Genomic DNA, 144,179 nt, shown 5'->3' with positions numbered 1-144,179 from the left:
GGCCCCCTGAGAAAATCTACTAATGCAAAGAACCCTGCTTAAAGGGTGGTAAAGAAATTCACAGAGGAGATGATTCTGCAAGAATAACAAGGTTACTAAAGAAGACATAGCTGAAAGCCATCACATTAGTGGCAGAATCTGTATGCACCCTGACCATCCAGAGAAGGATGAAAGGATACTGGATTACATGCATGTTATACCCCATGTTATACTCCTTAATTACTCCCAAGTTATCCCTCTTTTCTCACTTCTTTCCCCTTTATCTGCTTTCTCTACTTCTCCCCAAGTCTCCCATGTCCCCATTCATTATGCCGAGTAACAGCTACAAAGAATGCAGCAATTCTCTAACTGAAGAGAAGCCCCTAATAATTCAAGGAGATCTTCTTAGGGGTAGTTGGGCAAGGAGAATTACAACAGAATCCATTTCCACACACTTATTCTATACGAATGGTTTTCTAAGTTAGATCTGTCCACCAGTGAACATTGAGTACCAGAATTTTCTCCCTCCTCAGAATCAACTTGTCCCACCTTGACCTACAGGATCTCATCCATATTTTCCCGATACAACACTGTGACATTATCATGCTCCCAGGAAAGGGAGTCAAAAATTTCAAAAAGTTAAATGTCAAAAGCATCTGGGGTCCTAATCACTTAGTCCACATGAGAGCTCAGGTTAAAATCAACATGGAGACAAGAGGCCGTTGAAGGTACTGGCATGCAGTGGTTCAGCCACTGTGGAAACACATTATGACCGGTCATCAGTCAAACATACAGTTGCCATGTATAACCAGCAAATCTAGTATAGGTACATATCCAAGAGAATTGAAAACAGATGTTCACACAAAAATTTATCCTCAAATGTTCCAAGTAGCATTATTCATAATAGCCAAAAAGTGGAAATATCCCTAATATGCATCAACTGATAAATAGATAAACAAAACACAGCATATATTTGCAATGAAATATTATTCACCCATAAAAAAGGGTGAAGGAAGAACACGGAGAATTTTTAGAGTAGTAAAAATACTCTGAATGGTATCTTAACAATGAATATATGTCATTATACATGTCTCAAAAGCCATAGAATGTATGACACCAAGAGTGAACCCTAAGATAAATTATGGACCTTGAGAGACTATGATGTGTCAATGTAGGTTCATCTTTGGTTAAAAAAAAAATGTTTTTAAGTACCACTCTGGTGAGTGATGTTGATAATATGGACACGGGGGAAAGGGAGTATATGGGAAATCTCTGTACTTTACTCCCAATTTTTTTGTAAACCTAAATGCTCTAAAGGAATAAATAACTAACCTGTGCTCCAATATAGATAAACCTTGAAGACATTATGATACATGAAAGAAGTCATTCACAAAAGACCAAATATCATATGATTCCTTTTATAGCGAATGTCCACAACAAGCAAATCCTTAGAGTCAAACAGTAGATTAGTGGTTGTCAGGTGATGGGGAGTAGGGGGAACAAAGAGTGACTGCCAAGAGGTGTGGGGTATCATTTGGAGGTCATGGAAATATTCTGGAATGAGAGAGTGGCAATGGTTGTGTAACAATAAATGTACTAAAAACCACTGAACAGTATACTTTAAAATGCTGATGCTTACGTATGTGAAATTTATTTCCAACAAAATCTGCAAAAATAATGATAAAGAAAATTTATCAGACTCACTGTTTGTGTGGGTCATGAATCCAGGAACTGCTAAGCTAGGTTCTTCTAGCCCAGGACATCCCATGAGGCTGAAGCTGAGATGCCACCAGAGCAGCAGTCATCAGAAGTGACTGGAGCTGGAAGATTTGCTTCCAAGCTGGTGCTGTCACAGGCTGGCAAGGTGGTGCTGGGAGGTCCTGGGAGGCCTCAGTTTCTTCCCACATGAGCCTCTTCAGAGGTCACTGGAATGTCCTCATGACTGTTAATTACTTTCCTAGAATGCGAGAGGGACAATGTTGCTACCTCAGGCAAATGACAAAGAGTTGCAGAAAAGTTGTGTCTCCTATAGGCTGAGGATCACAGGAACTAGCGTCTGCCTCACACAAGTAAATTCTAGAGGCTGGGACTAAACTGTCCCTGGCAGGAGGAACAATAAAATGGCAACCTGAGATGAAACTATACTGCCCACAAATGCAGAGAAATTTGTGTTTCCAGGGAACATACGTGGATCGCACAAACGACAGTGGCCTAAAACTATCATAAAAGGAAAAGCAGTGGGGGAGGGGGCACCCAGGGGAAAAGAAGGATCCCAACACAGGGGCGGGTCACAAAAGCCAAGGACTGACTGAGAGTCTAAGTGGCTATTCAAAGGGAAAACACTGGATGTGGCAGAGACTGCACTCTGAGGTCCCTTAAGGAACTTGCCAATGTCCCTGGGACAGTCACACAGGGATTTCCTCCATATCACAGAGCCCCAGGTCAGGCTGCAAATTTGTCAACCATGAGAGGCTCCACCCTTCCCCCAAAATCCTCACACTAAGCCCCATTATAGATCCAAAACAGTGTGTGGTCAAATTTACATGTAGACACTTATGTTACCAAGGACTAGTATCTGAGTGCCCTTGGAATTTCAGCTTGATAATAGCAGGACTTTATTTTCTTGGACTCCAAAATCACTGGAGATGGTGACTGCAGCCATGAAATTAAAAGACGCTTGCTTCTTGGAAGAAAAGTTATGACCAACCTAGACAGCATTTTATAAAGCAGAGACATTACTTTGCCAACAAAGGTCCATCTAGTCAAAGCTGTGGTTTTTCCAGTAGTCATGTATGGATGTGAGAGTTGGACTATAAAGAAAGCTGAGTGCCAAAGAATTGATGCTTTTTTTTTTTTTTTTTTTAATTTTGTGGAAAAAATTTTTTTTTTCCAGTGGGTTTTGTCATACATTGATATGAATCAGCCATGGATTTACATGTATTCCCAATCCCGATCCCCCCCTCCCACCTCCCTCTCCACCCGATTCCTCTGGGTCTTCCCAGTGGAATTGATGCTTTTGAAATGTGGTGTTGGAGAAGATTCTTGATCTCCCCAGCAAGGAGATCAAACCAGTCCATCCTAAAGGAAATCAGTCCTGAATATTCATTGGAAGGACTGATGCGGAAACTGAAACTTCAATACTTCGGCCACCTGATGCAAAGAACTGACTCATTTGAAAAGACCCTGATGATGGGAAAGACTGAAGGCGGGAGGAGAAGGGGACAACAGAGGATGAGATGGTTGGGAGCATCACCAATTCAATGGACGTGAATTTGAACAAGCTCTGGGAGTTGGTGATGGACAGAGAAGCCTGGCATGCTGCAGTCCATGAGGTCGCAAAGAGTCAGACACGACTGAGCAACTGAACTGAACTGAATAGCAGGACATGTCTCCTTTGTTACTGCTTTCTCCTAACGACAGTGTCTGGCACAAAGTGGGTGCTCAAAAAGAATTCCTGATCCCTACTTCATACCATATACAAAAATTAACTCAAAGAGGATCAAATACATAAATGTAAAAGCTGTAACTATAATAAAACAGGAAAAAAACATGGGTTTATATCTTTATGACCTTAAATTAGGCAACAGCTTATTAAATATGATGCCAAAACAAAAGCAAGGAAAAAATATAAAGTAGATTTCATCAAAATTAAAAGCTTTTGCATCAAAAGACACTATAAAGTAAGTGAGAAGAAAATCCAGAGAATGGGAGAAAACATTTGTAAATCATACATCTGATAAGGGTTCAGTATCCAGGCTATATAAAGAATCGTTACAACTCAACAATAGAAAGAAAATACAACCTAATTATAAAATGAACAAGAGATTTAAATAGACATTTCTCCAAAGGTGATAAACATGAAAAGATGTTCAACATCATTAATCAAAACCATGGTACAATACCACTTCACATTGACTAAGATGACTATGACCAAAAAAAGAACCAGAGTGTTGAAGAAGATGTGGGGAAACTGGACCCCTCATACACTGCTGGCGTAAATGTAAAATAGGATGGTTGCTGTGGAAAACACTTTGGCAGGTCCTCAAAATGTTAAACATAAAGTTATATAGCCCAGCAACTCCAGTCTTAGATAGATACCCAAGAGAACTGAAAACATAAGTTCACATAAAAACTTGTACATGAATGTTCATAGCATCATTATTCATTTTAGTCTAAAAGTATCAACAATCTGAATATCAATTTGTGAGTGGGCAAACAAAATAGGTATAACCATACAATGTAATATTATTCAGCCATAAAAAGGAACAGAGTATAATACATGTTAAAACACAGATGAACCTTGAAACTATTAAGCTGAAGTGAAAGAAGCCAGATACAAAAGGACAAATATTGTATCATTCTACTTATATGAGGTATCCAGAGTAGTCCCATTCAGAGACAGAAAAGAGAATAGTGGTTTTCAGGAGCTGAGGGGAGGGTAGAATGAGGAGTTACTGCTTAATGGGTACAGTTTCACTGCAAGAAGATGAAAAATCCTGGAGAAGATGGTGGTGATGAGTACACAACAATGTAAATGTACTTAATGTCACTGTGAAGGAGGAAACAGAACAGGCTCTGTCTTGAAAGCAGGACTCCATCTTGGGCCAGACTGTGGACTTTGAGCTATGTGCCCAGTATCTATGGAAACGACATACCAACTGGAAAACTAGGCCCCCAGAAGGAAGAGGCCCAGGACTAGCATCTAGACTCTCTGCAGCCTAAAAGAATATCCTAACTATCTGTGTAACTGAATAGAATCATACATTCTATTATGCTTATTAGGGTATGACCACAGGCCTATTGATAATTGTCTACTGTTAACTACCTAGGTTTAAGGCATATGAATTACAGGTTAACTTTGATTGTATCCTTCTTTTTCCTTTGTTCAGACTAGTTTCAGGGAACCTTATACACTTAGGGTATATAAGGTTTTCACAAAAACTGGTCGGGGTCCTTAGCTAAGAGGAGACTCTGCCTTGGACCCGCAGGTATAATAATAAACTGCACTCCACTACCTGCATTGTCCTTCTGAGTGGGTTTGTTTCCTGGAACGCGTGGCTACAACAACTGAACTACATATACACTTAAAAAGGTTAAAAAAGTATTATGCTATGTATATTTCATCACAAGAAAAAAGGAATGAAGTACCAATACATGCTACAACAGAGATGAACCCTCATACTTAAATGAAAGAAGCCAGACACAAAAGGACACATGCAAGATTCCATTTATATGAAATGTCCAGAATAGGCAAACCTATACAGAGAGAAAATAGATTAGCCAGGACCTAGGGGGAAGTGAGAAATTAACCACTAACAGGAATAAGGTTTCTTTTTAAGGGTGATGGAAATGTTTTCAAATTAGATAGTAGTGAGCACAAAGTACAACACTGTGACAATACTAACAACCACTGAATTTATTATGCATTTTTAAAGGATAAATTATATATTTAGTGAATTTTATCTCAAAAAAATTTTTGGACAGTAAGTTTTCCCCCAGACTGAGGAATGTAAATCCAAGACAGAAACTATCCTTTTTTTTTTTTTCCAGAAAAGAGTCCTGTTTATTTCATTTCTGAAAGCTGCAGGCCTTGACTTCCTTGGGGCTCCAGCCTCACGGGCTGGTGCTAACTGGCACAGCTACTGGTGACTGGCTGTGAACCCCCAAATCTGGTGGTGCCCCAGAGGGAGAGGGGAGGTCCCCAAGACACGGGCAGAAACTAACCTTTTTATGACCTTGACTCAGAAGTCATAAAGCATTCCTCCTGTTGTATGTATTAGAAGTCCTTCCCTAAAAAAAAAAGCGAGTCACTAAACAAATATCATATAGTAATGCATATATATGGAATCTAGAAAAATGGTATTGATGAATCTATCTGAACCTATCTGCAGTGCAGGAATAGACACAGAGAAAACGAACTTGTGGACATAGATGGGGGCCGGGGAGGAGAGGGTGGGATGAATTGAGAGTGTAACACTGACATATATACACTACCATGTGTAAAACAGATAGCTAGATAGCAGGAAGCTGCTGTGTGACATGGGGAGCTCAGCTCAGTGTTCTGTGATGACCTAGAAGGGTGGGATGAGGGGATGGGGTGGGACGCTCAAGAGGGAGGGGACATAGGTATACTCATGGCTGATTCACACTGTTGTACAGCAGAAACCAACACAACATTGTAAAGCAATTATCCTCCAATTAAAAATAAATAAATGTTTCTGAGACAAAAAAAAAAAAAAGAAAGAAATGAGCCCCTAAGTCTGACTGATGTTCCAAGTCAGGTTTTACACTTATATCATGAAACTCCTATCATTTCAGTTTCACAACATTGGGAAGGTAATAACAACTCCCATCTACAGATGAAACTCAGGCTCCCCAAGGTTAAGTTCACTTCCCCAGGCCACAAGGCCAATAGGTGGCAAAGTTCAGATTGGAACCTAAACACAGCTAAGTCCACAACGTGTGCTCTTAACTGCCATCCGTGGTAGTTCTTAACCAGACACATCATTTGTGAAACCATACACAGTTCAGAACCAGCCCCCTCAACATCACTTAAAGCAGCAGTCCCCAACCTTTTTGGAACCAGGGGCCAGTTTTGTGGAAGATAATTTTTCCATAGACCAGGTGTTGGCAGATGGTTTCAAAATGATTCAAGCACATTACATTTATTGTTCACTTTATTTCTATTACTATTACATCAGCTCCACCTCAGATTATCAGGCATTAGATTCCCAAGGTTGGGGACCCCTGATTTAAATCATCATTTCTGGGGCTTGGTCCATACACTCAAATGTCTTTAAGCTCCCCATGTGTTTCTCTATACACAGAACCACCTCACTGTCTTACAGTTTTGTATTGTTAACATGGGAAGCTGATGCCAGCTGGATGGTGAGTGCCATGGGGCAGGGCCCCACCCCAAGCCTCCCTGTGACTGCCACTGTGACAGCACAATGTCTACCCGCAGGTGGCAGGTCATCATTGGACAGAAGGATTCAGAGCAACCGCCACCCAGAATGTCAGCTACCAGGGGGTTCCGGTGAGGGGAGCACAGTTTGTGGCTGGGAGCTGGCCTACCTGGCCACTCTCGCCAGTGGGCAGGAGGTTCACTGGGGCCCCCTTTGGTGGGCAGCCCTTGTTGCCAACTTGGGCACCTCGGCTCAGGCCATAACAGAGGTGTCAGGAAATAACACTATCCCCAGGCTTTCTCTCCCAGTTTCTAATTTAAGAGAGCCAGCTCAAGGCCTAGAATTCACTAAGGCTTTGTGGCTGTTTGTCCAACGGTCAGCATGGAACACCGAAGCCGACCTCGGGGCATTGGTCTGAGCCGAGTCCCTGGAACTCAGCCCCGAACTCCCCGGGCCCCAATCCCCTTCCATGTGGAACAGGAGGCCAGAGGAGAAGATGAATTGGAGGTTCGAGAGCTACCTCGTCCGAGAACACCTACTCCTGTCTACAGACCACCTCAAAGTGAAGAAATGACAGACAACGTTATTATGGGTAAGGAGATGCTCCCCACTAACCCCCTCTACCACCCTCAGCAAAAGAGAGGTGACTTCCTCCTTTGCCCACAGGAAACAGGTCAGGAAACAAAAAGCAGAGCATATAATGGGTGGGACTGGGGAGAGGGATGAGTTTGTTTCCTATTTGCATCAAAAGGTTGTCTGGAGGGGTACAATATGTGAAAGCAACCTTAAACTATGGCAGGCTATCGGGAACAATAGAAGCTATTTACAAAATCAAGTGTATACAATAGCAAATGCTTAGCTGCACCAGGCGCCTTGGGAATCCACGTAGATTTTGACCCCAGGGAGCTGACAGTCTGAGGAAATAGAAACTGCTGGATGGCTTCTGTGGGATTCAGAAAGATGACAAGAGCTCACAGGAAAATAGAAGGGAGACATAAAAGTTACCGGTGGCTTACCTCTTTCTGGTGTGCACATTGTGGGTCTCCCCTCAGTTCTCATCTGCCATCTTAGCTAATAGGTGAGTGATGGGGTTACTTGTCAGATGGAACAATACCATGCCTGGGAGAAAGGGTTTTGTGGGAATGTAGCAAGTCTTGGTTTTAAAAGAGTAATACACACCTTGAGACAGTCTCAAATCACCAAACTGTGACTTTTCTGCTTGAGATTCTTTCCCACTGAAAGACAATAATTGACCTCAAGATACTGCTTTTCAGGTTAGACCTTTCTTATCCAAATTCTCCCAGGACTTAAGAGGGCTTACAACTGGAGTCATGGTGCCAATTCACCCAGCTCACTGCAGGAAAAGGAGAATAAGTATCTTTTGTGAAGTGAAAGTTGCTCAGTAGTGTCCAACTCTTTGTGACCCCATGGACTATACAGTCCATGGAATTCTCCAGGTCAGAATACTGGAGTGGGTAACCTGTCCCTTCTCCAGGGGATCTTCCCAACCCAGGGATCGAACTCAGGTCTGCCACATTGCAGGCGGATTCTATACCAGCTGAGCCACCAGGGAAGCCCTAAGTATCTGTTAGAGGTATAAAATCAGCTTCCCAGTTGGCTCAGTGATAAAGAATCCACCTGCCAATGCAGGAGACGTGGGTCCTATCCCTAGATCGGGAATAGTCCCTAGAGGAGGAAATGGCAGCCCATTCCAATATTCTTGCCTGGGACAAGAATTCTGTCCATGGACAGAGGAGCCTAGCAGGCGACAGTCCACAGAGTCACAAAGAGTCTGACAGGACCGTGCAACTGAGTGCATCGCGCCCGCGCGCACACACAGGCACACACACACACACACACACACACACACACACAAAGGCATAAAATTTCAGAGGCATAAAGGTTACTTTGGGGAGGGGGTGACGGATGGTAGTGAGGCTCCCGTAGGAGAGATGGGCGCGGAAGAATAAGAGGGTCTAAGACAGTGCTGATCAGTCACCTGCAATGGCGGGAGCGCAGTCTCCCTCAAAGCTTTGTGGAAGAGATGGGCCTGGAAAGATGAGGAGCACCTAAAACACTGCTGAGGGCGAACAGGGATGGCTGGGAGAGGGGAGGGTGGTCTAGGAGGGCAGGAAACCCGCCGCGGCCGTCACAAAATCACAAACTAAGTTGGGCTTCGCGGTGCGGCTTCGCTGAGCACACTAGGCTTGCCCGCAGGGCGCAGGCGCAAATGCCTCCAGGTGAGGGTGGAGAGTCGCGACGAGGGGCTGACAGACTGTAGGGGCCAAGGGCCTTCAGCACCTAGCCCATTGCTCTTTCTGGACAGAACTAGTTTGGAAAGGGTTGTCACAGGGAGTAAGGATATAACATGTGAAAGCAACTTAAAACTGGCAGTTGGAAACATTAGGTGTTATTCGCAAAATCAAAAGCTTACAGTGGCAAATGCTCACCTTGTGCCAGGTGCCTTGGGAAACAAAGCTGAATTCCACATCGATTTTGACCCCCAGGGAGCTGACAGTCTAACAGAGGAAAGAGAAACTGTCGGATGGCTTCTGTGGGATTCAGAAAGAAGACAAGAGCTCGCAGGAGGCTAGAAGGGACCCCGGGGGGCGGGGGGGGGGGGGGCATGAAGAGTGCGGAAGACTCCTGTAAAATGATGGGGTAATTGTCAGACGATGGAACTATACTGCGCTGGAAAAAAGTCTGGTTTTCCGGGAACTTTTCAAGTTAAAAAATAAGACACCTTTGAGGCAGGCTTAAGTCACCAAACTGCCTGTTTGCCTTGCCTGCTGGAGAAGAGTAAATGGTTAGGCCTTTCTTCTCCAAGTTTTCCCAGGATTTACAAACTTACAAGGGCTTCAACTAGGGGCGGGGGTGGGGGGAGTCGTGGCGTTGTTGGCAGATCACTTCAAGGAAAAAAACAGTACCTGTTAGAAATATAAAGTGCAACCCATTCAGAGATAAGTTAATTTCACTTTTTGAGGGGCGGGGGGGAATGGTGTGCAGTGGTGAGGCTTTGTGGAAGAGACAAGCGTAAAAGGATGTCTGAAGACGTGTGAGGGCGGGAGCGCGTGAGACCAGTCACGGCAGCTGTCGCTTCTCAGAGTTAGGCAAAGCGCCCTGCCTGGGCCTGCCCCAGGGCGCATGCGCAAACCCACGCAGGGGGATGAGTGGGCGGGGCTAGCGACCACGTGGCTGGGCCGGCTCCTGGAGAGCCCGGGAAGCGGGCGACTGGGGGAGCGGAGGGGCGGGGGGGTGAGGGGGCGGGGCTGGTCTCGCGAGGCCGCGCTTGGGCTCGAACGGGCGTTGAGCGCGCGGTTGTAGCTGCCTGGCGGCGGGAGAAGTAGCGTTCGAGCCAAGGGACGTGCGACTACACTCGCGTGGTCATGGAGGCGCCGCCCCCGCCGCTACCCGCGATGACTCTGGCCCCTGGCCGGAGCCGAAAGCTGCTGCTGCTGCCTCTGCTGCTGTTCTTGCTGCGGGCCGAAGCTGTGCGGGGCTTGGAGGCTGAGGAGAGGCCCCGAACCCGCGAAGAGGAGTGCCACTTCTATGCGGGTGGCCAAGTGTACCCGGGAGAGGTGTCCCGGGTTTCGGTCGCCGACCACTCCCTGCACCTCAGCAAAGCCAAAAGTAGGTGGTGCCCCACCACGGCGGGATGACCGGTGGCACCCGGAGGTGGGGAGGGCCAGGGGACACATGTACCCTGGTTACGGTGGCTACCCGGGGGCCTGGCTTGGGCGGCACCTCCTGGGCTACCTCCGGTCCCGAAGGGGGAGCTTGGTTTTCCTGAGGGGGTGGAGGGATGGAGGGGGTTCCAGAGGTGTGAAGAAAGGGGTGGGTTCCACTGATCAGATTTTGGAGGAATTAGTGGTTACCCCAAAAGCCGCAGATGAGGGAGAGGGTGGCCCTGGTCCTGGGCTTGCAGGCGAAGAGGATGTTGTGTAAACTAGAACACTTCCTCAAACATCGCGAAGTGCCTGCAGCGCATCGCGTCTGTTTTCAAGTACGATTTCGGAGAATAATGCGCTGAAAAGTTGAATAACGATTCACAGAAAGTTTGGATAAACAGAAAAGTGGCTAAACAACGTTTGGCTCAGGAGAGGAAACGTTTCATTTTGTTGTTGCATCTTACAAAGAAAACTGTTAAAAGCCACCTTCCCAGAGACCTATAGAGTTAATGGGCATCCTTTGTGTTTCTCAGAAATGAAGAGCTTGTTACAGGGTGTATCTTGGAGGCTCTTTGTAGGGAAATGCGGAAAAGGAGGTTAGAAGTAATGCATTTGGGTTGATGATAAACCTCGTGGCAAATTTGTGTCCTGCCAGTTTGGCTTTTGATTATTTGCATTTCTGTCCAGTGTACACAACTAATGGCCACTTTCAGAAAAGACACGTCAGACTAAGTGGATACTGAGAAAATTGTGGCCTGCTGCATCTGGATGTTAAGATCAGCCAAAAAGAAGTGGGTAGGGACTAAAGGATAAAGAGCGTCCCTTGCTTGCTTTTAAATAACCTGCTTTTCCTACTGACCATCTGGCATTCTGAAGATGTGTATTTGGCTTTTGTGGTCCAGTTACAGCATGTTCCTTGGCCATGTTCAGTGAAAAAAAGCAATGCTTCGCAGTTATGCATCCCCAGTGTTAAATGGAATGTTGATATGCCTTAGGATGGAGTGGGAGTGATAAATGAGAAAAACTGTTGCCTCCTTAAACATCTGCAGTTCTTTCCTACTGCAAGTTATCTTTAGGTTTTTGTTTTTTAAAAAGCTAGTGTTACACATTCTTTTTTGTGTGTATGTGTTACACTTTCAAAATCATATTTCCAAGTCTCATTGCTTTTACTTGCCTCGGAAGATATTTTGAAATATGGCAGCCAGTTAAAGTGGCATTTACTGGCATTACATATATTTCCCACAACATGCCATCCAAGTCTGCTCATGGAACCTAATGGTAGTAATAAGATTTCCCTCTACCAGCAGACCTTTTCAAATTTTAGGTATTTGCTACATTTCTCTAATGTGTAGGCTCATCTAGAATTACAGGTACAAGGACCTTCACTCAAAACAGAATATTATGGAGCTATTAAGTTCATACTTTCAGATATTTTTAGTAACATGAATAATTATTCATGATCTAATGCTTACTTTTTTCACAAGTGGGATGCAACAAGATCCAAATTTGTGTTTAAAAAGACTAGGAGGAAGGACATCAAAATGTTAACAGTAGTTAAACAGATGGGTTATGGGGAAAGGGAATTTAAATATACTTTATACTGCTTTCCTTTTGCTTTGTTAATTATATGATTTGTATTTGGGACAATTTTGGGGTTTTGTTTGTAAGAACATTATTTTTTATTTTTATTTTTATTGGAGGCTAATTACAATATTGTGGTGGTTTTGCCATACATTCACATGAATCAGCCATGGGTTTACATGTGTTCCCCATCCTGACATGCGAATGGTTCCTTTGGGAATTCCATTTATAGATCTTAGCAAACTGAATTCTCTTTGCTCTATAAACTGATGACAGTTTTTTTTAACTAACACTGCAGTTCGTAAATCAAGAACCCAAAATTTCCCTCCCAAAAAAGAAAAAGAAAAGCCATATCTAGGTACAGTCAAGGATATGAAGGCATGCCTTTCTACCACCTCGCCAACACTGTTACCATTTAACAAACCTTTACCAATTTGTTAAGATAATAAAGCATTCCATCAGTGTCTGTAAAAAAGAAAGATCCCAAAAATCAAAATTTTCAGAGCAAAATTTTTCTGTTTTATTGGTTTTCCCAATATGCTAAAATCACTATGGACTATCATTGTAACACATTATTACAACTATAACCTCACACTTGAGTAATATTTTTAAGTAATATATATAAAGCATATATAGTTCCATATCCTTCTGCTATCTAATTCTCCCTCCTGGCCTTTACCTAATCAGATCAGGATGCTTTTGTGAGATAGGCTGCTGGCTCAAGATAAGTAATCACCTGTTATACATTAACTCCACAGAGAAATTAATCTTAAGTGTTTCTCTGTTTTCAGAGTTATCAAAAATGCTGGCTAGTATACAAAATATAATAAATTCTATTATAACCCTTACTTCCTAGGAACCTTAGTCAAACTTGGAAGCAAGTATTGACATTAATGTATGTAATGGTTCTGAAATTTTAAGTGCTATCTAAATGTGTTAACAGAATATCAAGGTACATTATTATCAGAGCATGTTGGCTAGACTTCCAAGCATACACTGACAAGAGAGCAGCATGAACTATTCAGTTTCCATTAGGTCACTTGTTCAAGAGGGTCTCCTCTTTCAAAGCCTGGAAAATAATCCTATGGTCTAGGATTTTACACTTCTGTCCTGACATATTTGCAGATTTCCTATTCCTTAAATGTAGCAGCAGGTCCTCTGTGTATATTCAAGAAACTGGACAAACACTTAAATTAATACATCTGGAAGACTGCCATTAGAGAACGGAAAATCTAACTGTTTGAAATGTGGGAAGCTGATTAACTTGGAGGAACTATAGCGAAGTATCCTGTAGGGTTTAGTGCAGGGATAGAATGTAGGGGGTCTGTGAGCATGAATAGGAAAAAGAATCTTTATTTTCACTGATCTCCAGCTGAAATATAGCAGTTCTTTCCATTATGAACATCAGCAGCAAACCACCTTAGCCTCAGTAGTACTCATTGTCGCCAAGTAGAATCACATATATTTCATACCATTATTATGGATGCTGCAGGTATCCTGAAACATCATTTACACTCATTACAATCTTGAATAGTTACTAGATCACTGCCAAGTCTCAGAGCTTTAACGTGTTAAGAAAAAGGACACAAATATTAATATATCACCAGTTTTTTTATAGTTTTGATGATTGCACTTCAATGTAATATATTTCCTTTGAAATTCTAAATATTCTAAATATTTTACGCATTCAATAAAACTGCAGAAGTCCATCTGCATCACCAGACTGCTAACAGAGGTCCAAAGATTCCCTCCGAAGCCTTGGTTTTTAGTGATGTCCTAAAGATGTCCTTCTGTCATCCCACCAACCTTCTCATCGTTTAAGAACATCATATATTTTTCTTTTTTAGTTTCCAAGCCAGCACCTTATTGGGAAGGAACAGCTGTGATAAATGGAGAATTTAAGGAGCTCAAGTTAACTGATTATCGTGGGAAGTACCTGGTTTTTTTCTTCTACCCACTTGATTTGTAAGTAATCCATATCATAGCAGCTAGTAATACCTCAGTCATTATTCATCTTTGCTCAGGAGCATCATATAGTTAGAAATTTCTTAGCACTTGTTCATAAAGGGCAACCTGAGATGAGTTTTTTTCAAGAAAGTAACATCTTGAATATATTTCAGAATCATAACCCATTGACCCCAATGTTGTATACTTATATATATATATGATTGTGTTAACGTAATCATTAGACAAAAACCACAGTTATATTCATTAAACTCTACTTACTAAGGCAAGGAAATGGACTGAGAATATTTTAGAAAGCATTTAAATAGCAAGACTTAGACCACAAATCTGTTTCTCTGTTAACGTGAATATTTATAAGGCTTTTTCTCTGGTGATAGCACTTAACTTTGGTTTTATTATTTTTGTTCTTTGCTGCATGTTACTTTCCTGTGATTTGAACATTTTCCTGAAAATATTGGATATGTTTAAGGAATAACACCTATTAACATAAAGTATGATTATGGAGGGGGTTCTCTTTAATTCTGACAGCACTTTTATAGGTAGAAAGTTGACTCAAAGTAAAGATTCTTGGAGTTTTAGTCACACTGAGGATTTAATTTTGAATTTTTCAAATTCCATGAAAATGAAAAGATACCAAAGAAAGTTATCCCAACTTTGATCTTTTCTGTTTGAATATGTTTTTTGGTTATAAAAAGTAAATAGATTATTCTGTCTGTGCCACTGTATACTAAGTTCCTTTCTCCATTAGGAGTAATCTAGAACTATGTAAATATATTTTAAATTTGTAGGGAGGATATACTTAAGCTCATATCTTTATGTCTATAGACTGGGGGCAGCAAACTTCTTCTGTACAGGGCCAGATAGTAAAAATTTTAGTCTTGAAGTGATCTTCATTGCAACTACTCAACTTTGCCATTATAGCATAAAATAGCCACAGACAATAATAAAGGGGTCTTGTACGCCATTGAAAGTTTATTTTAAAAAAACAAGATACACTAGATTTTGGCCTGTGGGCTGACGTTTGCTGACTCCTACTCTAATCCAAATAGAATTCTCATAAAAATGTGTACATTGAGACTGAAACAAACCATGAATCTGCATAATATGTAATCTTTTAAATTAGTAAGAACTTCCTTCTTTCTAATCAATTTGTACTATGGCTTGACTAACTAAAATGTGTACTATAACTTAACTTCTAATAGAAACCTGAAGTAGACATTTTAATATATATAAAATGATAGGCCTTCTAAATTCATGTTGCTGTAAAACCAAAAGGCAGCACACATATTAAATATATATGATGCTAAACCTGAATTTTGAAATTAGCCTAACATAGCACACAAATAAGCTATTTCTCCAGTATTGTTTAAAACTCCCCAATGAATAAGACCTATCTTATTAAAGCATGATGTTAGCAATGGTCTTCTGGAGCAAGGAGCTAAGAGAGTTTCTGCTGTTTGCATGTAAAGCCAGCCAAACTGGACCTGGTTAGAGAAAGAAGAATCCTGGGACATTTGCCACAGTCTAGAAGGAAGAAAATCAGAATTGTAACCCTTCAGGTTTCTGCCAAAACTTTTATGTTGGGCCAGTAAGAGAAGGAAGTGGCAACCCACTCCAGTATTCTTGCCTAGAGAATCCCACGCACAGAAGAGCCTGATGGGCTACAATCCATGGGGTCACAAAGAGTCGGACATGACTGAGCAACTAACACACAGTATATCTCTAGGTAACATTTCTTGGGATAACAGAAAGGAGGACAAGGGCCAATCATTCTTACCTTTTGGAAAATATTAAAAGTTCATTTTATAGGCCAGATTTCCAAGGACATAATCTGGATTAGAACTGTCTTCTTGCATGTGGCAGTCCTCCACTCGAACAACTGAAACATTTGAAAAGCCTATATTGGACTGTGGTAGGAACCTGTCCCCCTAAGTCTATGTTTTTCAAACCTTCTTGACCATGACACACAGCAGGAAGTCCATTTTTCATTGCTGCCCTGTATACTTACACATACATACAAGGTAACATTCAGTTTGTATGCACCAATATAAAGTTTATCAAGACATAATTGAGGACTCTATATTTTTAAATTAAATGATATTTGATCCAGTGACCATTTTTTAGACTCCTCCATCTTGAGAAGGTTCATATATAAAATTGTTCTTAATGTACATTTTTATATACTAAAGTGTTTATAAAAACAAAATCATTTGAAACTAAGGATGTGTGTTTTTTGAGAATAATGACTTTTTTTTTCCAGCACTTTTGTGTGTCCAACTGAAATCATCGCCTTTGGTGATAGAATTGACGAATTCAGATCAATCAACACTGAAGTGGTAGCCTGCTCTGTTGATTCACAGTTCACCCATTTGGCCTGGTCAGTATCTTAAACTTAACATTTATAGGGAACGAATAGACATACTCTTAAATTATGGGCAGACAACTCTTAACATGACAGGAATATAATTATTTATCAGACAGTTCAGGAATAAATTTATCTGAGAGCTGCTAGTTCAATGAAAGTAAAGTAAAAATGTTTAAAGATTTTATAGAACATTTCAAATTTTGGGAAAAGTTAAATTCAAAAGATACAGGGACTTCCCTGGCAGTCCAGTGGTGAAGAATTCACCTTCCAGTGCAGCAGGTACCAGTTCATTCGCTGATCAGGGAGCTAAGACTCCACATGCCTCACAGCCAAAAACCCAAAACATAAACAACAGAAACAATATTGTAACAAATTCAATAAAGATTTAAAAAATTGTCTGTACCAAATAATTATTTGTTTAAAAGATGTAATATCCACAGCAAAAACCACTGAATTCTATGATTATTATGATAAAGTGGATAACCTTAATCTGGAGAAATAAAATTTTTTTATATTTATTTTCTTAGCAATGATTAAATAATTTTTAGTTCATTAATCATGAAAAGATGTTCCACCTAATTGCACAAAATTTAAAATGACAAGAGATGCCATGCACATGTTTGTGTGCATATGCAAGGAGTGTGGACTATTTTAATATATGCTGTTTACTTAACCCTGAAAGGTACATTTTCTGTTAACAGGATTAATACTCCTCGAAGACAAGGAGGACTTGGGTCAATAAGGATTCCACTTCTTGCAGATTTGAACCATCAGATCTCAAAGGACTATGGCGTATATCTGGAAGACTCAGGCCACACTCTTAGGTACCTTTCAGTAGTTGTACATGATGACAAATACAAATATATTTGTAATCCTACTTGAAATGGAATTAGAAGATACAAGGTTTGATCAAGAAATATTTGTTCTACTTGCAAAAATGTTGTAGATACCATTAAAAATAATTGGTGAGTCCTGACTGAAACTATGTGAGTGTCAAAGACTGTTAGAACTGGAAAATTCTAGAGGCCTTCAACCCTGTCATTTTACATAAAAACGGATTCAGCATTCCAAGAACTTAGCCAAAGTGACTATAGTTAATTGCAGAACCCAGACATGAACCCAGGTCCCCAAACTTTCTGTCCATTTCTTTCTCTTTTCCAAACTGACTCGAGTAATAGTTTTTCTAAATACAAGTATCATAGTATTTAGCAAACCTGTGCCTCTGGAGTAGGAAAAATTAAGGATATATTTTATTAACAGCTCTCATTGAGTTACTTGAGCTAATAACTGCTGATAGAATTCTTAGAAACAAGGGCAGCTTCAGCTTGAAATACTTGTAATTTTCTTATAATCATATTGATTTGCTTTGTAGTGCTAATAGTTCTTTTAATGTTTTATGTAAAGGTGTCAGTATTTTATAATCTTGTGGTTTTTTAGAACAGCTTTATTGAGATAAAATTCACATACGATACAACTCACCCATTTAAAGCATACAATTTAGTAATTTTTAGTATTTCACAGTTGTACAACCATCACCACAGTCCATGTTAGAACATTTTCATTGCTCCAAAAAGAAATCCCATACCCATTAGCAGTTACTCCCCATTTCACCCAGTCCCCCTCCCCTAGCCCTACACAACCACTAATCTACTTTATGTCTTAATAGTGGCCTATTCTGGACATTTCATATAGATGGAATCCTACAGTATCTGCTCTTTTATTACTAGCCTCTTTTCACTTACTGTAATATTTTCAAGGTTCATCCATATTGAATCAATGTATCCCTGCCAATTTTCTTTTTGTTTTGTACTTGTCAAGTCCATAATGGTTTCTGCCTAGCGATTATTATTAACTCCCAAAGAATAAATATGCCACTAAAGACTGAGGCACTTTTCAAATTGAGAATTATTTGAACATTAACCAAGTAAATTATCTAATATTAGCAAGCACAGCAAATGTCTTAGTCTCATAGTCTACCAAAGAAGCAGTTCACAAAATCAAAAGAGAAAACAAAAGCTACAGTTTGCTACCAAAAAACAGGCAGCTTTTGTTTTTATGTGGAGTATATGGCTATGATGAGTGTTACAGAGGCAAGGTCAAAATTTCCAGTCAAGCTCGCTTACTTCAAAACAGACTTGATCACCTTTTATGAGGATTTTCAATTGTGAAAGTAGTATGTGAAAGAACACAAATATGAATAGTAATTAACAATTTTACCTAAGTTTGACCAAGTTGATCTGGTCTAAGGAGACTGAGCCCTAGTAGGTTCAGAGGTTGAGTTACTCATTCAAAAAAAAATTTTAAGTATTGTAGAATAAGGCTTTGCTATGCAGTTTCATCATTTATAGTACAGTCCCAAATCTAGTACACATGAAGATTCAACTGATAATACTACAGTACATTTCAAAGACAAAAACAAAATTTTAATGCTACTATTTAACAGTGATAATCCCAAAATACACAGTAGATGGGTGTGGGTATAGGGGTGTGTGCATGCACATACCAGTCAAGTAGGTAGGTAGTTATGTTTTTGGTTCTGCATAACATCTTTCTGTTTGAGCGGTACAGGGATTCAAAGTAACTAATATTTGTCTTAACTGAGAACAAATGTCCTCATCTTTCCCATTCTTCTGTTTTACAGAGGTCTCTTCATTATTGATGACAAGGGAATCCTAAGACAGATTACTCTGAATGACCTTCCCGTGGGTAGATCCGTGGATGAGACACTACGTTTGGTTCAGGCATTCCAGTACACTGACAGACATGGAGAAGGTGCCCTTTCCTTCTGTTATAGCCTTTGGATTTTTTAGTTTGAGAGATAGTAGCATAATATGGTTTCTTACCTTAAAAGTAATTTTCATGGTTCCAGAGTCTTCCAATTATTTTCAAATTATTAGATCTTTTAAGCAAATCAAATTTTAATTATTAATATGAAAGTGCTTTTAACAAAATGTCACTAATATATTCTACCTACTGAATAGGATAGAAAAAATATTATTTTCGTAGCCCTTTTGGATATCTCAGAGAAAAGTTTCTGCTACTGTAATTTTTCCCATTATGTTTCTATTAACTTAAAATGTGCCAACCAATCTGGCCATATCTAGTAATGTAGGTTTTATTTGCATGTTTTACATTATTTAATTTAGCTTTTTTCTTCAAGGTAATTCAGAAATCTTTGAGGTTATTCAGTAACACACTAGTAATCTATTAGTTCACCCTTTCACTCCAAGTTTTTGCAGTAGCCAAATGGTAAACATCAGATTCTTCTTAAAATAGAACATAAGTTATATATTCCTTTCAAAAGTATAACTTAGTGCCTGGGTCAGGGTGCTAAAACAAACAGTGAACCATGGCATCAGGACCAAATACTGCAGGGCACAGAAGATAAGCTTAAGGGAATGTACATTTGAGGAATTTTGCTGTACCCAGATCTTTCAATTCACCAGATTCCCAAACTTTCCAACTTTACTAAAGGAACACTCAATTTGATTTCTTCTGTTATAAATGTAACTAAACATGACTGAGAAAACTGAAAAACAGCTATCTGCTGATAAGCTCCAGGACTAAAATTTCTTGTTGCAAGCCAGTAAGCTAACAGAAGTCAAGTGTTAGGTGGCCTAGAAATGTTCTCATTAATATAGGTTCTATTTTCAGTATCATTTGGAAAAAGAAAAGCTGAGAGTTGCTAGAGAGAATTGAACAGTTTCTAAATTGTCTTTTGCCAATTTTTGTTCCTTTCAGTCTGCCCTGCTGGTTGGAAACCTGGTAGTGAAACAGTAAGTCAAGTTCATTTTTCTGTTAAGGGGATGGCTGGGGCCAAAAAGCAGCAGCCAACCCTAGGATAAGCTCTGTTTGTAACAGACCTGCCTTGATTTTGTAAATGAAGTAAACATTGCTAGGCAGAACTCCTAAAAGAAGTACAGGCATTCTTTGGACTGTAGGGAGAGTAGCTGAAACTGGGAAAGTAGAATATGGGACTTGATGCTCTGGATTTTAAAGCCAAGTATTCAGAGAATTATATCATTTAAAAAGCAGGAGGAGGGAAGCGGTGGAGACTTGTTCAAATAAATTCAGGACAAAGAGAACGGTCACAAGAAAAATTTTTCAGTGTATATATTAAAAGCTTTAGAGAAAATCTGGCTTAACTGACAATGAAGCTAATGATTCTCTCCTTGTCATATGAAGGAAAATGAGACTGAAACACATTCTTTCATCTAGGGAGGCTATATAGGGTGTTTCTTTTACTTTGCAGTTTGAGATGAAAAGGTTATACCCTAGACTGCCAAAAAATCCATTTGAGCTCTCTGCCCCCTTTTCAGGTTGTAGCATACCATCACTTCATTAGCAGATTATTTTACAAATGCATTAACATCTGTAGCCATGCTCCCTTAATGTGTTTGATTTAATTAGATCAAACCCGAAGATGCCATGCAAGCCTGGTGGCCAAGAGAAGAGTTATAAGTAAGTTTGGGAGTGTTTAAGTACAGATGTTAATTCACTAGCAGATCACCTGCCTTCTAAAATAGCTGAGATTAAAATTAGCAGGTAGGACAAATCCAGTTTTCCCTAAATATATATAATTTGGTACAGGAAAATAATCTTGACCCAAGAGATGGGCAACTATTATCAGACTACTGATGATGTACATTGTCTTCTTTTCTTCAACAGATAATCCCAGATCCAGCCGGAAAACTGAAGTATTTCGATAAAATGAACTGAAAATACTTCCTCAGGTCACAGTGCTTGAAACTTCTCAATAAAACTCACTGTGTATTACCACACTGTGTTACAGTAGTAGTTTCTCAAATAATACAAAAATCCATGTCAGGAGCCAGATACTTAGTGTCATTAGACACTGATGCCAAAAGATAGGCAATTATTCTCTATCTTTCCAAAACAGGAAATGTCAGATTGACTCAAACTAGTAACAAGAGTACTAACTGACATTTATGGAGTACATGCCATGTGCCAGGCATTGTTAGGAGTTTAGGTGCATTTTTTTTTTTCACTTAACTCTCACAGTAACTCTTTTTTGAGTTTTTTATTTCATAGATGAGGAAACAGCTTGCAAAGGTAGAATCAGTCCTTGAACCCAGACAGGCTACTTCTAGTTTCTGGGCTCTTTACATTCCTCTGTGGCTCACCTCTGAGGGCAGCAGGAAAGAACAGGTTGTGAGCACAGTCAGCTTCCACTGCGTCTGGTAGAGACAGTGAACCCCAGACTCTGCTCTGTACCCAGCATAAAGCCCTTTGGTTCTCTCTTTTATCTAAATTTACATTTTCAGCTTGTACCAAAATTATAAGTAAGAAATATTTGTATTTAGTTTACCATGAGAGTTCCCTGGTGGTTAGAATTCCAGCCTTTCCCTGCAATGGCCCAAGTTCTATCCCTGGTTGGGAAACTGACATCCTGCAAGCTGCACAGCATGGCCAAAAACAAAAAAAGACATATAGTTTAACAAAAGTTGAATCTCTAAATATAATGTAACCAGCTATTCACAAATGACCACATATAAAGCTGAACTCCAGTGCTACTTCATCACCTGAATATGGCAATGGCTTTTTTTTTTTTAGCTTTTTTTTGGGTTCCTCCAACCTCTCAAGCAAGGGGCAGAGTTTAAAATTATATTTCTTCACTTGTTTACTTTTTTATAGTAAGTTTTAGGGGCCATTGTTATTTAAAGAATATTGTATCTGGGTCTTCAAATTAAAATTATACATGAATGAAGCTGTTTCTATACCTAAAGGATATATGTGTACACTGACTCTCTGCTTGTATTTGTTTTTTTTTAATAGAAAGTGGAAATTTCTGTAATAGAAACTGGAAATTATTTTCTATATTTAGCCTATCATAAGGAGTTGATCTATATGTTAAGTATGTGATTTGAACTATGGTTGATTTACAAGTGTCACAACTTTTTAGAAAACATAACCCCTAATACATGTTAAACACCGTTCACAAAGCCCAGATGTGTCAGTGGGCCTGCAGTTTGTGTAGAGATGGAAAAGGCAGGGCAATCCATCATTTCTCTTGGGTGGACAATTTACTATTATAATAAGGGAAGCACAGGAGACCTATTCCCAAACATGCAACTTCACAGTCTACAGCTAGTGGTTCTCAACTGGGCACAGTCTCCCAGAGCAGACTGACGTCTGGGGATGTATTTGGTTGTCAACTGTCAGAGTGCTACTGGCATCTAGTGGGTAGACTCAAGGATGCTGCTACGCATCCTACAGCGCACAGGACACTATCTGGTCCAAGGTGTCAATAGTAGCAAGGCTGAGAAACCATTCTCTAGGGACAGTTGCCAACAGATTAAGGAAAGGAGACCAGTAATAGTTTAGCTACCTATGCGGCAGGAGGATAGACCATGCCACGACAGTAGAAGATTATCCAAAATAATAGGTCAAGAGGTAGCCCAAAGTTTCTATGAAACACTAGGCAAAGTCTTTTCTGTGTATGTATGTGTATACACACATATACACACACATACATACGTACACCATGTAGGCTTCCCAGATTGCACTAGTGGTAAAGAACCCACCAGCCAATGCAGGAGATGCAGGTTCAATCCCTGAGTCAGAAAGATCCCCTGGAAAAGGGCATGGCAACCCACTCCAGCATTCTTGCCTGTAGGATCCCACAGACCGAGGAACCTGGTGGGCCCCAGTCCATGGAGTCACAAAGAGACACGACTGAAGTAACTTAGCACACAGGCAGGCACAGACGTCACATAGGGCTTCCCAGGCGGCGCGGTGGTCAAGAATCCACCTGCAGCGCGGGAGACCCAGGTTTGATCCCTGGCTTGGGAAGATGCCCTGAAGAAGGGAATGGCTACCCACTCCAGTCTTCTTGCCTGGAGGATTCCATGGACCGAGGAACCTGGCAGGCTACAGTCCGTGGAGGTCTCAAAAGAGTCAGACACGACTGAGCAATTAACACTTGCACTGTTTTCATATACCACATATATGAACAACATATATATATATGTATATATATATTTATGAATAACAACTGTAATTCCCTGCTTCTCCCTCAAATCTCTGATCTTCTGTTGGCTATTCCCCAGTTGAGCCTAGCCAGTGTTCTGACCTCTGAAGTGCTCATGGTGGCCTGCCCTTTCAGGAATTTCTTAGTCCCCAGAAGCTCATGCAAGGAATCATTCCTCATTCCCATCATTTCTTCCATATCCAAGGATACATCTAATCCAACATAGTAAAACTTTGCATCTGTCAGGAGACTTCCAGTTTCTATATTTTGTTCTTAAATATATTAACCACTATTTTATTAATGATATTTTTGTACCTTACCCTCCCCATGTGATGTTATGGAATACATTCTTGTATTTTGTTACCTATGAATTATGTCACTAAAATATATCTGAATAGAGGTATTAACATGAATGTGAAGAAACATATACTGCAGGCAAATAGCTCCATAAAGGTCTCGTCTCCATGCCAGTGGTGGTGGGGGTGTATAAATATGTTTGTGTGTATACATACATATACATACACATGTGCATATATATACATACACACTTCTATAAAATCATTAAATTTTTTACTTAGCCTTTAAAAGGAAATAAAATATTTATCATAGCAGTATAGTATACTACTGTGTATTTAGTCCAAGATAGCAAAGCAACCTTTTTTTTTTTTTTACATATCTCTGGAAAATTTAATTTGGACCATATTTTCTTTTGCTGAAAACATCAAATATTTCCATACATTTTAGGTTCCACAACTTACAAATGGGCAGTGGGTTTACTGCAGTTACATACTGTACCCAACTTTCTATAGAAAGATCAGACATTTTCTAACCTTGCTTTTGAATATTGTCTTTAAAATACTGCAAAGCAACTTTTAAGAGTTCCACTGTTAACATAATCTGTGCATAATATTGTACACTTAGGTAAATTCCTTAAAAAACTTTTTTTAAAGATTCACCATAATTTAAGCTTATAATTTTTTAATTTAATTATAAATTTTAATTATAAATTAGGCTTAAGCTTATACTTTTTTAAATTAACAAATTAAAAAGCCAAGTCAAATATCCAAATTCACCGAAATCATGCATATTCATTCACATGGAAATTATGACCTGCATACGTGCAAGGTACTTTGCTAGGTAATACGAATAAAAAGATACGGCACAATCCCTTCCATCAAGAAGCCCAGTTTCCCAAATAAGCATGTAAAAAATCAATCGGTGAATAAATCAGTGAATCAGTGAAAAAGCAGAATAAATACTAAAAATGCTGACACTTGTGTTGGCTCCAAGGCCGGCATGAACAACAACAGGGAAGATAGGGATGAGAGAAGGCATCACAGAGGAGGGGAAGTGTAAGCCCATTTCCTCTTCCTCCACTGAAAGCAGAATCCACTGCCAGTATACTGTCCTTATTTAAAAAGGCAGTACATGTGACCCAACCTCGAGAGACTAAGCGCTGACTGGTCTCATGATCATCCTCTCTCATGACTGGCTAGAGTTACGGGTCGAGTGTGAGGCCAAGGATAAACGAAGGTAAGAACTGAATCTTCAGACGGGTTTAACTTCAAGCGCTGGCAATTTGTACAGCTCAGCCAGGACATCAGGAAAACGATTCGCAAGTTCTCTATCAAAGGGAGTTACGTTGCACTGTAACCTAAAGGCCACGAGATGGCGCCCAGCACACCAAAAGCCCCCTGTCCTGAGGTTTCCGCCCGTGACCCCCACCCCACCCCCTTTCAGGATAAACTATTCAGAGCAACAACTAACCCAAACGATTTTTGGAACGCTTTTCTTGTACTTGGCCAGGCAGCACAGCATGTGGGATCTCCATTTCCTAACAGGGATCAAAGCACCCCCTGCACTGGAAGTGTGAAGTCTGAACCACTGGACCACCAGGGAAGTCCTCGATTTTTGTTTTTTGTTTTTTAACCAATCTAAGAAAAAAAGAGTATCCCTGTGGCTCAGATGGTAAAGAATCTGCCTCCAATGCAGGAGACCGAGGTTTGATCCCTGGGTCAGGAAGATCCCCTGGAAAAACGGAATGGCAAACCACTCCAGTATTCTTGCCTGGAGAATTCTATGGACAGAGGAGCCTGGCGGGCTACAGTCCATGGAGTCGCAAACGGTCTGACATGACTAAGTGACTAGCACACACAAGAAAAAAGATGGGGGGGGGGGAAACCTTAAAATTCAGACCAATTCAAAACTGAGTACAACTCAAGGAAGCATCTTAATCCGTACTGAGTACCCCTCCCATCAATGACCACGACCCAGGTAGAAGTACATTTTATACTGTGATCTAGCACAACCATGTGTGTGTGTGCACTATGCACATATATAGCAAGTTTCACATGAACTATGTGTGACGCATTATTTTTGTAATGTTGGCTACAACCCACTAAATTACATGACCTATTAATGGGTCACTTTTTTTTAACAAATGCATATATATACAATATAGATCAAACCAGTCCATCCTAAAGGAAATCAGTCCTGAATATTCATTGGATGGACTGATGCTTAAGCTGAAACACCAATACTTTGACCACCTGATGTGAAGAACTGACTCATTGGAAAAGACCCTGATGTTGGGAAAGACTGAAGGCAGGAGGAGAAGGGGACGACAGAGGATAAGATGGTTGGATGGCATCATCAACTCAATGGACATGAGTTTGAGCAAGTTCCAGGAGTTGGTGATGGACAGGGAAGCCTGGTGTGCTGCAGTCCATGGGGTCGCAAAGAGTTGGACACAACTGAGTGACTGAACTGAACTGAAATGTGTGTATATATACAAATAAAATCAGGATACAATAAAGCCTGGCATATCAATACTGTGTCATATGTGATTTTCCTTCCATTATGGTTTTGTTCATTTGTTTTAGTCATACTATTCCCTCTATCAAAGGTACATAATTTCCGTGACACAGAAATAAAAATATCCTACCCTTTCTTTCATTCACTATAATCCTTTCTCTGAGGTATTACTTTATCAGTGCCTCTGGCTTACTGAATGGTTTTGAGAAGGTCTTGGTTTATTCTGAAGCTCCATGTTTTTTAGCTTACACATCTTAAATGGAACCTGATTTTTTACATTATGTGCAGTACAGGCATTCAAATTTTTCACTAACCCAACAGCCAAATCAAGTGGAGGAAAATAGGCCTAAATCAGGAAACTGTGGATGAGAAAACTGCCTCTCCTTTTATGAAGAAGGAAACAGAACCCAGAAAGATGAATCCCCCCACCCACCCACCCTATCCTCTGAACAGGCTGGTTGCAGACACAGGCAAGAATGCATAGGTATGGACATTTGGGCCAGCACCCCTCCTCCCACATCACACTGCCTGCCTGAAACCCCCACTGGACCAAAGGACGCCAAATCCACCTCAGATTGATCCCCTTAGACCAAAACAATCCCATGACACAACAGTTTTATCTAGAAGCAGTGACTCTTCAAGGGTCCTTAAATCTGTTTTTGAACTTGCCAAATCCCTATTTTTAATCTCTCTACTATTACCTATTTTAAAATAGTTCATTATTTGTTGCCAAGGGAGGGAGAGAAAACATTCACAAGTCACTTTAGAGAGTCAATCACAACTGTACCAAAAGTTTGTCTCTAAGAGCAAGTTAAATGCCCAGGGGCTCAGTTATAAAGAATCCACCTGCCAAGGCAGAAGACATGGGTCCGATCACTGATCCGGGAAGATCTCACATGCCACAAAGCAACTAAGCCCGTGTACCACAGCTACTCAGCCTATACTCTAGAGTATCAGGAACCACCAGTACTGAAGCCCACACACCCTAGAGCCCATTCTCAGCAAGAGAAGTTACCGCAATGAGAAGCCCATGCTCTCCAACTAGAGAGTAGCCTCGGCTCGCTGCAACTAGAGAAAAGCCTGCTCAGCAATGAAGACCCAGCACAGCCAAAAATACATACTTCTTTTAAATGTCCCAGATAAGTCAACCATCCTCATCTCTTATGGTTGAGGCCCAATTATATTCCAATGCATATTTACATATATATAAATCACAAGTTAACTCTTATCACACTAGCTAAGAAAATGTTATGTGGTAAAGCTTCTAGACATAGTGTGGGTCTACAGCACCTACTCCTACCTCTATATAGTTACAAGATATGCTGTGGCAAGTTACTTTCCTCTCTATGTCTCGCTTTCCTCATCTGAAAAAGTGGGTAATAATGGTGTTGACCTCAAAAGCTGATTGTAAGGATTAAGTGAGAAAATACATTTTGATGTCATTAGCACAGTGCTAAGAATCCAGTATGTATTAGCCGTATATAAAAATTTTATTTTATGATGATTACATCTTGTGACTGGTATTTTGCCACAATGCACATTAGTATTAATATGTTAATACAAGTTGCCATGGGGTTCTGTATAACCAAATAAAGAATCCGTGCATGCATGCTCAGTCGTGTCCGACTCTTTGTGACCCCATGGACTGTAGCCCACCAGGCTCCTCTGTCCATGGGATTTCCCAGGCAAGAATACTGGAGTGGGTTGTTAGTTCCTCCTCCAGGGGATGTTCCTGACCCAGGGATCAAACCCATGTCTCCAGTTTAGCAGGCAGCTTCTTCACCACTCAGCCACTGGGGAGGCCCCTAAAGAATTGGTAATTATTTCCAAATGTTTTCACATTAAAGCATACATCATTGAACCTGAGGCTCTTGTACAGAAACTGAAAAACACAAACTTGTATTCTCTGTATCAGAATGGATGCAAATACCTTATAAACTAACCTTTACCAGCTTCCTAATGTATTTCCTTCTGCCTTCCTCTTCACATCAGTAAATGGGGCATAATGCTAGAAGATTGTGTGTATGCATGCTTAGTCACTCAGTTGTGTCTGACTCTTTGCAACCCCATGGACAGCAGCCCACCAGGCTCCTCTGTCCATGGGGATTCTTCAGGCAAGAATACTGGAGTGGGTGGTCATGCCCTCCTCCACGGGATCTTCCCAACCCAGGGATCAAACCCATGTTTCCCACATTGCAGATGGATTCTTTACTGTCTGAGCCACCTGGGAAGTCCAAGAATACTGGAGCGGGTAGCCTATCCCTTCTTCAGAAGATCTTGCCAACCCAGGAATCAAACCAGGGTTCTTTACCAGCTGAGCTACTCAGAATTTTTTAAGTTAAATGCACTGTTACGTGTTAATGTTTTATGAAATATCAGCAGTGACAGCAAGAAATTACACTCCTGCTCAGCTGGTAAAGAATCCACCTGCAATGAGGGAGACCTGGGTTCAACCCCTGGGTTGGGAAGATCCCCTGGTAAAGGGAAAGGCTACCCACTCCAGTATTCTGGCCCAGAGAATTCCATGGACTGTATAGTCCACGGGGTCACAAAGCGTCAAACATGACTGAGTGACTTTCACTTTCAAGATAAAAAACTTATAACCAAGACTGGGGATTCCCTGGGGGTCCAGTCATTAGGACTCCCCATTTTCATTGCTGAGGGCATGGATTCGACCCCTGGTTAGAGAACTAAGATCCTGCTAGTCATGTGGCGAGGCCAAAGATCAAAATAACTAAATAAGTAAACATAAAAAAAAAAAAGCAAGACTGCCAACACTGGAAAGTGATAGTCAGATCTAAAATGCTGCTCTAAATTTGTTTTTAAGATACATGTACATGTATGGCTAAGTCCCTTTGCTGTTCACCCAAAAGTACCAAAACACCGTTAATTGGCTAAATCCCAATACAAAATGAGGGAGACCAGGGTTTGATCCCTGAGTCGGGAAGATACCCTGGAGAAGGAAATGGCAACCCACTCCAGTACTATTGCCTGGAAAATCCCATGGACGGAGGAGCCTGATAGACTACAGTCCATGGGGTCGCAAAGAGTCGGACACAACTGAGCAACTTCACTGTCACTTTCTTTCAATACAAAATGTTTCTGGTGTTAAAAAAAAAACAAAAATTATAAAAATAAATTTGTTAAGAAACATAATACTAATACTTGATTCTCCATAGCAGAAAAGGGCATAATATTTTCCCCCTTGGACAATATACATACACCTTTTCAGGTTAAAAAATAGAGAGTATAATCACAGCTTTGTAAAAGCTGTTAAAACACCTAATATGTTCCATTTATTCATAGGTATTAACAACGACAACAAAGTCCTTAATCAAATAAGCTTCACAAAAGCTGATTTAAAAAGTTAAAAGAGTCGTTCTAATGGCCCTACTTTTCAAAGCCTTTTGTAAGTTAATATGTATTATAAACTACCACAGAAGGGGTATCTGATGCTGTGCCTCCCGATGTTTCTTGTAAATAAAATATTAATAGGAAATTTTATAAAATCTCATAAATTGTACTGTTTATAATATAAACATATAAAATGTTTATCAAAGAGCATCTCACCAGAGTTCAAGGACTTCACCCAGGAAAGAGAGCTGGATGCTTGGAATTACTCAGCCTCATTCCACCCAACCCCAGACACCATTGCTTTTTGAAACCATTTTTTTTCTTACCAGTGACCTCTCAATCATTTAACTGGTAGCTTCTTTCCAGTGCTCACCTTTGGGAACTTCCATGACACCATGATCACTCTTCACAGAAATGACTTTGAGAGGCAGGATGATGACACAGTTAGGATCTAGGAATCTGGTTGGTTGCTCATGGAGCCCATAAGACACCATATAAGAAATTCAACTAGCCTGCTCAGAGAGGCCTGGCTAGCCCCCACCCATTCCAGCAGCCCCAGCTGATGGGCCAGCTGTTCTAGCCCCAGATGAGCTCCTGATTGAACACAGCTGCATGAGTGATGCCAGCCAACACCGCAAAGAGCAGAAGAAACTCCCAGATGAGCCCAGCCACACCACAGAATCAAATGTGTCTACTGAAAGATGACAAGTCTTTTACTCTGCCCAAACTCATAGAAATGAAAAATAAAATGGTGAATTTCCTGGGGTGGGGGTGGAGGGCAACCTTCAGTTCTTCAGGAATCAAGTTACTGACTATTAACAGAGAGGAGAAAGAGCAGAAGATACAGAGGTATCTTTGCTACCTTGCAAAGGGAACACATAGCCACGTAGAACACTCTGGTTACCACGACAAATGGAGCCACAGCTTCATGTGGACACACACAACACAGTGCAGAGCACACTAATGTGAAGTGAACTCTTTCAAGAAAACTAACAATAAAGACATCATCCTTGAAGACTTCCCAGTGAAGAACTACCTGAGCAAAAAGTAAGAACACGGTAATAAATGTCTGATGTAAAATGGGGATATTTCCACATGGACTAGTCAATATAAAACTATGTCCCACCCATTTTAGGAAGTTCTGCACTAGACCAGCAGCAGGGCTGGTACTGGCTGAAAGTCCGCTATTCCTTACAGAAGAGGGACAAAACACTGAACACCGAGAACGTACTATGCATCCTTCAGAGTTTGCTTCATCTCATCTTCTTAAAGTCCTGTATTAAAAATAAAAATCTCTAGCTCTTATAATATTAAAACTGTTATTGGTAGACAACATAATTTGACTTAAAATCTGATATCCAAAGTTACTCAAGTTATTTAACTGAAAAAAAAAGCGATACTTAAAAGTTCAATCTCAGTAAAATTCAAATAAAGCAATTAACAAATGTCATTTTTCACCTATTGAAATGGCAAAGATGTCTTTAAAACTAAAGGATAGGGACTTCCCTGGTGGCCTAGTGGTTGAAACTTCACCTTCCAAAGCAGGGGTGCAGGTCTGATCCCTAGTTGGGGAGCAAAGATTCCCACATGCCAAGTGGCCAAAAAAATAAAACATAAAAAACAACAGAAGCAATATTGTAACAAATTGAATAAAGACTTTAAAAATGGTCCCTATCCAAAAAAAAAACTTTAAGAAAAATAAAAGTAAAGGTTAAAATTCAGCCAAATCCAGGAAAATTGCTAATAAGTTAAATGAATGTATACAACTGCTCGAGAGTTACTTGAAATACATATTCAAAGTCTTGTGCATACTATTTTGACATACAGATCACTTATCAACAGTTTTCCAAAGAAAACAACTTAAGAATTAAATGTTTTAGCTTTAGGATATTAACTGCAACATTTCTCACAACAGGAAGAAAACTTCTCGCAAAAGCTTCAGCAATAAGAGCTTAAGTGCATAATGTACAATCTATATATCAGCATGCAGTGGGTCTCTCAACTGAACTCTGCTTATTAACACATTCAGACAACTCTGCAGGGCTGTCCCTTCTTCCCGCCAGGCAGCTCAGGGACCCCACCAGGTTATAGGCAGACCTGCAAAATGCAGAACTGAAGGGCCAGGTGAAACTCAGAATGGTAGTACAGATAATACAGCTCAGGGGGCCATGGGCAGGGGAAGGAAGATAGATGCAAGCAAGCTTACAATGGGCACACACTGGGGGCCATGAGTCCAACTGCCCACCTCCAGAGCAGCTGTTTGTTCCCATGACTATTTATGCCAGAAGTACTCATTCTTGTAACTGTAGTTTCAATAAACATTACATTAATAGAATTTTTTTTTTAAGTACTACAGCCGATTCAGAAGCAGATAGCCAAGTTTGCGACAGCCATTCTAGAACCCACACTGTTTCTTTTGTGGGAACATCTTTTCAGAAGTGACTTTTTACCCCTCTGTGCAGCCTGGTTTTCTCTCTTCTGTACTTGATCAACTTCACATCAAAGAAGAAACTGGATCTTGGCCACATACTCATGGGAATACGTCCCTTTGGGTTCCCAGGTGGCTCTGTGATACTGGGCATAGCGTCCCTTGCTACAATACCAGAAAGCAGTACCAAGCCCCACACTCCCTGGTTATGAATCCCAGCAGCACCATCGACCAGCTGAAGGAGCCTGATCAGGTTATGAACCTCTCTGGGCTTCAGATTCCTAAGTGCCTGAACCCAGTAAGTGAGTTACACAGCCTACCTCATAGTGTCGGTGATCTAGCACAGGGCAAGTGCTCCATAAGCATAAGCAGCTGTTATTAGCATTACTGTTCATATTTTTTCATCAGATATAAGATTCCCAGCCCCTAGCAAAGTGTACTGAAGAGCTGTCAGGTGAGTGGAAGAAGGAACATTTGGTCCTGCATCTCCTGACCTAGACCATCTGTGAACTCCTCCTCTTGGTATGGTTTCCGATCTAAAGTGTCCCACAGGTTCTTACAAATGCTGTGTCTTTTGTTGAATCCCTTCACTTCAACTTTTCATCTGTCCTCTGCTAACAACAAAAGCTGGGAACTAGAAAGAGGTAAAATTACAAAGGAATCACATAGGGTAGACAGGATTTAAACAACAAAGGGGAACTGCAGTACAGGTCAGGTTTAACAAATGCCCTCCAAATGCCTGGGCAGGAAACCATGTAGATTGACAGTTGCAATATGTGTAAAAAAAGAATGTGTCCAGCCACATAAAAAGGCATTCTGCCCTCATTTCCTAAGCAGACAGGAGGCAACATGGTAGCTTCACAATTTAAATTCTTAAAAGTATTTATTATTCAATAATTCTTTCTCCCTCTGCCCCACCCAGCCATTTCTCGTTCCTCTTTTCTGACCATCGTAAAAGCCGAATACATCCTTCATCTCCATGGAAGATGAGAATAAACACTAAAACCGATACACTCGCTCAGGCCTTCATCCGGCACTGTGTCACTGCGGGGTGCTGGCCTTCAACAAGCGCAGTCTTCCTAGGGCTCGACCACGTAGTCCCTTTTCAAGGTCACTGGTGCACTCATAGATTTGAAATGCCGTTGCCCATCTAAATACAACATGGACTCTGGAACACAAGAGAGTGAGAGAGCCCTGGAGAAACCTAAGAAAATTATTGTACAAACACAAGACCACCTGGGAACCCTGGGACAGCAATGGGAATGCAAACTTGACATGAGGCATGCAATGCTGGGCCAGAGAACGGGCCACATACCCCAGGGAGTGGGCCTCAACTCCAGCCCTTTGGCAGGACCAGTCCTAACCACCAGCAGCTGCTTGCACTGGCACCAGCCCTTCAGACCATGGCCAGGCAGGCAGAACAGCAACGACCACCTAAGGGCCATGAGGCACCCTGACTTTCAGGGCTGCAGAATCTCAAAAGCACAATCCCTTAAAGACATGCACTCGGGCGGATGGGCATCAGAGTACTTCTTAAAACAATCTAAAAGGAGAAAAATATCTTTGAAAGTTCCCCTTGTTAGGGACAAGCAGTCATTGTCACTTACCTCCATATGTTCTAGGGAAAACCAAGGGCACTTCCTTTTCCGACATGAACGTGAAATGAAAGACATTGGTGGTCATGTGCTCTTTATCCTGAAGAGAGGCCACCTCACTGTGAACTCTGACTTGAATGTAATTCCCCTGAGTAAAGCAGACCTAAGTGATTAGGGACATGATAGTTAGTCAGTTGCATCAGAAAGAGGGAAGAAAGCAGTCATAAGACAAATGGTGGCTTTAGAATATAAAAGCCTCTCTTTTAGGCCCAAATAATAAAAGATTATATTTCCCTGTCTCATCACACACCTACCTGCGCGGAAAGAAACAGCAACGATCCCACCTCAACAGGTTTCTGAAACATGATATCATCCACGGCAACTATAAACGGTCGGGAACCACTATCAGGGAAAGATAATACTTGGGGTCAACTGCAAAATTCAGATGATCTCTAGTTTTTCCCTAATAATCCTCCAAAGCAAACTTTAAAAGATCAAAGAATAAACCTAGAGGAGGAGGAAATAATCACACCAGTAAGGAATGGTAAGAGATGACACTATGACCAGATCAGTGCCAAAATCATCTTTTCCCTGCTTCATGTCATCACCCCTTTTTCTCAGCAGGTCTTTAATGTACTAACTGACAGCATCAGAGCAAGAGCCTTCTAAAATGAAGATCAGGGGGAAGGAGAGGGTGGGACGAATTGGAAGAGTAGCACTGACATATATACACTACCACATGTAAAATAACAGCTAGTAAGAAACTGCTTATGACACAAGGATCTCAGCTAGGTGCTCTGCGATGACCTAGAGGGGGAGTAGGGGAGTGGAGTGGGAGGCTTAAGAGGGAGGGGATATATGTATACTTATAGCTAATTCATGTCACTGTACAGCAGAAACCAATGCAATATTGTAAAGCAATTACATTCCAATAAAAAAATTTAAATAAAAAACAAACCCATCTGGAACCAGTGTAGCATTTATTTAAAAACACCATATATTACCAAACACATTCAGACTGGTCCAAAACGTTTCCCTGAGTGTGGTAGTATAAACGACTTCTCAGGAGTTAAAGTGAAAGTGAATGTGAAGTCGCTTAGTCGTGTCCAACTCTTTGCGACCCTGTGGACTGTAGCCCACCAGGCTCCTCCATCCATGGGATTCTCCAGGCAAGAATACTGGAGTGGGTTGCCATTTCCTTCTCCAGGGGATCTTCCCAACCCAGGGATCAAACCCAGGTCTCCCTCATTGCAGGCAGACGCTTTAACCTGTGAGCCACCAGAGAAGCCCAAGACTACCTTAAATCTAACTCACCCAAAGTTACAAGCAGTAGCCCATCCAAGTTCATATGCTTTCCTCATAAGGAAACCACCAAAGATTCGATTGAAAATGTTCCGCTCCTATAGGACATAAGATAAATATTAATAAATACAGGCTTGTGACTATACAAATCTACAGAATAAGGAATTAACAATGCCATAGAACAGAGGACAGTTAAAAAGCGGGTCAAATCTTAGATTAGTGTCATGAGTCCTAGTTATCCTGTTTAGAAGATTCTTCACCAAGTTCCAATACCTGAGGGTGGCAAATATCCAAGCTCTTGAGTTTTGAATTCTCCATCCACACTGCATTAGGAGGCAAAACTCGACTTCGAAAACTTATAGTCCTGTACAAATGGAGATTGAGGAAACCCTGTCAATGCCATGGCTCTGCTGCAGAAAAGTAAAATATTTACAAACACCACCCAATATGTTCGAGCAAGTGTGGCTCTGGAGAAGGCCTACTTTCCCAACCCAGAATCTCACCATCCTAACTTACTTTGGATCCAGCGTGCTAAGAAACATCTCATGTATGGTTGTCCTCTCCTCGGCAGTGGGGGCCATTTTCAGTAATGACGTGGAGCTGAAGGCGACCCTTCTCCCCTTGTTCACTGCAACAGGGGAGCTATGATCAGAAGGGCCACATTACAGCACAAGCTTCCTGTCCAGGGCTGCCTAGAACCCTATAAACACAGGATTTCCAGATGTGGAAAAGCCGACTGGAAATTATACATTTATCCCAGAGAAGGCTGCTGAGGCTACATAAAACTTCCAGTGATTTCTTGCTTTCAGATGGAAATCATATCAACTCAGTGTGAGATCACTTATAATCACCTTGACCTACAGCCCCAACCAGCAGTTATTTCATTAAGAGACAACTCGCATTTCATCAAAGGTGAGAAAACAAATTACTTAATATTGTATGATCAATAAAATTGTCCCAAGAATGGACTCTTTGGACACTTGACTGGTATGAGGAGTTCATACATACTCTTAAATAATTTCCTCTGCAACAGAGTTAATATGTTTTTAAAATTATATCTTATTATGAACAAATTAATATACATTCTCCCTGTTGAAAGAGCTCTTCTTCCTCTGGGCTTTCAACAGTGAGTGGATTTACAAAGGCTGGCCTAAAGAGAAAAAAGAAAAAAATTTTAAGACATGTCATTACCAAAAAAAAAAAAAACTGAAGATTTTCATTTTACATAATGCTACTAACAGTTTCACATAAGAGCTCTGGAACAGTTAGGGGAGCCTTCTGGACAGACTTATCTGCACAGTAGACAGTTCACATTGTAAAAAAGGATATGGCCACTTGTCAAAATGTTTCACCTGACTCTAATTATGAGGAAATAGCCAAAAACAGGTTGCAAAAATTCTGTAAGACAACTGGCCTGGACTCTTCAAAGCTTCTCTTTACCATCAGTGGTTTTTTGTTTTTGTATTTGGGGTTTTGTTTTGCTTCCTTGTTTGTTTTTCCTTGAAGCTTTGAAGGGAATTAATCTTGGAAGAGAAGCAGAAATTTTGTTTTGGTTTAAAAAAATCAGAACTGCTATAATGCTTTTTGCAGTAGTTTATTTCCTTGACTATTTGAAACTATTAGGAAGAATAGCTAGGTCCTAACCCTGGGTCGGGAAGATCCCCTGGAGAAGAAAATGGCAACCCACTCCAGTATTCTTGCCTCAAAAATGTTAACGTTTTTTTCAAGGCAATCAACATATTCAATTCAATCCCTATCAAATCACCATGACATTTTTCACAGAATCAGAGCAAAAATATTTTAAACTTGTATGCAAACACAAAAACTCTGACTAATTATACCAATTCTGAGAAAGAAAAACAGAGCTGGAGGAATCAGGCTCCTCAACTTCAGACCATACTACAAAGCTGCAGTAATCAAAACCATATGGTACAGGCATAAAAACAGACATATAGATCAATGGATCAGTATACAAAGCCCAGAAATAAACCCACACACTTATGGTTAATTAATCTACCACAAAGGAGGCAAGAATATATCATTTATGGAGAAAAGACAGTCTCTTCAATAAGTAGTACTGGAAAAACTGGACAGCTACATGTTAAAAAATGAAATTAGAACATTCTCTAATATCGTACATAAAAATAAACTCAAAATGGATTAAAGACCTAAATGTAAGGCAAAGTACTAAAGAATTCCTAGAGGAAAATATAGGCAAGATATTCTTTGACATAAATAGCAGCAATATCTTTTTGGATCTGTCTCCTAGAGTAGTGGAAATAAAAACAAACAAAAAAGAAACAAATGGGACCTAACCACCCTTATGGCAGAAAGTGAAGAAGAACTAAAGAGCCTCTTGATGAAAGTGAAGGAGGAGAGTGAAAAAGTTGGCTTAAAGCTCAACATTCAGAAAACTAAGATCATGGCATCTGGTCCCATCACTTCATGGCAAATAGATGGGAAAACAGTGGAAACAGTGGCTGACTTTATTTTTGGGGGCTCCAAAATCACTGCAGATGGTGATTGCAGCCATGAAATTAAAAGATGCTTACTCCTTGGGAAGTTAAGACCAACCTAGACAGCATATTAAAAAGCAGAGACATTACTTTGTCAACAAAGGTCCATCTAGTCAAGGCTATGGTTTTTCCAGTAGCCATGTACAGATGTGAGAGTTGGACTATAAAGAAAGCTGAGCGCTGAAGAATTGATGCTTTTGAACGGTGGTGTTAGAGAAGACTCTTGAGAGTCCCTTGGACTGCAAGGAGATCCAACCAGCCCATCTTAAAGGAAATCAGTCCTGGGTGTTCATTTGGAAGGACTGATGTTGAAGCTGAAACTACAATACTTTGGCCAGCTGATGCGAAAAGCTGACTCATTTGAAAAGACCCTGATGTTGGGAAAGATTGAAGGCAGGAGGAGAAGGGGACGACAGAGGATGACACGGTTAGATGGCATCACCGACTCAATGGACATGAGTCTGGGTAAACTCCGGGAGTTGGTGATGGACAGGGAGGTCTGGCATGCTGCGGTTCATGGGGTCACAAAGAGTCGGACACGACTGAGTGACTGAACTGAACTGAATGGAATCAAATTTAAAAGCTTTCACACAGCAAAGGAAACCATAAACAAAATGAAAAGACAACCTACATACTGGGAGAAAATATTTGCAAATGATACAACTGACAAAGGATTAATCTCCAAAATATACAAACAGCTCATACAGCTCAATATCAAAACAAACAATCCAACAAAACAAGGGCAGAAGATGTAAATAAACATTTCTCCAAAGAAGACACACAGATGGCCAAAAGGCACAAGAAAAGATGCTCAACACTGCTAATTATTAAAGAAATGCAAATCAAAACTACAATGAGGTCATCACCTCACCCGGGTCAGAATGGGCATCGTCAAAAAGTATACAAATAGTAAATGCTGGAAAGGGTGTGGAGAAAAGGGAACCCTCCTACACTGTTGGCAGGAATGTAAATTGGTGCAACCACTATGGAAAACAGTATGGAGGTTCCTTAAAAAACTAAAAACAGAGCTACCATATGATCCAATGATCCCACTCCTGGGCATATACCTAAAGAAAACCATAATTCAAAAAGATACATTCACCCCAATGTTCACTGCAGCACTATTTACAATAACCAAGACATGGAAGCAACCTAAGTATCCATCAACAGAGGAATGGACAAAGACAATGTGCAAAGAAATAGAGGAAAACAACAGGATGAAATATTATTTAGCCATAAAAAAGAATGAAATAATGCCATCTGAAGCAACATGGAGAGACCTAGAGATTATCATACTAAGTGAAATAAGCCAAAGACAAGTATATGATATCCCTTGTATGTGGAATCTAAGAAAATGATACAAATAAACTCATTTACAAAACAGAAATAGACTCACAAACAGAACATAAACTTATGGTTACCAAAGGGGAAAGGGGGGAGATAAATTAGGAGTTTTGGATTTACATACACACGTCACTATATGTAAAATAGATAAACAGCAAGGACTTAGTATACAATTCAAGGAATTATAGTCAATATTTTATAATAATTATATGGGAAAAGAATCTGGAAAAGTGTATCTATAGAGAGAGATACATAACTGAATCACTTTGCTGTATACCTGAAACTAACACAGTATTGTACATCAACTATACTTCAGTAAAAAATTTTAAAAAGTCCATGTCTTAAAAGACAGAAAGTGCCAGGGGGATTGTTTTAAGGGGAATTACTTAAAGAAACATGATAATAACATATAATGTGTGCTTAGTCGCTCAGTTGTGTCTGACTCTTTGTGACCCCATGGACTGTAGCCCACCAGGTCCCTCTGTCCATGGGGATTCTCCAGGCATGAATACCAGCTTGGGTTGCCATACCCTACTCCAGGGGCTCTTCCCAACCCAGGGATCAAACCCAGGTCTCCCACATTGCAGATAGATTCTTTACCATCTGAACCATCGGGGAAGCCCCAACAGCATATAATACATGGCCCTTAATCAGACCCTGACTCAAGAGAAACGGTTATAAAGAATATTTTAGGGACAACTGGCATGGTTTGAATATGGATCAAATATTAGAAACAATAATTGTATAACTGTTAAATTTCCTGGATATAATAAAGTTGCTGATGTTATAAAGGAGAATCGCCTTATTCTTAGGAGATACATGTTGAATTATTTATGGGTAAAGTAGTCTCAACTTTACTCTGAAACAATTACATGAGGAAAAGTGTGTATATTTGTATTTACTGAGAAAAGGCAAGAGTAAGGTAAAAGTGGTAAAATGTTAATTTGAGAATTTAGGTGAAGGGTATATGGGTGCTCATTACATTATTCTTTCTACATTCCTGTAGGTGTCAAATTTTTCAAATTAAAACACGGAGAAAAAGGATAACCCTTCACTATGGTAGAATCCAAAAGTTGGACGAAACAAAAATGGAAACAAAAGTACTGAGATAGCAGCTTGGAAAATTAGAATGCATCAGCTGGGTGAGAAACTTTAAGTAATGCCTTCAGTGCTGGAAAAGAAGCCCCAGGTCAGCCACTAGGAGCAGCATGTCAGCTGGAAGTGGCTAGAGGAGACAGAGAAGACAGGTGGATACTTCACTCAGGTAAGAGTCACCAAGGGATTTTTTGCTCTTAACTTGGGTCTCCAAGTCAGTTTTCCAGGCAGCAAAAGAGATTTCTCACTGAAGACTCCTAACTCAAATTTCTGAAACAAATCAGACTTCTCATAGGCCTCCAGACTCCATCCTGTACAATAGCAATCCTATAACATTCCCTCCTACCCCACTCCCACACACGTAATAGTTTTTCCCAGTTTGAATGCCTTGGGTGTAACTGGCATTAGGAACCAAGAATTCAATGTAAGAAAGAAAAGATAAGGCATAAAGTTTTAAAGTATGTATAGCTAAACTTGACTTGGAAATGACAGTGTAAATTTATGAGGTTTTTTTGTTTTCTTTTTAACATACATTCAAGCTCTGTCCACTGAAAAAGCCAAGAAACAATGACAAACTAATAAAAACATATAGTTCTAGTGCCCAGATTTTGGTGTCTAACTACCAGCTTCCCATTAAAAGGAACCTGAGGACTCCTTGGAGAAATAGCTGATACCAGGCCTGGGGCAGGAAATGTATAGGATAAGTTCAAGGTATCTCATTGTATCAGAGAGCAGAAAGTTATTAAAGACTGCTGCTGCTGCTGCTAAGTCACTTCAGTCGTTTCCGACTCTGTGCGACCCCATCCCTGGGATTCTCCAGGCAAGAACACTGGAGTGGGTTGCCATTTCCTTCTCCAATGCATAAAAGTGAAAAGTGAAAGAGAAGTCACTCAGTCGTGTCCGACTCTTCATGGCCCCATGGACTGCAGCCTACCAGGCTCCTCCATCCATGGGATTTTCCAGGAAAGAGTACTGGAGTGGGGTGCCAATGCCTTCTCTGTATCAAAGACTAGGAAATGTAAAAATAGCTCATCACAGGAGGCAGCTTAAAGGAGTTCCCACTGACCAAAGATGTTCATTCCACGGAACAGGAAGAACAATGGCTGCAATTTACTGAAACATATTTACTATATTAAAATCCATGAACTCACAGTGATACTTTCTTAAAAAGCAAAAAAAGCAGAAAAACTGTCATCATTAGCTAGTAAATGTGTAAATAAAGGAAAGAATGAAACATTGATCCTGACTTTCCTTGACAAACCAAACTGCCCTAGCTGGTAAAGGAAGTCTTCTTTACAGATCTCTGGCTAACAAATACAGAAACAATGTCAGAATTTGAGAATCATTTTATATCCTCTAATGAAAATGATTAAACTCCAAAGGAGATTAAAAGCACTGAAGGAAGACTGATGGGAAACTAGCTATTTGTAAGATGTACATGGGAGACACCTTGTACTGTACTACACCTGCAGATCATTATTGATCATAAGAGGATAACCTGAAGTGCATAATGGAAAGATCAGTCTGTTGCTACTTGAACCCACACACTAATCTTACCTTTACAATGAGTGGGAAAATCTGACATGATACAGTACAGAGACAGCATCAACTAGGAAGTGCTCTCACCAAATACACTGAATTCAAATCTAACTAAGCTTTTAGATCTAACTCTTCAATTTACAGAAAATACAAGGAACAGTGAAACAAGTTAAAAAAAATACCATGAAGAAGCAATGAGACAAATCCAGAAAGTGAGACACTGTATAGAACAATGAATCTGGGCTTTCGCCCACTTCATGAGAAGGGGTAAAGGACAGGTGGGTGCACACAACCATTCCAGATTAACACAGGCTGAAGAGATTCCACAATTTTATGAATATACTAAAAGTCATTAAACTGTACACTTTTAATCAGTGAATTGTATGATATGTGAATTATATCTCAATAAAGCTGCGAACAAAAGAAGCAGACTTAAGAGACATAAATATCAAATGCAGTAAGTGGACCTTGTTTGGATCCTGATTTATATAAATCATTAAAAAGGTAATTGGGGAAAAGTGAATATGAACTATTAGAATACATTAAGTACTTACTATTATTTGTTAGGTGTGTTAGTGGTAATGTAGTTATTTAAGAAAATATCCTCATTTTTAAAGCAATGCCTACACTAAGGTATTCAGAGGTGAAATGTCATTATATCTGGAATTGCTTTAAAATATGATAAAGAAAATAATATACCTTAAAAAAGAAGCAAATATGGCAAAATGTCAAAACTCTTAAGTCTAGATGATGGTATCCAGAAATTTATTAAAGTCTTCTCTCCAGTTTTCACATATCTCCAGATATTTGAAAAATATATTTAAAGACTTCCCTGTAGCTCAGACGGTAAAGACACTTCCTGCAATGCAGGGGCCCCATGTTCAATCCCTGGGTCCAGAAGATCCTCTGGAGAAGGGAATGGCAATCCACTCCAGTATTTTTGCCTGGAGAATCACATGGACAGAGTAGCCTAGCAGGCTATAGACCATGGGGTTGCAAAGAGTCGGACAAAACTGAGTGGAATTTACTAGATCTAGAATAAATCTAGAAATTTTATTAATTAAATATAATAATTCTGGAAATTTATTAGTTTTCTCTCCAGTTTTCAGATATCTCCAGATATTTGAAAAAATATATATTTTATATTTTTCAAAGGACAGGAAAAAAGAAGAAAGAAATAGGAAAAAAAACAGCAATTACCCTTTATTTTCAGAATCACGAGCCACCATTACAAATGTCGCATCCAAAACAGGAGAAAATTCATTGTCATGTAACTAGAGAATAAAGAAAAGAAAATGCAGATGTAAGAAATGCATTTAGTGGGAAGACCTAGTACAATCCTACCAGATACCGGAGGCTCCAAGAAAGGCTGAAAGAGCCTTAGCGAAAGAGGACGAATGCTTTCATTAGTCGCCATCTGCTGAGATGCCAGAAACATGACTAGGCTCTGGCAGGTGGCAGGGAGTGGCAGCAAGATCACAAAATCTGTGGTCTAGCAGAGAATGGAGACACCTCCAAAACCCAGACAGTGCAGAGAGTGAGAAGGGCTGGGATGGGCACGAACTATGTGGGCCTTGGAGCTGCATGACCGGGACCCAGGGCAAGGGTCGCAGAGGGACCTTATCCATCACCATCACTTAGGTGTAACCATCTTGCAGAAGACTGGCTTTCTTCAGGCCTACCTGTCCTCCCAAAGGCACACACAGCCAGGCAGACCTCCCATCACTCACCCAGACATTTAAATTTTCTGGAAACTTGAGTGTGCCAACTACTAGGACATGCCTATTTCCTTAGCCCAGCACAGGGGCTTCCAAGAAGGGATAAGATGAGTGACAATTCTGTGGATTAAGTTAAATATGTACAATGCAGAGTCCATCGAGATTTTAAGGTATTTTTTTACCCCCTAGGAGTCTGTACTTCCAGGAAAGTTATATCCTCAAGTCCTATCGTAACCTTGGGTACAGTTGGTTCCATCCTCAACAAACCTCATCACTAGTCCTCATGACCAATATCCATTCAACCCCTTATGGGCCCTCCCCTGCAATTTTGGGAAGAGTCTCCCCCATCTCACTAAGTCCCTGTCCTGTTCAAACCAAAGGGTTCCTCCTTTCTCCCAGCATCTGTGCTAAGCCTGCTGGAAAGCCTCTGCCACAGAGCCCAGATTTCTCTCCAGTTGTTCATCAAACGTTCCCCTCGTGCCTGCACCTTTTTCTCTAGCCACAGCTAACAACTTGGAGGTCCTGGAATGTCCCATTTTGTCACCTGAGCACCTCCCCTCCACATCTTTGCCTGATGCCTTCTTCAGGGCGGCATTCCTCAAGATACTCCTCCCCATCCCCAGTTCCAGCCCTACTCCCCAGTCAGAGTTGATCATTCCCTCCCTTTTTTTGCCACCTAAGTAGAAACAAAGGCCTCTTCTGACAGTGGCTCTCAACATAAGCTAGGAAGATATCACCCCTTAGGGGCATCTGGAAATGTGCAGGGCTGGTGATGGTTGCCATATGAGCTGAGGGACATTACCAGGGCAGAGCAGGTAACACTTCACAACGCAGGGGAAGGTCCTGCAGAACAAAGAATTCTCCCACGTACAATGCTAATAGTGTCCCTGTTGAGAAATAGTGCACAGTACTTAATTTGTGCTTAGTCGCTCAGTCGTGTCCAATCTTTGTGACCCTTTGAACTATACCTCACCAGGCTCCTCTATCTGTGGGATTTCTCAGGCAAGAACACTGGAATGGATTTGCCGTTTCCTCCTCCAGGGGATCTTCCTGACCCAGGGATCGAACCCACGTCTCCTATGTCTCCTGCATTGCAGGTGGATTCTTTACCACTGAGCTATCAGGGAAGCCCATTTAATTGAATATACCATAAAGATTTACTTATGTGTCTGTCTTCCTACTGCACCGAAAGCTCCTTGAGGACAAAGACCATTTTTATTCACATTTGTATCCCAGCAACTGGCACAAAGACTGGCAGACAGCAGATACCCGATCAATGATTGTCAATGAATGAACTGAGGCAGCTAACTGTTGAGCACTACTAGTGTGAACGCCAAAAGACTGGAACTTTCTGTTTTGCTCACTGCTGTATACCGAGCACAGATGGCACACCCCATAAATCACTGCAAAGTCAATGTTAAATGTTGGCCATCAGGAAGTGGGCTAGATGACTCACTCCCAGATCTCCTTGGGGATGCGCACAGTCAAAAGAAAAAACATGTGCATACAGAGCTCTGTAGAGCAGATAGCAGGAGCCAGAAGAGAGGGACGTGGGGAAGGAACAGGTACTATGAGCTGAAAGGATCAGGGACAGATTGGAGCATGAAGTGACCTGGAAGCACAGGTAGAATGGGGATATGGGGAGCCACTGCCCAAGAAATTCCAGCAAAAGGAAAACGTACACCAGGATACTCATCCACTCACCTACTATGTAATGTTCCAGTTTATTATAATTAATGTGCACTAGTGCTAAGCATCGTGGATGCAAAACAAACAACTCTACTCTTAGGATGCTCAAGGTCTCCAGTGGTGTGCTCTAAGAAGGCGTGTGAACCAGCCACCAGGTAGGTTGGTGCTATTTATGGAGCATCTTACATCCTAACTGGTGTCTCAGATGGTAAAGAATCAGCCTGCAGGAGACCCACCAGGTTTGATCCCTGGGTCAGGAAGATCCCCTGGAGAAGGAAATGGCAGCCCACTCCAGTATTCTTGCCTGGAGAATCCCATGGACAGAGGAGCCTGGTGGGCTGCAGTCTGCGAGGGTCACAAAGAGTTGGACACAACTGAGCGACTAACACTTTAGATCCTAACTAGTCAAAGGAATTTAGACTTTGAACTACAGATAATGGCCATTGAAGGGTTCTGAGAAGGGAAGTGATATGACTGAAGATCAGCTGTGGAAGATCTATCTGGTAGATATGTGTAAAATTAAGACAGAAGAGACTAAAGGCAGGCAGAATAATTAAAAGACAGCTAAGATGCTCACACAAGAGGCAGTGAGGGCTTGAATGAAACTCAGAGGTCAGGGGGAAGGGGAAGCGAGGACTCTGGTGAGAAACAGTGGGTGATGAATCTGCAAGACTTGGCAAAAGGCTGCATGGGACAGGAAAAAATTAAAGCTTTCATAAAGGTTTGGAGCTGGGAGAAACAGGAGGGTCGGAAAGGGGAAAGCGAAGGAGAATCGGGATTGGAAAGGAAGCTGACACAGTCTGGAATACACTGGACTTGGGAGACAGCAAGAGTACACATGGGAGAGAGATCTATGGGAACCCCAAAAGGCAGGTCTGAAGGTCAAGCCTAGAAGAGATCTGGAACCATCTTCATAGCAATGATGATAAATTAACATAATTGGCAACATTTGATTAGTGGCTACTGTGGTTAACAAAACAGCATCTCAGAGAGGGCGAGAAATCTGCCCACAGTCACATGGCTAACAAACAGCAGAGTTAGGATTTTTTTTTTTACCCACACCATGTGGCATGTGGGATCCTAGTCCCCCGACCAGGGATCAAACCCATGCCCCTTGCAGTTGAAGTGTGGAGTCTTAGCCACTGAACTGCCAGGGAAGTCCCAGAGCTGGGATCTGAACCTACATTTTAGCCAAACCAAAGGCAGGGTATCTATTGCCAAGCTCTCTCTCTGGAATAAAAGATCACTTAAGCCATGAGTTATTCATCAAAATGGCCAATGAGAAATGCAAATTTAAAACAAAAGTGTATTTCTGACACTGATTTTTCACTGGCTTTCTTCCTAATAATTCCTTTATCTCTTTTTCAATCTATTTGTCCAAGATTTCTTAGAAAGCAGGTCTTATGCCAGGAATCCACTGTGAATCAACCATTAGGACTAAGAAAGGAAGTGAACAAATCATAGCACTATCCCCAACAACTTCATGTTTGGTTTTAAAAGCAGTATTATTATTATTATTTAAAAGCAGCAACAAAAAAAAAAAGCAGCAACAAAGGAGTTTAAAAAATTCAACTGTTTACATACAGTATCAAATTTAAAAAGTATCTATTTTGTTTATTTAACTTAAATGCAGAGTACATCATGTGAAATGCTGGGCTGGAAGAAGCACAAGCTGGAATCAAGATTGCTGGGAGAAATATCAATAACCTCAGATTTGCACATGACACCACCCTTATGGCAGAAAGCAAAGAACTAAAGAGCCTCTTGATGAAAGTGAAAGAGGAGAGTGAAAAAGCTGGCTTAAAGCTCAACATTCAGAAAACTAAGATCATGGTGTCTGCTCCCATCACTTCACAGCAAATAGATGGGGAAACAATGAAAACACTAACAGACTTTATTTTCTTGGGCTCCAAAATCACTGCAGATGGTGACTGCAGCCATGATATTAAAAGACGCTTGCTCCTTGGAAGAAAAGCTATGACCAATCTAGACAGCATATTAAAAAGTAGAGACATTACTTTGCCAACAAAGGTCCATCTAGTCAAAGCTATGGTTTTTCCTGTAGTCATGTACGGATATGAGAGTTGGACTATAGAGAAAGCTGAGCACCAAAGAATTGATGCTTTTGAACTGTGGTGTTGGAGAAGACTCTTGAGAGTCTCCTGGAATGCAAGGAGATCCAACCAGTCAATTCTAAAAGAAATCAGTCCTGAATATTCATTGGAAGGACTGATGCTGAAGCTGAAACTCCAATACTTTGGCTATCTGATGCAAAGAACTGAGACTAGGAAAAAACCCTGATGCTGGGAAAGATTGAAGGTGGGAGAAGGGGACGACAGAGGATGAGATGGCTGGATGGCATCACCGACTAGATGGACATGAGTTTGAGTAAGCTTTGGGAGTTGGTGATGGACAAAGAAGCCTGCAGTGCTGCAATCCATGGGGTCACAGTCAGACACAACTGAGCGACTGAACTGATTTTGACAAAATAATTTTAATTAGTGCAGAGCAACCTTCAGACTTTTTCCAAAAGGTGAAATGCTTCATAATTTCATAACAGAGAAGAAAAATGTATCTGAATGATAGATCCATCTAATACCCTGATATAACTAAGTTGTTCTTAGATAAGTTTTCACAATGAAATCTTGAATATATTCTGAATTATTTGATTTCTGTACTATTATCTTCGAGGTATTTTTTCTTGACAAATTCCTTCATCTCTTTTTTAAAAAAACATTTATTAATTTATTTGGCTGTGCCGAGTCTTAGCAGCATTCAAACTCTTGGTTACAGCATGTAGGATCTAGTCCCCTGACAAGGGACTAAACCTGGGCCGGCCCCTGCATCAGGAGCACAGAGTCTCAGCCACTAGGCCACCAATGAAGTCCTTCTTCATTACCTTATAATAGCTGTTCTGACTTGTGCTCATAAGAGAGGCTGTTCCTAGATGCTACAGTAATCTAAGTGACTGTTATGGGTTGAACTGTGTCCCCCAATAAGATATGTTGATGTCCTAACCCTCAGTACAGGTGAAGGTGACTATATTTAGACATAGGGTTGTTGCAGATATAATCAGGTAAGATGAAGTCACACTGGAGTAGATGGGCCCTTAATCCAGTATTATTGATGCCCTTATAAGAATAGAAGAGACATAGAAACACAAGAGGAAAGTGATATGTAATGAAGAAGGAAGACAATGAGTGTTACAAGCCAAGGAATGCCAAAAAGCCAGCAAACCACTAGAAGCTAGAAAGAAGCAAAGAAGGCTTCTCCTATACAGGTTTTAGAGGGAGCATGGTCCTGCTGAGACCTTAATTTTGGATTTCTAGCCTTGCAATTATACACCAATTAATTTCTGTTGTTTTAAGCCATCTGGTTCATGGTACTTTGCTACAGCAGCCCTAAGAAACTAACAGTGATCAATTCTATTTATGTTTAACAGAACTCAGACTGTTGTGAAATTCTCTGGGGTAAAACCAGAAACAAGTACCTTAACATGGAGCCATATATGATTTGAAAATAATAAACACTAAGCATAAACACCAAATAATCTGTCAGTCTTTGTTCAGGAGGATACTAATACACCATCTGTTTGAAGTGAACTTGAATTGCTCTTCTATAAGTGGAAAACTTATAAAACTATATACCTGTCTATGGATAGACAGGTAAGTAAGCTTTTCTTTCACTGAGGCTAGCTGGCTGTATTAGAAAAAGGGGGCAGACTTTGGGCACAGACACACCTGGAACATATGCATCTTCACTTCCATGGACGTCTTCCCAACCCAACTAACATGACCGCTGAACTTGATGTCCTGTTCTGGGCTCAAACTCTTCTTACACATATCTACAAAACAGAAAATCAACCTGAGCACAAACCATACTCCAACTTTTCTGTACTGCAAATGGACATATTTCATTTGAAATTTTCATAAATTCCATTATATTCCTTTTCTGTCTTGAAAACTAAAAATATGATTCCTTTTTGACATACTGAAGACATGTGTATGTCTTTCTGAAAAATAAGGCAATGCAAAGAATATAAAAAGTGAAACCAGAATCATGCAAAATCCTTCCACTCGAAGATAATTATAAAAAACATGTTGGTACATAGCTGACATTTTCATATGCATATACATATATACATTAAAAAATTCCTCCATAAAAGGAAACTATTTCCTCTAATATCAATATTTCATAATTACTAAAAATTCTAAGTATGTCAAGAAAATACTATCACTTACCAATCTTGTCCACCAGGGCTGTAACTATTGATAAAGGAGACATCTTAGCTGAATGAATTTTGTTGTGCATGTAGCAAATAAGAACTGTAGGAAAAGAGAAGAGAAACAAATAAAGGAAAAAGCAAAATTATTTTTTAATGTTCACAATTCACTCCTTGAAATTCATAAACAGTCTTATCTGGTTTTGAAGACCCAAATCCCCATATCCCACTACTGGTCATATCCTAGAACCAAAGATTTTGATACATTAATGACATCTAGAAATCCTCTAATCTGTCTGTTGAATTTTAGCTCTGATGAGGAAACTGAAGCCCAAAGCCCAGGTCTACCAGGTGGCTTATCATCACTCAACCGAGGTATAGTGCCTAAGTCAGAAAAAGACCCCCAACACACAAGTCTGAAAACACCAAACTTCTTCAAAAAAGAGAAATAAATGACAAGGAGTCACCTACCTGTTTTCCTCTTGACTCTTCCAGAATCATGAAGCTATTATTTGGCTTAGAGCTCTCCCTCCTTCCCCATAATACCCTCGGCTCCTACACTACCCCGTGGTGATCTGTGTACTTCCCATATTTTAACAAGTATGTACAGGTGCCAAGCATGACTCAATATACCTTACAAATATCAACTCATTTAAAATTGTAGTGTACTTCTTCAATAGCATCCCTGCCTACCCTATGATTCATTCAAATTTGTATCATCAACCCTTAGGACCGGGTCTGTGCTCAGTATCTGTTGAGTAACAATAAACTCTTCCATCCATGCACCTGCTAAAGGATGTACTAGGAGGGGGATGAGGAGCGAAAGGCAAGAAACTCCATTTACAAACCTTTATGGTACCCAGAAAGGAAACTGTAAGTGTCTGGCCTACGGCACATTAGTAGAAATGAAGACAAGAGAAAAGATCCAAGAGCTAAGAAGAAGGCAGGTTTGACAAGTCTTTAATTAACTCAGGTATCTAACTTGCATGAGTGAAGATGATGTACCATTCACTGAGAAAAAGGATATACACAGGAAGAGCAGAGTGGACTATTTTCAACACACTGAATTCAGGAAGTCCATGGCAGATCCAAATGAAGACGGCCAAAAGGCAGGAGGACAAACTGGTCTGCAACTCACAAGGGCAGGCCAGGAAATGTTCCTTATGAAGCTCCCACACTAGAATTGATGCTTTTGAACCATGGTGTTGGAGAAGACTCTTGAGAGTCCCTTGGACAGCAAGAAGATCAAACCAGTCAATCCTAAAGGAAATAAACCCTGAATATTCATTGGGAGGACTGATACTGAAGCTCCAATACTTTGGCCACCTGATACAAAGAGACCCCGATGCTGGGAAAGATTGAAGGCGGAAGGAGAAGAGGACGACAGAGCTTCTCTTGTTGTGGAGCACAGGCTCCAAGCGAGTGGGCTTCAGTCATTGTGGCACGTGGGCTCAGAAGTTGTGGTGCACGGGCTTAGTTGCTCTGTGGGATGTGGGAGCTTCCCCGACCAGGGATTGAACCTGTGTCCCCTGCATTGGCAGGTGGATTCCTTATCACTGAGCCACCAGGGAAGCCCCCATTTTTGATTGGCTTCGTTATCTTTTCCTTATTCATTTGTAGTAACCCTTTTATATAGTTTATTATTTTCTTCATCTTTTTTGTTACTTTTTCTTGCAGACACATGCTAGGGTTTTTGTTGTTGTTAATAGTGTCTTTGGTCATATGGGAGTTTTTCAATTTAAAGTAGTCAAATTTAGCAATCCATTTTGAACTAAGACTATTACTAGGTGCAAGCAGGTTTGGAATTTTTGTATTTTCATGGTGAATTTTTCCTGTTCTCATGTTTTTGCCTCTTTATACTGGTTTTTATTTAAGTACATTTTAATGAAATAAATATAGCTAATATAGGAGGAGAAGGGGACGACAGAGGATGAGATGGTTGGATGGTATCACTGACTCAATGGACATGAGTTTAAGCAAACTCCGGGAAATGGTGAGGGACAGGGAAGTCTGGTATCCATGAGGTCGAACACTGCACAATTCAACAACAATACTGAGAACAACTGAAGCAATGGGATTCGAGATTTATAGAAAAAGTGCATCTATCAACAACAAAAAGGGGCAGAAGACAACACCCTGGAGATCAGCAACATTTAAAGGATCAACAGAGAAAGAGGAAGCTACAAAGGAGACTGGGAAGTAGCAGCCTGAGAGGTGGGAGGAAATATCACCAACGCCCACAGGTGAGTTTGACATTGTCAGGAGCTGCAAAGGGGTCATGTATGCCGAGAAGCACCTGTGAGATCACGCAGTAAGGCAGCAACAGACTGTTTGGCATGATCAGCTCAATGACATAGAGGAGCAGAAGCCAGAACACAAAGTTAGCTCTCAAGTGAGAGGGAAAGAAAACTGGAGAGTGCTATAAGGGAAGGGGATTTTACCTGTTTTTCATTGTAAGACTCAAGAGCCTTGAATATGTTTAGAAACTGAGGGAAAAGTGAAATTGAGCAAAGGCTTGAGATACGAGGGAGAAAGTGTATGTGACAAAAGGCGGGTTTCTTGAAGAAAGGGATGGAACAGTATCAAATGAACAAGTAAAAGGGACTAGCCATCTACATGAGGTGATGAAGAAAAACAGAACAGTGGTAGGGGAGTTTGTGTATTTAAGCTAAGTGTTAGTCACTCAGTCATGTCCAACTCTTTGTGACCCCCTAGACTGTAGCCCACCAGATTCTTCTGTCCATGGAATTCTCCAGGCAAGAATACTGGAGTGGGTAGCCATTCCCTTCTCCAGGGGATCTTCCCAACCCAGGTATCAAACTGGTGTGTCCTTCACTGGCAGGCATTGCAGGCAGATTCTTCATCGTCTGAGCTACCAGGGAAGTCCATTTATTTAGGGACACCTAAGTAAACCAACCAGTCCATCCTAAAGGAGATCAGTCCTGGGTGTTCACTGGAAGGACTGATACTGAAGCTGAAACTCCAATATTTTGGCCACCTCATGCGAAGAGTTGACTCATTGGAAAAGACCCTGATGCTGGGAGGGATTGGGGGCAGGAGGAGAAGGGGGCAACAGAGGATGAAATGGCTGGATGGCATCACTGACTCGATGGGCAGAGTTTGAGTAAACTCCGGGAGTTTGTGATGGACAGGGAGGCCTGGCGTGCTACGATTCATGGGGTTGCAAAGAGTTGGACACAACTGAGCGACTGAACTGAACTGAAGTAAACCAAAGTCAAGTGAGAGTGTGTGTGAGAGAGAGAGATCTTTTTTTAAGAGCCAGTAAGAAATTTTAGGGCTTCCCAGGTGGTACTAGTGGTAAAGAACTCGCCTACAATGCAGGAGACAGAGGAGACATGGGTTTGATTCCTGGGTCCAGAAGATCCCCTGGAGAAGGAAATGGCAACCCACTCCAGTATTCTTGCCTAGAGAATTCCATGGACAGAGGAGCCTGGTGGGCTACTGTCCACAGTGTCGCATAGAGTCGGACACAACTGAGCGACTAACATTAACTAACTCATGAATTTTTAAGCAAGTTTATTAATTTCAAGAAAACGTAGCTAGGTGTAAGCCCAACAATGGATTTATGTCTCTATTTTAAAGATTAACAGAGTCTTTCTTTAAATGCTTTCCCAACAGTTCAGTCCAAAGGCCCCAAATCGAGTGCAGAAGCCCAAGTGGGGTCAGGAGGACATGCAGTGAGGAAACGAGAGCCATGGCGCACCATGCTACAGCCCGAGCACAGGGAGGAGGGTGACCTGCAGAGGGTGACCTGGTACAGAGCCGCACCCCGGCGAGGTGAGGGGAGCGTCCATGAGGATTTTGAGGCAGCAGTGATATGAAACTGGATACATACCGGGGAACTGATCAAATAAGTAACTATATTCTGGATAATGGAGCCAGCTGGAGAAGGGAATTACAAATGTGAAAAGGGAGAAATAAAGAATGAACCTGTGGCTAGATTAGAATTGGGACTATCGGTATGAATCCAGGGTTCCAACAGACAGACAAACAGAGATATAGGCAGATGGAAAGAAGGAAAGAGATAGATTGGCAGGCAGGTATAAATGTAAATGAACATGTATGTGCATATATTCCCCAGCTCAGATACTAAAAGAGCATTGGAATAGTGATACCCCAGCAACAATGACCACTCTAGCACTCAGATCTTGATTTCTCCACTGAAAAGATCCAGGGCTCCTCAGAGATTTGGCTGATTCCAGGACTGGAGCACAAAAAGTAGAAATGAGCCTAGAAGATCTTGTGCCAAAAAGTGATGAAGTGCTCAGAGAATGATGGGGACACATCCAAGAAAGAAAAAACAAACACAAAAAAACCCACAGAAGTCAGCATGAAGGGACAGAAACAGTCCTGGGACAATCTGAACATCAAAACAGATGACAGAAATACATTCTAATCCATTCAGCAACATAGGAATCCCTGAGTCCCTACTGAGTTTAAAATAATTGATAAAAGTCTGATGAGGAATGGGATTTTCACAAGTCCCAACAAGGTACTTATTAATTAAAAAGGGGAAAACAGTAACTTTACAGCAAAGAAACCTGGCAGACACCACCTTCACCAAGGAATCAAAGATAACATCTCAGGAATAGGACAAATTAGAATTATGCACTATCTGCTAAGATGCAACAGAAACACAGCATCCCTTCTGTGTCACTCCAGTCAAAGATGCATGTCCCAAATCTAATCTTGGGGAAGCATCAAACAAAACCAAATTAAAAGAAATTCCACAAAAGAACTGGCGTATAACCTTCAAGAGTATCAAGGTCATGAAATTCAGGGAAAACCTGACGAACTATCTGTGACACAACAACTAAATGCAACACGTGATTCAGAAGTGGATCCTCCTGCTATAAAGGAACTCTGGCCAAAGTTGAATGGGGTCTGAGGATTAGACTGTCTAAATGTCAGTGTTAATTTCTTGATTTTGAGGGTTATCTTGTAGTGATGAAGGAGAATGTCCTTGTTTGTAGGAAACACATGTGAAAATGTTTGGGGGTGATGTGCATCGTGTCATCAACATACTCTCACATGATTCAGGGAAGAACAACTCCTTGTACTCTGTCACTTTTCAGTAAATTTAACTAAATAATTACGACAATTCAGAATTAGCAGATGCCATTCTTTTCCTGCTCTTTTAGAATATCTTCATCTGTGCAAGTTAAAGAATAAAAAGACCTTTTCCAGCCAGAGGCATCAATGTATTGATGTAAGTCCCTATTCAAAAATATTAAAATATCAGTACCTCCTAGGCTGTCAAGATCCTCAAGAATCCTACCAAACCTGTGAAATAAAGAAAACTGTGATGAAATGAAAATCATGATGATCACCCTGTAAAAAAAATAACACATCATGGGGTGATAATTATCTACTAAAATTTATTATGGTGATGGTTGTACAATTCTCTGAATATATTAAAAAACAGATAATGACACATTTTAAATAAGTGAACAGATCTCAAAATTATAACAAAGAAAGGAAATAAAATAAAAACAAATGGCACAAGCAAAAATAGTGCTGTGTTACCTTACGGTGTTTTGAACAGTCAAATATTTCTCTCGTAATTCAGGCTGACTGCCCAAAGGCAAGAGAACTTCAATGTAACTGTCTTTCATGGTCCTAGGAGGCAGTCCTTTTTGTGACTTAGCCAGGAAACTATGAAGTAGTTTTCTTTCCTCCATTGCTTTCACATGGTCTCTGAGAAGAAAGGATACAAGCTTCATGAAACACAGGAACCTGCTCTCCCACAACTTCAGTGCTATACAGGCCAGTCAGACACCATGAAAGGAGGAAAGGGCAGGTCTGGACCTACCTCATCTCCTTTTCCTTCCCTCCCTTCCCACCTGCCACTTGGTGAAATTAAAAATTTCTTTTATAATTTCTCAGCCTAGTAGATAAGAAAAATACACTTGTAAGTGATACAGATATATCCAAATGAACGATACATTCACCCTCATCAAAAAGTGTATTCAAAGAACAGAATCTTGGAAATCAAACTAAAAATACAGAAATGGACATAATAAAAATATATATATAAATATATATGTAAATGCACTAAAGAACAACATGGCCACTGAACTCCATATTCCCATTTCTCACCTGGACAAGTCTCGTTTTTTCTGTGCCCCAGCTCTCTCTCTCTCTCTGCCTTCAATTTCAGGAAAGAGAGACAGAGGAGGAAAAATGGAGTATATCCAAAAGAGGTTTGGAAGGCAGACCAAAAGGTAAAGAGGAAGATAATATGAAAAGAAGACAGAAAGGGAAGAAAAAGAAGAGACGATTAAGGTGGAAGAGAAGAGACACACAAGGGGATAGGGAACTAAAATGTTCACAGTATCACTCATTAAGCTGTCTTTCTAAGCTTACTTATGAAGTATAACTGCCAGAGAGGTGGAGCCTACAAATGGAACCAGGTAAGTCCAGAATATGGAACATTCAACAAGACAAATGGCTTGGCCTCTTTAAAGTTAAACTCATAGGGATAAAAAAGGAGGCAAGGGGGCAAGGGTAATTATTATTCTACATTAGGGGAGACAAGAGCGTCATAAGCATACAATCGTTTAATGGATCTTGATTTTTATTAAAAGTTATAAAAAATACGTGGGGAACAATGGAGGAATGCTGAATATGGATGAATAATATACTATTAGGGAATTACTGTCAATTTCACCACATGAGAGAACATCTTACTTACTGGAGATTTACAACTGCTTATTTTGTTACACAGGAAAGCATATTTATTTATTAGAGATGTACTGGAACATGAAGTGTCGTGAACCTATATATCCAGTATATGTAAATTGGCAAATTTGGAAAAATGTTCCTAAGTTCCCAATTCAGATGGTGGGAACAAAAGGTATTCATTTTTCCCACATTTCAGTAAATTGAAATTTTTCATACAGTGAGATAAAAAGAAGTCATTAGGTAATTTTTATACCAACAATAGATTATTATTACTGTGCTTTCTCTTTATCTCATTTTAGCCTCAAAATTCTGTGCACCAAGAGGGATACTACCCTATTTTACAACAAGGAAATACTGAGAGATAAAGATTGTATGGGAGATCTGGTTAATTGTGAACTCATAAGAAGCAATAAAGGAGTCATGCTTCATTAAACAGATGAACCAGGAAACTTGGGGTCAAGTTCCAAACCCCAGTACTCAATCGTTCAATGTCTGAGTTTCAGTCTCATCATACGCAAAAAGGAACAGAAACATATGTCATAAGCATGTTCTAAGTTTCACTGACAATCAGTGAGGTAATATACCTGAATGCACTTTGAAAAATGTAGAGTACATGTAAATTACATGATTTTATGACAACAAAGCATCAACTGATGAGTATTGCTGGAATGTTGATCTTCTCCCCCAAGTGAAAAAACCTCTCAATCCATTTCTTAACAATGGGTTTCCCCCATTCCTACAATGGGAGCATCAACTGAGCCTAAATAAGCCTGGCATACCACTCCATAGATAGAAGAAAGAATGAACACAGAGTGCATACCTCCAGTTTGTGGATGCTCCTACTATCTCCCGCAACTTATCTCGAACTGAAATAAAAACAAAGAGGTCATTCCATGAAACTAAGAATGTGAGAACTGGATTACAGCAATGAGCTCCAGAACTTCAAAAAGTGAGTCATGCATTCAAAATCTTCAAAGAGCCATGAATTTCCATTTAATGCCATAAACAAACAGCTCAGGGAAGGGATCAGGCCTCTGAGTCCCCAGAACTTGAAACAATTACTGTTTCCTTAGTGCTGCTGCTGCTGCTAAGTCACTTCAGTCGTGTCCGACTCTGTGCAACCCTATGGACAGCAGCCCACCAGGCTCCTCTGTCCACAGGATTCTCTAGGCAAGAATACTGGAGTGGGTTGCCATTTCCTTCTCCTTCCTTAGTGCAGAAAAGAATATCCTGTGTCAATCACTGGGACTTATTGGGCTGGCCAAAAAGATCGGGTTTTCCATAAGATGCAACGGAAAAACCCAAACTTTTTTCCTTATAAATAAGCAGAAAAGGGTAACTCTGATTATTCATGAGATGAGGCCATGTATCAGCGTCAGTAGGAGTCCCTTTATGATGAAGACATTATGAACAGAATCCCAGCCTATCTTCTTATAGGCAGTGGGACTAATATCAAAATTTGAGTCTCACTCTAATTGATTTCTCATACATTTATTTACATTACCCTAAATGTTAGAAAATTTGAGGCAAGGAAAATGAAGCAAAAAAGGAAAGGCAAAGAAAGCAATTTAAGTTTAGTTGATGCCCATTGCCCCAAACTGCAAGAATTACTGCAAAAAAAATTTAAGCACTTAAAAAAAGAGCTGATACCAATTACCACACACACACCGTGATTCACATGTATAGGTGAACATGCTATATGGATAAAGGGGAAATAGATTAAACAGTAGTTAGTCAACATTAAAAAATAAATCTATAGGATTTTAAATAATGTTTTGAGTTAATGCATTGTTATCTAGCATTTTAAAATATACATTCTTGTTATAGAAAATTACATACAGCAATCCTTGTTCCTTCAAAAACTAAGCGATCAAAACCAAATATGCTTAGACGAACATGCATTTTACTTTTCATGAAAAAGTGGTTGATTTTTCTATCAAACAACTGTCATAGCAAATTCCTTGGTGATCCAGTGGTTAGAACTTTGTACTTTCATTGCTGGGGCCTGAGTTCAACCTCTGATCAGGGACTAAGATCCTGCAAGCCACACAGTGTGGCCAAAAAAACCCAACTGTTATATACCATAAATTAGGTCCAAACTCTAATTACAATAAAACCATAGAGTACTGTGCCAAAAATATCCATCAGTAAATTAGTCTTATTTCTGACTTTTTTTTCCTCTCAAGTCCTTTAAATAAAAGAATGGACAGAAAGTATCCCAAATAGTACACAGATTACTGATGCTCAGTGATAAAAACTATTATTATTAGTTTATAATGAGTTTAAAAAGAGAGGCAGGTGCTGAGGGCCAAGAAAACAAAGTAAATTTTAAATATATATATATGTGTGTGTATATATATACATATATATATACACACAAAATTTTAAATATACATAAAATATACATATATATATTTGGATCCTTTAAAGAAGCCATAATTTTCATTATAATGAATATTCCTACAATGACACAGATATCCATAGTTTCCATATCGTATTAGTAACTGAAAAAACTTCGATTAACCATAGATTAATAGGATATCTCTAACAAAACTACAGGCTAGGAGTCTTTAGTTGGTACAACTGAAGGGCCTATCTCCTGCTCATGAATTACATCTTTTTTTCCATGCCTTCCCCTTCAGTACCTACACAGAGGACGTAAAAATCATTTAACTAAAAGCTCAGTCCCTAAGGCTTGCAGGAACCAAAGGTCAAGTTCTGAATGTGATTTCTATCCAAAGCTATCTTGGTCATTTTATAAATGATAAGCTTATGAAAAAGCAACCTTTACTGTGCCTCATTTGCCCTAACTGTCTATCTACATGCCTCTCAAATAAAACAGGGGTTTTTTTTTTTCCCTATATGGGCCTAAAGGGTAAGTACACATGCTTGCCTTCACTGATGTGGAAGACATTCTCCAGGTTCTGAGGTTCTTGAGTCAGTCCTCTGCTGGGAGCAAGCAGCCCCTTGCTCAGGGTACAAAGCCTATAAAACAAGAAGAAACACACTTAGAGAAGGTTCCATGGCTTCTTTACTCACAATCCCAAAGATCTGTGCCTCCTCAGGAGCACTTTGCCATTGCACACTCTTAGTAAATACTGTCTTTACAGTGTCTGCACTTGTTTCTCAAGTGTATGTATATTTGCTTATGAGGCTACACCATAAACCATCTCTCCAATAAGAGTAAATTAGGTTAACAATCTACAAAATAAATAAATAAAAGATATCGACCAGGTTTCAGGGTTCTAACTTATTAGCTTCAGGAGCCCAGAATCTATTTGGTAAACAGCTGAGTAAACAAAGAATATTTATTTGGTTATTGTCATACCATACTTCCTCAATAAATAAACTAAACCCAATTAAAAGTCAATCAACTTTGAAAACAGAATTAACCCTTTCCAGGGTTACTCAAAGAGAGTACTTATTGTACTTAGGCAGAAATTTCCTAAAATCCAAGGTATTCACCCAAATATGGTTAACCTGTTCCCCCAAAACAAGCTGTTTAACTTGATTTTGGCTAGTACATAAGTTTTGACTCCTAACCACACACTCTGCTATCAGGGATAACACACATATAGTATCAGGGACTGACAGACTGATCTGTTGAGAGCCCAGTGGACTAAGGCAAGGCATTGAAAATGTCAAAACCCCAGATATTGTTATTCATTCCAGCTCAAGTGACTAGTAAATTCTTACTACCTAACGCCAGGTTCAGTAATAACTAACTTATTTTCTTTAGAGTCCAAATCTACTATAGATTTCTCTTCTGAATTACAGCATTCACAAAGGGTCTCTAACTAAAAATATCTGGTAAAATCTCCATGTAGTTTTCAGCCATGTGCTACTAGAACAAATCCTGGTCCTTTCACCAAGTCAACTACTCTAACTGCAAAGAATACAGAAAGGAGCACATGCTCAGTGGCTAAACTAACTCCTTAGCCAGCCAGACATCACACTGTCTCTGATATGCTCCCCGCTCATCCACTAAGACCAGAATGCTTCCTAAAGGGTTCAGCTTTTGGTTTTGTGTTTATTCTCCAATCACACAGCTAACAAGACTCTATCTTACACAGTTTTGGTTTATCTTTTCCCAATAAATTTTCCATTTCTGTATTTTTATATGTGGATTAATATCACAATCTTCTTATTCTTGACCTTCTAATTTGCATTTTCTCAGAACATGAGCTGAACTTTTTCACTATTTCACTTTCTGTATTCTCTGTAGGTTCAAACCCCTCACTGAAGGAAATAGAGCATGTGGTCCTTCGTTCTGCCATCTCAGAAACTACTATTCTGCAACTGAATATATTGGGTTTTAAAAAGCACACTGGAAAAAGCTAAAAATCTTCCATTGCCACTATTAGCTGGAAGAGCAAAAAATCATGCCCTCAATACATTAACTGGGAATAATAATAGATGCAGTAGATGATCACAATATAAGAAATGAGATCTGACTCTGAGTGGGTAAATACTTCAAATACTAATCACAAACTAACAGGAGCTATACAACTCATCTCACATATTTGGGTGAATGCACATTTATACAAGCATTCTTTCTTGTTCCTTAAAAAGCAGCATTTTCTGCAGACTGAGGAAAACCATCTCATTCTGCCTGAGTGAAGAGCGGTGTAGTACACGAGGTTAAGAGCCTGACCATGCTGCTTGTTAGCTGAGTGACCTTGAGCAAGTTACCTAACCTCTCTGAGCTTCAGTCTCCTCATATGTAAAACAGAGAAGTTAACACACATTAACCTGTGAGGGACATGCCTAGTACACTGACAAGTCCTCAAAAAATATGAGCTATTCCAGAAAGGCATGCTTCTTCAAAGTCTCCCCTAAAAGTCAAAAATGACCAGAAGTTTGGGAATAAGCCAGGCACTATAATGGACCATCTCTGAATAGAGTATCAAATGGAGATAGTAAAGAAAGGAGTTGATAAATACAGAGAAACACTTGGGTCAAATTATTTGGAAAACTGTGGTTCTGCAGCCCTGCTCTTTGCACACTGCCATAAAAAATGTGGAAATACATCCCTGTAGCACAATGAAAGCCTAATGTCAATGCTCTTTTAAAAAATCATTGATTATACTAATCACATAACCATATAACAAATTTCTATTCTGTGAATATTCAGTGTATTGTAACTTTTCACTACAATTTCATGTTGTCCCTACTGATAATCTGATGAAACCTGTGGCCCCTCATGCCTAGTAGCTGGGGTGGGGGGATATATTTTATTGATACACACAATGGTATATATTATTTCAGATGGTTCACAGACCACTCCCTTTTGACACCCCCATGGGTCCCTAGACTTAAAATATTGTGATTCAGATCAACCTCCTGGAAAAACTAAGGCCCAAAGGAATTAGATGACTTTTCCCCTGCCAGTCAACTAGCACACTGAATAGAGCCAAGTTCTTCTGATCCCTCCTCAGCCCCAACACACACCACACATGTAGGGAAGCTGCTCTTTTCATAACCCTAGGCTACTTCTCTATCTACCAGACACTGAGAAGGCGGGGATGGGGGGTGGGGGTAGTGGAATGCTTCAACCACTGCCTAACATCTCAGTACCTCAGTTACTGGTTTACTCCCCAGTAAGCCCTCTGGAGTCTTAACTACAGCAAAACCTCTAGGCCTTTAGCAGAAACTGTCAAGAGGCCTCTAGGAGAGTCAGGCCCTAGGACTCCGTTATTGAACCTTCCCAATGAAAGGAAACTAAGGAACCCAACCTCTCCATGGCTACCGAAGGGAGTCACCAAAGTCACATGCAGGTGTGAATAGAAGTCTTAACTGTTCTGGGTTCCAAGCTTAGGATGGGTGTCTGGGAAGAGTTTTCAGTACACAACCAGGCAATGACACTCACAGGCCCTCCATTTAGGAAAAATGCCTCAGTTTAGAGACTAAACAAATACAGGTGACTCTTCCACCAGTAAGGGGAAAAAAAGAAACTACAAAAACCGCCCACCAGTCAAATAACCTAAACATGCCAGACAGTCTGTACTCATTTATGTACTCTCACTAGACAGTAACAGAGTACCTGCTTGAGGTTCTACAAGAATCAGAAGAAAGGAATGGCAGCTATACAAGGAGCTCACAGCAAAAAAGGAGGACTTCTGAATGGAGGAGAGGAGAGATCAAGGCAGGCTTTCTGGGAGAAGGCACATGGACAAAACCCTGGCGATTGTACAAGGCCTGTCACATCATGTCAATACAAGCTAAAGGCAACTGTGGTTCTTCTCCTAATGACTTTCAACCTGTCTTCAAGCAGTAAAACAAAGTTAATGAGAAAATGAGAGACAGAGAGATGCAGAGAACCTTTTTCAACTGACAGCAGGGTCCACAGGGACAATGAGAGAGATTCAGGGCCCCCAAGAGAACGGCTGGGGATCTCCGTCACTCGGAACCACTGTGGGCCACACCAGGGAGGGCTGGTACACCTGTAGCAGGATGAATTCAGAAGCTCCAACAAGGGTCGGCCCCCTGGGATGCAACCAAGCAGAAAGACCTCAGAAATAGCTGGAGTGCTCCGGTGTGGCGGGTTGGGACAGAGCCAGACATGCCCTGGAGTCTAAAGTCTTAAACCATCACTGGACAAGCTGGGATGATGACTTACACAAAAAGGCATCCTCCTTGTCCAAGTGGCCCAATCAAAGCCACTCCCCCACCTGGCCTTATGGGTCTTGCTGCTCTGTAAAGGTTAAGTTCAATCAGCACCAGGAGACCTAGTCACACAGTTCTGAGGTCCTGAGAGGCTGGAAGGTACCCTGCAATCTCTACCCACATTACAACACACTCAAGTCAGAGTCCAAGTCTGTCAAGCACTTAACCTTAAACATGCTCGGCAAAGAAGCGTAGAGGGCGGTAAAAGTAATGTGCACTTCTAAATTCGAGCCTTCCGACAAGAGGCTAACTCCACACTACACCCCGGAAGAGTTAAGAGAAAGGAATGTCAGGGAACGCCCAACTTCCTCCCTTCAAGTGTCGCTTCACTTTTATCATCAAACTCCGGCCAGGAGACGCGCAGGTGCGGGGTGCGGTGCCCCGCCCGAGGCCGGCGGGGTCACGGTACGTTAGTGCCCTTCCCTACCCAACCCTATTGTCTGCCCATAAGCCCCCGGCATTAGTTCCGCCTGCTGCGGCCCGCTCCTTCCGCCCGGGCCCGCTAGCACCGCCGAGGGAGGGAGGGGGCGCCCCTGGGTCCGCGCCCCGTCAGGCGCCCGGCTACCTACCGCAGCGCCGCTCGCCTCATCACGCTTGGCCGCCGCTGTACGCGTGACCACAGAGCCGGGCCCCACACACCGGTCGGTGGAGAGAAGTTGAAGCAATGGAAAGCGCGAAGACGAAGAGAGCGCTCCGGCGCCGGACGGGCCCTCACCCGGACCACACCCTTGTACCACGGCCGCGGAATGGGGCTGGGGGCGGGGCTACGCAGTCCGGGAGCGGAGTCTCGCTGTCCAAGGGCGGGGCCTCGTTGCCCGGGGGCGGGGCCACGCTGCGCCTGCAGCCCCACTCATTGGCGAGAAGCTGGAATCCCCCCCAGGTTCCCGCTCAGTCAGCAGCGCCGGGAGTGTTGCTAACTCCGACACTGGCCTATCACATCTACTGTGGATAAAATGCACCCGGCGGCACCGGCGTGTGACGCAGAGGCTAGGTTCAGCCGCGTCCTTGGAGCGTGTCTCCGTTATCCCACTCAGGGCCCCACCCTCTGGAGATGCTGATTTAGTCAGAGGTAGAGTTAGACACGACTTGGCGACTGAACATCATCATCATCATCCCGGTGCAGTATGTCTAAAGGCGACCCAGGTGATGCTGACGTTAGCAAAGGTTGAGAACGCTGCCCTCCGGGGTAAAAAATTGTTCCTTTTCTAATCTCGGTCTGCCCCCTAGCGTTTGACAGTGGGAGATCTTGGCCCGCCCAGAGAGATTCAAGGCCAGAAAGTTAAGACGATGTTACTCTAGGCTGTGATTCTCCAATTCATTCAACAAAATCTTATACAGCTGTTTGCAGTGTGCAGGACGCTGTAGATTCTGAAGATGCAGCAAAAGAGACAATACTCCCTGCCCTTAGGAGGCTTACCTTATAATCATCAAGCAAGTTAGCAAATTGCATCGTTTCAAACGTGATAAAGCGGTCAAAGGACGAAAGAAAAGAAGGAAATGAGAGGAATCTTTCCAAAATATATGCACGTCTTGCATTGTCCTTGAAGATGGTAATTTCCTATAAGGCAGGGTCGATATTGTATGCTTTTTCTGATACCCCATGCTTACTAAAAATTTGTTAGTTTTAATTAAGCTGGCTTTAAAAAAATCAATTTATGAATTACAGATGGACCATGGTCTTCGGCTTCCTCTTTCCTCTCCACCTAACTTTCCCTGCTTTTATCAGTCCCACATCCAGATGATGGTCAACTCCTGAAATACCACTCTCCTTTGGGCCTGCGGGGATCTCGCCTTTCTTTTTGTTCATATTGTCCATACCTTTCCAGTGATGATTTTGTTTTGCTTTGTGGCAGTTCTACTGAAACAGAGCAGGACCCTATAGGGCCTTACCAGGGACCAATTACCCCCACCCCGACCATGTCCCCTGCCTCTCATTTGTAGAAAAGCTTCTCATAGCTCTGCCCCAAGTTCCATGGAGCTAATTTAATTGGAGAAGTGAGAAAATACAGAAGCAAAGGAAAACAGTCAAGCAAGACAAGATAATTTAGCCATAAAGCAAAGTCAAGGACTTTTAGTTACTCCTCAAGAGCTATTGGGGCTTCCCAGGTGGTACTAGTGATAAAGAGCCCGCCTGCCAATGCAGGAGACGTAAGAGATGCGGGTTCGATCCCTTGGTTGGGAAGATCCCCTGGAGGAGGGCATGGCAACCCACTCCAGTACTCTTGCCTAGAGAATCCCATGGACAGAGGAGCCTGCCGGGCTACTGTCCATGGGGTCACAGAGAGTCAGACACAACTGAAACAACTTAGCATATAGCACAAGAGTAACAGATAAAATCCTGAGCCATATCATTGATTTGTTTTTTGCAGATACTAAAACCCCCACCTGAATGTTGATTACAAGCACTTAGACCCCAGATCAGTTGGAACCAGAAGGCTGATGATGGTTAACTCCCAAAATACCACCGTTACCTCACTGCCAACCAATCAGAAGAATGTCCACACACTGATAAGGCACCTACAATGTCACCTACAATATGGCCTTTAAAGACCACTTTGGGCACCTTGCAATAAACACTATACTTTCCTTCACCACAACCCAATATCAGTAGATTGGCTTTACCAGGAGTAAGGTGAGCAGACTCAGGTTTGGTTTGGTAACAATACTTCTTTGTACTCTACCATACCTAACATGGTGCAATAAATATTTTATTGAATTACACTTTCTTGTTGGTTTTTACTTGAACTTTTGGTTGAGGCAATAGTAGGTTCAAGGAGAAAAATTAAGTGCAAGAGAATTTTTTAGGTTACATAGATGGTATAATGATAGGTAGGCATAGTTTATAATTTTGTGCAATCAAGTCACTTTCCAGCCAGACACATTCTCATCAGCCTGTAATCAGTGTATTGTTGTTTAGTCGTTCAGTTGTGTCTGACTCTTTGCAACCCCATGGACTGCAGCCCACCAGACTTCTCTGTTCTTGAGATTTCCCAGGCAAGAATAATGGAGTGGGTTGCCATTTCCTTCTCTAGGGGATCTTCCTGACCCAGGGATCAAACCCAAGTCTCCTACATTAGCAAATGGACTTTTTAACCACTGAGCCATCGGCGATTCAGTGTATAAATAGTGTCATTTTGGGCTGGAACAGCTAGACCCAGTGACTTGATGCCATGAAGATGCTTTTTCTCCATCACTTATCTTTGCTTTACTCTTTGCACAGACTTTGTTCTTTTTTCCCTATATAATGGCGTCCTCCACATGGTCAAAGCAGCTCCTGAATTTTACATTTTATAATCACAGCCACATCCACATGCTTGGAGACTGACCCCAAAAATCTGTAGCCCAAGTACAAAAAGTCCTGAAAGAGGTGGACCCAGGTGGGAGCAGGGCAAGGTCACATGACTGGCCCATCTGACTCACCAGGAACCTGCTCACCCAGGCCCGTGGACACATCACAGTCTTCTCATATGGCCATCTTCATAAGTAGCCATTCAAATGGGGATATGAAACTCTCCTTAGAAAAGGAGTACAGAGCAATCAACCCCATAGATGTCTCACTGCAGATGTTATTTAAAGAACAAAAAAATCATCTCATCGCTTAGCCCACTTACAAAACCCAGCCAGTCCAGCATTCATCCACATGTCTACAATTCTCTCAATTGGCAGCCTGTGTAAAATTCTTAAAACAGCTCAGCAACCCTGACATCTGTGTGTGTGTGTGGGGGGGGGGGGGGGTTGTACATTTGGTATATGCCATACCAGATTTTGGATAGCAGGGATAGAAGGCAAAGTGGTCACAAAACCAGGCCAGGAAATGGGCAACAGTTGTATAGTGGTGAGAATCACTGAAGTAACAGATGTTCTGCCCCACATTTTTGTTTCCTGTTATTCTCCACCTGGGCTTCCCAAGTAGCGCAGTAGTAAAGAACCCATCTGCCAAGCAGGAGATGCGGGTTTGATCCCTGGGTTGGGAAGATCCCTTGAAGGAGGAAATGACCACCCACTGCAGTATTCTTGCCTGGGAAATCCCATGGACAGAGGAGTCTGGCGGGCTACAGTCCGTGGGGTCACAAAGAGTCACACACAACGGAGCAACTGGACAGCAGCAGCAGCTCCAACAGAAGTAAAAGCCAGGCTAGGCAATTTCAAAACAGTGGTAGTTTTTATCACTTTTCTTACTTTTCCTGAGCTCCACTTTTACTACTGTTCATCAAATCCAAGTGTTGAAAGGTTTATGTCTTCAGCAATGCTCTTTTCCCTCTAACAGTATCCTCTAGCTTAAAAATGGCAAACATGTAAAACATGACATACTATCAGTGACATGGGATCAGAGGGTCTCTTTAGGCTAGGAAATCTTCATTTCAGAGTGTCATCTTCAATAAAGATGTCTTTCAATAAAATAGAACTTAAAAGGTAAAATTTGGCAATGGGCATCTCTCCTACCCATACCTAATCTTCTATCATTTTTCACCTTGTCATGCCCATCCTCCCACCCATTTCACCCACTTTCTCCAACAAAGTCAGTTCTCTTCCATTCATTTCTCCCTCTGCATCCTATTTATCTCCATTCTCTTGCATGCCAACTTTGCATCATTTTTTCACATCACCTCAACTGCTACCATTCCAGCTGGGAAATAGAGACTCCCTTCAGACCCCAAGGCAGTCCATTCAACTAGGCCAGTGGAGGCACCAACCCTGCCATTCCTCAGCCCAAGGAAAATCAACAAGTACCTCCGATACAATTACAGCTGCACCAGAGGCATAATATAGAGGGAACAAAGCTGTAAACATACTGCACTATCTCTGCAAAAGTCCATGCTTCAGAGTGCTGGCAAGCTTTCAAAACTGCCTTTACAATGAGGATTTGTATATTTTAGAGATACTAAAAATCATGCTGTTTGAATTTACACAACATTTTTTTCCAGTATAAATGTGTATCTTGTGCTATTTGGAGATGGGGCCACACAAACACAGGATGGTGCCATTAGTATTAGCTGACTTTATCTTCAGAAACAGTGATGTTATTCTAGCAGTTTATCTTTATGTGTGATCTTTATGGGATTGTTAGCCTGCTTTGGTCTGTTTATGTAAGTAACTCATTAGCACATTGCACAGGTCACCACATGTGGCTTGCGTTTGGCCTCATCTGTGGAGATGCAAAAACCATGCCTGGAGAGAGGAGAGATCCCTATTTTACTCCTAAAAAGGCTCTTCAATGGGGCCATTTCTTCCTTGACTCCAGTTCCTACTATAACCCACAATTACTCACTCCCTGTGTATTGTTCAGGCTCCTCCATCTCCCTCACCCTGTCCCTAGCAGTTCCCATAGAAATTCCCTAAGGAAATACATATATATTTCTGAGGAGGTATAGGTATAGATCAAGACATAGATATAGATACATAGATACTGTCAAATATAGCACATGTAGGGACTTCCCTGGTGGTCCTGTGGCTAAGACTACATGCTCGCGATGCAGGGGGACCAGGTTCCAACCCCAGTCAGGGAACTAGATCCTGCAAGCTGCAATTAAGAGTTCACATGCCACAAGGAAGATTGAAGATCCTGCATGCTGCAACTAAGACCTGGTGCAGCCAAATAAATAAATGTTAAAAAAAAAATAGCACAACTAAAACCACCAAATCGATAAAACAGTATTTAGTAAGACTTTGCAGTGCATATAAAAACAGTTCTCAAACTGGGAGCTTCCAAATTCAAAGACTGATATGAAGCTCATGGGAAAGTGAAAAAGAGAAAGTTATTAACATTTACAATCACTGGTTATTACACTGGGGTTATAGATGGTAGTGACTGCTTAGAAGTGATTATTTCATACCACTTTTAGGAGGATGACTTCAGTTTTGTTACAATGGCCAGAGGCATTTATAAGAAATAACCTAAGTTAAGTTGTGCTTATGTTCATGGAAAAAAGCTAGACTCAGTTTTATTTCCATGGCTTCTATGGTTTTGTCTGCTCAGGGAATCCTCAAGTCTAGTCTCCATTTTGTATTTATGTTTAGCAGTTCCCCCCTTTTTGGTCCTTATCTCAGCAAGTTAAGAGTGTGACCAACTAGTTTAGCACTGCTCTTAGTGACCACTGTTGATGCAGCCAGGCTGAGGCATCACACATTCATTGTTTGCAATAGTTGAGTCATCAGGACAGAGAGTCATGTAGTTGCTGTTACCAACAGCTGCATCATCACAGACCTGGGAAGTCAGATCACTGAGTTCTTCAAGTTGTCTAATCCTGATGGATATCATTTAGTGTATGAGAGGCTGCCAAAGGCATTTAAAACCCATAACAGCCAAGGATTTTTCAAATTCTCCAGGGCAGAGATTCCCAGGAGCTAAGATTTAACCAACTAAATTCAAATGGGTTGTAACCAACTTCAACCTTTAGCTTTCTGAGTCAATCTATCTATCTAAATTTTTTTTACATAGGCACAACATGATGTATTAGCAATCATATATCCTCATGATTACTTAGGACAGGATGAACATGAGGGTATTTTGTATTTTAGCTCAGGAGGTGGTGCTGTAGGTACACTTCCACCTAAGTTAGGCTTCTATATGATGTGAGCAATAAGGCAATTTAATACGAGGCATTTCTATGGAAATAAACGAAAAAGAAGGGTTACTAGTTCAAGCAAATTATAAATTCAGTTTGTTTGGGGATCAGTCAGTTGAGAACATTTCTAGATTTGAATCTGAAGCATCATTAGGGGGTGAAATAAGGACGGCAGTTTCAGTTGGTCGGTTTTCCTGGTTTGCAGACTGTGTTTGATGTCATCAGGTATTCCATTGAACTTTCTTGAGTGGTCCATACAGCAACAAGCATGAAGGCTGTCCTTACGTGATCTGTAGTAATGATTTCCCTGAAGCTTACAAGTAAATAACAAAACCTCAAAGACAATTAACAGGACTAGAATCTGATCATGAACACAACATACTTTTCTATACTTACCTGATAGGAGAGATACTATGATAACCATAGTTTTCTACTGAAATAATTTTTTCCATAGTCATTCCATTTTTTTCAAAGATATTTATAGTGAAACTAATTTCTTTATAAAATAAGTCATCTTGGGACTTCTCTGGCTGTCCAGTGATTAAGATTCCATACTTCTGTGCTTCCAGGGGGAACAGGTTTGATCCCTGGCTGGGGAACTAAGATCCCACATGCTGCATGGTGGGGGGGGAAACTTTAAATAGAGTCATCTCATTAAACTTGGATTGATTATTTACATAAATGTAATTCTATGCAGATTCTCAAATATGATATTTCAGTCAAAGCCTTGGTAATATCCAAGGGGCTTTACTGGCTCCAAACTCAACTTTGTTGTTGTTTAGTTGCTAAGTTGTGTCCAACTCTTTTGAAACCCCATGGACTTCAGCCTGCCAGGCTCCTCTGTCCCTGGAATTTCCCAGGCAAAAATACTAGAGTGGGTTGCCATTTCCTTCTCCAGGGACCTTCCTGACCCAGGGATTGAACCTGCGTCTCCTGTGTGGCAGGCAGATTCTTTACTACTGAGCCACGTTTGGTTCTTTAAAATTGTCTGGTAATAAGGAATTTCAGATTAGGCCTTTAAAGTCTCTTTAGGCTAAGAAGCCAAGATAAGGACTTGTCTAATTACATCCTGCTACAAGAACAAATTCTTATTGGCTTTATATAAAGACAATCAGAAAAATCAGAGGTTTTTTTTAAGTATTTATTTATTGGCTGCATCGAGTCTTAGTTGCAGCATGTGGGATCTTCATTGGGCCAGATTTGCTCTCTCATTGTGGTACACAGGCTCCAGAGTGCCCGGAGTAGCTCTGCAGCATGTGGGATCTTAGTTCCCTGACCAGAGATTGAACCCACATCCCTTGCATTGCAAGGCAGATTCTTTAACCACTAGACCACCAGGGAAGTCCCCAAAATAGGAGTATTTTAATAAGAGTTTCTGAATTGTTGAGGGATTAGGTAAAAAGAAAAAGACAAAAGTGTTTCAATTTTTGTTTACAAAAGCATACTTTATCAAATTGCTGTCATGTTATGAATAGCTTAAAAGAGAGGAGCAAAAAGGGTCTTAAATCTAGAAAACAAAACATTAAACAACCAGCAATATTTCAAATGAAGTCATAAAAATTATAATCATCTTAATCAGTTCATTCAGTCTCCTATTTTTAATTTTTGTTTTGCTTCATCTTAGGTTAGTAGCTTTATGAATCAATCAGTTTTCCAGTAGAGTCTTAGAAATTCCTATCCAGTGCAGTGTTATTATCTTAGAGTTATCAGAAACCTGTATTCTAGAGTACTTGTTAATGTCTTTTCCAAGAATCTCTTTGAAGATGAAGCATTTTTGCTGGTAGCTGATTATAAATACTTTCAGAGAGGAATCAAGAGAAAAACAATAACTATGACTGACAGAAGACTTAAAAACAAGCATGGTTTACGATCTGGTGAGAGGCCACCAAAAAGTGATGCAATTGAGAAGCAAACTATTATTTTATGCATACATTATTATAAAATAATAACTAGAATTTTGACTGATCACATTATACCAGGACATATCAGATTTTTTGGAATTTTATATAATTTCTATAATACATATTAATAATACATACTATGTAAATATAATCTAAGAAGGACAAACATTACTTTTTATTTGACAATGTTTCCTATGGAAGTTAATATCAAGTAAGCCTAAATAAACTGAGATTTCTCTTTCATAAGAAGAAAGAGCAAATCTTCAACATCACTCATTATTAGAGAAATGCAAATCAAAACCACAATGAGGTACCATTACACGCCAGTCAGGATGGCTGCTATCCAAAAGTCTACAAGCAATAAATGCTGGAGAGGGTGTGGAGAAAAGGGAACCCTCTTACACTGTTGGTGGGAATGCAAACTAGTACAGCCGCTATGGAGAACAGTGTGGAGATTCCTTAAAAAACTGGAAATAGAACTGCCATATGACCCAGCAATCCCACTTCTGGGCATACACACTGAGGAAACCAGATCTGAAAGAGACACGTGCACCCCAATGTTCATCGCAGCACTGTTTATAATAGTCAGGACATGGAAGCAACCTAGATGCCCATCAGCAGATGAATGGATAAGGAAGCTGTAGTACATATACACCATGGAATATTACTCAGCCGTTAAAAAGAATTCATTTGAATCAGTTCTAATGAGATGGATGAAACTGGAGCCCCTTATACAGAGTGAAGTAAGCCAGAAAGATAAAGAACATTACAGCATACTAACACATATATATGGAATTTAGAAAGATGGTAACGATAACCCTATATGCAAAACAGAAAAAGAGACACAGAAGTACAGAACAGACTTTTGGACTCTGTGGGAGAAGGTGAGGGTGGGATGTTTCGAAAGAACAGCATGTATATTATCTATGGTGAAACAGATCACCAGCCCAGGTGGGATGCATGAGACAAGTGCTCGGGCCTGGTGCACTGGGAAGACCCAGAGGAATCGGGTGGAGAGGGAGGTGGGAGGGGGGATCAGGATGGGGAATACGTGTAACTCTATGGCTGATTCATATCAATGTATGACAAAACCCCAAAAAAAAAAGAGCATAAAAAAAAAGTCAAAAGATTAGAAATAGTTCATCAAATAGAAGCATAAGTCACTATGAAATAATACTTAGTTATCCATTCACCAAAGTGACAACTGAAAGATTTCAAAGGCAAATATACAAAGTTAAGTAGCTGTAAAAAACAAAAACAAACAAACAAAAAAAAAAACCTTAGCTTTTAAAACTGAAAAGACTCTGTTTTCCTAATTAATCAAAGATCTGACAAAGACAATTTGGAATACAGGAAACATTTCCCATGACAGAGAATCCTTGTTTCCTAGGCGGGTTACATTAAAGGTAAAGAAAAACCTTTTATAATATTTTATTTAAAACAGACCAATAATCTAAGAAATTTTGTGATTTTAACAGAAAGAAAATTAAACTCTAGTTTTTTATTTTAAAAATCTCTGTATAAATCTATTCAATTTAGCCAGCTGTAACCTCACAACATAAAATTTCTTTTCCACAAACCTTTTGCATCTTTCTATATCCATTTAGGTTTTATCTTCTTCTTTTTCCTTTTTTATTCTGAAAAAAAAGTTTATTTTAGACATTACTCTTTCTCCTTAACAAAACTATATCCTATATTCCTCACATACTCCTCAAATAAAAATACATCCCACTATAGATCAACTATACTTCAGTTTTTTTAATTTCAAGTTCAGGCCTCATAATAAAGGTTACTTTGATGCTTCATACTCCTAGAATCAACAAAATCTTCACTATCATATTGATTTCTTCCAATCAATGTGAGAGAGAGCAATGTCAGTTTTCCTTTCTTTGAATCAAAGTAAAAAAATGCATGGGCAGAATAGTTTAACAAATAATGTTCATGTGCTGTTGGCTGTCAAAGAGTTAGAGGGAAAGGAAAAACCAGCCACCAGCTCCTCTTCCCTGCAACACACTAATCCACCAGCTCAGGTAGTTTTGTGTCCTATTCACTTGTGCAGTAACTATTGCTTGTATCCATGCCATGCAAACGCGGTCTATTATTTTCAGGATGTAGGACACACCTCTACATCCTTAGCAAGGAAATGGAAGAGCCAGTCTCATAATGAATGAGCAATTTTGCACTTGGAAGGGACTTATATACTCGAGTTTAGATAATGTGTTTAATTTCCTTATGCCAGATATTCAGGGGTTTTATGGGCAATGGATAGAAGCTGTGTTGACAGAATTAAAGGCTATGTGACTGTGACAAAATTCAGAATATCTCAATTCTACTGTGTTTTGGAATTTGAAGGGAGAAGAAAAGTATATAGAAAAAATATGCAAACACTTACTGAAAACTGTTTGCTCTTTTTTTTTTATTCAAATATTTTATGGAATTGTTTTTATGAGGAAATGGAATAAACCTGTACTGATTTTTTAAATCTGATTTTCTTCCCTTACTTTGTATACAAAGTTGTTTTCCTTCATTCTTCATTGTTTGTTGTAGCTCTAATTTTACATATTGTTTATAAATTTTAACTATGAGTAATCTTTAACTTCCCAGGGAAAATTAGGAAGCAGGCAGTAGTGAGCTATTTATCACATATTTAGCATCTCATAGTAAAATAGCAAATTTATAAAAACATAATTATGTAAATTTGTATTTTTAGAAATATGCTTTTCATAGTACAATTTTAATGTGGTTTTAATGTGACAAAAGACATATTTATTAATAGACTCAAATATCCTTTGTCTCTGTAAAAATTAAGAAAAGGAAATAAATTTAAATTTATGTTCAGTGATCAATGTCTTAGTATACTATCTTATTTGGAAATGAACTAGATATAAATATTAATTATTTAGTTTAGCTTAGTGTAAACTTTTATCTTATTTACATTTATTTAAATTACTTGTTTTTAACAATTATGCTTAGATTAGACATCAAACAGCTAGCCATCATGTTAAGTTATTTTGTAACATAAAGATAGCATGAGCTTATTTGACAAGCAAACATTTAATAATAACAATTCCAAAAATATGCTTGTTTTTATTAAACCAACAAACTTAAACTAGCTTTTTTTCATCAAGGATTTTTCTGATCATGTGAACTTGAAAACAATTGGGTTAGAGTTTCTATTTCTGAAAAGTTTTAGGAATACTTAATTTATATAAGCACTTATTTCTCTTTATGCCAACTAAATAGAATTCTTTTAAAAATATCATATATACATGGGAATTCCCTGGTGGTTCAGTGATTAGAACTTGGCACGTTCACTGCTTGGGGCCCAGGTTCAATCCCTGGTCAGGGAACTAAGATCCCATTAGTCAAGTGGTACCGCCAAAAAAAATCATAAATACATAATACACATACATATATGGATATACCTAAACAAGTAGGCAGATACAGAGATATTACAGTTTTCATTTTTAAATTTTAGCTATGTCTCAAGTATAATAATACAAAATGCAAAAGAATCTGAATCCAAACTGTATTTCTTGCCAACAGACTAAATTAAGGTTACCTGTTCAGATGGCCAAAGTTTTTTTTAACTATAGACTGTGTGTGTGTGTGTGTGTATGTGTGCATGCACATTATAAAAATTCTTTAAGAAAAGCTATTTTTGGAGTCAGCTGGTCTCTTAGAAACTTCTGCATACCAATCAAAGAGTATTTTCCATTGTCTCTGAGAAGTTTGTAATCCTCTTTTCAAGGGCACCCCTTAAAGTAGACTATATTATCTAAGTTAGAGTTTCCCCAAAGTGGCCACGATAATTCCAAATTATTCTTTGTAAAGTTCACTCATTTTGCCAGAAAGGCACAAGATTATGGCCCACGGTGATTATACATACAAGAAGCAGGAATCTTTAAGCAGGGAGGAGAATGAGATTTAGACAAGATAGAATCTATCTCTGCCTTTAGATAACCTGAAACAATCCATGAGGTGCTAGTAATCCTACTGCTGCCTAAATTCCAGGGAATCACAGGTTTTCTCCCCTTACAGACAGGAGGGGGACTTACCAAGAAGCTAGAACAAACAGAATACAGGTATGCATGATAAAGTTGGCGAGTTCAACACACAAAGAAAGCAGCAAGGTCGGTGAGAACGCACTGACTCCTTGGGTCCTGTGGGGACCAGCAGGTGGTTGCTCACTGGCTTCAGAGTTGTTGAAAGTCTTATTTGGATCCCACTTCTGATGCCAGGAAACTGTCAAAAATCCAGAAATAACACAATTAAGATTCCCTGGTGGCTCTGTGGTAAAGAATCTACCTACCAATGCAGGAGATGTGGGTTTGATCCCTGGGTCAGGAAGATCCCCTGGAGGAGAAAATGGCTACCCACTCCTATTCTTGCCTGGAAAATTCCATGGACAGAGGAGCCTGGAGGGCTACAGTCACGGGGTGACAAAGAGTCAGACATGACTGAGCACACATGTACACATGTAACATAATTAAAACCACCAAATCAACAAATAGTATTTAATAAGAGTTTGTTGTATACATAAAAACAGTTCAGGGGCTTCCCTGGTGGCTCAGTTGTAAAAAAAGAAAAAAAAATCCGCTTGCCAATACAGGGGACACAGGTTCAATCCCTGATCCAGACAGATTCCACATGCTGTGGAGCAACTAAACCCATGCTCGACAACTGTGGAGCCTGTGCCCTAGAGCCCACTTGCTGCAAATACTGAAGCGTGTGTGCCCTAGAGCCCGTGCTCTGCAACAACAGAAACCACCACAATGAGAAGCCCACACACCACAACTAGAGAGTAGCCCCCACTTCCCGCAACTAGAGAAAAGCCTGCACAGCAACAAAGGCCCAGCACAGCCAAAAATAAATCAATAGTTTTTAAAAATAAAATAAAAAGTTTGGGACTGGGGGCTTCTAAATTCAAAGATGGATACGAAGCTTGGGGGCATTAAATTACAGCAGGGCTTATAAAGTGAAAATGAGAAAGTTATTAACGCTTAAATGACTGGTTATTACAATGGGGGGGGGGTCCAAGGTGGCAGGGGATTGGTTAAAAGTGATTACCTCATACCATTTTAAAGACGATAACTCAAGTTTCTTTTATGATTGTCACAGGCATTTACAAGAAATGATCTAGGTTAAGTTTCACTTGTTTTCATGAAATAAGCTAGATTTAAGTTGAGCTTACTGGCTTAAATGGTTTTGTCTGCTCAGGGAATTCTCAAATCCCGCCTCCATTTTGTATATAATTTTAACCACACACACATGCACACGCACACACACACATACTAAGAGCAATCTGCATTAATAGACTGAAATAAATGTCTTGGACCAAGTCTGCCAGAATATGGGTTTGCTCGTAAAGGGCACATTCATGGCCCCTGGAGGTACTGCAGTCTAGTGTTGGGAAACTAGAGAAACAGTGTCACTCTCTGGAAGCCCAAATTGAATACTTCAGAGATTGGAGTTGCTCCAAGTCTAACTGAAGTCTGTGGTTTCCAGTCTGGGACTACAAGGGTTGAGAAACACTCTGAGTGAGGGATTGGGTGACAGGGAATCAGAGAGGAGTTCACTGTTGATGAGACATGCTCATCAATCATTCCTGGACCAAGAAACCCACAGAAACCAAGCTGCTTTTGGCGCTGCCTCCTCCTGCCTGCAGTGAACCTGCAGATGCTCTGCATTCCAGCACCGCCAGCCCACGCCACAGAGGACTAACGTCAGCCAGAGCCAGTCTTCACCAGTTCCTGAGCTTCCCCTCCCTCGTGCTGACGCCACCATGATCACGTCTCCTCCCCATGTGCCTCCCTTCTTCCTCCTTCGTCACCAGAGACACACATAGAGAGTCAATGACATTTGAAGGACTAAGAATACAGAGATGAAAAAAGCACAGTCCTGCACAAGAAAATGCATACAGCCTAAGAGAGAATCGGAAACAAATCAATATAATATGACATTAACTCTAATGGAGGAATATGCAAAACACTCCTGGTACAGCAAGAGTGAATTGTTCCTGGGCAATGTGATGTAGGCAGTATTTTCTTCACCCACTATATTTGTTCCGTATTGCTGCTGTAACAAATTACCACAAACTATGTGAGTTAAAATAACACAAATTGATTATCTTACAGTTCTGGATGTCAGATGTCTGACACAGGACTCAGTGGACAAGCTGTTGGCAGGGTTGTTTTCCTTCCTGGAGATTCTAGGAGACAATTCATTTCAGAATCCCCTGCAGTCCAATTCTGCAGATGGTTTTTAGTTGGCCAAAAGGCTCTTATAGTCTCAGTCAGAGAAAGTAAAGATAATGAACAGGAGGAATTTTTCTGATGAATTCTATCTTGCTGCTGCTGCTGCTAAGTCACTTCAGTCATGTCCAACTCTTTGCAACCCCATGGACTGTAGCCCACCAGGCTCCTCTGTCCATGGGATTCTCCAGGCAAGAATACTGGAGTGGGTCACCATGCCCTCCTCCAGGGGATCTTCCCAACCCAGGAATCGAACCCACATTTCCTGCATTGCAGGTGGGTTCTTTACTGATGAACCACCAAGGAAGCATATTCTGTCTTAAGTTCCTTAAAAGTAATCAATAGAGCCAATATTAATTTAATCAATTTATTAAGCACCTACTATAGGCCAGGTGTTTTGCTGGGTGCTGAGGCTACGACAATCAAACAGAGAGAGTTCCTGACCTCCAGGAATCCACCACCCAAAGACAAAAAGTAGAAATGTTATCAGATACACTGTGACAAGTGCTCCAATGAATACTGTGCCATAAGATCTCAGAGGAAGCAATATAAATAATGCATTCTGCTGGGAGGGAGAGTTGGAGGAGTCTTGGTGAGGACATAGGCTAGTGGCCTGTAGAATCACAAGAAGAGGTGACATTTGAGAGTTCTTCCCTTAGGCAAAAAGAAACTAAACTATCCAAATTGAATTTTCCAGTTTCATAAATAAACTTGATAAAGAGGTTAAGAATGTTTTCCAAGGAGTTAAATGGGAATGTTTGTTGTTTTTCTGTCTCACATTATCACACATACCTGGCTAATTAAAATACGTCATTTGAATTAAAGGTACCCACGGAGGGTGGCCAGGTATCAATGTTATCAGTGTACCCACAGCCCAGCTGCTCATTTCCCAACAATGAGTTCCCTGAGTGACCTAGCAGTGTCACCATCACGACCGACCATATGCTGGAGGCAACCAGGGCTCTGTGTCCTCACTGGAAGTGAGTTGCACAAGCAAGATAACCCTTTCGCTGCATTCTCAGAGGACTTAGTCCCACACCCAGGGAGAAGTAATGTGCCTGTCTCAGTCAGGATGGTTCTGAGCTGAGCCCCAGATTGCTGAGGGAGATTCACGGCTTGCTAACATGGACTTTGTCCCTGGGTGGACAAATCTCCAAGCCATCTCCTCCATGTGTCATGTTTGCTCAAGTCAAGATGCATCTATCAAGTGCCTACTCTATGAGAGAAATCCTGCCTGATGATAGAGCCACAAGACTGAAGACAACAGTCCGTGCTGCAGAGGAGCTCATATCTGGCTTCCTGACTCATCCCACAGATGAGGAAACTGAAACTGAACTTTCTGGTTTCTTTCTCTGGTCTGCTCATGCTGTATTCCCTTTACTGAGTACCTTACTCCCTTCCTGTATTCACAGAGCCCAACTGAAGTTCTACTTCTAAGAGGATTTCCTGACTCTGTAATCATTTACTTTCTCTACATTTCTATTTCACTAAGTCTGTATCTGGCAACTTATTATACTTTTCTCTGTATTATTTCTTTAATTATGTAAAGTGTCCATCATGGTACTCCAATGATACTGCAAGCTTCTAGAAGGCAGGAGTCATCTTTTAAATTTCAAACCTGGGCACATAGTTAACTCTCAACATCTAGTCAAGATTTAACTGATTGGATGATGGAAACCAGCTCTCGAGCAGTAATAGGAGAAGAGGAATGGTAAGCAATGTTCCCACCTTTTAAAGGCTGGTTTGGTCCTAATACAGCCTTAAAAAACCAGCTGCACTGGGCTTAAAGAACCTTCCACAAGAGCATAACATAAAAATGAAGGGGTCCACATTACAGGCCATATTCACAATTTCTCCAATTAGAGATTGGGTCCACTGCAGTAGAAAAAAAATAGATGATTTATTACAGCCATGTGCACGCATGCTAAGTCACTTTAGTTGTGTACAACTCTGTGCGACCCCATGGACTGTAGCCCACCAGGCTCCTCTGTACATGGGATTCTCCAGGCAAGGATACTGGAATGGGTTGCCATGTTCTACTCTAGGGGATCTTCCCAACCCAGGGATCAAACCTGTGTCTCTTCTGTCTCCTGCATTGGCAGGCAGGTTCCTTCCCACTAGGGCCACCTGGGAAAGTGAAAGTGACTCAGTCGTGTCCGGCTCTTTGTGACCCCATGGACTAAACAGTCCATGGAATTCTCTAGGCCAGAATACTGGAGTGGGTAGCCTTTCCCCTCTCCAGGGTATCTTCCCAACCTAGGGATTGAACCCAGGTCTCCCTCATTGCAGGTGTATTCTTTACCAGCTGAGCCACAAGGGAAGTCCAAGAATGCTGGATTGGGTAGCCTATCCCTTCTCCAGAAGATCTTCCCGACTCAGGAATTGAACCAGGGTCTCCTGCAGTGCAGGCAGATTCTTTACCAACTGAGCTATCAGGGAAGCCAACAATGTAAATGTCAACCTCAAAAGTTAGCCTCCCCAGAATCCTAAATTTAATTTAACCAATTTATTATCCACGCATTAACCTAAACCTTTTGAGACTTTTTTTTTTGGCCAACAGCCTTGTAGGATTTTAGTTCCCCAACCAGGGACTCAATTGGGCCCTCCTCAATGACAGCGAGGATCCTAACCATTGGACCACCAGGGAATTCCCCACTTTGAGACATTTTTAAATTAAAAATAACTTTTTTCTTATTGGCATAAAGGACTGTTTTTTCCTCCCTCTCCCAGCCCTATTCCTAGGGTCTGGCACCTCCTAGGAAAGCCCGATTAACAGAAGTAGGTATTTAGTAGGGAAAGAGACAGCAACTCTTTGCAGCATTACAATGCCTGAAAGGACATGAAGGTTGGCAGTGGGAAAGGTCTGACTTTTCATAACCATGGTTAATGGACTCTTTATTTTCTTTCCTTTTCTACCTACTTGTAGGATTCAAGCCCAAGGAAATTTAATCCTTTTCTGACCCCTGGCCTGTCTCATCCAGGAACTGGATGACGAACACCTTGCTGACGGCCATGGAGTGGAAGATGAATGAAGGGCTGGGTTTTCCCCACAGGCTGGAAAAAAGGCAAGTCCGGTACTTTCTTCTGAAGTGGTTTGCCATTCCCTTTTCCAGTGGACCACATTCTGTCAGACGTCTCCACCATGACCCGTCCGTCTTGGGTGGCCCCACACAGCATGGCTTAGTTTCACTGAGTTAGTATGAAAAGGCAAAATGATAGGATACTGAAAGAGGAACTCCACAGGTCAGTAGGTGCCCAATATGCTACTGGAGATCAGTGGAGAAATAACTCCAGAAAGAATGAAGGGATGGAGCCAAAGCAAAAACAATACCCAGTTGTGGATGTGACTGGTGATAGAAGCAAGGTCCAATGCTGTAAAGAGCAATATTGCATAGGAACCTGGAATGTTAGGTCCATGAATCAAGGCAAATTGGAAGTGGTCAAACAGGAGATGGCAAGAGTGACCATCGACATTCTAGGAATCAGCAAACTAAAGTGGACTGGAATGGGTGAATTTAACTCAGGTGACCATTATATCCACTACTGTGGGCAGGAATCCCTTAGAAGAAATGGAGTAGCCATCATGGTCAACAAAAGAGTCCAAAATGCAGTACTTGGATGCAATCTCAAAAATGACAGAAAGATCTCTGTTCGTTTCCAAGGCAAACCATTAAATATCATGGTAATGCAAGCCTATGCCCCGACCAGTAACACTAAAGAAGCTGAAATTGAAGGGTTCTATGAAGACCTACAAGATCTTTTAGAACTAACACCTAAAAAAGATGTCCTTTTCATTATAGGGGACTGGAATGCAAAAGTAGGAAGTCAAGAAACACCTGGAGGAACAGGCAAATTTAGCCTTGGAGTACAGAATGAAGCAGGGCAAAGGTTAATAGAGTTCTGCCAAGTGAACGCACTGGTCATAGCAAACACCCTCTTCCAACAACACAAGAGAAGACTACATGTGGACATCACCAGATGGTCAACACTGAAATCAGATTGATTATATTCTTTGCAGCCAAAGATGGAGAAGCTCTATACAGTCAGCAAAAACAAGACCAGGAGCTGACTGTGGCTCAGATCATGAACTCCTTATTGCCAAATTCACACTTAAATTGAAGAAAGTAGGGAAAACCACTAGACCATTCAAGTATGACCTAAATCAAATCCCTTATGACTATACAGTGGAAGTGAGAAATAGATTTAAGGGACTAGATCTTATAGACAGAGTGCCTGATGAACTATGGACGGAGGCTCATGACATTGTACAGGAGACAGGGATCAAGACCATCCCCATGGAAAAGAAATGCAAAAAGGCAAAATGGCTGTCTGAGGAGACCTTACAAATAGCTGTGAAAAGAAGAGAAGCAAAAAGCAAAGGAGAAAAAGAAAGATATTCCCACATGAATGCAGAGTTCCAGAGAACAGCAAGGAGAGATACGAAAGCCTTCCTCAGGGATCAATGCAAAGAAATAGGGGAAAACAACAGAATGGGAAAGACTAGAGATCTCTTCAAGAAAATTAGAGATACCAAGGGAACATTTCATGCAAAGATGGGTTTGATAAAGGACAGAAATGGTATGGACCTAACAGAAGCAGAAGATATTAAGAAGAGATGGCAAGAATACACAGAAGAACTGTACAAAAAAGATCTTCATGACCCAGATAATCATGATGGTGTGATCACTCACCTAGAGACAGACATCCTGGAATATGAAGTCAAGTGGGCCTTAGAAAGCATCACTACAAACAAAGCTAGTGGAGGTGATGGAATTCCAGTTGAGCTATTTCAAATCCTGAAAGATGATGCTGTGAAAGTGCTACACTCAATATGCCAACAAATTTGGAAAACTGTGGCAGTGGCCAGAGGACTGGAAAAGGTCAGTTTTCATTCCTATCCCAAAGAAAGGCAATCCCAAAAAATGCTCAAACTACTGCACAATTGCACTCATCTCACACGCTAGTGAAGTAATGCTCAAAATTCTCCAAGCCAGGCTTCAGCAATACGTGAACCATGAACTTCCAGATGTTCAAGCTGGTTTTAGAAAAGGCAGAGGAACCAGAGAAAAAATTGCCAACATCCACTGGATCATCAAAAAAGCAAGAGAGTTCCAGAAAAACATCTATTTCTGCTTTATTGACTATGCCAAAGCCTTTGACTGTGTGGATCACAATAAGCTGTGGAAAATTCTGAAAGAGATGGAAATACCAGACCACCTGACCTGCCTCTTGAGAAACCTATATGCAGGTCAGGAAGCAACAGTTAGAACTGGACATGGAACAACAGACTGGTTCCAAATAGGAAAAGGAGTATGTCAAGGCTGTATATAGTCACCCTGCTTATTTAACTTCTATGCAGAGTACTTCATGAGAAACGCTGGGCTGGAAGAAGCACAAGCTGGAATCAAGATTGCCAGGAGAAATATCAATAACCTCAGATATGCAGATGACACCACCCTTATGGCAGAAAGTGAAGAGGAACTAAAAAGCCTCTTGATGAAAGTGAAAGAGGAGAGTGAAAAAGTTGGCTTAAAGCTCAACATTCAGAAAACTAAGATCATGGCATCTGGTCCCATCACTTCATGGCAAATAGATGGGGAAACAGTGTCAGACTTTATTTTTGGGGGCTCCAAAATCACTGCAGATAGTGACTGCAGCCATGAAATTAAAAGATGCTTACTCCTTGGAAGGAAAGTGATGACCAACCTAGATAGCATATTAAAAAGCAGAGACATTACTTTGCCAACAAAGGTTCATCTAGTCAAGGCTATGGTTTTCCAGTGGTCATGTACGGATGTGAGAGTTGGACTATGAAGAAAGCTGAGCACTGAAGAATTGATGCTTTTGAACTGTGGTGTTTGTGAAGACTCTTGAGAGACCCTTGGACTGCAAGGAGATCCAACCAGTCCATCCTAAAGGAGATCAGTCCTGGGTGTTCATTGGAAGGACTGATGCTGAAGCTGAAACTCCAATACTTTGACCACCTCATGCTCAGAGTTGACTCACTGGAAAAGACCGTGATGCTGGGAGGGATTGGGGGCAGGAGGAGAAGGGGAAGACAGAGGATGAGATGCCTGGATGGCATCACCGACTCGATGGGCATGAGTCTGAGTAAACTCCAGCAGTTGGTGATGGACAGGGAGGCCTGGCGTGCTGCGATTCAGGGGGTCGCAATGAGTCAGACACGACTGAGCAACTGAACTGAACTGAGTACTTTCTTCTGATCTCTTGCGGCAAGGCTGGATTGGACATTGGGTCTGGGTTGCTTCATGTCCATGTTATTCTCTTGTTACAGTAGTGTTTTCCCCCTGGTACTTCAGCAGAACATTTCCCCTAGTAAACTAGGTTCTGGGAAAGGGAAAGGGAGATGAAAGGAAAGGAGGAGAAAAAGGCCTGTCATTAGCCTATGTGGGGCAAAAGTTTGCACAACCTTCATACCCCTCTTTTGTCCTATAATCAGCTAGAACCTGGCACATTGTAGGAAGGCATCTGACCGTGATCTCTTTCACTGAAGAGAAGATATCATTGAAGAATTCCAAAGAACTCACAAAAGAGAAGTGGATTCTCATTAGTAGAACCAGAAAAGCTTATCTAGAGTCTTGAAGGTTTAGTCTTATTTACTGGCTCCTAAATCTGGCACAGTGCCGGATACCCTGTAATTATATAATAATATGGATTGATGAAATGACAAAACAACAGTGATAGCCACCATGTGTTGAGTACTTATCTCAGTGCCTAACATGTTGAAAATGTATAAAAAATATTTGTTGAATGAAGAGGGAATATAGTGTTATTTATTGAGAACTAATTGGTTGATTATCTTATTTAATCCTCACAAAAACCATGTTGTTATTGTTTAGTTGCTGAGTCGTGTCTGACTCTTTGTGACCCCATAGACTGTAGCCCGCCAGGCTCCTCTGTCCATGGGATTTCCCAGGCAAGAATACTGGAGTGGGTTGCCATTTCCTTCTCCAGGGGATCCTCCCAACCCAAGAATCCGAACCCATGTCTCTTCTGTCTCCTGCATTGGCAGGCAGGTTCTTTACCACTGAGCTACCAGAGAAGCCCTCACAACAACCATAGGAGATTGGTATTCCCATTATTCCCATTTTACAGATAAGGAAAATCAGGGTTTAGATGCACAGTGAGTAGTGTCCTTCTCCACCAGAGGGCACAGTTTTATACCCCAGACTTGCCCTGAAAAACTGATGGTGTGAGTAGATCTGAGTAAGTAGACTCATGACCTCAGTCACATATAATAGCAATCGCTGCTAGAATTGGGGGATCCTGCACAGAGGAACCAAATCAGGAAATGAGAAGGCATCTAAAAAAACTAGATGACCATAAGGCCTCAAATCATATTCCTCAAGTTTCCCCTCTCATGTTCATATTCAGCACTTTCTAAGCCTTCAGCCAATTATCTCTCCCTTTCTGGGAGATGTCCACATTGTTTCCCCATGTGGACAAATGTATTCTACATTTAATTTTTACTTTCATAAATTATAAAGTAATGACACATGGTTCTAACTTGATGTGTTACCGTCAAATGGCTCCCCAACATACTGTAAACAAAACGTTTTGAAATTTGACCTTTCAGAATTCTATATCTGAATGTTAACTTTCCTAATCTAGAACTCTTTTTCTATCTCAGGCTAGTAAATAAGGGAACTCTATTTCTACTTCTTTCCACTATGTTTTGGCAAAAATAGATTCAGAACTTATTACTATTTAATTTGATCCTTTCAGGTGGATCTGAGTCTGTCTCATTTATTGGCTAGATCCTTACATACATATCACCCTTATCTATCACTTGGTCCTATCCACCATGGAAGCAGCAAGTGATAAGGGGACAAAAACAAGCATGAAATTCAAAACCAGATGCAAGCTGGTACTGGGGCTTTGTTGTTGCTATTTAGTAGCTAAGTCATGTCCAACTCTTTTTCAACCCCAGGGAGTTCAGCCCACCAGGTTCCTCTGTCCATGGGATTCTCCAGGCAAGAATACTTGAGTGGGCTGCCATTTCCTTCTCCAGGGGATCTTCCCGACCTAGGGATCAAACCTGCATCTCCTGCATTGCAGGCGGATTCTTTACCACTGAGCCACCAGGGAAGCCCAGTTCTGAGGCTGCAAGGTTCTTATTTTCTATAACTGACATGGACCATTCCTACTGGCCTGTTCTTGGTATGATACAATAAGGTCAAAAGTCAAGATTGGAGGCTTCCCTGGTGGCTCAATGGTAAAGAGTCTGCCTGCCAATGCAGGAGATATGAGTTCAATCCCTGATCTGGGAAGATCCCACACGCCACAGAGCAACTAAGTCCATGAGTCACAACTATTGAGCCTGTCCTCGAACCCTGGGAGCCACAATTACTGAAGCCCACATGCCTAGAGCCCATGCTCTGCAACAAGAGAAGCCACCACAGCAAGGGGCCCACACTGCAGCTGGAGAGTCGCTCCTGCTCTCTGCAATTGGAGAGGGCTCAAGCAGCAGTGAAGACCCAGCACAGCCAAAGATAAATAAATTTCTAAAAAAAGTCAAAATTGGGAGAAAGAACATATCAGGTAAATATGTATGAAAACAAAGTTGTATTGCTGTTGTTCAGCCGCTCAGTCGTGTCCAACTCTTTGTGACCCCATGGACTGCAGCATGCCAGGGTTCCCTGTCCATCACCAACTCCCGGAGCTTGCTCAAACTCATGCCCATTGAGTCGGTGATGCCATCCAACCATCTCATCTTCTGTTGTCCCCTTCTCCTCCTGTATTAGCTATATTTATTTCATTAAAATGTACTTAAATTTAAAAAAAAAACAGTATAAAAATAAAGGGGCACAAACATGTGAACAGGAAAAATCACCATGAAAATATAAAAATTCCAAACTTGCTTGCACCTAATAATAGTCTTAGTTCAAAATGGATTGCTAAATTTGACTGCTTTAAATTGAAAAACTCCCATATGACCAGAGACACTATTAACAACAACAACAAAAACCCTGATGCATGTCTGCAAGAAAAAGAAACCAGAAAGAAGAGTGGAGAGAATAATAAATTATATAAAAGGGTTACTACAAATGAATAAGAAAAAAAGAAGCCAATCAAAAATGGGGGCTTCCCTGGTGGCTTAGTGGTAAATAATCTGCCTGCCAATGCAGGGGACACAGGTTCAATCCCTGGTCTGGGAAGATCCCACATCCCATAGAGCAACTAAGCCTGTGCACCACAACTACTGAGCCCACGTGCCACAATGACTGAAGCCCACTCACCTAGAGCCTGTGATCCACAAGAGAAGCCACTCACTGCAATAAGAAGCCCATGCACTGCAACAAAGAGTGACCCCCACACAATGAAACTAGAGCAAGCCCACCCACGCACAGCAATGAAGACTCAGCACAGCCAAAATTAAATAAAATTTTTAAATGGATAAAGATCATGGATTGGCAATAGAAGCAAAAAATATGACCAATAAACATATGAAAAGATCAATATCATATTAATCTAATTCAAACCACAATAAGATTCCATTTCATACCCATTATTCAAGCAAAAACCATGAAGTGAAATTACCAACTGTTGGCGAGGACAGAGACTGCCAGGAATTCTCACTCAGTGCTAGGAGAAGTTGTAAACTGGCCAAATCACTTTGGAGAATAATTTGGCTCTGTTTCATAAAGTTGAACCCAAGTATTTTACCCTTTGACTCAGCATTCCAGTCCTAGGCAAATACCCTATAAATTACTGCTCCTATATTCAAGGACATATACAAGAATGTTCATAAGAGCATCGGTAGAAAGGGCAGTGGAAGAGGGGAGGACACAATCTAAATGTTCATCAACAGGAAATTTTTTTAACCTTGAATCCTCTGAGGATGAATTGGAATCCAGTTAGTTCATAATTTATGGCATGAATCACAGTTTCAAGGTTAGGACTTCTTTTTTTGATAGATTTCAATGTTTATAATTTAATATTTCCTTCCTGTATCTGGCAGGGAACGTTTAACTTTAAGGAATCCAATATGTTGCATTTTTCTTCCTTTGTGTGCCATTTCTCAAGGATTCTCTGTTCCTTATCAGTTCCTATTCTGGGAACAAGTATAGCTGCACGCAGATCTCAGGACTGAGGTCATGAGAAACAGTATCTGCTTGGATTACTTTCAGTAACTCCCTTCAGTGACTCTTTTCAGCATCAGCGACCTTGTATGTATTAAACTATCCATATTGTGGCTATTGATAAAATTTCATCCTGTGTAATAGCTGAGTAATCATCTTACTAAAGATATATAAGCCTGCATTTCCACTAATAAAATACCTTTGCTCCATCACAGCTTGGGTCCCCGTGTTTTTCTTTCTTTCTTTCTTCCTTTCTTTCTCTCTCTCTCTCTCCCTCCCTCCGGCTCTCTCTTTCACTTTCTTATCATCGACTCTGGACCACCAGGTTCCGGTCCATTAAAGGACCCCAACAAGTATCCCTTTCATACATATGAATAAGTCTAAACATTAAAATGGGGAAAACATGCACTGCTGGGGTATTAACTGGAGAAAACTCTGTGGCTGTCTCCCACAATGGCTCACAAGAAGGTTGAAATGCCTTCTTGATTTTACCATGGTTTAGGTACTGGCCCTCAGATGTGCAAGTCAGAAACCTGATTTGTCACTTCACTAAAGGTAAATCCATGTCCTTATGTGGACTCATATTAGCCAAGAAATAACCATGAAATAACAATATCAACTTTCTAATTCATAATGAGATGTAAGACTGCCTGGGGCACATGAGAAACCCAGTTATAAACAGAAAATTTACTAATGAGTATGGAATCAGTTGCACTAAGCTAAAATAGTCACTGTAAGCACCATGAAGGCAAACATTTTTGCCTGATCTTTCCAATGCTAAAATTCCAGAGACAATAACAACACCTGATTCAATAAAAAACGGGTTAAATAAATGAATGAGTGCTCGCTTCGGCAGCACATATATTAAAATTGGAATGATACAGAGAAGATTAGCATGGTCCCTGCGCAAGGATGACACTCAAATTCGTGAAGTGTTCCATATTTTTTGCAGGAGGTAGCCTACTAGGTGATTCAGTTATATTAAATAATGATTTCATTGTAAATATGATATTTCTCATAATCTATTTTATCACACATATGGCATTCAAACTGACCAATTATACACCAATTTGTAAAGATATTTAAAAACTGGTAAAAAATAAATAAATAAAAAATAAATGAATGAATAAGGAGAAACTTAAGTATCCATCTCCACAATATGCAAAAACCAATCTCAAGATTCAGCTACTGGAGTTCCCACATCAAGGTATTCCTGTTCTAGCACAGAGCAGGAGATTTCAATTCTGGCATCTGAGATTCTTTACCTGTGCTTCTAGGACTGATCCCAGTAGACACCTTTAGTTACCTACACTACAGCCATTTCCTTCTAATTTCTTGCTAGGAACATTCCAATTCTGTTCTCGGCAGCAATGTGCCCAACCTCAAAGAACAGATCACCATTCATCTTGCCCAAACATATCATCTGTTTCCCTTGCCAAATAATCACTGTCCCAGCCTCCCTTGTAGCCATGGTTAGCCATTACTCAGTACTGTTAATAGGGAAATTAAATGGAGGTAGTCTTGTTCAGGCTTCAGAAGCAGGGGAGCCAGCCTCTGACCAACTTCTGACCTTGCATGGACTACATGCCTGCCTGCAAGCACACCAATTGTTACCAGCAAGTTAGATAAGACAGGAGTGGGTCTTGGAATCTTTTAAGCCCCAGAGAGCCTGGCCAGCCCCCCAGGGTCTAATGAAATCCTATAACTCACAAGGTGAAACAAACAACATTGTATACCTTAAAGAAAAACCAGAGCTGCATGTCTGCACACAAACTGATGATGATATCAGTTTGTGGCCTGGGATTATAAGTGAGAGTCTCCGAAACTGCAATTTGAAGTCTCACCCATGGGGTGGATGTACCACCCAGGACTCTTTCCCAAATGGGACTCCAGATTGCTGTTAACAAGGAATTTCTCTGCACTGTTCAAGTTTGGGTATAGGTTGTTGGCCCAATTTCATGATATATATGCTGTTATTTCTCTCCATTGTTTCTTTTCTTTTAATGATTGAATATTGAGATTAAGTCAAATAATCCTCTATAAAAAACTGAAATTTTTCTGTGTAATGAGCGGTTTCTTTTGTTAACAAATTAAAAACTTTTGGCAAAAAAAAAAAAAATGGGATGTAAATCCATGGCTGATTCATGTCAATGTATGACAAAAACCACTACAATATTGTAAAGTAATTAGCCTCCAACTAATAAAAATAAATGAAAAAAAAATTGGGGCAAAACAACTGTCCAATAAGACATTAAAGGAAGACTTCTGGAGTATTCTAGGAAAGATGCTGCTTTCTAGATAAAACAGAGCCTCAGTTGGAGAAAAATTTTTGCTCCTGACCTATCCTCCCTGCTTAGGATGCTGATGTGAGGACATGATGCTTGGAGCTATTGCAGCCCTTTTATGTTCATGAGATAAATTGAGGATAATTGGCAGACTGGAAGGGTTTTAAAAGCCTAGGTTATCTATAACATGGCTAATTGCTGAACTAGCCCTGGGACTGGCTACCTCCAGTCTTCTGAATTGTTCTTTAAGTTTTTATGACTTCAGTTCAGTCGCTCAGTTGTGTCTGACTCTTTGCAACCCCATGAATTGCAGCACACCAGGTCTCCTTGTCCATCACCAACTCCCAGAGTTAACCCAAACTCATGTCCATCAAGTTGGTGATGCCATCCCCTGTCATCCCCTTCTCCTCCTGCCCCCCATCCCTCCCAGCATCAGGATCTTTTCCAATGAGTCAACTCTGAGCATGAGGTGGTCAAAGTATTGGGGTTTCAGCTTCAGCATCAGTCCTTCCAATGAACACCCAGGACTGATCTCCTTTAGGATGGACTGGTTGGATCTCCTTGCAGTCCAAGGGTCTCTCAAGAGTCTTCACAAACACCACAGTTCAAAAGCATCAATTCTTCAGCACTCAGCTTTCTTCATAGTCCAACTCTCACATCCATACATGACTACTGGAAAAACCATAGCCTTGACTAGATGAACCTTTGTTGGCAAAGTAATGTCTCTGCTTTTCAATATGCTATCTAGGTTGGTCATCACTTTCCTTCCAAGGAGTAAGTGTCTTTTAATTTCATGGCTGCAGTCACTATCTGCAGTGATTTTGGAGCCCCCCAAAATAAAGTCTGACACTGTTTCCCCATCTATTTGCCATGAAGTGATGGGCCCAGATGCCATGATCTTAGTTTTCTGAATGTTGAGCTTTAAGCTAACTTTTTCACTCTCCTCTTTCACTTTGATCAAGAGGCTTTTCATTCCTCTTCACTTTCTGCCATAAGGGTGGGGTCATCTGCATATCTGAGGTTATTGATATTTCTCCCGGCAATCTTGATTCCAGCTTGTGCTTCTTCCAGCCCAGCGTTTCTCATGATGTACTCTGCATATAAGTTAAGTTACTCTAATTAACTGTTGAAAGTGAAGTGAAGTCACTCAGTCATGTCCAACTCTTTGCGACCCCATGGACTGTAGCCTATCAGGCTCCTCCATCCATGGGTTTTTCCAGGCAAGAATACTGGAGTGGGTTGCCAGTTAGCTGCAGTCAAAAGCATTCCTAACTGATACAGTGATCAAGTTTGTTAAAAGATGCCCTTTTTCACTTTAGGTATGTTAATACATTCAGTCAGTTTATAGTCAAATATTAACTGACCTGGGATACAGTTTGAATCTCTCTGCTTGATTTTTAATTTCACTTTCAGAAGCTATGCTATTTTCACTGATTTTAATACCACTACACAAATCATGCAACCACCAACTGTGACAGCACTAAGCACCTCACGTCTCCTTTCCCACACTCTTCTGCCTGACATGCTCTTTCCTTCAAATCCTTCCAAGTTGTGCCAGGTCACTGGCACTTCTGGACCAAAATAATCTCTTTCATCATGATAAACAGAACTGATTTCAACACTGAATGAATCAGAATGTAGCTGATGTTATCATCAAGAAAAGCTTCTGAATTCCATTTGTGGAAGTCTGGATATGGAGGTAAATAAAAGATGCTTTGGGTATTTGTTTTGTTGATCTGTTACCTGACAGGTATAAGATATCAGAAACAAGAGTCATTCTACACTTCTGTTTGTCCTATCTGTTCTTTATTCCTTTTTGTTCCTCTTTTTCTGTCTTCCCTTGTATTATTTTGTATGAATCTATTTTATCCCCTCTATTGACTTACACCATCTCCAGACTGTTCCAAATTTGTTGGAAACTACAAACAAACATATCCAAGAATTCCAGTGAATACCAAGCAGCATAAACACAAAGAAAACCAAATCATGGCACTACGGAATCAAATTTCTCAAAACTGGTGATACAGAGAAAATCATAACACTAATCTCTGGTTTTTCATCAAAAGCCATGCAAACCAAAAGACAGTGGAACAATCATACTTAAAGCATTGGAAGAAAAATACCATCAACCCAGAATTTTATATCCAGTGTAAATTGTGCTTCATTGTTATAGATTGCTGAAGATAAATGAAGAATACTTAACTACCATTCACAGCTCTTTAACAGCTTTTTGTTTTTAACCATGGATTCACAGACTAGGTACTGAAAAAAACAATGGGACATGTTCTATTTGCTGTCCTGCCCATATTCTTAGCACTATAACTGCATAACTTCCTTCTATTTGGTATAACATTAAAATACCTGTAAAAAGGAGAAGGAAAAAAAGTTGTGTGAATTAACATGTTCTGCATAATGCCTTTTCAACCTTTTCTCCTATTTCCACTAAGTTTGTCTCTTTAAAAAAACCTCTGCATGTGGTTTACAGTTGGACTATTAATTGGGTCAGAGAGAGATCCACTTCTAGAGACAGGATTGTAAATTATTTATCCTGGATGCTGTGTTCTGGATTGGACCTTGTCCACATGATGTCTGGCTAGGCAGATAAAAAAAACTCCAGGCAGAATACAATAGGCATTACAATACTGATTACCCAGCCTCTGTGATGATTCCATTGGAGCAGACCTCACTGGTTGGCAAACATTAACAGAGTCATTGCACATTTATTATGCATGAGGAAGGTGAAGCTTCATGACAAAGGTCAATGAATAAGAGAATAATCTCTGTGTAAGGCAGGACAAAAATTGGCTTGGGACAAATCTTTCTCTCTCCCCATTAGACCATTCACAATCATTCTTCCTCATCCAAAAATTGTTAACAGTCTTTATTTTACCAAATAGACAGAAAGGAATAAACATTTAGAAGTCACTTCTGATCCCTCCCTACCCTACACACACCACACATGCAGCGAAGCTACTCTTCACAGTATTCTAAGTACTTCACAAAGGGCTTTACAGCAGCATTTAATATTCACAACCTTAGGAGGAGGAAACAATTATTATTAACTCCATTTGACATACAAGCACACTGAGATATAAGAATCTTATCCAAAATCACACAGCTGGTAACCAGCAGTGCTGGGATTTGCATCCATGTCTGCTGGGCCTCAAAGATCCCTGCTTTTTCTGCCACACAAGTGCACTCATCTCCACCTTCCAATAAGCACTTACAGAGTCAACTACCTTTTGGCTTCACGCCAACAGGTTGGCGTTCTCAAAGTCACTTGCTTGGATGAGAAAAACCGCTCTTCCTGTCAGGTGATTGAGCATGTATTCTACCTATGAAAGAAGAACATAAATGAAGAGCTGTGGACCATTTTCAAAGTACTGGGTCAGCACTCATCTCAGAAAGAAGAATGCTATTGTGATGCCCCAGATTCAATGACTAGATGTTCACAGAGGAGTCTTCCATGAGAGAAAGTCCTATGGTCTCTGGAATTCTTCTGTGAATGAGCCTGGCTGGAGGCAGCTTTCTACAGGCTCTTAGGATGGCAGGGATCTCCCCAGCAAATTAACTGTTTCTAGTTGTCTCAGTAGGGGCTCCTGATCCATACTGCAGAGTCTTACTTATCAGTCCCATTCTTGGGATGGGGACATGGGTACAAGGCAGAGAAAGGTTTACAAAGAGGAAGACACTGGGGAGAATGGAACTGTCAAGAGTGTGCATTCCTTTTTGTAATTAAAACAAGACATGTGCCATCTGCAGCAACATGGATGGACCTAGACTTTGTCATACTGAGTGAAGTAAGTCAGACAGAGAAGGAGAAATATCATATGACATCACTTATATGTGTAATCTAAAAAGAAATGATACAAATGAACTTACCTACAAAACAGAAAGAGACACAAACTCAGAAAATGAGCTTATGGTTGCCAGGGAGAAGGGATAGTAGGGGAGATTGGGAAGGTCGTATCATATACACACTGCTATATTCAAAATGGATACCCAACACGGACCTATTGTATATGTGCCAGCCTGGATGGGAGGGGAGTTTGGGGGAGAATGGATACATGTATATGTATGGCTGAGTCCCTTCACTGTTCACCTGAAAATACCACAACATTGCTAATTGGCTACACACCAATACAAAATAAAAAGTTTAAAGTTTGGGAAAAAATAAATAATTAAAATAAGGCATGTGCTAGTAAAACTTAACTTGTAAGAAGTAGACCAAATGTGTTGAATGTTTACAATTTCTCACCTGAGCTCCAGCCTTAAGACAATGTTTGTTTTTAAATTTTCCATTTTTTCCAGAAGATCTATGAGGACTATAATTCCACAGTGGTGTGGTAAAAGATCTCCTGACTAAGGGTTAGGAGACTCCTGTTCTATTTCTGACTTTGCCACTTTTTAGCTGTGTGGAAAGTACCTTGGACAAGCACTTAACCCTCTCTGGACTTCAGTTTCTTAGCTATTAGGTAAGGAATTTGGACTAGAGAATCGCTAACATTCTATGCTTCTATGATAACAGAAATCTCAACAACACAGGTTGGAGGAGGGCTTCAAAGGAAAAAAAAACCTATTCTCCCAGATTATATTCATCCAGGCCAGCTTTATTTAAATTATTTTAGGGACTTCCCTGATAGTCCAATGGTTAAGAGGCTGCCTTCCAATGTATGGGACACAGGTTTGATCCCTGGTCCAGGAAGATCCCACAGGTCTCGGAGCAGCTAAGCCCGTGGGCCACACCTACTGAAGCCCACATGCCCTAGAGCCTGTGCCCTGCAACAAGAGAAGCCACTGCAAGGAGAAGGCCGCACCAGCAACTAAGAGTAGCCCCCACTTATTGCAACTAGACAAAGCCTGCATGCAGCAATAAAGACCCAGCACAGCCAAAAATAAAGAAATTAATTAAATTATTTTAAAAAAATTTTTGGTTTTATTCCCTGTTTTCCCTGAAGCTCTGGAATGGAAATGTATAAATCTCCTTTAAAAAAGAGAGCAACAAATATCTTTTTTCCCACCTTTGGAGAAATGTCTATTCAAATCCTTTGCCCATTTTGGGGGGGGGTGGGTTCTGAAATTTTTATTTTAGTATTTTTTTAATTATTTTATTCAAGTACTTTATTTTTTTAAACTCTTTCTTTTGTATTGGGGTATAGCCGGTTAACAATGTTGTGATAGTTTTAGATGAACAGCAAATGGACTCAGCCATACATGTACATTCATTCTCCAAAACTCCCGTCCCATCCAGGTTGCCACATAAAACTGAGCAGAGTTCCATGTGTTGTACAATAGGTCCTGGCACCAAATATCTTCTTAATTCATCAGAATTTAGATGACAAAGTAGAACATATGTAAAAACAGTAATAATACAAGGTAATTAAGACTAAATGAAATCACAAATATAAAATGCCAAACAAGGCATATCACTCACAGTAGGTGCTAGGAAATGCTAATTGCATATCTATCTTGGTTCTTCCTCTCCTATAGTACCCTCTTATAATTCATCTTTTAAGGAGAACTTAAAATGTATCACAGTTTTCCCAATTCTATGGTCTAGGGTCCTCTTTTGATCTTCTTGCACCCTTCTCCTACCTCCATCATCCCCCTAAAAGAAATGACTCATCTCCATATCCTCCACCTCCTCGATGATTCTCAGGTAATAATTTCTGTGGTCTCCAGCAAAATATGCCCAACATCCACTCATAGCAGGGCCAGAACGTGGGTCTGTCCCTTGTTACACAGGACACATGCTGCTTGCCTGGAGTTCACTCCCTTGCATTTCCTTCTTTGAAGTATCCTGTTTTCCTGAATTCGCTGTCAACATTTAATTGCCAGTTTATGAATGATACAGAAATTGGTAAACTACATTCTGACCTTTAAAATCTATTGAGTGTACCCAGGGGGCATAGGGAAAAGAGGGGGTGTCTTATACTTTGTGCCCTAACAGGCAATTATTTCCTATGATCTTCTTACTAAGAAACCGCCATGCCCAGATTCAAAGAGCTGAGCTGATACTTTAGGAGGCCTAGGAATGACTAATCACACTTTCAGATTTCCTAGTCATTTATGAAGAGTTAGAGCCTTGATCCCTGAGCTGAATGATGGGCAACAGTCTTCCCTTTGGATTTGACTTCACAAGGGGAGAGAGGCAGGCCTGCCTGGAGGAGGTAGGTCACACAGGTTCTGACTGTTCCTGTTCTTTTTCTCCAGAAGGCGGGATCCCTTCCAACCATAACTAGAACTGTAAGGGCCTGGGAGGTTGAACTGTAAGTCCCTGGAGGGCAAGGACCACACCATATTGGTTTCAGCATTTCCCAAGCACAATTTTTGGCAGGAAACAGACCTTAATAAATGCTTGGTAAATGCTGAACAAGAAGCAGGCTATTACTGCCCTTTAAATGCAGACAGACTCCAGGGTGACCCTCAGTAATCTACCTCCTGGTATTTACACCTCTTGTGATCCTCTGCTTGAGTGCATTCAGGATCTGTTACTTGCTTTTAACCAACAGAAAATGGTAAGGGTGATAGGGTGTCACTCCTAGGATTATGCTACATTATGTAAAACTCTCTTGGTCCTTCCCTAGTAGTTCAATGACTAAGACTCCATGCTCCCAATGCAGGGGGCAGAGTTCCATCCCTGCTCAGGGAACTAGATCCCACAGTTCAGTTCAGTTCAGTCACTCAGTCATGTCCGACTCTTTGTGACCCTATGAACCACAGCACGCCAGGCCTCCCTGTCCATCACCAACTCCCGGAGTTCACCCAAACCCATGTCCATCGAGTCGGTGATGCCATCCAACCATCTCACCCTCTGTCATCCCCTTCTCCTCCTGCCCTCAATCTTTCCCAGCATCAGGGTCTTTGCTGCAACTGAAGATCCCACATGCCACAACTAAGACCTGGTGCAGCCAAAACTAAACAAACAATCAGTCAAACAAAAACCTCTCTCTTGCCAGGCAACAAAAGCAAAAAATAACAAATGGGACTATATCAAACTTAAAAATAACAACAAAAATGTTTAAAAACTTCTGCATATCAAACGAAACAACAGAGTAAAAAAAAGCAACCTATTAAAAGGGAGAAAACATTTGTAAACCACGTATCTGTTAAGAGGTTAACACCCAGAATATAGAAAGAATTCCCAGAGCTCAACAATAACAACAAATAACCTGATTTTTAAATAGGCAAAGGACTTGAATAGACATTTTTCCAAAGAAGATATACAAATGGCCAATAAGCATATGAAAAGACACTCAACATAACTAATAATAGGAGAATCGAAAATCAAAATCACATTGAAGTATCACCTCACGCCTGTTAGGATGACCACTATAAATTTAAAAAAAAACAGAAAATAACAAATGCTGGTACAGATGTGGAGGAAAGGTAATCCTTGTGCACTGTTGATGGGAATCAAAAAATTAGACACAGAACTACCATACAACCCAGCAATCCTACTTCAGGGCACATATCCAAAATAATTGAAAAGAGTATCTTGAAGAGATATTTGCACACCTGTGTTCATTACACCATTACTCATAATAGCAAAAAGGTGGAAGCAACCTAAATGTCCAGTGATGGATGAATGGATAAAGAAATGTGGTATATACATAAAATGGAATATTGTTCAGTCTTTGAAAAGAAGGACATTTTGTCATAGGCTACAACATGGATAAACCTTGAGGACATTATATTAAATGAGATAAGTCACAAAATGATACGGTATGACTCCACTTATAAGAGGAACCTAGAGTAGTCAAACTCAGAGACAGTAAGTAGAATGGTGGTTACCAGTGGGCTAGAGGAAGGGGGGCTTCCCTGGGGACTCAGTAAAGAATCTACCTACAACGCAGGAGACCTGGGCTGGATAGATCCCCTGGAGGAGGGCATGGCAACCCACTCCAGTATTCTTGCCTGGAGAATCCCTATGGACAGAGGAGCCAGGTGGGCTACAGTCCATGGGGTTGCAAAGAATCGGACACGACTGAGAGACTAAGCACAGCACAAAGCACAGAGGAAGGGGAAAGGGAGTTGTTCAATAGGTACAGAGTTTCAGTTTTGCAAGACAAAAAGGTCCTAGGGATCTATTACACAACACTATGCATCAGTAGTTAACACTACTGCATCATACACGCAAAAATGGCTAAGGCAGTAAATTTCGTTTTGTGGTTTTTTTCACAATAAAAAAATGACTCTCTTTTGCTAGCAGACTGCTCTAGACACTCTCCAAAAGCTGGCCTGATGAAGTACATGGCCATATTAGGTAAGCTCTCATTACAAGGAACTGCAGGCAACTTTCAGAAATCATGAGTGGCATCAATTGACAGGCATTAAGAAGCTAAGACCCTCGCTCAAGGAAATGAATGAATTCTGCCAATGCCAATGACTTTGAGCTTGCAAGTGGACTCTTCCTCGGCCAAGCTGCCACATGAAAATACAGTCTGGCTGACACCCTGAGCAAAGGACCCAGCTAAACCATGCCTCAACTTCCAAAAGACAGAAACCGTGATGATAAATGCATGTAGTTTAAGCCACCAAGTTTGCGGTAATGTGTTATGTGGCAATAGCTAACTACCACAAAAGCGATGGTATAACACAACTTGCTTTCAAATAACTACCTTTCTGTTGTGGAACCATGAAACAAAGTGTCCAAGATAGGAAGCAAAGGCCATTGGGACAGCAAGACCAGTCTTAGCTTTGGAATATGTCCACGTCTTTGCCTAAAGGTCACTCAGCCTCTATGCCTGGTTTCCAGAGGGCAATCCCTGTGGATTTACCACAATTGCCAATGTTCCAGCCTCCTGACAAGGAGCACCAGAAAGGAAGAAAGAAGGCATGATCATCTCTCTTGAACTTCAACCAAAGGGTCTCAGTGGTCTCTCTCCAACACAATTTTTTATGATCCTCAGCAAGAGCCCCATGGAGGGCAAGAGTGACAGCCTGGGATGGATTTAGGCTAGGATGGCAAACACATTCCATCTTATAAACAGATAGGGGCAGCTTGGGATGGCTTCTTGCAGCAGGACAATGTCTCTGCTCCAGTCTTCTGATACAGCTTTTCATTCCCAGCCTTGCTACAGATATTCCCTGTGGCGAAGGTCAGAAATGAGCACAGCTGGGCATGTTCCTGGGAATTAAAATATAATCACCCCTATTTCTACATATTTCCAAACAGCATTTACCACCTCCAATCTCTGTCTCTGGCCAAGGAACATCCTAGCCCCACTTCTTTCTATGGTGAAAGCAATGGACACTTTCTGACCATCTGGCTCTCGCTTCCTTCCATGTGTGTGTAGTAGTGGTGGTTTTGAGGAGAGGGGGGGGGTGACATCATCAGAGGTAGGCAACAGCAGTGATTGAGAGGATATAGGCCATCTGAGCTGTGGCTATGCAGAGCCAGAAACCCTAAGGTGGTCAGTCTTTCCCGCAAGTCAAAGTCATTGTCTCATACCTCCATACCTTCCCAGGTGTGCCAACAGAAAGGAAAGCACTTTCTTGGTGCCAATGAGAAAAGACTCTGATTGGTATGGCTTAGATCACAACATTGACCAAGGGAGTGGCGTGTTCTGATTAGCAGCTCCCTGACCAAGAAAAGGGCTTCCCAGGTGACGCTAGTGGTAAAGAATCTGCCTGCAGGAGACAGAAGAGACAGGGTTCAATCCCTGGGTTGGGAAGATCCCCTGGGGAAGGAAATAGCTACCCTACTCCAGTATTCTTGCCTGGAGAATCCCACGGATGGAGGAGCCTGGGGGCTACAGTCCATAGGGTCACAAAGAGTTAGCACACACGCATGACCAAGAAAAAGCATCTAGCTCTGTGTGTGTGTGCACTAAGTCACTTCAGTTGTGACCGACTCTTTGCGACACCATGGACTGTAGCCCACCAGGCTCCTCTGCCCATGGAATTCTCCAGGCAAGAAGACTGGAGAATGGTTGCCATTTCCTTCTCCAGGGGATCTTCTGGACCCAGGGATCGAACCTGTGTCTCTTACGTCTCCTGCACCGGCAGGATGGTTGTTTACCGCTAATGCCACCTGGGAGTAGGGGGAAATAACTTTTCAAAAGCAGGAAATGCTGTTCTGGGAAACAAATATCTGCTCATCACAAGCTGTGATCTTCTCTCTCACTCAGTATACATTTCAGGTGGTACCACAAGGTCCTGGTTCCTGTCATACCTGTGCTTCTTGCAATGAGCAGTGAATTCTCCTTCTGCCTAAGCCAGTTAGAATGAGGTAACTTCACTTGCAAACAAGAGGCCTGGTTAATACCTCGCTTATTACTGACCAGGTTCTTTCAACTGCGGCCTAAAGTCATATAATACTTTACATTTACAAAGAGAAGTCTTACACTTTTCATGGTTTACTCCCAAAGATGGAAGACCTTTCCATGTCCTAAATTGTAATTTCTCAAAATGAAAGAAAGGTAAAGAAAAGAAAGCAAAGTATCTTGGCCAGTAATTCAACTACACATCAATAAAAAAATAAATTTGAAAAAAAAGAAAATTCTGGCCCCAAGCAAGATGCTTTCTTGGAGGTGGTTGTATTTATTCATTCATCATTCTCACAGGTTATCACCCACCTGTGTTACATAGCAAGAAAAACACCCTCTGAGAAAGATCTATTACAACCTGTGGAACACAGACATGTTACCAAAATTTAGATAATTCAAGCTAGAATGAGCACATCTAGAGAGTCATCTCAAATTATACTTTCAGGTACTGAGAACCTGAAGTTTTAGAGTGTTTCTCTGGCTTCAGACCAACAAAATTACATCTCTGCTTACCTAGTAATTTCACTTTTAGGAAACTATATAAGAAAACAATCAGAAAGCTGGGCTAAAACTTGGATTAAAAGATGTTTATCAAAGTATTATTTATCACTGGAAAAACACCTGAGTCTTCAACAACAGAATGGTACAATAAATTGCACACAATGCAACTCTAAGGAGTCATTATATATATTTAATTTAAATACACTCACTGACATGGAAAAATACTCTATACTATTAATAGAAATAATGCTAACAATTATACCAGGTGCAATACTGAGTATTTCTTTTCATTGGGGGGGGGGGGGGCACACACCACACTATTTGTGGAATCTTAGTCCCCCAACCAAGGACTGAAGGCCAGGCCCTTGGCAGTGAGAGTGCAGAGTCCTAACCACTGGACCACCAGGGAATTCCCACTGGGTACTTTATATGTATTACTTGCTTAATCCTCACAACAATTACCATATGAAGGATACTATTAATATTTTCTCATTACAGATGAAGAAACAGTGACTTAACAAGGTTGTGTAGTGACGTAATCACACAGTTGGGGAGTGTGTAAGGACAAAGCTGCAGTAGATAAGAAAGTGAAAGTGAAGTCGCTCAGTCGCGTCCAGCTCTTTGTGATCCCATGGACTGTAGCCAACCAGGCTCCTCAGTCCATGGAATTTTCCAGGCAAGAATACTGGAGTAGGTTGCCATTTCCTTCTCCAGGGGATCTTTCTGACCCAGGGATTGAACCCGGGTCTCCAGCATTGCAGGCAGACACTTTTACTGTCTGAGCCACCAGGGAAGCCCAGTAGATAAGAAGCTACTACACTATTCAGCAGGAGAGGCATTATAGATACATGATTCCAACTTTTTATTACATAGGCATAACACACACAGGTTATTTTTAAAATATTTTTAAGTGAATACAAGCAAGCACAGACCAGTCAGAATGGCTGCTGCAACCAATCAGAATGGAAACCAGGAGTAAACAACCCAAATGGCCATCTGAGTTCAGTAAGCCTTTGCTGTGTAACGAAAAATCCTGAAGTGTAGTGGCTTAAAACAAGCATTCTATTGACTGATGATTTTGTGAGTTGATAACATGGGCTGGGAACAGTGAGGAGGTTTTTCTACTGGTCTTACCTAGGATCACTTGTGTAGTACAATCATTTGACAGCTCGACTGGGACTAAATGGTCCAAGATGGTGTCACTTATGCATCTGGCCTCACATATGCGTGAGATCTTTCATCCTCAAGGAGGCTAGCTCAAGTTTCCTCATACGGCAGCAGCAGCAATCCAAGACAGCATGAGCAGAAGCTTTATGATCTCTTGAGGTCTTGCTTAGAAGTTGTACACCACCACTTTTACTGTATTTTATTGGTCAAGGCAAGTCACAAAGCCAGTCCAAATTCAAGGAGTGGGGAAACAGACTCCACCTCTTGATGGGAGGAGCTTCAATGAATTTGTGGCCATTTTAATTCACTATACTGTACATACCAACTTAATATCAGCCCTACCCGTGTATGTACATAGAAAAGACTAGAAAGAAATCAGCCTACTAATTGGAATTATTATTAACTTTTTCTGTTTCTGCACTTATCCAATTTTCCTAATCAATATGCATTATTTTTATAAACAGAAAAAAAAACTATGACACCTTCCATAATAGTTTAATAGAGCAAATTGGACAGCTTCACTTTGGCATGGAAATCAACAGTATTCCTTCTTTCCTAGTTCTACCATTTCCTAGCTGTGGCAGTTTTGTAGCCCTCTGAGCCTCTGGTTTCCTCTGTTGCAAAGATGGAGCTAACATTAGCTATTTCACAAGACAGCTGATATCAAATGAGACAATGACTGTAAAACATCCATGATGTCCCTGGCCATTTCCTTTCCTGCTACTCTTCTCCTACTCAGACCTCTTCAGTTATAGGAATTATCTTTCTGATAAAGATTAAATCTGGTTATAGTAAACTACAAATATATCTCTAAAGTAAACTGCATGCCCTGAGGGCTTCTTTCAAAACTTAGACCTACTTTATTATAAACCCCCAAGTACCTAGCATAAGAATCAATAAATTGTTGATTTGTTGACTCATTAACCAAACAAAAGTTTTCCAAACGCTAGGCAGTTAACCTCTTTCTATGCAGATTTAAATTTAAATTCCACTATCAGGAGCAGGTAATATTGGTCACTCATGGCATCTACCTATTCCTGACAATGAAGAAACTAACTTGATTCATAAAGAAAATTCACATTTCTTAGGGTTCTAAGCTTGTGCAAAAAACACAATCAATGAGCTTTTTCTAGCCACCTGTTTTTCTAAAGGAGCTCTTCTTGTCATAATGGCAAAGTGAAGCATAAGAACATGAAACTGAAACCAGAAAAGCAGAATAAATAGAAAAACATATATTATGTGTTTTAATGAAAACCATTATTCTAAAAGACTAAGCAGACCACATTGAAAACGGCCTTGTTTTTGCTTCAAGGAGGCAGTTATTATTAATGCTTAGTCACAGAGTTCTAACTTATTGTTAGTACTGATTCTGTAACAAGCTCTCCTGGGTCTTCCCACAACACAAAACAAAGCAGAGGAAGGAAGGGCCTATGTATGGTCATCCCAAGTGCAATGGTGTCAGGAAACACTACCTAAAGTGGCTTAGGCAGATGAGAATCAATGCTATTTTTAAATATGTTTGAGAAACACATTTTATAAACTCTCACAATGACTCACTAGGCATAATATCCCCAGAGGGTGGGAAGGGGAGCTACTTTTGCTTTCTTTTCTACCGACAGGATATTGCGAGCAGAGGCAGTTATGTTGAATGTTGGGGGAGGGGTCACTTGGTGACAATCCAACCTACAGACTGAAAACATTGCAGGCCCCCTTTATACTTTCACTCTGACTCAGTCAGGAACCCAGGCTGGGCAGTCAAAGCAGGGCCCTCAGAAGGCCTGTCTGGGAAGGTGGTTTGTAAATAAAAACCTGTATCTGCAAAAGGATGGAGTACTTGCTCCAGTGGGTATAATTCAGGAAGAGCTATAATCTAATCCAACAGTTCTCAAACATTTCCTCTCAGTACATTTAAAAATTATTGAAAAACTCTAAAAGCTAACCTTTGAAAATTCTAGAAAACATGAGAATACACAAACACACCTTCCTTTAGTCACCAAAGCAAGGATGTCATCACACATCCTGTAAATTTGTAATTATAGAACAGACTTTTGGACTCTGTGGGAGAAGGCGAGGGTTGTTTTGAGAGAACAGCATCGAAACATGTATATTATCTATGGTGAAACAGATCAGCAGCCCAGGTTGGATGCATGAGACAAGTGCTCGGGCCTGGTGCACTGGGAAGACCCAGAGGGATCGGATAGAGAGGGAGGTGGGAGGGGGGATCAGGATGGGGAATACATGTAACTCCATGGCTGATTCATGTCAATGTATGACAAAACCCACTACAATACTGTAAAGTAATTAGCCTCCAACTAATAAAAATAAATGAAAAAAAATTTGTAATTACTTCAAAATAAAAAGTTTTAAAGGAGGGGAGAAGAAGCGCAGGGAATGAGCAAGGAGGGAATATAACAACTTTAAACAGCAATGGAAGCCAGAAGATAGATGTCATCAATATGCTAAGAGAAAAGAACTTCCAACCTCAAATTCATTCAAAGTGAAATAAATCCTCCAAGAACTTTAGGATAACTGAAAGACATATTTAGACAAGCAAAACAGAAAATGTTATAAGAGCGGACCCTCACTAAATGCAAGTCAGAAGGAGTGTACCTCAGGCAGAAGGAAAGTGTTTCCAAAGGAAAGCCAGAGATTTTAAGAAAAAAATAAAAACGAAAAAAGAAAGAAAATATTCTGTTAACTCTAAAAATTACCAGCAGAGGGGGAAAGAATTATTGAGGAAACCAAATAGCTTACCTTGGGAAATTTTAGAAAACACAAGAACATGCAAGTACACATTCCTTTAGTCATGAGAGCAATGACGTCATCATACATCAGTAATCTGGAAAATTCCAGCGAAACTAAGAAAGGCAAATGAAACCCTATTATTACTATGAAGCTAGCTAGTTCCGAAATGATCTTGGGACCCACAGGGCCCTCCAGACCACCCCATGCGAGCCGCTGCTCTAAACCTCTCATCCCCTCACCGCTCAAAGCCAGGTGTCTCCAAAGAAGAAACTGTCAAGCCGTTGGTCCAGGGCCCAAAGGGGAAGCTCTCTCCCTTTTGCAAAGGTCACTTAGGGGACGCCTAGGCTGGGAGGTCGGACTTTCGGGAAGCCTCCACCATGTGCCACGAGAGGGCGCCGCTGGAGAGCTCAGCCTAGCGCCTCGCCGCCCGCACCCCGCCCGCGCGGGCCAGGTTCACACAGGCGCCCGGAAAAGGAGGAGGTGCCCGGAAGAGGGGGCGGTCGCGACCTCATTGGACGAGGCGCCTCCGCCTCACGTCCCGGGGCGGGGCTTCATCAGGCTAAAAAGCAGAGCGCCCGGCGGCCGGAACGCGCGCGGCTCCAGTTGCAGTGAGCTGCTTGTCTTACGTTGTTCGCCGAGGTTCGCCGGGTCATGGTGCCATCCTGACTGGGAAGAGGACGCTCCCGGGAGACGAATGAGGAACCACCTCCTCCTACTGTTCAAGTACAGGGGCCTGGTCCGCAAAGGGAAGAAAAGCAAAAGACGAAAATGGCTAAATTCGTGATCCGCCCGGCCACCGCTGGCGACTGCAGTGACATCCTGCGGCTGATCAAGGTAGCGGGAAGCGCGGGCTCCTCCCGAGGCGGAGTTGGGGTTCTTGTACCCCGCAGGTCCCCTTTTCTCCGTCTGTCTACCCACAGCCCCGGCCAGGCGGCGCCGCTCCCGACGAAACTCTGGGAACGAATCCCCGCCCCGCTCACCCCCTTCCCCCGAGCTGTCCGTGCCGGGGCCTCACTTAATTTTCTGCTTCTCCTCCTTTTTCTTATCTGCCTCAACCCAGGAATTGGCTAAATATGAATACATGGAAGAGCAAGTAATGTTAACTGAAAAAGGTAACGCGTCAGTGGCAGGGCGGGGAACGAGCGTCTGGGGGACGACTTTCACCGACTCCAGCACTGTCTCTGCTTCCCCTTCTTGCAGATCTGCTAGAAGACGGTTTCGGAGAGCACCCCTTCTACCACTGCTTAGTTGCAGAAGTGCCTAAGGAGCACCTGACTCCGGAAGGTAATCGCCCTGCCCTTCTAGAAGCCGAAGAGACCGAGTGTTGTGTAAGACGTAGAGTCCGCTCTGTAGAAGCACTGACAACACAGGCTGAAGTTACTTAACTGAGAAATTGGCCAGAAATAATAGCCAGCCAGTGTTCAAAGTACTGAAAAAAAAAAATAGATGTGCTGCACTTAATAATAGGGCGGGTTAAAAGAGCTCTTTAAGTATCAGTGCTGTGGAGACCCGGAAGAGTTTGAGCTGTTTATGTAAGTATCAGAATGCGGTGGAGACCCGGAAAAGTTAGGTATAAAGTCATTTGTTGTAAATTCGGTTTCATAAATGGTTCTTGTTTGACCCTAACGTAACCTTTTTTGTATCTGTGTTAAATTACATTTTTTTCTTTAATTTGTCCCAATCTTCAGGTTACAGTCTCTAGCTTCGCCATGTACATGGCCCTTCCGTGTACATGGATGGGCGGGGAGGTAACTAAAAGATCCTTTACACAATAAAGTAGATGATCATGATAAATGAGGTAAGGCCCTATTATCACACACTTAAAACACGGTAGATCAGAAGCTCCAATGTACTCGCTTCCTATTTGGGAAGGACTATAAGATGGCTAGAAAGTTTAATTTGAAACTTTTGCCTCCAATTGGAATTACAGACACCTATTAAGAGGAAGTCGGATGCTTTTTTCCTTTTTTTTCTTTGTTTTTTTTCTTTGTTGTTGCTGTTTTTCTTTCTGGTCATTGTTGAATGGCCAAAGTCAAAGCCAAAGGAGGAAGTTGTTGGGCCGGGTTGGGGGGTGATTAAGGTTTTTTTTTTGTTCTGAGGTCATTTCCTCCTGCTAGAAAAAAAAAATGAACAAAATACATAAGGGATGAGGTACTTTCCAGAGGTATATGGATGTTACATAATACCTGAGTACCTCTACTTCTTCCGACTTAAACACTGGGGAAAGCAAATTGAAAATGTGTGAATTGGAAGGCAAGTTCTGAAATTAAACCTTACTGTTTTGGCCTTATGTCCTGACCTTAAGGAAGCAGAGTTTCTAAACTACAAATACTTACTATTCTGAACTGCCGTGTAAACCTAACTTATTCCCAAGTCAACATACCAGTATATCAGTAGGATGTGAATAATGTGTGTGTTTAAGACCATAGCACTTTCACTCTGGCAAGTAATGAAAGCATTCTCACTTCCTGAGTGTGAGATCCAACAGATCGCCAAGTGGCCAGTCCATGGTTTTAGCCGGGCTTCAGCTAGCTCTAATGTGTGCTTTTTGTGAAAACATGTTCTAAGAATAGTGAGATCATCCAACAGTGACCTGGATTGCACTAGCCTAAAAGTCAGAAGATAGTCCGGTCCAATGGCTACTTATTTTTATAATACATGCATGTTTATTTTTTTAAACTTATGATAGGCTTCTGATTTTGCACCTACAACTTTGACAGATTGTTTTTCATCCATAACTCATGTGATACTCTATTACAGGACACAGCATTGTTGGTTTTGCCATGTACTATTTTACCTATGATCCATGGATCGGCAAACTGTTGTATCTTGAGGACTTCTTTGTGATGAGCGATTATAGAGGTATGGTTGAGTTCAGTGGGGGCACTCTAAAGAGAAATCGGGGCTTGAAGTCCTCAAAATGACTTTTAAAATGGTACTTCTCGTTCTTTTAGGCTTTGGCATAGGATCAGAAATTCTGAAGAAGCTAAGCCAGGTATGTCTTGGTGTTTGGTTTCCAAATTTCAAGGGTTACTGGATTATTTGAAGGACTGAATTGAAATTGGGTCTTGGAAAGCAGGTGCGCTGTCACTGAGTTCATTTTCCTCTCCCATGTAACAGGTTGCAATGAAGTGTCGCTGCAGCAGCATGCACTTCTTGGTGGCAGAGTGGAATGAACCATCCATCAACTTCTACAAAAGAAGAGGTGCCTCTGATCTGTCCAGCGAAGAGGGATGGAGACTCTTCAAGATCGACAAGGAGTACTTGCTAAAAATGGCAGCAGAGGAGTGAGGAGTGCTGGTGTAGAAAATGACAGCTTCCATTCTATTTTAGAATAACTTCTCAACTTATCTTGCTTTCTCTCCTCTTTGTAGTGAAATAATAGAATGAGCACCCATTCCAAAGCTTTATTACCAGTGGCGTTGTTGCATGTTTGAAATAAGGTCTGTTTAAGATGGCAATCTTGTATACAGGTTGGAGTCAGATTTCTCTTTTAACATCTTTTGATAAACAACAGGTGGTATGATAATGTCTATGAAAAAAACTTCATTCTTGTGAGTCATTTAAATGTGTACAATGTACACACTGGTACTTAGAGTTTCTGTTTTGATTCCTTTTTTTAATAAAGTACCCTTTGATTTAATTATCTGGTTTAAGCATTTCTACTGATTCTTTATTTCTTAGTCATTTTTCTTGCTTTTGAGTGCAAAATAAAAATGCCCAAGAAACAGGATAACTTTACAATTTTTAAAAAAGAGTTTTTAATCCAGTCTAAAGTGTCTGATGGTCAGGAGCTGTGTTGTGCCTGTATTCCCAATGTCTAGAAAGAAGCCAGTTGAATCCCAAGGTTTTATATGTAGCAACATATAAAATATGACTTTCTACTGATGACACTGTACACTTAACCCAACAGAATTTTCAAAAGCTTAGAAACTGAGGCCCCACAGTTAAAAAGCCCATTTGTTACACCAGTAAAAGAGGTGGGAATGGGATTCTGAAACACTGGAAATTGGGAGGAAAAAACATCTTGTTCACAACAACCTCATCCCACACAAAACACTAGGCTGAAGGGAAAGTAGATCATTTTGTTAGGAAGGAAAATTCCACATTTTTATAGGAACATGGTAAACTAAAAGGCTGGAGTAACAGGCTGGAGTTGGACACAGGTACCAGTCAGGGAAATCACCATCCTATTTGGAGGACAAGTTTCTGGAACTGTCATAACACCATGGACATCTATGCAGAGAAACCACAGGAGTGGTTAAAGCTGCTGGGGATGGGGTGAGAAGTAGCTAAGACCTTTCTCCAGGACTGAAAATTAAACTTCCAAAGAGGGCTGAGGAGGAGACAGATAGGTGAACTCCTTTTTATTACTCATGACGTTGACCTAAATTCCTAAAGCCACTAATTCCCACAATAATGAACATGTTAGTTAATAATCACTGTACTGATTTCCAAGATGAATCTTTTCCAAAAGAATTCATCAGATAACTGAAAAGCAGTACTTGGTATCTTCTTTCTGTGTTCTCCAGGAAATAAATACTGGGCTTCTCACTCAAAGGATTTTGGCCTGCATCCCTTGGTTTCAGTCTTTAGTGGCTTCCTAAATTAGAAGGCAGCCATATATACAAGTAGGGTCCTGTACTGTATTTAACAGGAGAGCCTTGGGATTTATTGGTAGCTTAGAAAGTATGTCATGAAAACAGGATTAGAGTCAATTTTCAACCAGGGTCCTGCTAGGCTGGCAAGTAACTATAAGAGATAAATGCTGGCAAGCATGAAAAGGGTTAATGAAACACAAGGAGCTTTGTGGGGAAAGAAGACATTTTGAAAATTGTGTTTTGGAAAGTGGGCCTCTTTGAGGAAAACAACTACATGCTGACTGTGGTTAAATATGTGAATAAATTAGATTAACCAAGGGAGTTACAATGTAACTCTTTGTTTTCTCATCCTGCTTAGAGCTTAGCCCTAAAGGCCCAGTGTTGTCACCATGAAAGCTTTTATGAAGTTTTCGTGTCCACTTTAAAGAAGTCCCTTAAGTTTAAAACTTAGAAACTGACATACCACAGCATCAGCCCACTGAATGTTCAACTCTTGTTACAAAGACACCCGTTTAAAAACAACTGAAAACAAATCTGCAAAGCTTGAAATCACCAGGCAAGTAAGAAAGCATGTTCCAGGGAAATCAAAGGGCATAAAAAACAATGATAAATCTGAAAAAGTGGCAGGGTTCAGGGAGAGACTCCAGGTAAGCAAGACTTCTGTAAAAATAACTTTAAAATTACTGTTTTACTAATATGTTATGCCTAACATCATTTGGGGAGAATAGTATTTCGGGCCTAAGAACTTGCCAGTTCTTACATAAGAATATTTTCTGGTTTTCACTGAGTAGTTTAAGAAAATAACTCTTATTTGCTAAGTTTATTATCTCCCTTAAAAGAATAAAATAATAATTCTTGATACAACTAAAACAGGAAGTGGCTAGGTCTATCCACACATAGGCTCAGGAGACATCCAGCCACCAACCTGATTGATTATAGGGTCAATAGTAGAGGGACGGTCTGTCATGGTCCAAACCAGAGCCCAAAATCATCAGCTGTGTAGATTTCACCAGGCAGCCTTTCTAGGGAAAGAAAGTGGAGTCTTCTTCACAGAAATGCACAACCAACAATTTGGAAGAAACCTAAGGTCTCATACCCACTCTACAAAGTACTGTGAGTCCCCAGCAGGGCCTAGAATGATGACACATCTCTGCTCCTTGAGGCAAGGGGCTGCTCAGCAGCAACTGAGGGAGCTGGTCAGGCCCTGGGAGGCCCAGCCTCCTGTTCAGAATCTGCAGGTGGCCATGTCTGCTCCCAAGATTCTGTTTACTTAACTGGCCTCATCTTTGTCTCCCTGTTTCATCATGTCTTTCTGAGGATGGACATGTCAGGGTGACTGTTTTATTCTCATCCCTTTTCTTTGTGCTGCTGGTCCAGGTTTCAACCTAGTCAGCCGTCACCCACAACCCAGGCTGACAGGCCCACACCCTTATGGAGCCCACTCCACCCCCACCCCCATCCTTGCCATCATTGTCTTTGTTGCCTCTTCTATCAGAGGCCACTAACTGCACTTCCTTGCAAGGTTCTCCCAGCACCCTCTTGACCCTGTCACTTCTCTTTCTTGGGGCTCACATCGACCCAGCAAATGTTTTTAGTAGCTTCCACATGGTTATCAACATAATAGTTCGTAAAAGCTAACGTTAGTAAGTACTCACCAGGAACCAGGCATTCCATTTGACGCTTTGTACAGTCATGATGTCATCTAATTCTCACGAACATCCTGTGAGGTAGATACTATTATTAGTTTCTTTTTATAATGAGAAACTAACCCTCAGAGAGGTTAAGTTGCCTAAGGCCACACAGCTAGGCCTGGGAATCAAACTCCAAACCAAATTTCTCAAACCCCTGGGGGTTCACTGGCACATTCTCTCTCAGAATGATTGAATTTGGTGTTTCTTTTGGATTATAAAGAATAATCAGTACAGTTGGCCCTCAGTATCCGAGGGGGATTTTGGAATTTTTTTTCCAAATATTTTCCATTCACTGTTACTTGAATCCAATGATGCAGAACTCACAGATAAGGCAGAGCCAAGTGTATAAGCATTTTCTGGATCCTTGAAATCAGTAGTGCTCAGTACTGGCTGCACAGGACAATCACCTAGAAAGCTTTTAAGCAATACTAATGCCCCACCCTGAGAGAATCTTAATTTAATTATTTCTTAATGTGCATTCCAAAGTAAAGCCAGGGCTGATGGCCACTGAGCTAGGTAATCACCTTGTAACCAAATCCCAGCCACAATTGTGAGGACAACCACTTCTGTCTGTGTTTATGCTGCTTGCCTTGATACCCCATCATTAACAGTGAACTCTTGCCAAGCAAAGACCAAGTAAAGTCACATCACACCTCACGACCCTGGAGAATTTTTAGATAAAAATGGCGAGAGAATTGTGTCAGCCAACTGCATACAGTGCTGAAACTGAAAACTGCCAGCAATACCATGCTCCTTTGCAAGCAGTCACTTGCATTTCAGCAAAACATCTTCCCTCACATTAAATCAGTGTTGCTCACTTGAGTTTTTTTGGTAGTTTTGTTTGTATTTGACTTGAAAATGTATATGGTTTCACAGCTATATAGGAGCCAGGAACATAAAATGTCCATGTCTAGCTGTAGGGCTACAGTAAGTAATATAATAATTTTGAAAGCAGGGAGGCTCAAGAGGGATGGGATATATGCATACATAATATAGCTGATACACTTTGTTGTACAGCAGAAATTAACACAACATTATAAAGCATTCATACTCCAATACAAGTAATTTAAAATACTCATATTTAAGAAAAGATAATTTCAATCACCACTGGGGCTCTGTAAGAATCCTTTCCTTTAAAAGGGATCCAAGTCACCCAAGTTGGAGAAACACTGCTGTGACCATAATGCAATACTGCCTACTTCTGATTGGTTAAAAAATAAAAGGCCAAAAAAAATAAAAATAAAAATAAAAGGCCAGTGGCATCAGAGGGAAGACTTTACCCACCGAGCTCCAATGTGATCAGATTTAGGCTTGATTTACAGCAAAAATATTTCATAGATAATATGCTTTTTTTTCCATCAAGAGGCATATAACATTTGATTATCTCTTTTTGTGATGCTAGCAGTCAACGATGTCAATACCGAAATTCACTGGGAATTTCAAAATGTGGTATTCTTATCATTCCTTCTTCATTCCTTAGCTAAAATACTTCTATAAAAAGAACTTTCTCCTCTCTTGTATTTTGTTGCCATGAAGTACAATTCACCCAGAGAAAGCATGATACATGCTTGATCCTTATTATTTACTAGATTGGAAAAGAATGGATTGGCTTTCTGGCATCTTCCAATTAGGTTTTCTTCCCCCAAGTACCTTTATTAACTCATGGACTTGAAACATTTCCTGTGTCTTAAATCATTGACATTATTTTTCTAACTGAAGCTCAGACTGCTTTAATTGTCCAGTGAGAGCTTCTTCAAGTTGGCCTCAGAATCCATTGCCCATGACCCCAGAAGCCTTTGTTAGCTTCCTGGCTTTTAAGATATCCCAGGTTCATCTTGTATATTTCTCAGCCCAGACCTGACATTAGTTCAGTTGAGTTCAGTTCAGTTGCTCATTCGTGTCTGACTCTGCAACCCCATGGACTGTAGCACGCCAGGCCTCCCTGTCCATCATCAAGTCCTGGATCCTACTCAAACTCATGTCCATCGCATTGGTGATGCCATCCAACCATCTCATCCTCTGTCATCCTCTTCTCCTCCCGCCTTCAATCTTGCTCAGCATCGGGGTCTTTTCCAATGAGTGGGGTCTTTTCCAATGAGTCGGCTCTTCACATCAGGCAGCCAAAGTATTGGAGTTTCAGCTTCAGCATCAGTCCTTCCAATGAATATTCAGGACTGATTTCCTTTAGGATTGACTGGTTGGATCTTCTTGCAGTCTAAGGGACTCTCAAGAGTCTTCTCCAACACCACAGTTCAAAAGCATCAATTCTTTGGCACTCAACTTTCTTTATAGTCCAACTCCTGCATCCATACATGACTACTGGAAAAACCATAGCTTTGACTAGATGGACCTTTGTTGGCAAAGTAATGTCTCTGCTTTTTAATATACTGTCTAGGTTGGTCATAGCATTTCTTTCAAGGAGCAAGCGTCTTTTAATTTCATGGCTGCAGTCACCATCTGCAGTGATTTGGGAGCCCAAAAAAATAAAGTCTGTCACTGTTTCCATTGTTTCCCCATCTATTTGCCATGAAGTGATGGGACCAGATGCCATGATCTTAGTTTTCTAAATGTTGCGTTTTAAGTCAACTTTTTCACTCTCTCATTTTCATCAAGAGGCTCCTGACATCAATGGTGAGGTAATCCTGAGCTTCTGAGGTTTCCAGGAAGCAACATTTACTGAGAGTAGTGGTCACAGTTCTGTCCTGACAATGCCGTGGACACAGCAGACTGGTGGCATTCACCTCCAGCTTGGCTCAGGGAGCCTTCCACCAGCTGTGTGGCCCAGGGCTGTCTTCTTCCACCTGGGTATTTATCCTGCTTTCTTTCATCCAGTGAATCAATAACAAAAAACAACAAAAGTGGTTATAAAACAGCTAAATCCACAACAACAATGATACTTGTTTGCAGAGCAACACCATCCATCCAGAGGCAGTTTGGGTCTGGTGGAAATAACACTCCACTTGGAGGCAAAGGAAACTAAATTTGATCCTGGCTCTTCTTCATTCGTAGGTATAAAAAAAATTTCGTTTACAGAACTAAAAATAAACTACCTCCTAGCTGCTATGAGGACTAAATAAGACTATGACTGTGGAAGTGCAGGATGTACATGATTAATATATTCTACATGAAATACTTAAGAGTCACCCCATGTTGAGCCTCTACTATGTGTCAGATACCACAATTTTGTTATTTCATTCATCTTCATAACAGTGGCAGAATATGCCACCTCAAAACATGCTGCTTTGGCATAAGGATTATTTTGAGCTAAAGGCACTTGAAAAACAACAGATGCATGAAGGGCATTCCAATCTCTTTTTTTTTTTTCATTCTGAAAACAGGAGATAACACTCCCAAGTGAAAGATGCCTTCCTGTCCCAGGAGAAAAGAAACATTCTTCACCTGGGAGTTAAGGCCCACTGTTAGCCTTCTTTCTATATATTTCAGTTACTTCTCCACAATTACCCCTCTTTGTCCAATCTGTTGGAAAAGCATTCAGGTTCTGCTACCTCTTTGGTGTTCATTTCCTTATGAGGGCTCTCCCCTGCCCTGTCACTGTAAAACATATTCAGTCAATATGTGTGCTTTTTCCCCTGTCGATCTGTTTTATGTTAATTAAATTCTCAGGCCCAGCCAAAAACAACAAGAGGGTAAAGGTCATGTTTGCCTTCCCTACATAGGTTCCTGTGGTGCGCCAGTGAGCCAGCTGGGGTTAGGGAGAAGCCTTGAACTATAGACTTTGCTGATTAACAGGGTGTAAATATTTCCACCAAGGCTGATTTCAAGCTACCAAGGGCTTTAACCACTGGCTTGCAAAATTTTTGAATGTTTAACAGGAGGCCCTCCCAAGCCAGTAGGAGCAGGCTTCAGCACACCAATGAATCAGGCCCATTTCAAAGATGAGAAAAGGGAAGTTTAGAGAGGTTAAGCAATTTGCATTCACTGCAGGGGGTGCAGGTCTGGGCTGTTAACCCAGTCTGTGCCTCCACAAACATGTGCTTTCACATCCCTGGCCCTTCTCGAAGCAGCTGATCTACACTCTTTGACCTTGGATTTACGTATTTATCTATGCTTTTGGCATAGCAGTGTGACCAAAAATGTCTACCTCCTTGACCGTCAACATCCCAGGAGCAGGGACCATGTCCCACGATTTTTATATCTTCAGAGTCTCTCATTCCACGCATGGCATGCAATAGACATTTAACAAACATTCATGAAAAAAATGGAATCAACCAGCCCCAGTCTGGGGGGAAACTGAGAGACAGAATCGATTCTAATGTCATGCTTTCCCTGTAACAGGTATCCATATTGAGAGTTAGAATTTAATGGGGGGAAGAAGCAAGCTGATAATTATAGGGCACTTTCTACGTTCCACATGATATACATGGATTATGTCATTTAATCCTTAAAACAAAGCCAGCCTTTTGTGTATGAGGAAGGCAAGGTATAGGGGTGAAACAACTTGTTCTGTTTATACAACCAGAAGGCAATGGGGTTGAGATTTGAACTGGACAGCCGGGCCCCAGACACACCTCACAAACCACAACTCATTGTCTAGTTTAACCATGCACGGTGGCCTTGAGTCATTAATACTGGTGGTGCTTGGGGACAGAGTGTTTCTTTGTCACCTGGAAAGGGTCTTGCCTGTGCTTAGATTAGTTGTGGAGGAGCCGGGGGAGAGTGGGATTGCCATCAACTGCTCCCTGCCTCAACACTTCCTGGCCAGTTCCGTGAGAAAATAAGACTTTTCTGCAGAGGACCAGCTTCAGGGCAAGGCAAGTGGTTCAGGAACCATCCCACTTCACTTTCTCTTCCTCAAAGTATATACAAGTTCTGCTACTAGAAACAAACATTTGCTCTCCTAAATTTTCCACACGGGCCTCCAAGGAGTTGAAAAACAAAAATCATTTTCCAGTTTCTCTGGCTTCAAGCCTGATTCCGGACGTGATCCAACACTAATCACCATCCAAATGACTGTCAGTGAGAGGGTGGCTATGTACTCTGGCAGATAGTACTGAGGCAGTCTTGTGCAATGTTGTTACAGCATTATGTTATAATTACACCCCGGCCTTGTTTCCTGCACATCTCGCAGATGCTTATCCACCAACGGGGTGTTAGCTGACAATCACTCTAAACAAGCCTGGACAGAAGAAATAATAGCGGTCACCCTGAGGAACTTCTGAAAGAATATATAACTAATATTCTAGAATGTTCGGCCAGCTCAATATTCCCTTACAGACAGGTCATACATCAGGCAGCATTTCTACCTTTTCCTGCACTGTGTTTGACCTCTCTCTGTGCTCTCTTGTCTTGTCCAGAACAACATCACTAACTCCTCTCTATCTTGAAACATGGAGACTTAAACATGAAACACTGGAGGAAATTCTTACAATCCCTCAGTCCCTACCCCACCACCACGCCACCTCCCAGAGGAGCTAAAATCTTAAGGAGTGGCTGTTTGTTATCACTGCTAAGGAGTGGGCTGCCTACCCACAGTCCTGCAGCTCCTCCCCTGGGATGGGAGAAATAGACTTCTATTGGTCATGGACGCTAGACCTGACCAGATGGAACTCTCAGGAAATGTTCCCACCGAAATCCAGGGAAGTAGAGAAGAGGAAGTTCCCGAGGGAAGAATCTAGGTGGTGGTGTGTGTAGTTTGCATTCCTGTCTGTGTTTTAAGAGGTTTCCAAGCAGGTTTTAATTAACCTCCACCTGAAACTTGCTAAACAAGTTTTGCAACCCAGGTTGTTGTGTTAGTATTTTTCTGGGTGCATTGTCCTGCGTTTGAATTTCATGAAGTTTATTATTCTTTCTACCTAAAACTCAATGAAAAAAAAAGCAAGCTGTATGTTTTCAAATCTAGGTATTTCCTGGTAATGGCTTGTAGGAAAGAATGAGATTTGGATTGAGAAAAGAAGTGAAAATTTAACAAGTGATAAGACAAAACTGAAAGCACTGTTTTTTAAGAACATGCCTTTCTTCCAATGAAAAATACACAATCTTTTGGGTCCAATGATAATTATTTGAGACTCCGTTTTGAAAACAAACCTTTAAGTTTCAGAGGCTCCAACATCTAGGGGAGAAACAGAATAGTTTCTGGTTTTTCCTAGTTTACTAGTTTTTTCAGAAACTAAAGCACAATGCGATCTTTCTGCAATAACCACTGAATAATAATCACTCTGTCCCAAAGGAACCACTGAGAAGAATGAGTTTTGAGGACACTTGGACAGATGCAGGCTGCTGCCCCAGGTGCCTCTGTTCCAGAACCCAAAGTATAATCTCTTGATATGATCTCTGATAAATCACTCTCTACAATCATTTATATAAGCCTTTGCCCCAAGAGTGATTTATCAGAGATCATATCAAGAGATTATACTTCAGGTTCTGGAACAGAGGCACCTGGGGCAGCAGCCTGCATCTGTCCAAGTGTCCTCAAAACTCATTCTTCTCAGTGGTTCCTTTGGGACAGAGTGATTATTATTCAGTGGTTATTGCAGAAAGATCGCATTGTGCTTTAGTTTCTGAAAAAACTAGTAAACTAGGAAAAGGACTTACCTGGTGGCTCAAACAGTAAAGCATCTGTCTACAATGAGGGAGACACAGGTTCAATCCCTGGGTTGGGAAGATACCCTGGAAAAGGAAATGGAAACCCACTCCAGTACTACTGCCTGGAATATCCCATGGATGGAGAAGCCTGATAGACTACAGTCCATGGGGTCACAAAGAGTCGGACACGACTGAGCAGCTTCACTTTCACTTTGCCCCAAGGACAGAGTTTTCTAGTTCAAGGCCTTCAAACTGGGAAATATTTGCCAGGTATTGATACTAAAAAGCAGAGACTTTATTTTTCCAACAAAGGTCCATATAGTCAAAGCTATGGTTTTCCCAGTAGTCGAGTATGGACGTGAGAGTTGAACCATAAAGAAGGCTGAGCATCAAAGAATTTATGCTATTGAACTGCGGTGTTGGAGAAGACTCTTGAGAGTCCCTTGGACTGCGAGGAAATCAAACCAGTCAATCCTGAAGGAAATCAATCCTGAATATTCATTGGAAGGATTGATGCTGAGGCTGAAGCTTCAATACCTTGGCCACCTGATGTGAAGAGCTGATTGACTGGAAACGACCCTGATGTTGGGAAAGATTGAAGACAGGAGGAAAAGGGGATGAGATGGTTGGATGACATCACTGACTTGATGGACATGAGTTTGAGCAACCTCCAGGAGTTGGTGAAGGACAAGGAAACCTGGTGAGCTGCAGTCCATGGGGTCACAAAGAGTCAGACACAACTGAGCAACTGAACCGAACTGAGGTATATGAGAACTTTCAGGTGACTTGAGTTTTAGGAACTTGCTTTCAAAACCTCAAATCCATATATACTCTTTCTGGAAAGAATCTGCTTGACAATGCCCCTGGAGTAACAAGGTCATGCTCGTGTGGTTCTTTAGCATCTCCTCTTTTATAATAGCCTTCTTGTACTTCTTGGCTTCCCTGGTAGCTCAGACAATAAAGAATCCACCTGCAACGCCGGAGACCTGGGTTTGATCCCTGGGTTGGGAAGATTCCTCTGGGGGTGGGCATAGCAACCCACTCCAGTATTCTTGCCTGGAGAATCCCCACGGACAGAGGAGTCTGGTGGGCTACAGTCCATAGGGTCACAGAGTTGGATATGACCAAGCGACTAACACTTTCACTTTTCTTGCACTTGAATACAAAAAGGTGTATCCCTCATCTACACTGAATCTTAGCAGAGTGTGTTACCTCAAAGTGTAAAAACCTCTGGGCTCCAAACCAAAGAATTCAGCAATGTATAGTGTTCCAGAGGGAAGAGTTTCCTGAGAATTAAGCCTGGGTCAGGGAGGAAAAAGAAATTTTTTCTCTACCTTTCTAGGTTCTTGGCTGAGATTCCCCTGTAATAAAAGATTACCAAGAGATAAATAAACAGAAGTTTAATACATGTACACTACTGTATACCTAGGAAAACTAAGTAACTCTCCAAAATGGCCCAAACCACAACCTTCAATACCATCTCTAGCTAAACCCAAAAGAAAGATGTTGGGGTGGGGCGGGGTTTCCCTGGAGGCTCAGTGGTCAAGAATCCACCTGTCAATGCAGGAGGCATGGGTTCAATCCCTGATCTAGGAAGATCTCACATGCTGCAGAGCAACTAAACCTGTGTGCCACAACTACTGAGCCTGTGCCCTAGAGCCCGCACTCCACAATGAGAGAAGCCACCGCCACGAGAAGCCCATGCACCTCTACTAGAGAGTGGCCTCCACTCGCCGCAACTAGAGAAAAGTCTGCACAGCAGCAAAGACCCAGCACGACCAAAAATCAATAAATAAAATTATATGTAAACACAGAAAGATGTTAGGGGAGAGGAGAGCTGGTTACAGATGGTGACCAGGAAAAGCACAGTAAACAAGGGTAAGGCAGATTTAAGTTGTTGCCTTCTCTATTGATAGAGGTTCTAGAGATTTAGACATTTTCTTCTTCCTGGTACAGAGACAGAAACACCCTTACAAATGGAGATTTCTAAGTGTAAATGTCTCTTACAAAAGGATAATTTCTATTTGGTATTCAGAGTTTCTCCTGGGTCTGCTCGTTTTTAAAAATAACTAACCTAAAATAATCTCATGCCAAAGAGGCATGTTGGGAGGGAGGGATATTCTGCCCCCCTTCACCAGCTTCTCAGCTTACTTAGGAGCATAAACTAAGGTTTTATTTCTAACTCCACAGAGAAGGAGGCTTCTGAGCAAGCCAAATCAAAGAGTCTCTCTCGGGAGCGATCTAAGTGTACAATTAAGGGACTACTGGTTACAGTGTCAGCGGTCAGTTGACTTGGGGCTGTTTCTGCTTAAACGTCACTTCCTCAGGGAAGCCCTCCCAGACCACCTTGTAGTATTCATTCCACTAACACCTCCCTCACTGAACTCTTGCTGTTTATCTGTGACATTCTTTCAGATCTGGCTCTCTCATTAGAGAGAAGCTCACAAGGCCAAGAATCATGCCCGTTTCAGGCCCATCGTTGATTGGTGAGCAGGGACAGGGTTAATAATTTGCACAGTTCTTTACAAGTTAGTTTGATGTGGCTGATTGGTTTGCCGATGAGGACTAGCTGAACCATTATGAGTACAACAGGCACTTTCCATTAACTGAATGAGCTAAATGAGCTGTGCCGAGATTTTAAAGCAATAAAAATAGATTTAAAGTATGTGCAGAAGCACAGTACATCAAAAATTATGTTCTTTGCAACTATTTAACTGGTGATTTTACAAATAGAAAATGTCAACTAAAAATGCGCAAGAGAAAATGTGAAAGTTAAATTTTTAAAAGACAAAATATGTGGAGGGGTACATAACAGTTGTTCCAAATTCTTTTAAGGCTTATGAGAACAGAAATGCTTGAACGAAACTGAAATAGTACGATCACTGCGTGAACACAGGACCCCCACTTCTACTCTTCCGGGGTGGGCGTCAGTTAAGCATTTGCTTGAACACATCCAGTGGTGGGGAAATTACTACCCTACATGCTAGCACAAAGCACTGTTGGAAAGTTCCATTTGTAAAAAGTTCAGTTAGTCTGGAGTCAAAATCTGACTCTTTATTGTTTCTATTCACCCAGCTGAGGCCTTAACTCTGCCACTGGAGCTGGAATAGTCCCTTATCCATTGAGCATGCTTTTAATGATTCCAAGATAATCATATCCGATAGCCAATCTTTTATAAATTCTGTATTACATTATTTCTTGTCAGGGAACCATCCTTCTTTGAAGATCTCCATTTCCCTTCCCCTAATTAGCTCCTACTCTTTGTCAGCAATCAACTTAAATGTCATTTCTGGCACCTCCAAGCCATGTGTCCACTTTCTACACAGGGAATGGGGGAAGGCAGATGGTAAAACACACAGCCTGTCCTTAAACAGCTTGGCTTTTTAAAAAAATTCATAAGAAAGCCATCTCAAATCATGTCCATTTATACTTCATTGGCTGGGATGTGTCACAGGGAACTCTTAGAGGTAAAGGAAGCTGGCAATTCTAGTATGCCAGAAAAAAGATTACTCTTTTTTTTTTTTTTTTATTTCTTTGGCTGCAGCATGTGGGATCTAGGTCCCTGACTGGGGATCAAACCTGGGCCCCCTGCACTGGCAGCACAGAGTCCTAGCCACTGTACCGCCAGGCAAGTCTCTGCTCTCCTTGGTCTTGTAGAGGAAGTCATGGGTATAAGGTGAGCAAAGTGATAGATCACATAATAGAAAAATGACAAGCTGTAGTTTTAGAAGTAATCTAGAAGACTGCAAGGTAAATTAAATAATCAGCTAACAAAACAGTTATCAAAATAAAACAAACCTTTAATGATGTGTAAAGCTATGCAACTTTCTAACTGGGTTAAACCAAAAATATAAACAGTTCACCCAAAAATGTAGACTCTCAAAAAATTGAAAACTAGTATATATGACCTGACATTGCTTTGTTCCTGACATTTTCCAGTGACTTCTCTTTCCACTCCCAACTCCAACCACCCTACTCCAATGTGTTAAATGGTTATGACATTCACAGTTCCTAATCAGCATGTAAGTCAGAAATCCTTAAAATACATTTTAAATTGTGAATCACACGAGGACATGACTTTGCCTGTAAAGCAATTCGATTTTTTACGGCAATTTAAAAAAACTCTCACACACAAATGTTCAGTTGATTATAACTAAGACCAGAAGATTCTCTTCTAGTGAATCAGCATAATTTCTTCACCGAATCAGGCACTTTGTCTACTTTGTGGAACATTGGCAGTTTCATTTCCTGTTCAGGAAACACTGTCTTCAAAACTCAGATAAGCCTTTGCCTTTGCTATTTGAGTAGTGAGAACAAACCAAGAAAAATATGAAACACATTTATGCTTATTTGGGGGATAATATCTCAAATAAGTCTTCATGATTATTTAAAGGTTCAGGAAGGGATTATTCTGATTGAAAAATTTTTTCTTTTAATGTATTTTTATGGAAGATAATTTCTGAAACTTTTGTGGCTGATGCTGTTAGATTCATACCTAACTTCTTTCTTCTTGTAAAACAGAATCATATCATCATCACAATCTAGTCTTTTCCTATCTGGACTCCCAGCATGAACCCTGGGGTGGCTTCAGCAGTGAGAGTTCCAATTCTCTCAGTATATATTGCATACCACCTCCTAACAACTTTTAAGAAAGTTTTTCACAATTACTGTTTTGTTTTACAAAAAGTCCAAAAGAGGATCTGGTAAAAAGTCTACAGGATAAGGAAGATGAGAAAGAGACAGCATTTTAAAATAGTATCACATGATTTGCAAGCAGGAAAAAAGCAAGAAGAAAAAAAATGAGGGGTTATGAGAAAGCAGAGAAATCAGGCTGAGTGGCAGGGCAGAGAGGCGAGTACCATTTTGAACATTTTTTGAAGTGTCTGTATAGTGTCAGTGTGACGGTGACCTTAATGTAGCATCCTGTAGACAATATAGGGGGACTACATGTAAGGTCGTTTGGCTTCTGGTATTTTTCTGGAACAGTCCAGATTTTTAGTTTTATGTCTAGAAAGCAAAAAAAAAAAAAAGAAATGTGCAAATATCATGGCCTGCAAATGCTCTAATTTTTGTTCAGCCCATTCCCCATCTCCATCCTTCTGTTTATCAGCAGAACTCCTCTTCCACCCACATGGTCCCGGGGTCCTGGCAAAATTATCAGTCCGGTGCCTGCCCTGCTCCTTTCTAAGATCCCATCACCCCAGGACTTGGCTCGGAGCTTGGCATCCCCAGGCTCCCCAACTCCTAGCAGAAGCTAGGAGCTGATGGCTGCCATCTTCCTCACTTTGAGGGAGCGATTGCTAAAAGATGTTATGAGACGCGCCGAGGCCTGTGGGAACCAGAGACCATCGCTGGGTTTGAGATGTTCCTCCTTCCCATTAACCCTCAGCTCATGCTCCACCCCAGTCCACCATGAAGTGCAGTCCCCTCCCATATGAGGTTGCCTCATACTCTTTTATTTTTTTTGCCGCTCCAGCATGCATGATTAGGGATTGAACCTGTTCCCCTGCAGTGGAAGCTCGGAGTCTTAACCACTGGACCACCAGGGAAGCCACACCTCATATTTTTGAATCTACCCCACAGGGATAGGTCTTCTCCCCACCGAGGTCCTAAAGAGCTTGGTAGCAGGTCATGTTATGTTGTTCTTTTTTCCTCCAAGAAACAAGCCTGGCATGTAGTAGGGTAAAATGTGAGATCTGTCCAATTCTTTTCTTGTGACAGAAGGTATACTAAAACCAGAATGTTTTTCTAATAAGTGAGCACACTAGGTGACTGCTTAAAAAACAGCACTTACAGAGCAGAACTTACATTGATCTTGTTTCATGTGCACACCCGACCTGGGAGGTGGATGTTCAACTTTATGACCTTGGAATTTTGAACTGAGTTATAAATTGCAATGAACACAAGTACCTCTGACTCCAAATTCTGCCTAAGCAAACAAACTGCCCATAACGCCTCCTCTTCACCCCATCCCCCACAACTAAGAAGCCAACTTACAGCACCTTGTTATTCCTGGTATCTCAGGGATAAAGGATGTTGATGGACAAGCTGAATAAACTGGGACAAATTATTTGCTTGAGTGTTATCAAATACATTCCCAAGCAACAAAATAACAAAATATAGCATAGAAAAAACTAACTGCTCACAAAGATAACACATTTTTCTGAGAGCGCCTTTGGCCAACCCTAATAACTGCCTCTGCAGGAGAAGCCTACATTTGGGGAATGGAGGGAGGGAGGACAAGCCAGTTTCTCGCCTGGAACCTTCCAGAACTGCAGCTGTGACCCTTAACACGATAGCTGACCTGGGCCTTTCATTTTTTTTACTTCATTTACACTTTTAATTCCAAAATTATAAATAACAGGAAATGAACCGCAGTGTTAGCCAGTTAACATCAAAGGTAGAATGAGACCAGGAGGCCAACTGTGAAAAAGAATTAAAAGGGTAAACATTCCAGTGAGTCACAAGCATTCAGTACTCACTAGAACCATAAGAAGTAAACAGTGTGGGAACCCGCAAGTGTATACTCTAAGGAAGAAGAGACTTGGAACTCTTTGAAAAGAATATTAAGTTTTATACAAAATGTGAGAAATAAACGTCAGTTACGGAAAATCTTCCTAAGATGGAAAAATGATTTTTAATGGAAATTAATTTGGAGATATACTGATCTGCTGTATGTGCACACTAGTCATTTTTCTTTCTCGTAGAGAGAATAATCCTTCAAGGATACTTGCCCTTATGTATTTCAGATCATAAACATCACAGATTATATGGTACTTCAACTTTGAAATGAATGTGTGCTGTTTTAATAAAATGGTAAATTTACAAATCATGATGCTGAGGGGAAAACAGTAGCCATCTGCCTTTTCTCTTCAAAACAATGGTTCCCAGCCTTGGAGTGACTGACAAAATCCTTATGACTAGGTTTCCTTCTCACCCGCCCCAGAGACCCTGATGTCATCGGTCGAAGTGTAGATTGCACACTGGACTTTTTAAAATCACCCCAGGTGATTCAAATCTGTGGTTAAGAGCGAGAACCACTGTCCTCAAAACTGCTTAGAAAGCAAGGCAGCTGCTCAGAGAAGGAAGGGAATTTCTTGAGGAAGACGAAATCCATAGTCCTGATCCCATTCCCCCTTAGCTTAGCACCCTTCACCCCAGGTGAACCCTCAGAGAGTTTCCACTCTACAAAATCTGGACATCAAAAAACACCTTTTAGGGAACCCTCCTACACTGTTGGTGAGAATGTAAGTTGGTGCAGCCACTATGGAAAACAGTGTGGAAGTGACTCAGAAAACTAAAAATAGAATTACTGTTCGACAGAGCAATCCCACTGCTGGGAATATACCCAGACAAAACTATAATTCAAAAAGATACATGCACCCCGATGTTCATAGCAGGACTATTAACAATAGCCAAGAAATGGAAACAACCTAAATTTCCATCAACAGAGGAATGGATAAAGAAGATGCAGTACCTATATACAATGGAGTATTCAGTTCAGTTCAGTCGCTCAGTCGTGTCTGACTCTTTGAGACCCCATAAACCGCAGCACGCTAGGCCTCCCTGTCCATCACCAACTCCCGGAGTCCACCCAAACCCATGTCTATTGAGTTGGTGATGCTATCCAACCATCTCATCCTCTGTCATCCCTTTCTCCTCGTGCCCTCGATCTTTCCCATCATCAGGGTCTTTTCCAATAAGTTAGCTCTTCGCATCAGGTGGCCAAAGTATTGGAGTTTCAGCTTCAGCATCAGTCCTTCCAATGAACACCCAGGACTGATCTCCTTTAGGATGGACTGGTTGGATCTCCTTGCAGTCCAAGGGACTCTCAAGAGTCTTCTCCAACATTACAGTTCAAAAGCATCAATTTTTTGGAGCTCAGCTTTCTTTATAGTCCAACTCTCACATCCATACATGACCACTGGAAAAACCATAGCCTTGACTAGATGGACCTTTGTGGCAAAGTAATGTCTCTGCTTTTTAATATGCTCTCTAGGTTAGTCATAACTTTCCTTCCAAGGAGCCTTTTAATTTCATGGCAGAAGTCACCATCTGCAGTGATTTTGGAGCCCAAAAAAATAAAGTCCGTCACTGTTTCCACTGTTTCCCCATCTATTTGCCTTCAAGTGATGGGACTGGATGCCATGATCTTAGTTTTCTGAATGTTGAGCTTTAAGCCAACTTTTTCACTCTCCTCTTTCACTTTCATCAAGAAGCTCTTTAGTTCTTCACTTTCTGCCACAAGGATGGTGTCATCTGCATATCTGAGGTTATTGATATTTCTCCCAGCAATCTTGATTCCAGCTTGTGCTTCCTCCAGTCCAGCATTTCTCATGATGTACTCTGCACAGAAGTTAAATAAGCAGGGTGACAATATACAGCCTTGATGTACTCCTTTCCCAATTTGGAACCAGTCTGTTGTTCCATGTCCAGTTCTAACTGTTGCTTCCTGACCTGCATTTAGGTTTCTCAAGAGGCAGGTCAGGTGGTCTGGTATGCCCACCTCTTTCAGAATTTTCCACAGTTTATTGTGATCCACACAGTGAAAGGCTTTGGCATAGTCAATAAAGCAGAAATAGATGTTTTTCTGGAACTCTCTTGCTTTTTCGATGATCCAGTGGATGTTGGCAATTTGATCTCTAGTTCCTCTGCCTTTTCTAAAACCAACTTGAACATCTGGAAGTTCATGGTTCATGTATTGCTGAAGCCTGGCTTGGAGAATTTTAAGCATTACTTTACTAGCGTGTGAAATGAGTGCAATTGTGCAGTAGTTTGAGCATTCTTTGGCACTGCCTTTCTTTGGGATAGGAACGAAAATTGACCTTTTCCAGTCCTGTGGCCACTGCCGAGTTTTCCAAATTTGCTGACATATTGGGTGCAGCACTTTCACAGCATCATCTTTCAGGATTTGAAATAGCTCAACTGGAATTGCATCACCTCCACTAGCTTTGTTCATAGTGATGCTTCCTAAAGCCCACTTGACTTCACATTCCAGGATGTCTGTCTCTAGGTAAGTGTGAGTGATCACACCATCTTGATTATCTGGGTTGTGAAGATCTTTTTTGTACAGTTCTTCTGTATATTCTTGGCACCTCTTCTTAATATCTTCTGCTTCTGTTAGGTCCATACCATTTCTGTCCTTTATCAAACCCATCTTTGCATGAAATGTTCCCTTGGTATCTCTAATTTTCTTGAAGAGATCTCTAGTCTTTCCCATTCTATTGTTTTCCTCTATTTCTTTGCATTGATCCCTGAGGAAGGCTTTCTTATCTCTCCTTGCTATTCTTTGAAACTCTGCATTCAAATGGGTATATCTTTCCTTTTCTCCTTTGCTTTTGGCTTCTCTTCTTTTCACAATTATTGTAAGGCCTCCTCAGACAGCCATTTTGCTTTTTTGCAATTCTTTTTCTTGGGGATGGTCTTGATTTCTGTCTCCTGTAGAATGTCACAAACCTCCATCCATAGTTCATCAGGCACTCTGTCTATCAGATCTAGACCCTTAAATATATGTCTCACTTCCACTGTATAGTCATAAGGGATTTGATTTAGGTCATACTTGAATGGTCTAGTGGTTTTCCCTACTTTCTTCAATTTAAGTCTGAATTTGGCAATAAAGAATTTATGATCTGAGCCACAGTCAGCTCCCGGCAGAACTCTATTAGCCTTTGCCCTGCTTCATTCTGTATTCCAAGGCCAAATTTGCCTGTTACTCCAGGTGTTTCTTGACTTCCTACTTTTGCATCCAGTCCCCTATAATGAAAAGGACATCTTTTTTGGGTGTTAGTTCTAGAGGTCTTATAGGTCTTCATAAAACCGTTCAACTTCAGCTTCTTGAGTGTTACTGGTCGGGACATAGACTTGGATTACCATGATATTGAATGGTTTGCCTTGGAAACAAACAGAGATCATTCTGTCATTTTTGAGATTGCATCCAAGTACTGCATTTTGGACTCTTTTGTTGACCATGATGGCTACTCCATTTCTTCTAAGGGATTCCTGCCCACAGTAGTAGATACAATGGTCATCTGAGTTAAATTCACCCATTCCAGTCCATCTTAGTTTGCTGATTCCTAGAATGTCGATGTTCACTCTTGCCATCTCCTGTTTGACCACTTCCAATTTGCCTTGATTCATGGACCTAACATTCCAGGTTCCTATTACTCAGCCATAAATTATAGAGAATGAAATAATACCATTTGCAGCAACATAGATGCAACTAGAGACTATCATATTAAGTGAAGTTAGAAAGAGAAAGACAAATACCAAAGTACTTCTACTTGGAATCTAAAATATGGCACAAATGAATCTATCTACAAAACAGACTCACAGACACAGAGAACAGAGTTGTATTTGCCAAGGGGTAAGGGAGTGGTGGAGGGAATGACTGGGAGTTTGGTATTAGCAGATGTAAGCTATTATATTTAGGATATATAGACAACACAATCCTACTGTATACCACAGGGAACTATAGCCAATATCCTGTGATAAACCATAATGGGATATAAGCATACAACTGAGTCACTTTGCTGTACAGCAGAGATTGGCACATTGTAAATCAACTATACTCCAGTAAAGAAATAAATTTTTAAAAACACATTTTAGGGAATTCCCCAGGGGTTCAGTAGTTAGGACTGCACATTTTCACTGCCAAGGGCATGGATTCAATTCCTAGTCAGGGAACTAAGGTCCCACAAGACACACAACATGGCCAAATTTTCAAAAACAAAACCCCACCTTTTAATTTTCCCATTCTTTCAAATGTTTGGAAGAAAAAGATGGAAACCTTCCAATGCTGGCATCTGTCATGCTCGTTTTGCTAACCACCACTTAGGTTGAGTTTGAACCCCCAAAATATTCAGTTAGACTGCTTAGGAGATGGGACCCTGCATGTGTATGGTTTTAACAACAATCAGAGAAATCTAGTGTAAAGGTGCTTGACATCAAACGTACTGGTACCTCCACCTGACCAGAAACTTTAGCCATAGAAATATTTATGTAATGACGCGCATGTAGGGGCTTTGGTTTCTGTCTAGTTTTATTTCACCTGTCTAACAATTAAAGAGAGTCAGGTGGGAAAAAAAGTGACCCCTGACTTCTCTGTATCTCAGAGAACGGATTCTAGTAAAGGAAAATGGGGTTTAATGAGAGGAAGTGAAAAAAATAGTATAAAGAAGTGAATATCAGGTTGAAAATGAAGATACATTTTCAAGTCTGACCTCAAAATGAAAGGCTCTCTGCTGTGACTTCATTATAACTTCACTTTGATCATTTCAACTGATATAAACTCTGCTCCACCCTTTTTTCCTGTATCTGCCAAAAACATTGGTATTTATTTGATATACACTTCTGAATTTGCAAAAATATTAAGATTTACATATCTCTGGGTTAAAACTGAAAGAGGAAAACAGTAAGGAAGTTCTGCAAGAAGTTAGAAATAGAACTATCACATGATCCAGCAATCCCACTTCTGGATATTTATCCAAAAGGGTTGAAAGCTGGGTCTCAAAGAGATACCTATAAACCCACATTCATAGCAATATTATTCATGATAGCCTAGAGGCGGAAGCAACACAAATGTCCATTGATGTATGAAAGGATTCATAAAATGTTTCTACACACAGTGAAATATTATTCAGGCTTAGAAAGGAAGGGAATCCTGTCACATGCTACAATGTGGATGAACCTCGAGGATATTATGTTAAGTGAAATAAGCCAGTCAGGAAAGACAAATACAATGTGATTTCATTTATGAGGTATCTGTCTAGTCAAATTCATAGAAACAAAAAGTAGAATGTGGTTTTCAGGAATTGAAGGGAGGGGAAAATAGGGAACTGTCAGTGGGGGGTTGTTTTTCTGTTTAAATATTTATTTGGCTGTGCAAGGTCTCATTGCGGCACGCAGGATCTTTGGTCTTCGTTGCAGCATGTAGGAGCTCTACTTATGGCATGCAAACTCTTAGATGCAGCATGTGGGATCTAGTTCCCTGGCCAGGGATCAAAACCCAGGCCCCCTGCATTGGGAGCTCAGAATCTTAGCCACTGGACCAACAGGGAAGTCCTGGGAGTTGTCATTTAATGAGCAAAATTTGCTACCCTAAAATGTGTCTCTTCAATTATTTTGAGCTGAAAACAACCAAGGCCCAAGACTCAGGAAGAACCTCTGACTTGCCTAAAAGAACTTAGATAAAGGGCCTGTTCCCCAAATAGAGAGATCATCAGAGATCTTGGCAAAGAACTTCCATGGGATGTGATGGAGACTCAGCAAGGCCTGGAGATACCAATCTACTGTGTATCCCATCGTCTCTGCCTGGCCCAGCAAACAGTTTATTAAGCATTTGCTGATGGTGCCATCTTCAGTATAAATTGCCTCTCTCTCCTTTGAAATCCCAAACCACTACACCCAACACATTCTTTTGTCATTAGCTGAAGATGGCATTCAAGGTGAGGGCAGAGACCATTTGGGGGAGTGACTTAGTTTCTCTGGGTCTCTCTTATGTATCCATGTTATTAAAACTTTGTTTGATTTTCTCCAATTAATCTGTCAATAAATTAAATCATGTCAATTTAATTCTTAGGCCAGCCAGAAGAACCTACGAAGGCAGAGGAAAATTTCTTGCTCCCTGACAGAATAGTTTTAGTTTTGGAAGATGAAAAAGCTCTGGAGATCTTTTTCCCATCAATGTGACTATACCTACTACTACTACACTGTAAATTTTTAAATGGTTTAAGATGGTCAGTTTTATGTCATGTGGTTTTTACAATTTTTTTTAAGCCTTGGTTTCAAACATCAGAACTTGAAGGAAGAAAATTTGGAAGATAATGTGATCATTCATGGATCAAATCTGAGAAGGCTGAAGATCCAAACTATGTCTGAAAGAACAGGGAAAGAGCGGGAATCAGGAAATTGGGTGTTACCTTGCAGTTGGAGAGTTTTGTATGTTTTTTCTGACTGGGAGGCATCCAGTAAAAAAAAAAAATTGCAGGTTTGTAAATATCATGGGAGAAAAAAAAAACTAAAAGAGGAAGGCTGAGTTAAAGGAAGTCAAATGTTGGAGGCAGCAGGTGCACTCTGTTCTAAATTAGGACAGGAACAGTCGTGGGGACACTGAAACAATAAAAGGCAGAGGACTCAATAGTACTCTGAAAAGGTATTCCATTGTGATATAAGTATTTTGATCTAAAGCTGAATCTGTTCTCATTGTATTAAAAAAAAAAGTCTCTTTGGTGGGAACTAAAAACAAAATCTGATTCATATTGAATTTTTTCCCGAAAGTTACACAAAGGGAAATAATAATGCCAACTGTGAGAACTGAAGTGGAAATTAGGTCTCAGCTCAACTAGAACAACCAATGAGGACAATAGACAATAACTGTGACTCTAATGAAATTCATTTCTCAGATGAAGGCACTGGGCCGACATTGCTCTTACTCTATTCTTGGTACTAAATTTAACTTTTTCCCATTCAGGGAAAAAGCTCTCTTCAGCTTGAAACAATAGATATTCACACTGCATTCCATATTTTCTGGGTTCTCAGTGTTGCCTAAAAGGCCATGACTCTTTTCTTCCCCCACAGTATTTCCCCTTTCGCAGCAGTCACAGCCGTGTTAGCACATGAGAGTGGAGAGTCCGTAGGTGGGACGAGTCTAAGGAGCAAGAGCAGTGGTGATGAAGTGAGGGGAGGCTCAAAAGCTGGATCTTTCTCATCTTTTCCTCTCCAGCACTACGCTGCCAGTTGCTGGAATTCAGGAAATTTTGTTGAATGAATAGGACAGACACATTTGGTATCTTTCTACACATGAAAAGGAGCTAAAAGTTTTACAGTAAAAGTAACTGTCTCATTACAACAGCTCAGTGATGCTAAGGGAATGTGTGGCTGAATGAACTGGATTTCCTAGTGACCATGCCTACTGTTGTCCTTTAGGCTGTTGTGGTGCAAGGTCTAGCTTCCCACCAAATATCTACTCTCCAAATATCTCACAAGTTAAGAGAATCCCAGTTGTTCACTTGGCATATTGCTTCTCAGCTAAAAGACAATTGTCAGGAATCTCCCTGGTGGTTCAGTGGTTGGGAATCTGCCTGCCAATGCAGGGGACCTGGGTTCAATCTCTGGTCTGGGAAGATCCCACATGTCGTGGGGCAGCTAAACCCATGTGGCAGCTAAACCCATGAGCCACAACTATTGAGCCAGCACTCTAGAGTCTGTGAGCTGCAATTACTGAGCCCACACACCACAACTACTGAGCTTGTGCTCCACAACAAGACAAGCCACTGCAATGAGAAGCCCACACACCACAACTAGAGTAGCCCCACTTGACACAACTAGAGAAAGACTGCTGGCAGCAACAAAGACCCAGCACAGTCAAAAATAAATTAAAAAAATTTTTTAAGATATTTGTCAGATTCCACTGTAGCTAGGTTAAGTCAGAGTCAACAAGTAAGCTGAAGTTATAGGTAGAAGTTCCAGGAAGTCTTGGAAGGGATGTGGCATGTGTACCATATTCTCTTCTATTCTGCTGCTTGGAACTACAATGTTATGGCTGGACCTCCAGCACCACTTTAGACCATAAGGATGAAGACTCTATCCTAAGAATGGCAGAGTGGAAAGTTGAAGGGAGCTTGAGTTCCTATGACCATGGAGCTGTCACACCAGCCTTGGACTTTCTTTTAAAGTTCTTTTGAGAAATAAACTTCTGTATTTTTAACCACTTTAGGCTGGAAACAATCCAAGGAGATACATCTGTGATCTCAGAAAATAAAGAACTAGGGGAGAGGTCTCAGACTCTCCCCTTTCTCTCCTTAATACATCAAACTCAGTTTAGGGAGGGGTAACAGTCCTCTACCTCACAAAGGTACCTCTTTGTTTTCATGATATAGTCCTGTATTTTTGCAAAGGTAGTTTTTTTGACCAGTAGTCTCCTGGCTCCTGACTCCTCTTTCCTGTTGCTAGAAGCCAGCGCAGTACTGTGGTACTTATCAGACTCCCCTTGGATTCTCTGCTTCCTTTCCTCCTGGGCCTCTTCTAGGCCTGCCTTCTCCATTCGGGAATACTGTCCAACACCCACTTACACCCAATCTGATTAAACTGATTCACAGTGAGAATGAATGACTAATAGTCTTTATCTAGGGAGAAGGGTAGGTGAGCACACATTCTATGGGTGTATAATTCAGAATGCATTTATCACTCTGGGAGAGACAGAGCGGAACGTGGTTGAAAAACAACTTGTGAGGTTACCAGGTGGTGTGGCACAGGCCTGGAACACGAATTCAGGCTTTCTAGCTTCTGATTCAGTGTTCTTTCCTTCAAGCCAAGGAGTCAGGCATGTTGGGCACTCCACTTCAGAATTGGTGTAACCAAGTCCAGGGGTATCACAAAGCATGTGGAGGGTGAGACGTGCACTTTACGAGTTCTGGCAAGTTAGAATCTGTTGACGGAGTAGAAGCCACAGGAGTGGGAAGCACATGGGAAGGATCATCGGCTGAATGTTCAACGCAAAGACTCTGAGCAGCACGTGATGGGAAAGGGAAGATACTCCCACTATGTGCACGTGACTTCTCTCATGAGGCTCCTTCATAGAAGGCTTGCAAGGAAGAGATGAAACTGTCCAGAAGGCATCTCTATTGCTTCTTCCAGGGCTGAATTTACTGTATGGGTCTCCTCAGTGATATTCAGAAATACCAGGTTATATAGAAATCTTTATTTTAATGTTATAAAATTTACCTAATATAAAATTTATCATTTTAACCATTTTTAAGCATACAGTTGAGTGTCATTAAATACATTCACATTGTTGCACAACCATCAGAACCATCCATCCACTGAACTTTTTCATCTTCCCAAACTGAAATTCTGTCCTCATTAAACACTAAGCCCCTGTTCAGCTCTCAACAGTCACCATCCAACTGTCTGTCTCTATGAATGTGACTACTCTAGATGCCTCATACAAGTAGACTCACACAACATTTGTCTTTTTATGTCTGGCTTATTTCACTGAACATAATGTCTTCAAGGCTCATCCATGGGGTAGCATGTGTCAGAATTCTATTCCTTCTAAGGCTGAATTATGTTTCATGGTATGGATATAGAGATTGTTTATATATATATTTTTAATATTTATTTATTTAGTTGTCTGCACTAGGTCTTGGCTGTGACATGCAGGATCTTCGATCTTCATTTTGGCATGCGGGATCTTTTTAGTTATGGCATGCAAACTCTTAGTTGCAGCACGTGGGATCTAGTTCCCTGACCAGGGATGGAATCCAGGCCCCACGAAGTCTTACCCACTAGACCACCAGGGAAGTACCAGGAATTGTTTTTAAAGAAAACACACAGATACATGTACATAAACAAAGCCACTGACGATACCTGATACTGTACCAAAGTGTTGATTTTTGAGTCTATGCTTCATGTGGTGAGTAGAGAAGGAGCTGTTAGCTTTGCTACATATTAGGTGCCAGTGGAGAGTGTGCAACATGGGTCTGCCCTGTCCTGCAAGAGAGCTCACAGTCAACCTGGGAGGCAGACACAAGTAGCTTTAATACAATATGACAAACATTATGTCAAAATACTGGCAAAACTACAGGCAAAAAGAAAGTACAGGGAGATGAATTCTCCCTAAGAAGCGTCAGAATGATTACAGGTTGATCCTTGACTAGACCTTTGAAAACAATGAAGACAAGAGTATCTGGAACGGTGACCTCAAAGGCAGGGTCGAAACTCTCACCAGTGATATGTGGGTTTCCAGTTGCAATGGTGGCAAAAGAAATTATCCCCCAACTTGGAAGCAGATAAACAACCATTTAATTATGCTCATGGATTCTGTGAGTCATCAATTCCATCACGGCTCAGCAGGGTCAGGGGCAGCTGCCCCTCTGTGTCTCACCCAGAAGACCTGAGGCTCACCTGTACGTCTGACAGCCACGGTTGACTGTATGCCAGGGTCATAGCTGGAGCCGTCAGTGGAACATCTACACGTGGATTCTCGGTGTGACCTGGGCTTCCTCAGAGCATGGTGTCCAGGTTCTGAGGGTGAGCTTAGTGAGGCAACCAGGTGGAAGCCACACTGCCTTTTCGGACCTAACCTTAAAAGTCATGGAGCTCACTTCTGCGCCATCCAATCTGATATGAGAAAATCACACTTAAAGGGATGAGACTTAGATTCCTCCTCTTGCTGGAAGGCCTGGTCAGGTTCCTCAAGAACATGTGGAAACAGAAATACTGCTGTGGCCATATTTGATCACAGCCTGTTTGGGGGTACATGCCTGAGGCTGGGACTCTCTTGGCATGGGGACTCCTTGTGGAACAAAGGCCAAGTTCATGAGTACAAATCAGCTGCAGGAATATAGTGGTAATCTTAGGCCACTATTTCAGCCCTTGCAATGACTTAATTTCAGTACTGACCAAGTGGTAATGCCCATCCAAAGGTAGGATGGCTAGGTGGTAAAGGCCATCTTAGGTTTCATTTAGGATTCACCGATTCAGACCTAGTAAGCACCTGGGGTTCCTGAATACAAGTTGGTGGGGGGATGGGCCAAGAGAGAGCACAATACTGGATTGGCTACTAATTTGGGTATGTGGGTATTTGAGCAATTAACTTGATTACAAGGAAGTATAATTACAAGGAAGTGCTGGAGAAGATCTTGAGAGTCCCTTGGATTGCAAGGAGATCAAATCAGTCAATCCTAAAGGAAATCAACCCTGAATATTCATTGGAAGGACAGATGCTGAAGCTGAAGCTCCAATACTTTGCCCACCTGAGTAAACAGTCGACTCATTGGAAAAGACTCTGATGCTGGGAAAGACTGAAGGCAGAAGCAGGTAGCAGAGGATGACATGGTTAGATAGCATTACTGACTCAACGGACACAAGTCTGAGCAAACTCTGGAAGATGGTGAAGGACAGGGAAGCCTGGCATGCTGCAGTCTATGGAGCCAGAGTGTCAGACAGATGCAAAGAGTAAGACACGTCTGACAGACTGAACAACAAGAAGGAAATGACACTTGTAACTCCAAGCTGGTGAAGAGGTCATATCTACAACGTTCATATGTTAATTTGTGGGCCTACCTGCCCCCTCTTCCACAAGATTAGAAGCTCTTTTAAGGACAGGACCCATTTTATCTGGTCTCCCCAAATGATTGAACAATAGGCTTGGCCTTTGGGATCACAGAATTCTTGTTTTAAATCTCAATTCTGCCACTTGCTAGTTATGTGGACTTAATTATGCTGAACTTGAGCATCCTCATCTCAGAATTATTAAAAGGATTGAATGAGATTATTTTGCCCTGCACCAAAAAGGCACTCAATAAATATTAGTTCCTTTCCTACCCAAAATGGCGGCCAGGCAGACTCAGACTCCCCCATCCTACCCTTTGCCATTTAGCTTGTCTCCCATGAGTCCCTCTTCTCCCTGATAGTGTATGCTCCAGAGACTTCCCCTGAGCCCTGCAGGTCTGCCTCCCCCAGGAATTTTGCTCCTCTTCAAATCCCACCATGGTAGGAGGAGGAATTGGGACGCAAGAAGGGACCAGGGGCTTTAGGATTAAGAAAGAGCAGTTAGCATGCCTTGGGGGGCAGGGAGGAGGCCAAGTGACTAGAGCAAGTTAAACCCATTTCATTCATTGATGAAACAAATATTGATTCCATCTCACTATGTCCCAAAGACTATGCCAGAAGCTGGGGATATAGCAGTGAGGAGGAACCAGGTCTCTAATCTCTGGAGACTTTTGGAATTTATATTAGTCAGTATATTGTATGTGGGGAAGAGATGGTGTAGATAAAAGATAGACAAAGTATAGTGATAGTGCAGATGGAAAATAAAGCTACCTTACATTGGTTGACTGAAACCCACCCAACCAAACATTGATTTAGGTCAAGACCTAGATGTCAAGGAGCTAATCTTGGAAAGGTCCAGGGCAGGGTTGCTCACTGCCAGCACTACTGACATTTGGGGATAGATCATTCTTTGTTGTGAGGCTGTCCTGTGCGTTGGTGGAAGATAAATAGCATCCCTGGCCTCTGCCCACAAGATCTAGTAGCAACCACTCTAACTTAAGAAATCAGAAATGTCTCCAGACACTGACATCTGGTTAGGGGGGAGGGGTGCAGAATCACCTCACTGAGAACCACTGGGCCTGGCCTGCTTGGCCTCACCAGCTCCAGCCACCACTCCCTTTTGGTCAATCTGTCAACTGTGACAACTGGCAATAGATTTTAAAAATGAAAGAGGCAAACCAGGAAGTGGTTCAACCCTTCATTGTGGATTGCTCTTCTTCCCCACTCATAGCCTGAAACTGCAGCCAGACAGTATCAGAAAACCACAGGGTACAGTCAGGTGGCTAGCACGGGTCTGGGTTCTGCATCACTTCCCTGAAGAGGATCCCACAGCAGTGCACCAAACTCAGAGAAGGGCCAAGCAGTCACATTTCTATCATTCAACGCCAGATTTTTAGTTACTTTTTAACAGTTGTCTCAGTTAACTGGAAAAATAAACAACTCTACCTCAAATTTTATCATGTGAACTCACCATCTCTAAATATTTGAAACTGTTACCCATTAAGTAAGAACTCCCCATTTCCCCCTCACCCTAGTTCCTGGCAACTACCATTCTTTCTTTTCTATGATTTGACTATAGTCATGCCCCCTTAACCTTGGGGGATACATTACTCCAAGACCCCTAATGGATGCCTGAAACCACAGATAGCACGGAACCCTATATACATAAAGGTATATCTCATTCTATTGCACCTTGTAGATACTGCATTTTTTTACACATTGAAGGTTTGTGGCAACACTGTGTCAGGCAAGACTTTTGGTGCAATTTTTCTAAACATTTGTTCATTTTGTGTCTCTGCGTCACATTTTGGTAATTCTTGCAGTATTTCAAACTTTTTCATTATCATTTGTCATGGTGACCTCTGATGTTACTATTACAAAAAGATGATTTTCTGAAGGCTGATAATAGTCAGCATGTTTATTCCTTTATCTGTTTATGTGGCTGCACCTTGTCTTAGTTGTGGCATGCAGGATCTTTGAATTTCATTGTGGCATGCAGGATGTGAACTCTTAATTGTGGCATGTGGGATCTAGTTCCCTGACCAGGGATCGAACCTGGGCCCTCTATACTGGGAGTAAAGTCTTAGCCACTGGACCACCAGGGAAGTCTCAGTCAGCATTTCTTATTAATAAAGTATTGTAAATATGATACATATACTGCTTTTTTAGACAAAATGCCATTGCATACTTATAGACTACAGTACAGTATAAACACAACTTTTGCATGTACTGGGTAATCAAAAAATTCGTGTGACTTGACTTATTGTGAGATTCACTTTACTGCAGTAGTCTGGAACTGAATCTGCTCTATCTCTGTATGCCTGTACTATACCTGAATACAAGCACTGCAGTCATGCAACAGTCAGTCTGGTAACTGAGACACCCACTAAGGTATTAATGGACAGTTAGTATACACACCATAGATACTTGGGGTAAACAGATGATTTATGTCCCAGGTGGGATCAGATAAGATTTCATCACACTACTCATAAAAGGGATTTAAAACTTATGAATTATTTCTGGAATTTTGCTTTTAATATATTTGGAACTTGATTGACTGTGGGTAACTGAAACTGCAGAAAGCGAAACTGTGGATAAGGGGGGACTACTGTAATTTAGATACTTACAGTGGAATCGCACAGTATTTGTCCTTTGGTGACTTAGCATAATGTCCTCAAGGTTAATCCACATTGTAGCATGTTGACAGGATTTCCTTCCTTTTTAAAAATATTTTAGATTTTCTTTTTTTAAATAAAGAAGGAATGCTATATTTTTTAACATTTATTTTTATTTATTTGGCTGCACCAGGTTTTAGTTGCAGCACAGAGGATCTTCACTCTTCACTGCAGCATGTAGGGTCTTCAGTTGTGACATCTGAACTCTTAGTTGCCGCATGTGGGATCTAGTTCTCCGACCAGGGATTAAACCTGAGCCCCAGCATTAGGAGTGCAGTCTTATCCACTGAACTGAATAAGTAAAATATTACATTTTACTTATCTGTTGATGGGCATTTGGGTTGCTTCCACCTCCTGGTTATTGTGAATAGTGTTGCTATAAACACAGGTATGCATATACATACACAGTCTTTTTAAAAATACCTTTACTGAAATATAATTCACAAACCATACAATTTGCCCATTTAAACTGTACAATTCAAAAGTTTTTTATATATTTAGAGTTGTGTAACCATCGCCACAATTATCTCAAAAAAAAACCAAAAACATTTGCAGTCACTTTCCCTCCATGTCCCACATGTTCTAACCAACAATGGTCAGGTTTATGTATCATCTTGGCTAGACTATAGTCCCTAAGTATCCAATCAAACACTAATCTGGGAACTGCTGTGGAAGTTATTTTATAGGTGTGATTACAGTCCATAATCAGTTGGCTTTAATCTAAGTGTGCCTGGTTCAATCAGTCCAAAGGCCTAAGAGAAGAACTGAGGTTTCCCTGAAGAAGCAATTTCACTTATGAATGATAGCTTCAGTTCACACCTGAGAGTTCCAGCCTGCCTTTCCTGATGCTCAGCCCTATTGATTTTAGACTTGTCTAGCTAACCCCACAATCACCTAGGCCAATTCCTTGCAGTAGACCTCTCTATATATATCTCCTAGCTGTTCTGTTTCTCTAGTTGAACCCTGATTGATAACAGTCAACTCCACTCCCACCCTCCACAGTCCCTAAGCAAGCACTTATTGACTTTCTTTCTCTATGGATTTGCCAATTTTAGACATTTCAAATAAATGGAATAATACAATATATGATTTATAATACGTTACTCATTGCTTTCACTTAGCATAAGGTTTTAAAGTGTCATCAATGTAGCCTTTATCAGTACGTTATTCCTTCCCATGGCTGAATAATATTCCACTGTGTGAAAATACATTTAGTTTATCCATTCATCTGTTGATGGCCATTCAGTTGTTTCCACTGTTTGGCTGTTATGAATAATGATGCTGTGGACATTTGTATACAAGTTTTCATGAAGACCATGTTTTCATTTCTCTTGGGTATATAGCTGGAATTTCTGGGTCATATGAAAACTCTACGCTCAATATTTTGAGGAATTGCTGGATTGTCTTCTCCACATTCTCCCTATTTATTATAGCCATCCTAGTAGATGTGATGTGGTATCTCACTGTGGTCTTCATTTGTATTCCCCTAATGACTAAAGATGATGAACATCTTTTTTTTTGTCTGTTCTGTGCAGCTTGTGGGATCTTAGTTCCTGGAACAGTAAATGAACCTGGGCTCTTGGCAGTGAAAGCAAGGAGTTGTAACCACTGGACCACCAGCGAATTCTCATGAACATCTTTTTCATGTATTTATTGGCCATTTGTAAATCTTCTTTGGAAAAATGTCTGTTCAAATTCCTTGCCTAGTTTTAATCAAGTTATTTGTCTATTATTGAGTTGTAAATATTCTTCATATATCTGAACACAGTCCCTTATCAGATATATGTCTTACAAATATTTTCCACACTCAATGCGCTGTCTTCTTATTTCTAATTTTTATTGGAGTATAATTGATTTATAATGTTGTGTTAGTTTCAGGTGTATAGCAAAGTGAATCTCTTATACATATACATATAATGGGTTGTCTTCTAATTTTCTTGAAAGTATTACTTATAAGCACTAGAGTTTTTAAATTTTGAGGTAGCCCAATTTATCTGTTCTTTCACTTGTGCTTTTGTTGTTGTATCAAAGGAACCATTGCCCAATCCAAGGTCATGATTTACTCCTTTACCAAGAGTCAATCTACTCTTATGTTGTTTTCTGAGAGTTTTGATTTTAGCTCTTACATTTAGGTCTACGATCCCACAGTCTAAAAGTCTTACCTATTTGGTAGTGCTTTTCCAGGGAAATAGTTATGGCACCATCAAAAAACAAACAATTAAACTATTGTGTTTAAAACAAAATGTGCAATGTGTGCTCTTTAGCATTCTGATCTAGGCTGAGAACAATATTTTTGAAATGAGCTAGTGCTCTCTCTGTAGGACAAATAAATGCTTTCAGAAGTACGTCACTTTTGAATGGAGTACAGTTTATGACCTATTTACTTATGAACTAGCCCAAACAGTTTGCCTCCATAGCGTGAGGAAGAAGAAAGACTCTATTGTAAGAATCAGAAAAAAAAATCCAATCACTAATTTGGTCTAAACAAGAGAGCTTAGAGTTTTCAGTGGCTTTCAAAAACCACTTTCTCTTTGCTTGAGGAAGATGAATAAAAACCGTTTTAATGTCTTCAAGTGGTGCTAGGAAAACTGGTCAACCACCTGTAAAAGAATGAAACTAGAACACTTTCTAACGCCATACACAAAAATAAACTCAAAATGGATTAAAAATCTAAATGTAAGACCAGAAACTATAAAACTCTTAGAGGAAAACATAGGCAGAACACTCTCTGACATAAACCACAGCAAGATCCTCTATGACCCACCTCCCAGACTAATGGAAATAAAAACAAAAACAAATAAATGGGACCTAATTAAACTTAAAAACTTTTGCACAATGAAGGAAACTATAAGCAAGGTGAAAAGACAGCCATCAGAATGGGAGAAAATAATAGCAAATGAAGCAACTGACAAAGAATTAATCTCAAAAATATACAAGCAGCTCATGCAGCTCAATTCCAGAAAAATAAACCCCAATCAAAAAATGGGCCAAAGAACTAAACAGACATTTCTCCAAAGAAGACATACAGATGGCGAACAAACACATGAAAAGATGCTCAACATCACTCATTATCAGAGAAACGCAAATCAAAGCCACAATGAGGTACCATCTCACGCTGGTCAGAATGGCTGCTATCCAAAAGTCTACAAGCAATAAATGCTGGAGAGGGTGTGGAGAAAAGGGAACCCTCTTACACTGTGGGTGGGAATGCAAACTAGTACAGCCGCTATGGAAAACAGTGTGGAGACTCCTTAAAAAATAGAACTGGAAATAGAACTGCCATACAACCCAGCAATCCCACTGCTGGGCATACACACTGAGGAATCCAGAATTGAAAGAGACACATGTACCCCAATGTTCATTGCAAGGAAGGCCTTGTGTTCACACACAAGTTCAGCAAGGAAAAAAGACAAGGGCAGAATCTGGAGAAACGCATGCACAAGCTTCAGAGGCTCTCACCCTCCCAGCCTGGGAGGGATACATGAGCATTTTCCTTTCTCCAGTAAAAAACTGCAGCTTAACATGTGCAATGCTTCTGCTGTAGCGAAGCCGATTACAGAGACTCAGCAGCCACGGTTCTTACTGGAGGCTGGTCACAGAGGCAGCCCCTGCCCAGCAACTACCAAAATTCATGATCCCCAGAAGGAAATCAAATGATTACCATAAATCACAGCATTTGCACAATCTATGTGACCTGACAGAGAAGAATCTGGTGTCCCAGTCTTTATCAGATGGGCGACTTCTGAGAAGCTGAGTTTCCTAAGGGCCAACCCTGAGGTCTCTCTGGAGACCGCAGTCTCAGAACTGCGAGGTTAATTCTCTTACTGCACAGAAGCCATGACATTCACTCAAGCTCTAATTTGAAATTTACTTAAGGAAACATTCAAACTTGGGGTCTAGTAATAGTCTGATTTTGTCATCACTTCAGTGAGATGAAGTTTATACTATCAATGAATTTTTTAAAGTATATTACAACAGTAGATATTGTATGATACGTGTTTAAGCTAAGAGATTTTTCTTTTTGGGTGTGCAAAAGAATGTTTAATGCAGACTGTATTTAACAATTAAAAAAATCTAAATATCTACCAATAGGGGGAACGGACAAGTAAAATGTGGAATATTCATACAACGGGATGCTATTAAAAAAAAGCAAAAAGATTTTTAAAGGACAGTGGTATACCTTACTATGCAAATGGGTATTAATTTTAATTTTTTTCTATTTTTTGGCCACATGCAGCATGCAGGATCTTCGCTTCCTCACTAGGGAATGAACCCATGTTCCCTGCAGAGGAAGCATGGTGTCTTAATCACTGGACTGTCAGGGAAGTTTCTAATTTCAAATTAAGTATATCTATTCATTAAAGCACAACCTGCAGGATCTCAACTGGTATTACTCTAAGCCAGACATTTAAATTCTTATTCATACTGAAAGTATTAAGACATTAAATCTTGTCTATATGCAATAACACATGTGCAATAACATTAAGGAATAAGCTAGAAGAATACAACAAGGGTGCCTCAAAAGCCCAACCCCAGGCTAACTCCTGCTGAACTTACTGTGGAAGGTGTTCCAAGGAGAAATAGTGATCACACAAAGAGAGCACAAGTTAGGTCCTAATGCAGTAAAAGTAAAATCACTCATTCAATGTCCTGTTTTACCAGGCTTGTTTCCTCTGATTACTTGACTTCCTTCTTTAAAAAACAAATATCCTTGGGTGCTTCTTTGCACAAGACCAATATACAGAATCACTGTCTATAAGGCAGTTAATCTATATGGTATAAGGCTGTTATTATTCTGTAATTATTCTGATTGTTTTGTGTACTTGCTTTGTCTTTGCATCTGAATTGTAAACTGTATTTCTCCTCCTTATCAAAACAAAATATCCAGACCATGCACTCAGCTGATTCTTAATAAATCTAAAGAGGAAGTTACAGGGATTGAAGGTCTTTACAGAGTACTCAGTCCAATCTTCTCTGTTTTGGAAGCCAGAAACATAGGGAAACACAGGGACACATACCCTCAGGTAGGTGACAATGAAACAAATCCAATGCCTATGGGTATCCTCAAAAGTTAAGGAAAGGAAACAATGGATTTCCTATTCTGGAAAACGTGCCCCACAGTGCATCACAGCCCCCTTTTTGATCAATGCTGCAATAGAGGGTTGCATTCCTGATGAAGGACTCAGAAAATGAATCACAGATATCAACCACAAAATGCCATAAAGACAAAGACACACCATAACCTTCTCAAACTTTAAAAAATGGGGAGAAATGTATCACAATGCATTCATTACAGGAGGGGCCCCACTGGACACATGAAACCAAAATGTACAAAGTAAACATGAGACTTTTAATATTAACGCCCTTCCTTTTCTTAGAATTTGTTTGTAAGTGTTTTCATTATTTTTCTTTATGTCAATGTTATGTAGGTACAGGGTTTCAAAAGCTGAACAGTTCACTAAGTCTGCTGTAAAAAAAAAACAGAAGTTGTATTGTCTGCCTCTCCCTACCCTTTCCTAGGGCACTAGTGCCATCTTAACAACCCCTTTCCTCTCATCTTCCTGGGGTTTCCAGAGAAAGTAATGTATGTGTTCAGACTCTATCATTACCTAAAAGCTGTTTTTTCATAATTTAGAAGAGCTATGGAAGACAAATGAGATGGTTGATCTTTAAAAGCTGCTATTTTCCCTGTAGTGAACAAAAGCATATAAAATCATTCCTCCAACCACACTCAGATTTGTAGCCACTAACAAAATCCCAGTACTGCGCCAAATAAGCATATGACTTTACTTTTGATCGTAAGTAGCCTTTGCATCCTATATTTTCCTCCATCTTTGCCTCTTGCCTTTTCTTCCACCTGTCTTGTACACTCCCAAGACAGGCCAGCACTGAAAGGACTCTTCAGTGTACCTTCAGCGTGTATCTGAGAGGATAAAGAGTAACTCTGACTGGACTGACCCTGCCAGTGCTGAGTGTGAAGACTACTTCACAGGTGGGAGGGTTGGCAGGAAACACAGTCACTTCCTTCACTTTTTTTTTTGCCTTCAAGAGTCATAGCTAAAGATGAACAACGAAGCTGTAGAGCTGATTAAGAAGATAAAGGCCCTCAAATGTGAAATACAGGTGACTCAGCATTGAACAAAATGTGAAACAGTGAAACACTTGTTTATGAAAACAAACTTTTCTTCTCCTGAGAAATTTGCTTGCTATCATTTCATAAATAAGCCTGAACTTCGGTTATGTTTGGAGTTTGACCTAACCATACCCTTAGAACTATGTGCTGGCTAATTATTGACTTGAAATCTGAACCTATCAGAAGGGAAACAAAACATCAGACAGGAAGTGGACAAGGTGAATACCAAAATCTCAAGCGTTTCTTTCAGT

At 41.0% G+C, this 144,179-nt stretch overlaps 3 protein-coding genes, 1 long non-coding RNA gene and 1 other non-coding gene across 7 annotated transcripts; 3 read left to right on the top strand and 2 right to left on the bottom strand.

Moving 5' to 3' along the window:
- The first annotated feature begins 10,143 nt into the window (after window positions 1-10,143).
- Window positions 10,144-21,242, top strand: PRDX4 (peroxiredoxin 4). Of its 2 annotated transcripts, XM_043897036.1 has the most exons (8): window positions 10,144-10,514; window positions 13,981-14,098; window positions 16,359-16,475; window positions 17,165-17,287; window positions 19,105-19,235; window positions 20,205-20,239; window positions 20,874-20,924; window positions 21,132-21,242. In XM_043897036.1, exons 1-7 carry the CDS (start codon window positions 10,271-10,273, stop codon window positions 20,922-20,924), a joined length of 819 nt encoding a protein of 272 aa, XP_043752971.1. In that variant the 5' UTR covers window positions 10,144-10,270; the 3' UTR covers window positions 21,132-21,242. The 2 variants fall into 2 exon arrangements, with proteins under 2 accessions (XP_043752971.1, XP_043752970.1); XM_043897035.1 differs by lacking the exon at window positions 20,874-20,924 and having other exon boundaries at window positions 10,145-10,514.
- An 11,672-nt stretch (window positions 21,243-32,914) lies between these two features.
- Window positions 32,915-63,202, bottom strand: ACOT9 (acyl-CoA thioesterase 9). The gene is made up of 15 exons (XM_043895462.1): window positions 63,011-63,202; window positions 58,669-58,760; window positions 56,596-56,641; window positions 54,618-54,788; window positions 54,337-54,374; window positions 49,090-49,173; window positions 48,589-48,692; window positions 42,642-42,715; window positions 36,030-36,097; window positions 35,464-35,575; window positions 35,221-35,311; window positions 34,960-35,045; window positions 33,960-34,047; window positions 33,658-33,808; window positions 32,915-33,218 (listed from the first exon to the last, which is right to left on the bottom strand). Exons 1-15 carry the CDS (start codon window positions 63,028-63,030, stop codon window positions 33,130-33,132), a joined length of 1,314 nt encoding a protein of 437 aa, XP_043751397.1. The 5' UTR covers window positions 63,031-63,202; the 3' UTR covers window positions 32,915-33,129.
- Window positions 63,203-71,976: 8,774 nt separating this feature from the next.
- On the bottom strand, window positions 71,977-104,464 carry LOC122689227. 2 transcript variants are annotated; one of them, XR_006339752.1, is made up of 4 exons: window positions 104,244-104,464; window positions 92,778-92,885; window positions 74,967-75,153; window positions 71,977-72,545 (listed from the first exon to the last, which is right to left on the bottom strand). It is a non-coding gene; the product is annotated as an uncharacterized LOC122689227 (long non-coding RNA). The 2 variants fall into 2 exon arrangements; XR_006339753.1 differs by having other exon boundaries at window positions 92,790-92,885.
- On the top strand, window positions 88,106-88,212 carry LOC122690952. The gene has a single exon (XR_006340205.1). It is a non-coding gene; the product is annotated as a U6 spliceosomal RNA (small nuclear RNA).
- Window positions 104,465-104,808: 344 nt separating the features above from the next.
- On the top strand, window positions 104,809-107,877 carry SAT1 (spermidine/spermine N1-acetyltransferase 1). The gene is made up of 6 exons (XM_043895463.1): window positions 104,809-105,068; window positions 105,295-105,346; window positions 105,435-105,518; window positions 106,995-107,096; window positions 107,189-107,229; window positions 107,355-107,877. Exons 1-6 carry the CDS (start codon window positions 105,003-105,005, stop codon window positions 107,523-107,525), a joined length of 516 nt encoding a protein of 171 aa, XP_043751398.1. The 5' UTR covers window positions 104,809-105,002; the 3' UTR covers window positions 107,526-107,877.
- The last annotated feature ends 36,302 nt before the right edge of the window (window positions 107,878-144,179 follow it).

The sequence above is a fragment of the Cervus elaphus genome, chromosome X (genome assembly GCF_910594005.1).
Source record: "Cervus elaphus chromosome X, mCerEla1.1, whole genome shotgun sequence".
NCBI classification, from domain to species: Eukaryota; Metazoa; Chordata; class Mammalia; order Artiodactyla; family Cervidae; genus Cervus; species Cervus elaphus.
Note: the sequence above shows the minus strand (reverse complement) of the source record. Positions and strands in the feature narration are given on the sequence as shown.

Excerpts from the sequence above, each read along its gene's own strand:
- PRDX4 (XM_043897036.1), top strand. The coding sequence starts at position 10,271 with ATGGAGGCGCCGCCCCCGCCGCTACCCGCGATGACTCTGGCCCCTGGC. Across the intron at positions 14,099-16,358 it reads TTCTTCTACCCACTTGATTT|CACTTTTGTGTGTCCAACTG; the intron begins GTAAGTAATCCA and ends TTTTTTTTCCAG. Across the intron at positions 20,240-20,873 it reads GGAAACCTGGTAGTGAAACA|ATCAAACCCGAAGATGCCAT; the intron begins GTAAGTCAAGTT and ends TGATTTAATTAG.
- ACOT9 (XM_043895462.1), bottom strand. The coding sequence starts at position 63,030 with ATGAGGCGAGCGGCGCTGCG. Across the intron at positions 42,716-48,588 it reads TGAAGATGCATATGTTCCAG|TTACATGACAATGAATTTTC; the intron begins GTGTGTCTGTGC and ends TTTATTCTCTAG. Across the intron at positions 36,098-42,641 it reads CGTGATTCTGAAAATAAAGG|GCCAGCCTTTGTAAATCCAC; the intron begins GTAATTGCTGTT and ends TTTTCTCTTTAG.
- SAT1 (XM_043895463.1), top strand. The coding sequence starts at position 105,003 with ATGGCTAAATTCGTGATCCGCCCGGCCACCGCTGGCGACTGCAGTGAC. Across the intron at positions 105,347-105,434 it reads AGTAATGTTAACTGAAAAAG|ATCTGCTAGAAGACGGTTTC; the intron begins GTAACGCGTCAG and ends CCCTTCTTGCAG. Across the intron at positions 107,230-107,354 it reads TTCTGAAGAAGCTAAGCCAG|GTTGCAATGAAGTGTCGCTG; the intron begins GTATGTCTTGGT and ends CCCATGTAACAG.